The sequence below is a fragment of the Mus caroli genome, unplaced genomic scaffold (assembly GCF_978045245.1).
Source record: "Mus caroli unplaced genomic scaffold, Mus_caroli_1 scaffold_3, whole genome shotgun sequence".
NCBI lineage: Eukaryota > Metazoa > Chordata > Mammalia > Rodentia > Muridae > Mus > Mus caroli.
This window is the reverse complement of record NW_028227258.1, coordinates 24648133-24781420: the sequence shown is the minus strand read 5'-3', so window position 1 is coordinate 24781420 and position 133288 is coordinate 24648133. Positions and strand designations below refer to the sequence as shown.

The 133288-nt window shown below is 40.2% G+C and overlaps 3 protein-coding genes and 1 long non-coding RNA gene across 14 annotated transcripts; 2 read left to right on the top strand and 2 right to left on the bottom strand.

Annotated features, from left to right (window-relative positions):
- The first annotated feature begins 4232 nt into the window (after positions 1 to 4232).
- LOC110291092 (sodium/hydrogen exchanger 9B1) lies at positions 4233 to 59125 on the top strand. 3 transcript variants are annotated; one of them, XM_021158039.3, is made up of 13 exons: positions 4233 to 4297; positions 4502 to 4948; positions 13023 to 13083; positions 15380 to 15665; positions 35792 to 35962; positions 37131 to 37273; positions 38283 to 38410; positions 45762 to 45937; positions 51584 to 51690; positions 53399 to 53548; positions 55249 to 55357; positions 56133 to 56269; positions 58833 to 59125. In XM_021158039.3, the coding sequence occupies exons 2-13, from the start codon at positions 4944 to 4946 to the stop codon at positions 59043 to 59045; spliced, it is 1686 nt and encodes a 561-aa protein (XP_021013698.1). In that variant the 5' UTR covers positions 4233 to 4297; positions 4502 to 4943; the 3' UTR covers positions 59046 to 59125. The 3 variants fall into 3 exon arrangements, with proteins under 3 accessions (XP_021013698.1, XP_029331176.1, XP_021013699.1); XM_021158040.2 differs by having other exon boundaries at positions 4246 to 4297; positions 4505 to 4948; XM_029475316.2 differs by lacking the exons at positions 56133 to 56269; positions 58833 to 59125 and having other exon boundaries at positions 53460 to 53548; positions 55249 to 55309.
- A 10994-nt stretch (positions 59126 to 70119) lies between these two features.
- On the bottom strand, positions 70120 to 86164 carry Cisd2 (CDGSH iron sulfur domain 2). Its single transcript, XM_021157302.3, has 3 exons — positions 85968 to 86164; positions 73649 to 73863; positions 70120 to 71602 (listed from the first exon to the last, which is right to left on the bottom strand). Exons 1-3 carry the CDS (start codon positions 86068 to 86070, stop codon positions 71513 to 71515), a joined length of 408 nt encoding a protein of 135 aa, XP_021012961.1. The 5' UTR covers positions 86071 to 86164; the 3' UTR covers positions 70120 to 71512.
- Positions 86165 to 92959: 6795 nt separating this feature from the next.
- LOC115030645 (uncharacterized) lies at positions 92960 to 101397 on the bottom strand. Its single transcript, XR_015046664.1, has 4 exons — positions 101323 to 101397; positions 99209 to 99341; positions 98319 to 98417; positions 92960 to 94302 (listed from the first exon to the last, which is right to left on the bottom strand). It is a non-coding gene; the product is annotated as an uncharacterized LOC115030645 (long non-coding RNA).
- Ube2d3 (ubiquitin conjugating enzyme E2 D3) lies at positions 101148 to 130609 on the top strand. 9 transcript variants are annotated; one of them, XM_029474946.2, is made up of 9 exons: positions 101148 to 101254; positions 102546 to 102700; positions 118599 to 118662; positions 118761 to 118792; positions 122421 to 122498; positions 123986 to 124091; positions 126898 to 126991; positions 127650 to 127699; positions 129124 to 130609. In XM_029474946.2, the coding sequence occupies exons 2-8, from the start codon at positions 102677 to 102679 to the stop codon at positions 127696 to 127698; spliced, it is 447 nt and encodes a 148-aa protein (XP_029330806.1). In that variant the 5' UTR covers positions 101148 to 101254; positions 102546 to 102676; the 3' UTR covers position 127699; positions 129124 to 130609. The 9 variants fall into 9 exon arrangements, with proteins under 9 accessions (XP_029330806.1, XP_085691627.1, XP_085691628.1 ...); XM_085835501.1 differs by having other exon boundaries at positions 118731 to 118792; XM_085835502.1 differs by lacking the exon at positions 101148 to 101254 and adding an exon at positions 101395 to 101464 and having other exon boundaries at positions 118731 to 118792.
- Positions 130610 to 133288: the final 2679 nt, after the last annotated feature.

Here is a 133288-nt window from a genome sequence, read left to right as displayed (position 1 = left end):
GTTCTCCAGACCAGGACCTGTTTGGCCCACTTAGCAAGAGCCCATCCTAAGAGACAAGATATGTCTCTTAGGATAAACATAAATGTAAACCAGAACGAAGAAGACAACACAGGAGAAGTGTGTGTCCCATTAGGTAGGCAATGGCTTTTCACAGACAAACCAAAAGTGCAGCCACAGGATTAAACAGGCACAGACTCTTACTGCTCAGTTCTGCTCTCCAGAGACCCTGGCCTGGGCTGAGCAATAGCATATATGCAATGAACATACAAAGGGTTTTTCTAAAGACTGGATAAACGAGTTAAAAGATAAAAACAGTCTGGGGTGAGAATGGATTAGATACCTCACACTCAGAAGGTATATAAATGACAGATACGATGATCACATGTCACTAGAGAGTTACAAACTAATTAATAAAAACACTGTCCCGTACTTAGCATGTTCTGATGTTAGAATGGGCAGAATCTAAACCACTTGTAAATGGTAAACTCGGCAAGGATGTGGTCAACAGGCACCCTCATGGTGATGTGATGCCAAATGATGTGGCCATTTTGAGAGCAAGTTGATGGTTTTTAGTGAAGTTGGCTCAAGAGTATTTACTCAAAGGAGTTAAAAATGTGCATATACAAAAAAACTATTCTTGAGTGTCTCTGGTATTCATAATTGTCAAACTTAGAAACAATCAAAATATCTTTCCATAGGTGAACAGATAAACCTCTATACAGTACTACTCAGCTATTGTTAAAAAAAATAAGAAGAAATGTTTTAAAAAAGAAAATAGAGGGGCTGGTGAGATGGCTCAACGGTTAAGAGAGCTGACTGCTCTTCCAAAGGTCCTGAGTTCAAATCCCAGCAACCACATGGTGGCTCGCAACCATCCGTAACAAAAAATCTGATGCTCTCTTCTGGAGTGTCTGAAAACAGCTACAGTGTACTTACATATAATAAATAAATAAATAAATAAATAAAACATATAATAAGTAAATAAATAAATAAAATGTAAAAAAAGAAAATAGAAATCATAGCAAGACAGATAGACAGACAGATAAAAATAAGAGGGGTGGGGCTGGGGATGCAGCTTAGCTGGGAGAATGCTGGACATCATGTGTGAATCCAGTCTTTAGGGGAAAGAGAGGGAGAAGAATTATCAGTCATTCTTCCTGGTGAACACAGATGATAAAAAATTCTCAGTAAAGTTTTTCAAACCAAATTCTGCCTGGTGACGTAGAATGGAGTACAGTGGTGCATATGTGAGCAGGGAGAGGTGAAGAACCAGGTGGTAGTAGCGGAGTGTGCTATGCGTGTGTTACTGCTAGTTAGGACTGGGTTTGCCTTGTTTTTGTTTTAGTCCTCAAAGTTTCAGACAGTCCTCAAGAGGCCACAAATCATCCGATGTGTGTGATATATACACTCGACAGCATTGTGCCTGCTCAAAGAACTTGAGCTGAGATTATAGTATGTATGTATGTATTGGCAGAGCCTCATTTTATAGCTCTGGCTGGCCTGGAATTTGTTACGTAGACCAGATTGGCGAGTAAGTCACAGAGATCCCTGGCCTCTGCCTCCTGAGTCCTGAGATTAAAGACTTGAGCCATCATGCCTGAAGGAGCTGTGACTTTTTGACTTGCCCCGCATCAGCTTCTTGTCATACTATTGTTGACTTGCTCCAGACTCATGTGAGATTCACTGCACCAATACATTAATGGCAAGGGGCTTTAGCATCCCAGCAAAGAAACCAGCACCGGCAGAAGCCTGGCCCAGGTCTACTCTGTTTTCCGTCTGAGATGGCCCCGCCCCTTAGCAGATACAGGTGCTGCATGGTCCTCTCGTGGGTGCTGGATTACCGATTCACTTCTGAATGAAAGGTTTGAAGGTTCAGCAGACATCTGCAAGTCTTCTCTGAGCTAAGCAGGCACAGGAGATACAAATGTGAATTACATACCATTTCCATCCTCCAGGAGTTCGGAATGCAGCTCTGGGATCAGAGTATGCCTGAACAAGAAGGGCTTAGGAGTTTCAAAATATGTTCCCAACTTCTATTATCCTATTGACCTGTGACCTTCAGTGACTTGGAAAAGCATACTGTTTCAGGACGCTTCCTTTATTTTGCTATCCCCAATACTCAATATCACAAGCAAATTATTAATACCTCTATTGAACTTTCTCTAGAACAAAGTCGTTTAGTATTTATACTTAAAATATTTCTATGAACATAATTAAAAAATAACTAAAGCATTTCACTGCCTCTGTTGAGAAATCATGCACTTCAATTAGTTTTGTGAATATCTGAGCCTATCTTCTTGAGTAATAATTTTTTAGTATAGCATTCCTTTTAATGAAAACCCTGAATTTGTGCTATGTCTTTTTTTCATAATCTGAAGGATGCAGAATCATTTCCCCAAACATCTGTTATTGCACAGAAGATCTTTCAGGTCCAGTTCAGGTGTGAGGGTCTTTATGGGGCAATTACTAAGCACTCACTTGGTGCTGAGAAGGAAAGCTTTTCTGTTTTTAAACAGGGGGCTCTATTGGCCTAGCTTGCAGGAAAATACTTACATCCAGCTATGCCAATGACGTGGCTATCAAATTGCAGTTGGATCATTTTCTTCTCATAGTGAGGTTGTGCTGTGCTCTGTGCCACTTAATTCTCCTTTAGATTTTTTTCCTGGGAGTCACAAATTTTTATTTTTTACTTTTGGTCCAGACTTAAGAACCCTTTCACAGTGATTTCTACTCACTAGGTAGGAGTTAACATTCCTGTGTAACATCTTCTCTGTGACAAAGGGAAGACGCTGGCCCCACTGCCTGAGCTGTCCTCATCTCTGAAGCATGGTCAGAGCACGGGGAAGGGACACAGCCTCATATGGACCACATGGGTAGAGATGTGTGGGTTCCAGAAAGAATGAGGAGGGGGATATTTGTCAGGGCAAGGCTACAATATCCCCTGTGAACACTACTCATCCCAGGACTTTCTGCTCTGAGATTAGTTTTTTTCTATTTCTCTATGTCACCTGTCGCTCATGGGGCTCCTGCTTGGCCTTTATCATTATACTCTCATTTCAAGTTTTAATTTATAAGTCTCTTCTGAGAGTTTGCAAACCAGGAGATTAAGGGCCCTGAGTGGAGTCTCTATGAGGAAGAACAGAATCTAATGGTTTATCTTACGGCCCTTCAATGATTATTTTTGCACTTTAAAATCCTTGTTTGCAGGTTGGAGAGATGGCTCAGCAGTTAAGAGCACTGACTGCTCTTCTGGAGGTCCTGAGTTCAAATCCCAGCAACCACATGGTGGCTCACAACCACCCATAATGAGATCTGACACCCTCTTCTGGTGATGTCTGAAGACAGCTACAGTGTACTTAGATATAATGAATAAATCTTAAAAAAAATTTTTTTTTGTTTGCAAATCTGCCTACACACTAGAAATGTAATAATATAGTTCCAGACCCCAACGAGGAGGAACAGTAGACATAATAAACATTGTTTCAAGTAAAGACAAGACTTTAGATGTTTCCTTCAATTTAAGTGTTTGTCTTTCTACAAGATTAACATTTCATTTTACATCATTTTCTCTTTACAGTACCTTTCTGAATTCAATTCACCTTGCCATCCACGATTATGGGAAATAGGTTTTTTAATTAAAAAAAGCTATATAAATTCCCACATACAGCATATATTCTATAGCATGTTAAGTCTTGACTGTCATGTTTAGGACAATCACAATTACATGATGCTCTCAAATGTTCCGTTTTAACTATTAATTCGTGTTTGTAAATAACACTATATCTGTTCTTCAGGGATGTGTGTTGGGTATTGACAGAGGTGAGTTGTTGGCACTGCCTAAGAATGCCTATGTAATTCGACTAACTAGAAAGATAAATAAATGAAAACAGTGATCGTTATAACCACCTGATCAAGAGTTATGTTTGTAGCCAATAGTCCTAATATGGTGAAGACACCTATATCCCAGGCCTTGGGAGACTGAAGCAGGCTGCTAGTGAAACCTGCTTTAAAAACAAAACAAAATGAAAAGACATTGGCCTTGAAGTAGGATTAAAATATTAAAATAAAATCCATGTGGTTAAACATTTGAGAGACCCTGCCTCGTTTACTAGGAAAAAAATAAAAGTTCTCAGACAGGAAGTCCATTAAGAGCACCGCCCTGGCCCCGCCCTTCTGCTTCCGGTAAATCCCAGCCCAGTTTCCGTCCTGGAGGTTGGGTCCTTGGCTCTCCTGACGTCCTGCACGCGACGACGGTTGCTGGTCCCTGAGCGGGTGAGAGTTGCTAAAGGAAGTGTAGGTACGCCCAGTTTTCTCCATTCTTCTGCTCCAGGCCCTTGGGTACCTTCCTGCTGTCACCTCCCTGTCCTTAGCCAAGGAAGGCCTCCTCCCTTCCCTTTAAGGGAGCGCTCTCACATGGCTCCATCATAGTGGAAGCCCTCTTCCATCTCTTCCTGGTTTCTTTCCTCCCTCAATGCAAGCCTCTGTTGTTTCCTTCTCTCAGCAGTTCTTGCAAATAAGAAAGAAGAGATCTTTCCATCACGACTGACAGCAAAATTAACCCACTGGGCAGATGGTATTTGTACAAATCGTGAATCCGGAGAGGTGAACCTTCACGTGCACCTGTAATTGCAGATGTGTTCCAGGATTGGTCTCTGATTTCCGGAAGGCTCTCATTCCTTCCCCCACACCCCTGACCGGGATTCCTCTTGGCTTTATTGCAGCGGACCAGCACTCAACACCAATGCTTTTTAAGGATTAAGGACTGTAATTGCACACACAGTGTGTCAGACACTGCGCTCTCCGGAGTCCTGACGGTGCTCTGTGGTGGCGCTCTTCTTGGAATTCTTCCCTATTAAGATGCCATAAAAGCTTGTCACCTTTAAGTTTTAAAGTTCCCTACTGAAACGTAAGATATCTTAAGACTGCAGACAAACTCCTTAAAGATGAGGTAGGTTAAGGGATTTGAATACCATCAAAAAGAATGCTAAATAATTGTCCTTCTGTTGTTGTATGTTTAATAGTTAGAAACAGAGCCCGGTGACATGAATACTTTTTCATATAGTACCTCATACCCTGTGAAAGATCAGATTGGTTGATGGAGATATGCACGTAGCACCTAGGAAGGCCACCTGTCATTGTGCAACAGTACCAAAAAAGGACCCACAAACAAAACAAAAAACCTTACTATTGCATGTGGGAAATTCATTTTCCATTTCCATTGTGGGAAATTCATTTTCCATTTTCATTGTTACCATGCCTGTAAGAGGTACATACAGAAGCTAGGAAGATGGTTTAGTCTATAAATCACCTGTTGTACAAACAAAAGAAACTGAATTTGGATCCCTGTCGCCTACATATGCCAGGCATCATGGGCTGTGTCCATAATCCTAGCACTGCCAGGATAAAGACAGGTGGCCAGCCATTCTAACCAGTGGGTGAGCCCCTCAATGAGAGACTCTGGCTCCAAAGAAGGTAGCAGCTGGAGAGATGCCTCAGTGAGCATATAACATTTTCAGTGTAAGGATGAGGACCTGCAACTCAAAAATTGTTCATCAGCCCTAGTAATCAGGGGAAAATTTATACACCATCATATACTCTATCTACCTCAAACTACATTTAATTAATATAAGTAAGTGTGCCCATGTGTGTGTGTGTGTGTGTGTGTATATATATATATATATATATATATATATATATATATATATTAATTTCCCATCTGGGATAACAGTGCTTCCCCCTGAGCACTATCTAACAAAAACCGCAAGAGCAGTCACGAGAAGCCCTCTGTTTAAGTTGTTGATCGGTGTTGTCCAAGAGACTTCCAAAACACCACAGGCGATTGCTCTTGCCTGTGGTTGCATCCCAGAGGTGGACGTTGAGTCCCTGTTGCTGAAGACTCCATGTACTTCAAGTGCAGTGCCTTGAGGACTTGATCTGGCTCTGGCCTGAAAGCTTCCTTCCTATTTGAGGAGTAAATAGCTAAGAAATATCTCAAAAATGTTCATCATCCCTAATAATTAGGGAAATGCAAAACAAAGCAAAGCCGCCCAATTTCATCATACCCTAGTCAGAATGGCAAAGATAAAAATAAACAAACCGAAACAATAAATGCTGGAGAAGATGTGGGAAAATGGGAACTTTCTTTTTTATTTTTCTTTTGACAACTCTCTGTTCAGATCCCAAACCCATTTTTGAATGGGTTAACTTTTTTTTTTTTTTTTTTTTTTACTTTATATATTAATCCTCTGTCAGATGTGTAGCTGGCAGAATGACTCCAGTTCAGTGGGCTTCCTCTTCACAAAATTGTTTCTTTAGCTATGCAGAAGCCTTTTGGTTTTATGAGGTCTCCCTTATCAATTGTTGGCTTTAGTTCCTGGGCAAATGGGGTCCTGTTCAGAACGCCTTTCCCCACACCTGTATCCTGCAGGGTTTGCCTGTTTTCTTCTGATGGTTTCAGTGTTTCCAGCTTCACATTTAGGTTCTTAGTTTAGTGATTTTTGGGTTTTGTGCAAGATTATATACACAGATCTAATTTCATTCTTTTACTTGTGGACATCTAGTTTTCTCAGCACCATTTGTTGTAGATACTGTCTTTTCTCCAGTGAGCGTGTTTGGTATCTGTCTTAGTCTGTGTTTCCATTCCTGCACAAACATCATGACCAAGAAGCAAGTTGGGGAGGAAAGGGTTTATTCAGCTTATACTTCCCACATTGCTGTTCATCACCAAAGGAAGGCAGGACTAGAACTCAAGCAGGTCAGAAAGCAGGAGCTGATGCAGAGGCCATGGAGGGATGTTTCTTACTGGATTGCTTCTCCTGGCTTGCTCAGCTTGCTTTCTTGTAGAACCCAGGACTACCAGCCCAGGATGGCACCACCCACAAGGGGCTCTCCCATCCTTGATCACTAATTGAGAAAATACCTGACAGCTGGATCTCCTGGAGACATTTCCTCACCTTAAGCTCCTTTCTCTGTGATAACTCCAGCTTCTGTCAAGTTGACACTCAAAACCAGCCAGTATAGTATCTTTGGTGAACATGAGATGGCTGTAATTATGCATATTTGTTTTGGTCACTCATGTCAGAACAACTCCAGCTCTAGGAGAAACCTAACATCTCTAGCCGCTGCAGACACATGCACACACATGCACAAACCCATATGAAGATACACATACATACAGCATAACTTAAAATAATAAAAATAAATCTAAAAAGTTAAAACTCCTCTGTTGTAGAAATTTTTAGTTCCGATCCAGGTTTTCTACCCTGCCTTTGACCATTTAGTTTCCAGATAAAAGACACACACAACCTTTATATTTACAATAAGCCTTAATCAGCAGAAGAGCTGGGCAGATACCTATCCTCTATGCTGTTAGAATCCATGTTTATATCAATAACACTGAGTTATTACTTACTATGTTTCATCTGGGCTGCTCTAAGCTCCAGTTGGCCTCAGGGTTATGTTTTCTTGACACCCAACTCATAGTGTCTTCTCCTCATTTCCTCTCTTCTCTGTCTCCTCCAACTCCACCCCTTCTCCAAACACCAAGCCTCATCTATCTCAATTCTGCCCAGCTATAGGTTGTAGGCATCTTTATTTACTATTCAGAAATAACTTGGGTCAAGGTCACATAGGGTCACTTGGGTCTAGGTGCAGACTCCTTTGTCTCTGGTGCAACCAGGTCTTTAGGCCTGCACTTAGCATTACAATACACAGCAAAAGACCAACTGTCAACAGTTCTCCTTTTTAGTCCAATAAAAGGCTCCTTTTCCCTCAGATATAAATTGGATACAGTTATAACAATTATGAAGTATGATATGTATGTATAATGTATAGCCCATTATGTTTGGCAGTTTAAAGTATTTTATCATCTATCCTATCTTGGTGAGTTAGAATTTTGTATTTAATCTTAACTTGTATTACCATCTTAAGAATATCTTAAATACTAAACAATTTAAGTTTAATAGTGAGACTATAACTATCTAGTCTTTAATCCCATCAGAAATCTGAAAAGGAATAAATATTATATGTAGGAAGCACAGGGACCTGGCTTCCAAAAATCATAGAAATGACAGAGATAGCTTACCCCGGGGACAGTCCTCAATATTCCTTATGATATTGGAGCTTCTATCTTCAGCCTTATGGCCCAGAACATCTGACAGACCTTAAGAGAACCAGGACTTATAAGGATTAGTTTATTCTGTCTTGGCAGGAATTATGAAGGACTAGCTTATCTTCGCAGAATTTAGCAGTCAAGTATCCTGCATCCATTTGTCCTTTTGGACAGCATTTTGTCTTCAGATAAACTTAGGGCATTTCTTGCCCAGTGGCTAGCTTGCCACAATTGAGACAACTCCACATGTAGGTATTGATACTCATCATCATCTTTGAAGTGGAATGATAGTACTGTCAGGAGCAAATATGACTCATAGTTACAAGATCTTTAATAATAAAATAACCTTAAATGTCATATTCTGTGGATCTCTTTTGAGACCATATATTTATTCATAGCATAGCTGAACAAGCAAAGAATGCCTGTCTCCAGCTACCTATTATCTGTACAACCCAGGATGTATATTTCTGTGATAATCCAGACTAGTGGCAAACATGCCTACAAGTTTTATTGACTATTAACTTGCATTAATTAATTACTCTAAACAGTTTGTAATAGCAGCTATTAAAAGGAGTGGGATTAAATAAGCCTTAATAGGTACTAGAGCTGGCAGATATCTATCCTCTATGCTGTTAGAATCTACTTTCCAATTGATAACCCCGGAGTTTTTACTTACTATGTTTCATCTAGGCTGCTCTTAACTCCAACTAGCCAGCTCTCAGGTCCATGTTTTCTTGACTCTTTAACCCATGGAGTCTTCTCTTCTCTTTCTCCTTGAGGTCTCCTCCAACCCCCTCCTCCATCTTTTTTTACCAATCAGAAATAACTTGGGGGCAAGGTCAAATATTGTCACTTGGGTCTACATACAGACTCTTTCATCTCTGGGTCAACCAGGTCTTTAAGATGGACTTAGCATTACAATACATAGCAAAAAACAAAACCTCAGCAGTCTTCTTACTGCTTTCTAGATTTAGTTCATTGTGTTTATAGACAGTATTTGCTGTGGTTTCTACCTTTTGAATTTGTTGAAGTTTGTTTTATGGCCTAACATATCCTCAGGAATATCACATATGCTTATGAAAATAATGAGTATTTTTCATGCATTGAATGAAATATTCTATAAATTTCATGTTTGTTTACTTTTGAAGTTTCTTTCCTTTAAATTGTTGTTTGTTTTCCAGAACAGGGTTTCTCTGTATTATAGCCTTGGATGTCCTGGGAACTCACTTTATAGACCAGACTGGCCTTGGACTCAGAGATCTACCTGCCTCTGCCTTTGAATGCTGACTGGGATTAAAGGCCACCACACCTGGCCAATTGTTAAGTTTCTAACTGAGGCTTATCTTTATGTGAGTGGAGAGTAGAGCTCCCAGCATTTACTGGAAGCGTTCTATGATTGGGTATTCAAGCCTCGAGTCTATGTACATTTACAATAACAGCCTCCTTTTACAATTAGCTCTTAATCCTTACATGCTTACCTCTGTGTCTCATTGCAATTTTTGTCTTGAAGTGTATAATTTGGTATTATTTGGTAACTTGGTTTTTAACTTGAGAAAAATATCTTCTCCAATCTCTTTACTTCCAAGCCTGGAGTCATCACTAATGAATTGAGTTTCTTGTGAGCAGTATGTCTTTGGGCCATTGGTTTTCTTTGTCTATTTGTGTGTGTGTGTGTGTTTAGTATAAAACTTATAACCTAGAAATTTAATCTATTTAATTATTTGTGGGAAGCAGGTGCAGCTGCAGGCCCCGTGAAACCCACTTGTTTACTGCCTTGCCCGAGCATGCACAGTGAGGCTGCATGCGTGGGCTGCCTGCCAGGCTGGACAGTTCCTGGTGATCCAGACCTGTCAGCCTCTCTGTGAACGACCTAAGCTCGTGCCTGGAGTGTCTGTGAATTCTGATTGGATGAGGTGGTGTGGAGCTAGAAGGAGGTGAATAGGCATCAGTAGAGAGTTGTTTAGCCCTTGCCCTAGGTAGAAGCCAGAAGTAGAATATAGGAGTAGTTTAGCCCTTGCCCTAAGAAGAAGCTCCTGGGGAAGAGAGCTGTAAAAGAAAAAGCCCGAAGTAAAGTTGCTGCGTGAACCCGCTGTGGTGTCTGTGTTGTTCGTGCTTCGGCCAGCTCGGAGGACCAACGACAATTATTAATGGATAAAGACTTGCTTTTATCAATTTCTGATTGTTTTACATATCCTTTATTCTTTTTTTTTTGTCTCATGTTATCTTTGTTGTTTGGTTGTATTCTATATTGATAAGATTTGGTAACGTTCTCTTTTGTGTGTCTCCTTTACTAAGGCATTGTCTACTTTTATGTATTTTAACGATGATATATACCTTTTATTTCTATACATAGGATCCCTTAAGCGCTTAGGAGGTATGGGGCGTAAGTAACATCAATCTGTGGTAGTGAATTTCCTGAGTTTTTAGTTGTCTGAGAAATATTTGACTTCTGGAGCGCTGACTGATTATAATATTCTTGACAGTAGTTGCTTGTTTTTGAGACAGGGTCTTGCTGTGTAGCCCAAGCTCTCCTGAAACTTGTGACCCTCCTGTCTCAGTCTTCCAAGTGCTGGAACAGCAGCTGTGTATCAATCATATCCAGCTTGACCCCTTTTTGCTCTTAGGGACATGAACATGTCATCTTGGCCTGTAAAATTTCTACTGGTAAACCTGTTTTTCATCAAGTAGAAATTGCCTCATGTATGTGTTACTGATTGTAAATTTCTGTTTTTAGAATTGTTTCTTTGTCCTTCGTCTTTCACTTTGGATTGCCCTGAAAAGGAACTTTGTGGGTCAAATCTATTGGGATCCTTTGAGATCTCATGGCAGAACATTTGCTAATGACTCTATGTGGCTTGTGCAGCCCCAAGAGCACAGCTCCCAGCAGTTTCCCTAGGATGTGTGACTGCAGGGCTTGATGTGACGGGCCCAGGCAGGAAATATATGGCTAGCCAGAAAAGCAGGACAGTATACCCATATACATCAACTGCCTGTGTGGGGCAGTTCTAATCCAGCAACAGGCAAGTATGGTGTATTTGGGATGCAGCAGGGAGGGGGCTACTTAAATGTCAGTGGGTGAGGTGGCTGCTCCAGAAAACTGCAATAGATGTGGCATTTGATACACTGCAGCACCAGGTGGATACAGGTAGGTTTAGGATCAGCAGGGCTCTGCAACAAAAGTCTTGGTTGAGGAGTGTACAGTAGGAATTGAGCTTCACTGGCTAATACAGTGGTGGTATCCCAGCAGATCCCCACACCATGGTCAATGTCCAGGAGGGCAGTTGGAGTCCCCAGCTGCAGAATTTCAGATGTTCCTGGCATAGTGGGGTTATATTTTTCTTGTGTTGTGGGAAAACGTCTCAGTTTCAAGCTGCTCCAGACTAGGTCAGTCAATGTGACATGCCTCCTTCATTCTAGGCTATTCTAGGTCTCTGTTCCTCCATCTGTTTTGGCCACACTGTAGACCAGCACTCTCTCCCAAGTAGTCCACCTGACCAATAGCTTAGCTTTCTCTTCTTTTGGTCCATTGTGAAAGAGAAACTTCCTCATATCCTGTGTGAGTGTTCCTCCAGCTTTCATTTTAAATTTTCTTGAAGTCTCACGGAGGCTTGAAATTGAAAATGAAATAGATAGTGGTGGAGATTAAGTCAGACACACTAGTTAGTGACTAAAATAAAGAACTGATGATCTCCCACGTGCTTTCAATATATTGCCCGTTATTATGAAATTGGTGAGAAGTAATACATTTCTCCACTGAGGCTCTTGGGGACAGTGAGACAGCTTAGCCAATAGGGGCATTTGCCACCAATCCGGACGACCTGAGTTCATCCCTGGGACTCACATGGAAGAGAACTGAATCCCATCAGTGGTCCTCCAACCCTCACACACACATGAATAAATAAATGTAATAAAAAATTAAAACTTGGGTTCATGGCTTTGATTAATAACTCTAAGCGGATATTTAAAATTCCCCCTCTCTTTCTCTCTCTCCCTCTCCCTCTCCCTCTCACACTCTTCCTCTCCCTTCCCCGCTCTCTCTGTGGTGTGTGTGTGTGTGTGTGTGTGTGTCATAGCACACATAGGAAATAACTTGTGGGAATCAGTTCTTTCCTTGTCCTGTGTGATTCCCAGGGAACTCAAGTCTCTGGACTTGGCGGCCTGGTGACCTTACTCACTGAACCATCTCACTGGCTTTAAGTGAATATTTAGATTTTTATTAAAGGTATCTGACTTGTGGTATTGGCCATTAAGTGCACTCATTTCCCTTCCAGAGGACGAGGTTCAGTTTCCAGTACTCTATGGCAGCTCACAGCTACTGTAATTATGGTCCCAGAAGATCTAACAGGCCTTTCTGGCCTTTGTGCGTACTGTATGCATGTGGTGCAGATATACATGCAGAAAAATTATTTTCACACATAAAATAAATTTTAAAAATTAAAGAAAATGGACCTTGAAACCCTGAAAGAATTAAAAGTTTTGCACAAAAAGTTATTTTTGCACAAATAACTTTAAAAGGAGTAGATTTTGCTTGTCTATTATGTTTTTGAGAATAGGGAGGTTTTTTGTTTTTGTTTGTTTGTTTGTTTATTTGTTTTTTGTATCCCTGGCTGTCTTGGAACTCACTATGTGGACAGGGCTAGCCTTGAACTCACAGATATCTGCCTGTCTCTGCCTCCCAAGTGTTTGAATCAAAGTCATGTGCCGCCCTTCTGTGTTTCTGTCATGCTCTGAACAAAAGTATAAATAAGCAAATACATACTCTGTTCTGTTTTGTTTGAAAAAAAAAAAGGTATCTGACTTGACTGTAATAACTTGTATTAAATATTTTAAACATGTGTTGTTAATGAAATTTGTTGTTATATGGATTTATAGACTTTCTTTTCTTTCAAATTATTTTTCTCTTAAATATTAGTGAGCACGACATAGAATCAAACAAGAAGGATGATCGTTTCCAATCATCTGTAACTGTTGAGGTAAAAACTTAAAATTACACTGTAATATAGACTGTGCAGTTGTGTGTTGATCTTGGGAGATGACCCTCTGGGTGAGAGCATAGGATCTGAGCTCTCACACTAGCATTCATGTTGAAAACCAAGTATGCTCTATATACTTGTAGCCCCAGCACTGGGGAGCAGAAGCAGGCACAGCCTGGGCACCCATTGGTCAGCTAACTGACCTTGTAAATCAGGGAGCCTCCTGATCACTGAGAAATGCTGCCAAGGAATTAAGGCACAGAGAGAGGCTCAGAAGAAACCGGACCTCCTTCTCTGGCCTCTGGATGCATGTACCTAATACTCAAGTGCATAAAACACACACACACACACCACCTGCATATATACACCCAAAACAAACAAACAAAAATAACAACAATCCAAGTTTGCCATGACAACCAAGACTCACACTTGTAATCCTAGGAGTTGGGAGGATGAGGCAAGAGGGTCCTGAGTTACTGAGATCCCGGGCTGCAAAGCAGGACACTACTTGTTTTAAATGATTTTTTGTTTATTATATAGATTTCTGTTAAATATTGATATCTGGTAAAAGAAAAGAATTATACATTTGAAATAGCTACTAAACTTTAATGGGTCCTAGAAGATGAGCAGAAAGGATAAAACAGATGGAAAGGAGTTGTTCCACACTGGTGTGGACCCAGATCGGGTAGGTGTTAGGAATAAGGCAAATATGGCCTTATTTCCTTCCATGTGGTAGAAAGCTTCACCAATTTAAGTCAACAATGGTGATATATTTTGAACAATAAAGTAAGCTTTTAAGCCTTTCGTTATTCCAGTTTTACTAGATAGTTGCTTACAATTAGAATTATAAATTGTTAATTCTTTTAGTAGAGACTTTACAACTCTTAAGCTAAGAGTGCAGTGTGACGTACTTTTAATTACATTATCTGTGATGAATTCATCTTACTCTATATGAATTTATTATAAATTCTGAAATTACAAAGCTCCTCCACTTTTACTGTATGACTTTCTACAACCTTAATAAAAGCCATCTGCTGTGCTTTTAGCATCTGTGCAGTTGCAGAGACTCCAGAAAACACCTCTACCCCAGAACAGCAACAGTCTGGTCATGAGGTCTGAGAATTTCATCCCATAGAGCTGCAGAGTGTTGTCAGTGCAGTAATGTCTGAATCTCCTTAGCCATTCAACTTAACCCTACAAACCCTCCGCTGTCTATGCAGTCTAGCTGCTCCTACATTTCTCACAGAAAGATAATGTTCCCTTGAACAGTACACTCAAAAGGATAGCATCCTCCCACCCATCCCACCATCCCTCCATCCCTCCATCCTTCCATTCCTCCATCCTTCCATTCCTCCATCCCTCCCTCTACCCCTCTCCCATCCATCCAACCATCCATTCCTCCATCCCTCCATACCTCCTTCCATCTGTCCCTCTCCCATCCATCCCTCCATCCACCCATCCCTTTCTCCATCCCTCCATCTATCCTTTCCCATCCATGTATCCTCCCATCCATCCATCATGGCAGTATGCTAGACAGAGGTCACTACTCAAAGTTAACGCTACTCTTGTTGTAATTGTTTCTTTGCATTGGGAGAAGCTTCCCAGCATCCTCACAAACCACAGATAATCTCACCAATCAGTACTTTTATAATTACATTAGCATTCAAAGATTGGAAGAGCTGACATAAACCATAAACTATCAAAATCTGTTGCATATAAGTATTAGTGGAGCAAGCTTGAATTTGTGAGGCTGTGTCCTCTGGTTTTCTCATTTTCCATTCAACTACATCATTTTTCATATTTAACTTCTCAGTTTAGTTATGTTTTCATTTCAGGAAAGTTTTAGTGATTAATCTGAGGGAGACAGGAGGGCAGTTTTAGTTGTCAAGCCTGCAGGAGAGGCTCACTTGTTCAGTCTATAAATGGTGATGGTGATGATGATGGTGGAGACTCGGGTGCATTAATATGGGGCTGCTTCTGCTGTGATAGCTATTTTTTTTAAAGATTTATTTATTTTATTTATATGAGTACACTGTTGCTGTCTTCAGACACACCAGAAGAGGGCATCGGATTCCCGTATGGTTGCTGGAAATTGAACTCAGGACCTCTGGAAGAGAAGTCAGTGCTCTTAGCAGTTGAGCCATCTCTCCTGCCCGTGATATCTATTTCTGAAGTGTGTGATGTGTGTTCTCCACGTTGACAGTAATAATAGGAGTAATGAAATGTAGTGATTGTTTACATTCATAAACTTATATGGAGAGTACAGTTCTTAAAAGAGTTCTTTGTTTTACTTTAGATGTCCAAAGATCCTGATAGTTTTCATGAAGAAACTGTGGAACCAGAACCAGAGCCAGAGGAACCAGAACTGAAGGAACCAGAACTGAAGGAACCAGAACCAAAGGAACCAGAACCAAAGGAACCAGAAAGGAAGGAACCAGAAAGGAAGGAAGCAGGAAGAAGGGAAACACAAACGAAGGAAACACAAACGACCGAAATACAAAGGAAGGAAACAAAAAAGAAGAAGAGACGGACAAATAGTTACTGTCCTCCACAAGGAACAATAAATAAAACAATTACAGATGGTATGTCAAATAAGAAATGTACATGGGGAGAAAATGAGAAATATAAAATGCAGATGATAAGGCTAACAGTATAAGATGTGCACCTCAGATGGCAAGCTCTGATCTGAGCAATATGTAGACAGAACAGATATTTCCTTACCCTTTTTAAAACCAACGTAGTACTTGTGATTTCCACTTTTGTCTTTTTCATGTATTTTAATGTTGAATTGGGGATTAGAAACCATGTTAGTTGAAGGCTCTGGTTTACAACTTCCTTTTTGGTCTTCATTAGCAGGAAGTCATAATATTCCTGACAATACTAAGGTTCTTGACATTGGTCTTCAAATTTAAAATAGCTGTGGCCTATATAAAATTTGTATCTTATTGTTAGCAAATATTCATAAGCATTTTTATTTCTTTATGAATCTACATGATCAAACTCAGCGATTTTGATGACTGGGTATATATAACCTATAAGGAACAAAAATTAGACTAAATATAGGGAAGCACAAGTAATTGCAATGTGATTTTTCATGTATTCTTATTTGTTCTTTGCTATATTACACTTTTTTTAAAATTAGGTATTTATTTCATTTACATTTCCAATGCTATCCCAAAAGTCCCCCACACGCTCCCCAACCCACTCCCTCACCCTCCCACTCCCACTTCTTGGCCCTGGTGTTACCCTGTACTGAGGCATATAAAGTTACCATGACCATTGGGCCTCTCTTTCCACTGATGGCCGACTAGGCCATCTTCTGATTCATATGCAGCTAAAGACACTAGCTCCGGGGTGTTACTGGTTAGTTCATATTGTTGTTCCACCTATAGAATTGCAGATCCCCCCAAGCTCCTTGGGTATTTTCTCTAGCTCCTCCATTGGGGGCCCTGTGATCCATCCAATAGCTGACTGTGAGCATCCATTTCTGTGTTTGCTACGCCCCGGCATAGTCTCACAAGAGACAGCCATATCTGGGTCCTTTCAGCAAAATCTTGTTACTGTATGCAATGATGCCAGTGTTTGGAAGCTGATTATGGGATGGATCCCTGGATATGGAAGTTTCTAGGTGGTCCATCCTTTCGTGTCAGCTCCAAACTATGTCTCTGTAACTCCTTCCATGGGTGTTTTGTTCCCAATTCTAAGAAGGGGCAAAGTGTCCACACTTTGGTCTTCGTTCTTCTTGAGTTTCATGTGTTTTGCAAATTGTATCTTATATCTTGGGTATTCTAAGTTTCTGGGCTAATATCCACTTATCAGTGAGTACATATCCTTTGAGTTCTTTTGTGATTGGGTTACCTCACTCAGGATGATGCCCTCAAGATCCATCCATTTGCCTAGGAATTTCATAAATTCATTCTTTTTAATAGCTGAGTAGTACTCCATTGTGTAAATGTACCACATTTTCTGTATCCATTCCTCTGTTGAGGGGCATCTGGGTTCTTTCCAGCTTCTGGCTATTATAAATAAGGCTGCTATGAACATAGTGGAGCATGTGTCCTTCTTACCGGTTGGAACATCTTCTGGATATATGCCCAGGAGAGGTATTGTGGGATCCTCTGGTAGTACTATGTCCAATTTCCGAGGAACCTCCAGACTGATTTCCAGAGTGGTTGTACAAGCTTGCAATCCCACCAACAGTGGAGGAGTGTTGCTCTTTCTCCACATCCTCGCCAGCATCTGCTGTCACCTGAATTTTTTATCTTAACCATTCTGACTGCTGTGAGGTGGAATCTCAGGGTTGTTTTGATTTGCATTTCCCTGATGATTAAGGATGTTGAACATTTTTTCAGGTGCTTCTCAGGCATTTGGTATTCCTCAGGTGAGAATTCTTTGTTTAGCTCTGAGCCCCATTTTTTAATGGGGTTATTTGATTTTCTGGAGTCCACCTTCTTGAGTTCTTTATATATATTGGATATTAGTCCCCTATCTGATTTAGAATAGGTAAAGATCCTTTCCCAATCTGTTGGTGGCCTTTTTGTCTTGTTGACGGTGTCTTTTGCCTTGCAGAAGCTTTGCATTTTATGAGGTCCCATTTGTCGATTCTCAATCTTATAGCACAAGCCATTGCTGTTCTATTCAGGAATTTTTCCCCTGTATCTATATCTTCGAGGCTTTTCCCTACTTTCTCCTCTATAAGTTTCAGTGTCTCTGGTTTTATGTGGAGTTCCTTAATCCACTTAGATTTGACCTTAGTACAAGGAGATAGGAATGGATCAATTTGCATTCTTCTACATGATAACCGCCAATTGTGCCAGCACCATTTGTTGAAAATGCTGTCTTTTTTCCACTGGATGGTTATTGTTCCCTTGTCAAAGATCAAGTGACCATAGGTGTGTGGGTTCATTTCTGGGTCTTCAATTCTATTCCATTGGTCTACTTGTCTGTCACTATACCAGTACCATGCAGTTTTTATCACAATTGCTCTGTAGTACAGCTTTAGGTCAGGCATGGTGATTCCACCAGAGGTTTTTTTAATCCTTGAGCAGAGTTTTTGCAATCCTAGGTTTTTTGTGACTCCAGATGAATTTGCAGGTTACCCTTTCTAATTCATTGAAGAATTGAGTTGGAATTTTGATGGGGATTGCATTGAATCTGTAGATTGCTTTTGGCAAGATAGCCATTTTTACTATATTGATCCTGCCAATCCATGAGCATGGGAGATCTTTCCATCTTCTGAGATCTTCTTTAATTTCTTTCTTCAGAGACTTGAAGTTCTTATCATACAGATCTTTCACTTCCTTAGTTAGAGTCACGCCAAGGTATTTTATATTACTTGTGACTATTGAGAAGGGTGTTGTTTCCCTAATTTCTTTCTCAGCCTGTTTATCCTTTGTGTACAGAAAGGCCATTGACTTGTTTGAGTTAATTTTCTATCCAGCTACTTCATTGAAGATGTTTATCAGGTTTAGAAGTTCTCTGGTGGAATTTTTAGGGTCACTTATATATACTATCATATCATCTGCAAAAAGTGATATTTTGACTTCTTCCTTTCCAATTTGTATCCCCTTGATCTCCTTTGTTGTCGAATTTCTCTGGCTAGGACTTCAAGTACAATGTTGAATAGGTAGGGAGAAAGTGGGCAGCCTTGTCTAGTCCCTGATTTTAGTGGGATTGCTTCCAGCTTCTCACCATTTACTTTGATGTTGGCTACTGGTTTGCTGTAGATTGCTTTTATCATGTTTAGGTATGGGCCTTGAATTCCTGATCTTTCCAAGACTTTTATCATGAATGGGTGTTGGATTTTGTCAAATGCTTTCTCAGCATCTAAGGAGATGATCATGTGGTTTTTGTCTTTGAGTTTGTTTATATAGTGGATTACGTTAATGGATTTCTGTATATTGAACCATCCCTGCATCCTTGGCATGAAACCTACTTGGTCAGGATGGATGATTGTTTTGATGTGTTCTTGGATTCGGTTAGCAAGAACTTTATTGAGGATTTTTGCATCGATATTCATAAGGGAAATTGGTCTGAAGTTCTCTATCTTTGTTGGGACTTTTTGTGGTTTAGGTATCAGAGTAATTGTGGCTTCATAGAATGAGCTGGGTAGAGTACCTTCTGTTTCTATTTTGTGGAATAGTTTGTGAAGAACTGGGATTAGATCTTCTTTGAAGGTCTGATAGAACTCTGCACTAAACCCATCTGGTCCTGGGCTTTTTTTTTTTTTGATTGGGAGACTATTAATGACTGCTTCTATTTCTTTAGGGGATATAGGACTGTTTAGATCATTCACCTGATCTTGATTTAACTTTGGTACCTGGTATCTGTCTAAAAACTTGTCCATTTCATCCTGGTTCTCCATTTTTTTGACTGTAGCCTTTTATAGAAGGATCTGATGGTGTTTTGGATTTCTTCAGGATCTGTTGTTATGTCTCCCTTTTCATTTCTGATTTTGTTAATTAGGATGCTTTCCCTGTGCCCTCTAGTGAGTCTGGCTAACGATTTATCTATCTTGTTGATTTTCTCAAAGAAACAGCTCCTCGTTTGGTTGATTCTTTGAATAGTTCTTCTTGTTTCCACTTGGTTGATTTTCGCCCCTGAGTTTGATTATTTCCTGCCATCTCTCCTTTTGGGTGAATTTGCTTCCTTTTGTTCTAGAGCTTTTAGGTGTGCTCTCTCTAGTTTCTTTTTGGAGGCACTCAGAGCTATGAGTTTTCCTTTTAGAAATGCTTTCATTGTGTCCCATAAGTTTGGGTATGTTGTGGCTTCATTTTCATTAAACTCCAAAAAGTCCTTAATTTCTTTCTTTGTTCCTTCCTTGACCAAGGTATCATTGAGAAGAGTGTTGTTCAGTTTCCACGTGAATGTTGGCTTTCTATTATTTATTTTGTTATTGAAGATCAGCCTTAGTCCATGGTGATCTGATAGGATGCATGGGACAATTTCAATATTTTTGTATCTGTTGAGGCTTGTTTTGTGACCAATTATATGGTCAATTTTGGAGAAGGTACCATGAGGTGCTTATAAGAAGGTATATCCTTTTGTTTTAGGATAAAATGTTCTCTAGATATCTGTTAGATCCATTTGTTTCATAATTCCTGTTAGTTTCACTCTGTCCCTGTTTAGTTTCTGTTTCCATGATCTGTCCATTGGTGAAAGTGGTCTGTTGAAGTCTCCCACTATTATTGTGTGAGGTGCAATGTGTGCTTTGAGCTTCACTAAAGTTTCTTTACTGAATGTGGCTGCCCTTGTATTTGGAGCATAGATATTCAGAATTGAGAGTTCCTCTTGGAAGATTTTACCTTTGATGAGTATGAAGTGCCCCTCCTTCTCTTTTTTGATGACTTTGGGTTGGAAGTCGATTTTATTAGATATTAGAATGGCTACTCCAACTTGTTTCTTCAGACCACTTGCTTGGAAAATTGTTTTCCATCCTTTCATTCTGAGGTAGTGTCTATCTTTTTCCCTGAGATGTGTTTCCTGTAAGCAGCAAAATGTTGGGTCCTGTTTGTGTAGCCAGTCTGTTAGTCTATGTCTTTTTATCGGGGAGTTGAGTCCATTGATATTAAGAGATATTAAGGAAAAGTAAGTGTTGCTTCCTATTATTTTTGTTGTTAAAGTTGGCATTCTGTTTTTGTGGCTGTCTTCTTTTAGGTTTGTTGAGGGATTACCTTCTTGCTTTTTCTAGGATGTGGTTTCTGTACTTGTATTGGATTTTTTCTGTTATTATCCTTTGAAGTGCGGGATTCATGGAAAGATAATGTGTGAATTTGGTTCTGTTGTGGAATACTTTTGTTTCTCCATCTAAGGTAATTGAAAGTTTGGCTGGGTATAGTAGCCTGGGCTGACATTTGTGTTCTCTTAGTGTCTGTATAACATATGTCCAGCCTCTTCTGGCTTTCATAGTCTCTGGTGAAAAATCTGGTGTAATTCTGATAGGCTTGCCTTTATATATTACTTGACCTTTTTCCCTTACTGCTTTTAATATTCTCTCTTTATTTAGTGCATTTGCTGTTCTGATTATTATGTGTCGTGAGGAATTTCTTTTCTGATCCAGTCTATTTGGAGTTCTGTAGGCTTCTTGTATGTTCATGGGCATCTCTTTCTTTAGGTTTGGGAAGTTTTCTTCTATAATTTTGTTGAAGATATTTGCTGGTCCTTTGAGTTGAAAATCTTCATTCTTATCTACTCCTATTATCCTTAGGTTTGGTCTTCTCACTGTGTCCTGGATTTCCTGGATGTTTTGAGTTAGGATCTTTTTGGATTTTGCATTTTCTTTGATTGTTGTGCTGATGTTTTCTATGGAATCTTCTGCACCTGAGAGTCTCTCTTCCATCTCTTGTATTCTGTTGCTGATGCTCGCATCTATGGTTCCAGATTTCTTTCCTAGGGTTTCTATCTCCAGTTTTGCCTCACTTTGGGTTTTCTTTATTGTGTCTACTTCCCTTTTTAGGTCTTGGAAGGTTTTATTCAATTCCATCACCTGTTTGGTCGTGTTTTTCTGCAATTCTTTAAGGATTTTTGTGCTTCCTCTTTAAGGTCTTCTACCTGTTTAGCAGTGTTCTCCTGTATTTCTTTAAGTGAGTTATTAAAGTCCTTCTTGATGTCCTCTACCATCCTCATGAGATATGCTTTTAAATCTGGTTCTAGCTTTTCGGGTGTGTTGGGGTGCCCAGGACTGGGTGAGATGGGAGTGCTGCGTTCTGATGATGGTGAGTGGTCTTGGTTTCTGTTAGTAAGATTCTTACATTTGCCTTTCACCATCTGGTAATCTCTGGAGCTAGTTGTTATAGTTGTCTCTGGTTAGAGCTTGTTCCTCAGGTGATTGTGTTAGCCTCTATCAGCAGACCTGGGAGACTAGTTCTCTCCTCTGAGTTTCAGTGGTCAGAGCACTCTCTGCAGGCAAGCTCTCCTCTTACAGGGAAGGTGCACAGATATCTGGCGTTCGGACCTCCCTCGTGACTGAAGATGAAGGCCCAAAATAGAACCTGCCCCATAAGCTGTGTTGCTTTGACCTGTCACAGAAGCTGTTAGCCTCTGTAGTCCACACTCTTACCTGCACAGACTAGTCTCGGTGGAGTCCCGGAACCAAGATGTCTCCCGCAGATTCTCAGGCAAAGCCCTCCCGGGCCGGTCGGACACCTATTCTCTGGCAGGGAAGGTGCCCAGATGTCTGGAGCCCGAAAAGGGGGTTGCCTCAGAAGCTCTGTGGCTCCTGCCTGTCCCAGAAGCTGTTAGCTTCTGTAGTCCACACTCTCACCTGTGCAGACTAGTCTCGGTGGAGTCTCCGGAACCAAAATGTCTCCCGCCGATGCTCAGGCTGGAAGTGTTTTCTCGCTATATTACACTTTTAAAGAAAATTTTATTCATTGTTTTGTCTTTCATTACTGATATTTGCTTTTTATTAATATCAGTGTTTTAAGGGCCATGAATTAACCTATTCTTTGAACTTGAAAATTCTTCATGTGACTATAAATTACTAGACTCCCATTGTCATATTTTATGTGCATAGCTCTTCAGATCTGTTCACTCCTATTAGCCTGACTATTTCACAGGCAGTTTCTAGACTGAGGCTGTTATGAGAGAAGAAGAGGAAGAATGTACTGACCACCAGTGGTTACCCTTTGCATGTTAGATTATGTACTGATCGCCAGTGGTTACCCTCTGAAGGCTGGATTGTAGGGCTTCTCTACTTGAAGTAATTAGAATTCAACATCAGCCCTGAAATGTCAAACTTAAATCAATAACTTATTTCTCCATATTTTTTTCCATTTTCTGTTATTTAGTTTTAAGGACATTTGTAGGAAAAGATTTACTAGCTTCCATGATTCTGTTTTGGAAATATACATCTTGGTACTATATTTTTGCTTTCCTTTTTTTCCACTAATTTATTTATGTATTCACTTTACTGTTGTGTCCGGCCAGCAGATCACAGCCTGGGTTCTAGCCTGGAAAGGCATTTTGGAAACCTGGAAGAGAAGAGGGGCTAGGCAACGAGAGAAAGAAATGTAGCTAAGACAGCATTCTGATCAAAGCTCAATTTTACTTTTTTCAGACAGACACTCAGTTATAAAGGAAGGGGGAGGGAACCCGATTTCCCGCCAAGTAACCCGGGGTCCAGTAGCAGAAATGAACACATGTGTGTCTCCAAGCAGCAAAGCGATAGGGTCCAGCAAAGGGCATGGCAGAACGAATGAGCAGGAAACTCAGAGACCACACTTTACATTCCAATCACAACCCCTGCCCCTCCACCCCCATCAGACAGCCCCTCCCCATATCTCCACTTTCCCTCTCCTCTGAGAAGGTGGAGGGCCTCCCTGAGTACTCATGCACCTTGGCATATCAAGTCACTGCAGGACACAGCACATGCCTCCCCACTGAGGCCAGGCAAGGCAGCCAAGTTAGGGGAACAGGATCCACAGACAGAGTCAAGGACAGTCCCTCCTTTAGTTGTTGGGGGATCTGCATGAAGACCACGCTTTACATCTGTATAACTGTGAGGGTGGGGCTAGGTCCAGCCCATGCATGCTCTGTGGTTGGTGGTTCAGTCTCTGGGAGCCCCAAGGGTCCAGGTTAGTTGACTCTGTTGGTCTTTCTGTGGAGTTTCTATCCCCTCTGGGTTCCTCGATCCTTCCTGCAACTCTTCCCCAAGATTTCCTGAACTCTGTCTAATGTTTGACTGTGGGTCTCTGCATCTGTTCTGTCAGCTGCTGGGTGGAGGCCTCTCAGAGGACAGTTATACTAGGTTCCTGTCTGCAGACATAACAGAGTATCATTAATAATGTCATGGATTGGTGTTTGCCCATGGGATAGGTCTCAAGTTGGGGTAGCCATTCATTGGTTGGCCATTTTCTCAGTCTCTGCTCCATCTTCGACCCTGCACTTGTAGGCAGGACACATTTTTGTGGGTGGGTTGGTGTCCTTAACCCTCCACTGGTAGTCCTTCCTGGCTGTAGGAGGTGGCCATTTCAGGCTCCATATCCTTTGCTGCTAAGACTCTTAGCTAGAGTCACCCTAATAGACTCTCTGCAGACTCCTTCATCCCAGGTCTTTGGCACATCCTAGAGATGTCCCCATCTGCCACCAGCTGCTGATTTCCATTCACTCTCCTGGCACTTTCTCCCTGGCTCTTCCTATATATGTGACTCCCCCCCCCCTTCACCTTTCTTTCCCCTCTCCTACCCAGTTCCCTCCATCCATCCATCTCTGATGACTGTTTTATTTCCCCTTCTGAGTGGAATTCAAGCATCCTCCCTTGGCCGCCCCCCTTGTTTTTTAGCTTCTTTGAGTTTGTGGATTGTAGCCTATACTTTATGGCTGATATCCAATTATAAGTGAGTACATACCATGTATGTCCTTTTTGGTCTGGGTTACCTCACTCAGGATGATATTTTCTAGTTCTAATTTGCCTGAAAATGAACATCCTTCTTTTTAATAGCTGAGTAGTATTCCATTGTGTTGAATGAACCACAGTTTCTTTATCCATTCTTCAGTTGAGGGACATCTATCTTGTTTGCTTCCAGTTTCTGGCCATTACAAATAAAGCTGCTATGAATATTGTAGATCAAGTGCCCCTGTGGGCTGTTGGAACATCTTTTGGGTATATGCCCAGGTGTGGTATAGCTGGATCTTGAGGTAGAACTATTCCAAATTTTCTGAAAAGCTGCCAAATTGATATCAGTTATTGTACAAGTTTGCATTCCCACCAGCAATGGAGGCAGAGAGATAATATCCAAAATTGAAAAAATTAGAAATGAATAGGGAAACACAACAACAGACACTGAGGGGATCCAAAGAATCATCAGGCCTTTCTTGAAATGCCTGTGTTCCCCAAAATTGGAAAATATAAATGAAATGTATTATTTTCTGGATAGATTTCACTTACCAAAGTTAAATCACAATCAGGCAAGCAATCTACGTAATCCTGTAATCCCTAAGTAAATAGAAGCAATCATTAAAAATCTCCCACCAAAAAAAAAAGCCCAGGGCCAGATGGTTTTAGCCCAGATTCTACCAGCCTTTCAACGAGGAGCTAATACGAATACTCCTCAAACTATCCCACAAGATGAAAACATAAGAAACACTGCCAAATGTGCTCTATGAAGCCACAGCCACCCTAATACCTAAACCACACAAAGACTCAATAAAGAAAGTGAATTTCAGACCAATTTCCCTTATGAACATTGACGCAAGACTACTTAGTAAAATAATCCAAGAATACATCAAAAATACCATCCACCATGATCAAGTAGGCTTTATCCCAGTGTGTTACAATGTATGAAAATCTGTCAACATAATCCACCATATAAACACACTGAAAGAAAAACCCAAATGATTCTGTCATGCAATGCCAAAAACGTCTTTGACAAAAGTCTTGGAGAGATCAGGCATTCGAGTAGCATAGTATCGTTTTTCAAGCCTCTCTCCCTTTCCTGTATACCTATGCAGCCTGGGATTTTAGTGGCTCTTTAATACACATTTCCAAACCGAATTCAGGAATACATGAAGGTTATACATTATAATCAGGTGTGCTTCATTCTAGAAAGACCAGGTTGGTTTGACATGTAAATCAATACATGTAACATAGCATGTAAACAAACTTAAGGACAGTGAAAGTCAAGGTAAACCAGGTTTCCTGAAATTCTGTCTGGTAAATCCAGCAGTGATGAAGATAAAAATAGAAGAGTCTTTTGAAGGTTGAGATAAAGAGGATCAGCCATCAAAAAAGACATCTTAAAAAAAGGAAACAAAAAGCTACTGCTAAAAGCAAACCCCACCCCCCACCCCCAAAAGCAGCCAATCAGGGAGATCCAGCGAAGGCAAAAGGAGCCTGGATCTGAAGATGGGTCAGATGATGAACCTCTAATTCATGTGTCAAAGAAACAGTCTGCAGATGGAAAGTTAAAGCAAATAGCAAAAACAATTACTGGCAGACGCTAACGTTAAAGAGCAGGTAGGTGTGAGAAAATTATCTTGCTTATGATGTGACCGAGATTTCATTAAAATAGCTGTAAAGCTGAGGTGGTGGCAGTGTGCACCTGTAATCCCCATGCACAGGAGACAGAGACAGTTGGGTCTCTGAGTTGAAAGCCAGCCTGGTCTACAGAGTGAGTCCCTGAATCCCAGGACGTCAGAACCACACAGAAAAACTTTGGAGAAAGAAAAAAGAACAGACAAAAAACAAACAAATAAACAAAAAAATAAAACCTGCTGTAAAGAGCTGATCCCTTGTTATGGAGGACAGATGGCTTGTTCCTCTATTTGAAGGTTTGAATTATATCAGCAAGAGAATATGTTTTCTAAGTCTGTTGTGTTGAGAGAGCCCATTGCCGACCTTTGAGCGCTATACACATCAGAGTCGGCTTTTTCAACTGGATTTCTGTGCAGCTTTTAGCTTAACTATTGCGTGGTAATAAGTGTTTCTGGAATTCTTACGGTTGCATATTTTGGATGTCTTTATATCAAGTCAGAGATTCCTGAACTGTAGTGAATTTTAGTGCATTTGATGTTTGCTGGCTTAAGACATACTTCTAATTAAGTAAAACAAACACTAATATAACCAGCCTTTATACATGCAGAGAATAATTAAGTGTTCTGTGAAGTATTGGCAATATATCTCTTCTGTCATTATGAAAACTTAGTGGTGGTTTGTTCATATTAGCATTCAGATGACTGAATTTGAACTTTTTTTCTGCATGTGTATACATGTCAAATTATTGGCATGACAGAAGTGACAGCTATCATTTTTGTACTTTTAAAAACCAATTTTCTGTATATAATTTATTATTGTTTTTGTGCAGATAATTTTTAAAATTCATATAGATAGTTGTGTATGCACTTATAAACTAGAGAAAGCCAGTGTTCAGCCAGGTGGCATGGCAGAGCAGTCAGAGGTCAGTGACAGGAACACTAAAGGACTGACCAGTTCTGCTTCACCCTGAAAGTGTCATTGGTTTGTACTTGTGGTGTTACTTTCTATTTCTGATTCTGTAGGTAAGGATCTTACATATGCTTTAACATAACAGCAAATTTAAAAAAAAACCCTGAAATTAAGTCTCTTTAGATCCATATAGATCTAAACTGCTGCCCCAAAGCTTGTATGTATACACAGACAGATGTAGTGAATCATAATTTTCTGTAGAAAACTCTGTGGGAACCAGCAGCGCATAAGGAAACCTGAATTGTGATTGTTAATTGTAGACAACTTAGAGACCGGACAGGCCCAGGCATAAAACAGTGGCCTGCAGACTTGTTAAACTTAACTTCTAGAACCAACTAACAGGAGGGAGAACAATCATTATGAACTACAGCTCTGTCTTCTGCCCTTACTGTGGCCTGCTCTCAAGGAAATGGATGTCAGCTAGGGATCTATAAAGAGACCCTGTCCAGAAACAGTAAATGTACTAAAGTCTAACCATTGCTTACTATTGCTTAACCAACCTAAGGGAAGGGGATTCAATTCCAGCCACCTTTATTCATCTGTCTAGAAAGAAAATACACATCTCTAGCATCCTTTGGTCAGACTGAAGCAATTAAGGGACTTTTAAAAAACCAACATTTGGGACACTGTTGCAATATTCACAGTGTACATAGGAAGGGACACACTAACAGACAGAGCTTTAGGGCCAGCAGTGCTTCACCTCCACTCTGGACCATGTTAGCAAAGGCTTATTTATAACTGGTCTTCTTCCACACTAGAGCATGCTCACCTTTCTGTTAAAATTTATGTCTATTTTTTTATTAGATATTTTCTTCATTTACATTTCTTTTCTTTTCTTTTCTTTTCGGTTTTTGGGTTTTTTTTTTGTTGTTGTTGTTGTTGTTTGGTTTTTTTGTTTTTTTTGCTGGCTGGCCTGGAACTCACTCTGTAGACCAGGCTGGCCTCGAACTCAGAAATTCGCCTGCCTCTGCCTCCCAAGGGCTGGGATTAAAGGCGTATGCCACCACTCCCAGCTTCATTTACATTTCAAATGCTATCCCCAAAGCCCCCTATACCCTCCCCCCACCCTGCTCCCCAACCCACCCACTCCTGCTTCCTGACCCTGGCATTCCCCTGTACTGGGGTATATGATCTTCAGAAGACCAAAGGCCTCTCCTCCCTTTGATGGCCAACTAGGCCATCCTCTGCTACATATGCAACTAGAGACACAGCTCTGGGGGGTACTGGTTAGTTCATATTGTTGTTCCTCCTATAGGGTTGCAGACCCCTTTAGCTCCTTGGGTACTTTCTCTAACTCCTTCATTAGGGGCCCTGTGTTCCATCCAATAGATGACTGTGAGCATCCACTTCTGTATTTGCCAAGCATTGGTATAACCTCACAAGAGAGAGCTAAGTCAGGGTCCTGTCAGCAAAATCTTTCTGGCATATACAATAGAGTCTAGGTTTGATGATTGTATATGGGATGGATCCTTGGGTGGGGCTGGCTCTGGATGGTCTTTCCTTCCATCTCGGCTCTGAACTTTGTCTCTGTAACTCCTTCCATGGGTATTTTGTTCCCCATTCTAAGAAGGAGCGAAGTATCCACACTTTGGTCTTCCCTTCTTCTTGAGTTTCATGTGTTTTGTAAATTGTATCTATGTCTATTTTTTAATGGCAACGTTTTTGAAGGAAGAGAAACCATTAGAGTGGGAATGCTAGAATTCTGGGACTGTGAGTTTAAACCAAGTATGGCTAATATGCTAGAATATATGTGAAAAATATTTGAGTGTTGTAAGCTAAGAGATAAAAATCATAGGGAAGGAATAGCGCAGATGAGGACACTGGAGGAATGAATACTTAATTTGGATTGGGTCACTAGTAGACTAAGTGGAAGCAAAAGCCTATACATGAAAACATGTGACAATAAACTTCTAGAACTAAAGAGCAAGGACAAAAAAAAGCTGAAAATGAGCAAATGTTTAAGAACTAAAGGGAGACTGTAAGATTATATGTAAATTGGGAATGTCAAGAGAGAAGAATTCTGGAAAGGAACCAATGACATTCTTGAGAAGTCATGACTGATTATTTTCTCAAATGTCAGACACCAACTCATAGGCAAAGCACATTAAAAAGAGCACAACATGGGACTGCACCTTTAATCCCTGCGCTTGAGATTCAGAGGTAGGTAGGTCTCTGTGATTTAGAGGACAGCCAGGACTACGTAGACAATATCTATAAGTCAATAACTAGAGAACACGGGGGGTAAATCCATCTACACCTAACAGTATGATCATTAAAACCTTAGTAGGCGGAGAGAAAACCTTGAATAAGACAAAGAAGAAGCCTTACCTGTCTGGGAGTACAAATAAAATGTGTGTCCTCCATCCTCAGAAATGATGTGAGAAGAATGGAGAGAAGGGGTTAAAATGTTGAGAAGAAAAATAAACATCAATCCAGAGTTCCATGTTTAGTGAAATTATCTTTCACAAACTAAGGGTGAATAAATCATCTTTTGATTTTTATTTTTAAAAAAAGGTGAAGATACACTATTGTCAAGGGATTTCCCTGGCAACATCTGTCAGGAGCTTTTCAGATAGAAGGCAGTTTTATATAGGACAGCAACTCAGACCTACAGAATGGAGAAAAAGATTGAAGGTTAAAACTTCTTTTTATTTTCCTTATCTAATAAGTTTATTAAAAATACAGTATGTTCAATAATTACACCTTATATGTGTGTGTGGTATGAATAACAATTATATGAGCAAAAGACAGAAAACCCCACAAGTACTTGATTCCAGTCATGTGTGGAGTCCTGGCTTTCTTTCTGTCAGTGATGAACTCTATACAAGTATGGTCCTGTTAGACTGTGGTTGTGCTACAGTTGATGTCACCTGTGACGTTGGAGCCACTGTGCTATATTGCAGCTCCTTATTTGTGGTGATATGGCTATAAGCAGAGCTACTCTACTACCCATCATTGTACAAGTATATTACATAAGTCAGTGCAATAGAGTTGGTGAGCTGTCCCAGGCATAAGAGTCCATCATGGCAGGAAAGCATGACAGCAAGAAATAAACACACATAGCTCTAACCATCCAATTTTCTACAAAGGTGCCATGAGCACAGAGAAAAGATAGCTTCATCAAACCGTCAATGGTGTTAAGAAAACTACATATCCATATGTAGAAGAATGAAACCATGTCTATATCTCTCTGTGTAAAAAATAACTTGAAATTGTATCTAAGAACTGGAAACTTTGAAAGTGCTAGGCATGTTAAAGAAAACACTTTAAGATTTAGTCATAGGCAAGAACTTTCTGAAAAGGGAACCGACACTTCTGGAGATCTAGCAAGAACTGAGCAGTAGAAATACATGAAATTTAAAGCTGTCTACAATAAAGAAAAACAGATGATGGAGCGAAGAGACAACTTACAGAATGAGAGAATATCTCTGCCAGTTATACAGCCAAAGGGATTGTATTGAGAATATATACATTTTAAAAATTAAATGCCAAAATCAAATAATCTAGTCAACAAATGAACAGATGAGTTGAACACATAGTTCTCAAATAAAAAAAATATAAATGGCCAATAAATAGATGAAAAATGGTCAATATTTTTATCTATATGGAAACTGCAAATCAAAACTATACTATGAAACCATATTGAAAGAATAAAATGATATATTCTTATGCAATAATGAAGTTTAAAAAGTCATAATAAAGGCAATTGAAAATTCCTAAAATAATTAATAACAAAACAACACAACTCAAACTCATGGAGGGATGTAACACTGTATGAAAGAGGAACTCAAGGAAAATTAAAAATACTTTAAATGAAAATGAAAATGAAGTTTATCAAAGCTTATAGGATGTAACAAAGTAGTGCATAAAGTATGCACATTCAGGAAACATTAAAAATAAGTAAAATTAATAAAAACCATCACCTGAGTAAGCAGAAAAAGAAAGTAATGGCATCCAAAGAAAGCAGGAGAGAAGAAATAGGAAACATTAGAGCCAAACTTGGCCTGTGGCGCTATACAGTTAGGTTTCTACTTTCCTATCATATGCACATATATGATTGTGTTTATCTACATAAAATCCATAATCCACAGATGAGAGAAAGGTGGCATGTGGTTTTCTTTTTGAGATTCAGTTGGTTGTCTTGAACTACATCCATCTCTCTGCAAATGGCAACTTCGTCCTTTATATATTTTGTTTTGTTACCTGTTCCTCATTCCTCTGCTGTTGGACCCTAAGGTTGGTTCCGTAACTCAGCTCTTGTGAACAGTGCTGCCATAAACATGGCTATGCAGGTCTCTCTGTGATATGTTGGCCTCTATTACTTTGGGTAATGCCTGAGTGATGTAGTTGGGTCATGTATTGGCTAGTTTTGTGTCAACTTGACACAGCTGGAGTTATCACAGAGAAAGGAGCTTCAGTTGAGGAAATGCCTCCATGAGATCCAACTGTAAGGCATTTTCTCAATTAGTGATCAAGGGGGAAAGGCCCCTTGTGGGTGAGACCATCTCTGGGCTGGTAGTCTTGGTTCTATAAGAGGGCAGGCTGAGCAAACCAGGGGAAGCAAGCCAGTAAATAACATCCCTCCATGGCCTCTGCATCAGCTCCTGCTTTCTGACCTACTTGAGTTCCAATCCTGACTTCCTTGATGATAAACAGCAGTATGGAAGTGTAAGCTGAATAAACCCTTTCCTCCCCAACTTGCTTCTTGGTCATGATGTTTGTGCAGGAATAGAAACCCAGACTAAGACAAATTGGTAACAGGAGTGGGGTATTCCTGTGACAACATGAACATGTTTTGGGGAGGACTGTGGAAGGACTTTGGAACTTTGGGCTTGAAGATCCATTCGTTGTTAAGAGCTCTGTCAGATGTTGTGTAGGAGCTTGGGAGATAATGTTGAGAACAGTGCAGAAGATGGAGGCTTGGCTTGTGAAATTTCAGAGGGAAAATTAAAGACTCTTTTCAGGGCCATTACTATTTTGGATTGTGAAGATTCTGTGGTTCTGGTTAGCTGGGGCTGAAGAATCAGCTGTGATTAGCAAGATACCAGAACTACTAAAGCAAAAACTTTGCATTACTGGGACTATTGGTGCTGGTTAGCTGGAGCTAAGAAATTAGTGGTGATTAAGAAGAGACCAGCATTATTGAGGTGACATCTTCTGGGAAGTGTTTTCTGAAAGCACAAAGAGGCTGTGTTCCAGAGATAGCCAAGTTTGTACTCCTGCTGCAGCAGGACTTGGTAATGTGTAAGGGTCACCCAGGTGGTACTAGTTTTGAAGGCATGAAGGGGTCATGCAGAGCAGCTGAGGCTCTGCACTGTGAGAGGCCATGGAAAGCCATTGGTGAAAGTGCAGCCTCAGTTGCAATTGACGGCCCAGGCCTGAAGGGGTCATGCAGTGTTTTGGAGATGCCAGCACCATGAGATGACCACCAAGAGCAGCAGCAGCAGTGGAGTACAGGCATCTGGAACCTAGAGGACGATGCATGTGCTACAAAGGGCATGGCTGGAGAAGTGACCCAAGCACTTGGAGGAGCCTAGAAGATCGTGAGTTGGATCCCAGACATTGGATGATTGGAGATTGATTTTTGCTTTTGATTGTGACTGTGCCCTGATATTTTCCCTCTTGAGGGAAGAAACTATTTTAGTGGAGCCCACAGTTAAGAGACTTTTAATTGTAAAAAGACTTTGGACTTTAAAAGAGATGGATATTTTAAAGAGATTGAAATTTTAAGAATATGTAAAGACTGTGGGACATTTAAACTTATTTAGACCTTGGGGATGAATAAGAATGTAGGGTTAAGGTTTACTAGTGATGTGTTTGTGTGTCAAGTTGACAAGGGGTCAATTGTACTGGCTATTTTTGTGTCAACTTGATACAGCTGGAGTTATCACAGAGAAAGGAGCTTCAGTTGAGGAAATGCCTCCATGAGATCCAACTGTAAGGCATTTTCTCAATTAGTGATCAAGGGGGAAAGGCCCCTTGTGTGTGGGACCATCTCTGGGCTGGTAGTCTTGGTTCTATAAGAGGGCAGGCTGAGCAAACCAGGGGAAGCAAGCCAGTAAATAACATCCCTCCATGGCCTCTGCATCAGCTCCTGCTTTCTGACCTACTTGAGTTCCAGTCCTGACTTCCTTGGTGATAAACAGCAGTATGGAATTGTAAGCTGAATAAACCCTTTCCTCCCCAACTTGCTTCTTGGTCATGATGTTTGTGCAGGAATAGAAACCCTGACTAAGACAGGTCATATAGTTGATTGGCTTTTAGTTTGTTTAAGGAAGCCCCATGCTGATTTCCACACCAGCTGGACTACTGTACATTTTTGCCAACAGAGAAGGAGTTGCCCTCAGTCTGCATCCACACTAGCATTTGTTGTTATTTGTTTCCTTAGTGAGCACCACTCTGATTAGGGTAAGATGAAATTTTAATGTAGTCTTTATTCCCATTTCACTGATCATTAGGGAGCTTTTGATAACTTCTGACTCATTTCAGTAACTAATTTTTTTAATTGAGTTATTTGATTTCTTAAAGGTTAGATTTATTCTAATTTTTTGCAGTAGTTATGAACAGAACTATTTTTCACGATTTGGTTTCAGCATGTTTTCTGTTGGCATATAGGAAGACTACTGATTTTTGTGTGTTCATTGGTGCTATTTAATTTTGTTATAGTTCAGTTGTGTGTGTCCCATCTGCCATGAGGACCTAGCTTGCTTGATTTTCTTCATATTCCAACCCCCCTTCACCTAATCAGACCTTGCTCCTTTGCTTTGAATATTCTACATATGATGTTGGACAGAATAATAAATAGATTAATTTTAAAAGAAGTGCTTTCTTATTCAGTAAATATGGAACTAATAAAGTTTTGTGAAATACATTCTATAGCCTTGCTAGAAGGAATATATTAGCATGCTAGAAGAAGTATATACGGCAAAAGCCAGGATTTTTTTTTTTTTGAAGATTTATATAAGTACACTTGTTATTGTCCTCTCACACACCCAGAAGAGGGTATTGGTCCCATTACAGATGGTTGTGAGCTACCATGTGGTGGCTGGGAATTGAACTCAGGACCCCTGCAAGAGCAGTCAGTGCTCTTAACCGCTGAGCCATCTCTCCAGCCCCCAAGCTAGGAATTCTTAAGATCTCTTCTGCCTGCCTCTTGTTGAACTGTGAGATCCTTCTGACCCTTGGCTTCCAGCACCTAACATCTTTCATTTGTGTGTATTGTCATTGTTGTTTGGTTTATTTGCTCCTGGGTTTCCTGTGTCCCTGTTACCTAACTTAGTTGATGGACACCTGATGGTTTGGAGGGACATTCTGTTCAGGTGAGGGGACAATTTGAGGGGAGTCAGTTCTCTCCTTCTACCTGCTCTTGGGATAAGGTATCTTCTTTTCTCTGCACTGCACTGCCTATGCAAACTTTCTGCTCCTTCTCCTGCCTCCAACCCCCATCTCCCCTCAGTGGTGCTGGTGCTGGGATTAGATATAAACCACAGCTTGCAGCATTTTGACTTGGGTGCTGGAGATCAATCAGGCAGCTAGAGTTGCATGGCAAACACTCTTGCATGCTGACCCATCTCCTTAGCTCTGTAACACCAATACTTCTGCTCTAAGTATTTACTCACCATGTCCACCAATACTTCCTGTGCATAAAGTGCCTTATAATTATTCCCACAATATACAGGTTCATTTTTGCCCCAGGCTTTGTTCTTTCTAATACACACACACACACACACACAGTTGGGTGGTGGCGGCCTTGCATCCCAGGACTCAGGAGGTAGAGGCAGGCAGATATCTGTGAGTTCAAGGCCAGTGTGGTCAGCAGAGTGAGTTCCAGGACAGTCAGGGCTATTACACAGAGAAACCCTGTCTCAAGAAACACACACACACACACAACAACAACAACAAAAATATTACCCAAATAAATATTTTTTAGGTCAAGGGTTTATAAGCTCATGTTAAAAAAAATTTGCTCTGCCATTGTGATGATGAATTTAGTTGAGAATTTGTATCATAGCCAGTCAGGTTGTTTTAAAACTTAAGAAAATCTCAACATGTTGTCATAACATTTCTTAATGACTTAGCTTTATTGTGTGGGCCATCATGACAGCTGTTAGGGGCAGAGGCAAAAGAGGACACTTGGAAGCCTGCCTAGGTGACAAAGTCAAACCCTACCTTAAGACCAGAAACGAACAGAGAAATACTTAGCTATTACAAGAAACCTTTAGTGCCTTACAGAGTTCAGGGATACCATTGAGTGTAGATACCTTGCTCAACATGTGTGAGGTCATAGGTTGAGTTCCCAACACTACAATGAAAAACATTCACATAGAGTTTGAAATATTTTATTTCCCTGTCTCTCTTGGGGCACATGTATGTGTGTGCATGCGTGTATGCACGTGCATGTGTAATGAGAGGACAGATGTGCCATGGAACATATGCTAAGTTCAGCAAACAGTCTTGTGGCATAGGTTCTGATTTTCTCCTTCAGTATTTACATGGGTTTCAAAGATTGGCATAAATCATCAGGCTTTATGGCAAGTACTTTTACCTGGCTCCTTAAAATGCTTTCAGAAAATTGTTTAAGACTTGTCCTATAAACTGATAGGGCCTCTGAAATATATCTTAACAACTATCCTTCAATTATGCCAGTATGTAATATTAATCAACATTGTGAGTAGCTATGTTAGTCTGCATATTAATATAGTTAGTAGAATTCATGTTTGGTACATGTACTTATATCTATATAGATGTAATTTTTTTATATTTTAGGAGCTGCACTCATTGCACTATGGACTCTACTCTGGGCCCTTATAGGTCAAGAAGTTCTCCCTGGTGGAAATTTGTTTGGACTTGTAGTTATTTTTTACAGTGCTTTCCTTGGGGGTAAAATTTTAGAAGTCATTAGAATACCTGTAGTGCCTCCCCTCCCACCTCTCATTGGTAAGTGTATAATCATCTGTATTCTTTGTTGATAATTTGTAAATTTTGATCATTTTCTGTTTGAACTATATATATATATGTATATATATATAATTTTATTTAATAAAGTATCTAACTTCTAATTATATACATTTACTGTATATGTATATATAGCTTTCTGTATAGATTTATGCTCTACACACAGATCTTTTTAGTCTATTTTTAAAAGTAATTTGAAGATTCTGAATATATTATTGACATTGGTTTATTATTTAAGTCGTTGTAAGATTAGTTTAAAATGCATTCTAGAAGGAAGAAAATTTAGAAAAGGCTTAAGTTTTGTCCATGTCGTGGAACTAAAACATTGCACCCCTGCATGCCCTGTGAGTACTGTATAAGCTGTGTGAGCTTGAGCATCTGTTGTGTCTGAGCATCTTGTATATGTCAATCTGACACTCCTGTATCACTTCTTCATCTTAGTGCTCTGTGATCTGCAGGTGGACAGGAAAGTTAGTGGCAGCACTTTTTCTGAGGTCTCATATCTTCTTCATAACCAAGACGTCTAAGTAGGCAAAGCACCATCTGAAGAGATTGTCTCAGTGCCTCTTAACATGTCCACGATACCCTTGCATCCCAATCTCTAAATATTTACTGACTCTCTACCCCTTTCTCCATAACTTCTGTCTCCAACTTTTCCATGAACAATAACATAGCCTTCTTACTGGTGTCTGTGGCCTGTTTAATCACTGGCTAATTCCCCAAGATCAACACATAAAAACTGCAACTCTTGTATCAATTCCTTTATAAAATCTTCTCAGCCCCTGACTCTGCCAAAGCGGAGGAGCCTTGCAGGATATGACCTCTGCCTCTCATTTTCACTCTCACCCTTGATGTCTGTGTCCTGGCATCACTGCATTGCTAACCATACCGCACCTGCACCACACCTGCACCACACCTGCACCACACCTGCACCACACCTGCACCACACCTGCACCACACCTGCACCACACCTGCACCACACCTGCACCACACCTGCACCACACCTGCATGTGTCTGCTTTTCATTCCTTTAGCCATGCACAACTTTTGCTTGTATGCAACCTACCCCGTGTTTTTGTCTTGGAAAAATCAGCTTAATCAGATATACTATGTTTTCTACTTTCTTTTCCCTTCCTTCCCTCCTGCCTTAGGGATGTTACTGGCTGGTTTCATCATCAGGAATGTTCCGATTATTTATGAATTTGTCCATATTCCTACCTCATGGTCTTCAGCTTTAAGAAACACTGCCCTTACTATTATCCTAGTACGAGCTGGGCTTGGACTGGATCCACAGGTAAGTTTCCTATTCAATTTTGAGTAAAAATTCTTTGACATATTAGAAAATTACAGAAATGAAAAGAAGCAAGATTTTTGGTATAGCTGTTCTGAGTCTACATGTAAAACTAAGATAAAGATCCAAGACTTGACGAAATGTTGGTTTCATAATTTCTATTTCCAGCCATCAGCATTTATATGAAGAGAGATCTTTGTATAAATGATATAAGACCTCTATTAGTTGTCATCTTTAGTAACGTGCATAGAAATAGATGTGCCTTAGGCAAGACTACTAGTAGTTAACTGAGAGGCTATCCCATAGGCACTGTTTTCTTCCGGTTAACAAAGGATGGAGTAATCCTGTAAAAGCTTCCTTTCCTCTCTGTTTTCAAAAAGATCAAAAAGTTCAATAATTTGTTTTATGATTATGTATAAATATGTTCATGATTAACTTTATATTAATGTAAAAGCTCATTTAACATATTTCTTAAAATACTATAATCTGGAGATCAGAAATCTGTTTGAATTATTGAAAGGTGACTTGTCATGGACATAATAGCTACAGAAATAAATGTGGGAGTTGTATATATAGAGTTAGTGAATTTATACCAAAAGGGTAAATAATTATTGCTAGTGATGATTGAGCCATAAAGAAAATAGAAAATTTTTTCCTTTTGAAATATATTGAATTTTTCTTTTTACTTTTAACATGTTAGTCTTTTTTATTATTACTATTAAATAGTTCACCACCAATTAACTGGTGGGGAAAATCCAATGGGATATTGTCACTGTAATGTACAATGGGAAAATTAAAGGAGGTAGAAGTAATTAGAGAGGTAAATCTTTATTGGTGACTATAGATTATTGGTGACTATAGATTATTGGTGACTATAGGTTATTAGTGATATAGATGTACTTTATCAAGGGTGAATTGCTATCCCTTCAAGAAATGGTGTGCTATAAAGTTTGCCTAAGTAATTGTCTTGTTGGCCTTTCTAATTGATCTAAATGCAACCTTTCTGTTTCAGGCTTTGAAGCATCTGAAGGGAGTCTGTCTGCGGTTGTCATTTGGTCCATGCTTCCTAGAAGCGTGCTCAGCCGCTCTCTTCTCCCACTTCATTATGAACTTTCCTTGGCAATGGGGGTTCCTACTAGGGTAATATTTTTTTCCTTTCCTCATAACATGAGGTTACACAGCTATATGTTTTTGATTAAAGCTTTAGATACTCTGAATATTGTATAGCCAGGTTCTTCATTAAATTCATTCTATTAGGGGTGAGCAAGAATCCTCAAAAATCACCGGGCATGGTGGCGCACACCTTTAAATCCCAGCACTCGGGAGGCAGAGGCAGGCGGATTTCTGAGTTCAAGGCCAGCCTGGTCTACAAAGTGAGTTCCAGGACAGCCAGGGTTATACAGAGAAACCCTGTCTCGAAAAACAAACAAAAAAAGAATCCTCAAAAATCAATTGATCAAAGATAGAGTCATGTTCCATATCTACCAAATGCTGCTGGGCATTGTGGCACCCCCTCTCCCCGCCATCCCACACTAGGAAGGCTGACGCAGTAGCCAGTCAGGGGTACAGATCAAGGTTCTATCTCTGAAAAAATCTGCTGTCAGTTACTCACACATTCTTAGCTCCTCAGTGTATAGTGTCAAATAGTATAGTACAGTGTATAGTCCCTCATCTTATTCCTGCTCCTGTTGTGTGTCTGTGTTTTAGTATGTACACTATTGTATTGTGTGTACATATGTATTTGTACACATATACATATATTTATTATATATGTGAGAGATTTTATTAATGGGCATGTAAATAAAAATGCTTCTATTCTCAGAGCATTAAAATGTAAAACGACCTTTTCTGTCAGCACAAAGAGCCCTATCAATCTTCTCTATTATCCATTCCCTTGTGTTAAAATCCTTCAAGTTGGAAGTATTGTCCATAGCTCGTAGCTTATTTTCATTTTCAGTTCATTAACTCTTGTATCCACTTACACATTCCAGCCAAAATTTTAAAACGATCACTCATTGCATACTTATTGCTAAATGTAGTGAATTTCACACTTTAACTGTGAAATACCCTAATACATATATGCATACATGCATACATACATGCATACATATGCACATACACATAAGTCTGTGCTGGAAATCAAACCCACTGCCTCAAATATATGAGGCAAGGATTTTGTCACTCAGCTACACTCCTAGCATGTTTTTATCATGTATAAATTAAAGCACAGCCACGTGTAAGGCACAGCCACTTGACGTGCCTTCTGGTTATCCCTTCAGCTGAAAGTTACCAGGGTGCCATGGCCTCTGCACTGACACTGCCGACTCACTCATAACATTTCTTAGAGACCATGAGTGACTCTCTGTGTGGAATTTAGCTTCTGTTTCTCTAATTAATAAGCACCTGCACTAAGCCCTGCTGTAGGTACTGGAACTGCCCATACAGCTGCTTTGGTAAAATGACAGTCAAATCTTTCGCCAGTTTTAAAAATGTTGTCCATTGATTTCTTACTGAATTTCAAATGATTTCTTTTTTATTTTATGTGTATGAGTGTTCTGCCTGCATGTATATCCGTGCACTACATGCATGCTACATCCACAGAAGTGAGAAGAGGGTGTCAAGATCCCCTGGAAATGGAGTTGCATATGATTGTGAGCTGCCTTGTACATTCTGGAGTTTCAACCCAGACCCTTGGGAAGGGCAGCCAGTGCTGTTCACCACTGAGCATCTCTCCAGGTCTCTATGTTTATGTCTAGACCAGTCTTTCATCTAGGATATACAATCCGAATTTTTCCTTCTAATATGTGACTTGCTTTAATTCCTTCCATAACTAGCTAAATAGTGACTAAAAGAACAGAAATTTGTTCTTCAAAGTTCTGAAGATTGGAAGGCTAAAATGAAGATATTGGCAGGTTTGATTTCTCTTTCAGCCTCTCTGTCTGGCTTTCAGATTGCCACCATCTTTCTGTGCCTTTCCATGCCCTGTCCTCTCATTGTAGACATCCTTGTGGTCTCTTCCTGTTCTGATGAAATACTGGGCCTCTTTGATCCAGGTCCACCTAACTTATGAATGCCTTTAACTGTTACTGGTTCTTCAAAGGCTTTCTCTCTGAATCTAGTCTCATTGCTGGTCAGCTTGGCATGTGGTTTTGTGAGATCAGGGACACAGTTCAGTCCATAATAGTCCCTAACTTGCCAAACCTTCCTTCCTGTTTTCTCTAACAGTCATCCTTTTCTCTCTTCCAGCCTTTAAGTATAGGAATGATATAGGGCCAGTATGAGACCTTCTCATTCTCCTGTAACTTCTATGGTTTCAAATTCTGTCTATAAGCTATTAACTTTCAGACACAGCATTCAAGGCTCATTGCCTTGAACACAGGAAGCACCTGGCAGCTTCTCTAAGTGACAGTGCCACATCAGAAGAAGAGGACCCCGTCTCTCCAGTCAGAGGTTGTACCCATCTCAGACACGAGAAATTACCATGGGAAATGGTTAGCGTTTCGCTTTATATCCCGAACTTACTGCAGCAAGGAATGAACATTTTTGAAGAATTTGCTGATTCTTCTGTGAGCTTCTCACATGTTAGCCCCTCTTTATCTTTGTCATGATGGTTTCAGTCTCACATTATTTCAGTTTTACAGATGGAGAAACAGTTATGGGATAGTTAGATGAATCGCTTCAAGTTATACAGCCTGTAGTGAGTATATTGTAGTCTGAACACACGGCTTCCATGCTCAGCGCTGTACGTGTGTGAATAACACTTATCATAAGTTGACATTTCAAGTCAGATTAAGGAAGTTTTAGTCAAAAAGCATATTAAGGAAATTAGAATATTATTTGAGGAGAAACTACATTTTGATATTTTTCTTCCAGTATATGTCAAATGAAGACTGAAAATGTTTAAGTTAAAAGGTTGAAAGTAGAAAACATTCAGATTTCTTTCTTTGTTTTCCATACAGTGTTTCTCTGTGTAGCCTGGCCGTCTTGAAATACAGACCATGCCGGCCTTAAACTCAGAGATTACACCCTCTGCCTCCCTAGTGTTGGTAAAAAAGACATGGTGCCACCACCACCTGGCTCAGATTTCTTTTTTTTTTTTTTTTAAGTTTACAAGACAAAACATTTGTTTGTTTTAAATAAGCAAGTAAAGTGAGCAGTGGTGATATACAACATGCTACCTAGAAACACACGTGGGTCACGACATGGTTAAATGTGACCTCAGTATGTATGGCCTGACAGTTGTGTGTTGGCGGGGAAAAGATGCAGCGCTCACTCAGGAGTGCTCAAGAATACCACGTATCACCTGTCCCTGCGCACCACAGCAAAGCATGCATCCTTTCCTCCTGCCTGGCTCTGTCTTGTCTCTGTCGGCATGTGGCTTCCTAATCTGCCCATTAATTTTTAACAGTGTCTCAAAGAGGAAATTTAAAATTTGATTTCAGTTTTCTGTTTCTTTTATGGTTGGTTCTATTTGTAGAATATCACAGGTTTCCTAATACAAGCTTTTAGGCTTAGGCAGGTGCATTGGCCACCGTCAGGCAATTTTCCTCGTGCTCTGTGAGGTAGGAGCCGAGGTGCACCTGCGTTGCTTTTCTGCAAGGGTTTATAGTTGTTCCCACACCAGTTACTGCACCGTAACAGCTTTGCCAGAAAATCATTATTTATACTTATATATAATAACTATTTAGTATTTTACGGGATTGGATTATTCTGAGTCCTTTCCATTTTCACACTCATTTTAGATTAGTTTGTCAATTATTATTTAAAAATAGCTTCTTGGACTTTTAATGTGATTGAGTTGACTCTATAGATAATTTGAAATTGGTTACCTTACACAGTGTAGAATCTACGATGGTGACCTAACCTATCTATTGAATTGAGTCCTACTTAATTTTTCAATCAATGTTTTATAGTTTGCAGGTGTTTAGTGTAAATTTGATACTGGGTTTTAAGGTTGATTCCTAAGCATTTTTGTTTTTCCATACTCTTATAAAACTGGGTTATTTATTTATTTATTTATTTATTGTTTTTCTTTTTGTATTTTCAACTCAGGCTCTCTCTGTGTAAGAGCCCTAGCTATCTTGGAATGCTCACTGTAGACCAAGCTGGCTTCAAACTCACAGAGATCTGCCTGCCTTTGCCTTCCTACAGCTGGGAGTAAAGGTGCGTGCCACCAGGCCCAGCAAAGCTTTTTTTTTTTTTAACTTTCAATTATCCATTGTTGTTCTATAGAAAATGTAGTATGCATACACATACATATTTGTGCATTTAATGTGGATTTTTATTTGTTTTAAAGATGTATTTATTTTTATTTTATGAATGCTTACCTAATGAATGTCTGTGCACTGTGTGCGTTTCTGGTACCCACAGAGTTTGTTTGCATAGACTTTTATAGAACTGAATGGAAAATTCTGCCTGCTAATTATTCCTGCTTTAAATGACCCTTCAGCTATATCTATTTGGATTTTACATTTTGTAAATGAATTGCTGATATCTGAGAACTGTACTTAGAGTGTTGGTGGCCGAGTCTGTGTATTTTTACTATTTAGGGGACATCTGTGGTAAAAGTCGGGATCTGGTTGCTCCCTGCACAGTATCTACCTTTCCTCTGATACAGACTTTCATATTTCATGATTTATGCAGGCTATGCTTTTTGTCAGCTTGACACAAATAGGGTTATATAGAAGGGAGCATCAGTTGAGAAAATTCCTCCATTATATAGCTCGTAGGCAAGTTTATGGGGTCTTTTCTTGACTAATGAATGCTTGATATAGAAAGGACCAACCCAACTGGGGGCAGTGACCTCCCTGGACAGGTGGTCCTGCATAGCATCAAGAATCAGATGCACCAAGCCATGAGGAGCAAGCCAGCAAGCAGTGAACGTTGTCTTTTCATCAGCTCTTGCCTCCAGGTTCCAGCCTTGAGTTCCTGCCCTGACTTCTCTCCATGATGGACTATGAGCCAAAAGATTAAATAAAACCCTTTCCTCCCCCAAGTTGCTTTTGGTCATGGTATTTACCCAAACAGTACAAACCAAATTAGGACAGAAATGTGTCCCAGTATCATGGAGTATTACTATGACAAACCTGACTCTAGTGTTTGGGAGAGGATGTGGATGGGGTTTGGAACATTGGGCTAGAAAAGCCATTGGTGCTCAGAGTTTGATGAACTGTTGAAGGATCTTGGAAGATGGGGATGCTGAAAGGGATACAGATGGTGGAGACCTGGCTTGTAAAGTTTCAAAGGGAAGCAAAGACTCTACCTAGGCCATTGGTGTAATATTTTCTATTAAGATGATCAGCTAGAGCTGAAGAATCAATGGCGACGAAGAGAGACCAGAACCACTGAAGTGAAAGCATTGCTTTATGCTGATTACTGGGTTAAAGGGCACACTCACTGGGGCTGAGAAATCAGTGGTGACTAAGAAGAGATCTGCTTCACTGTGGGAAATCTCAGCATATTTCCCAAGTGTCAGCACACAGAAGCTGTGGTCCAGAGACGGTCAAGGCTGCATCTCATACAGACAGTTTAACTTGGTAATATGTAAGAGTTCCCCAGGCGACCATGGTTTTGCATGAAGGGCCTGTGGAGAGCTTGGCACTGTGAAAGGCCAAGAGAGGCCACTGGTGAAGGTTCAGCTTGCAGTGGAAAACCCAGAATTGGAGGGCTCATGGTGAGAGACTAAAGCCAGAAGCTGGAAAGAGCCCAGATGACCCTCAACAGAGGAATGGATACAGAAATTATGGTACATTTACACAATGGAGTACTACTCAGCTACTAAAAAGAATGAATTTATGAAATTCCTAGCCAAATGGATGGACCTGGAGGGCATCATCTTGAGTGAGGTAACACAATCACAAAGGAACTCACACAATATGTATTCACTGATAAGTGGATATTAGCCCAAAACTTAGGATACCCAAGATATAAGATACAATTTGCTAAACGCATGAAACTCAAGAAGAATGAAGACCAAAATGTGGACACTGTGCCCCTTCTTAGAATTGGGAACAAAACACCCATGGAAGGAGTTACAGAGACAAAGTTTGGAGCTGTGATGAAAGGATGGACCATCTAGAGACTGCCGTATCCAGGGATCCATCACATAATCAGCTTCTAAACTCGGACACCATTGCATACACTAGCAAGATTTTGCTGAAAGGACCCAAATATAGCTGTCTCTTGTGAGACTATGCCGGCCCTAGCAAACACAGGAGTGGATGCTCACAGTCAGCTATTGGATGTATCACAGGGCTCCCAATGGAGAAGCTAGAGAAAGTACCCAAGGAGCTAAAGGGATCTGCAACCCTATTGTTGGAACAACATGATGAACTAACCAGAACCCCGGAGCTCTTGTCTCTAGCTACATATGTATCGAAAGATGGCCTAGTCGGCCTTCAATGGAAAGAGAGGCCCATTGGACTTGCAAACTTTATATGCCCCAATATAGGGGAATGCCAGGGCCAAAAGAATGGGAATGGGTGGGTAGGGAAGTGGGGGGGCGCTATGGGGGACTTTTGGGATAGCATTGGAAATGTAGTTGAGGAAAATATGTAATAAAAAATATTAAAAATTTAAAAAAAAAGAAAATTGAAAGAGAAATGAAAAGTTTCCATTAAAAGAAGTGTGTGTGTGTGTGTGTGTGTGTGTATGCCAAAGACATTTCTCCACAGAAAAATATACAAATGGCCAACAAACATCTGAAATGTTTGTCATCTCTCAGTATTAGAAAACAAAATTTAAAAAATGTATCTCTGTGCATACATTAGGCTTACATGTATGTATAATATTGGCAAGGGTGTGGAGAAACTATGTGTTTTGCTGGTGAAATTAGGAAATGGTAGAGTCACTATGTAAGTATTTTAGAGCATACACTGTGGTGCAGTTACAGTGCCTTTATATGGGTAACGTATCTTTTGCAGCAATGCTAGACACATTGGGCTTGTGTTTTCCTTCTGAAATCCTCCTGTGTCGATTACACTTGAAATACTGGTTTCTTATCCCTTGAGGAGTGTCCTGTTGCCTACTAGCTGTGTTATGAATTTTCTAATTGTAGTAACATCTTCATTTTAAATGATGTAAGGCTAGATAGAGGAGAGGCCTACAATTTGTGCTCAGTCCAATTTCTTAAGACACGTCTTTGTGGGGCTGGTGAGATGGCTCAGTGGTTAAGAGCACCGATTGCTCTTCCAAAGGTCCTGAGTTCAAATCCCAGCAACCACATGGTGGCTCACAACCATCCGTAACAAAAATCTGATGCCTTCTTCTGGAGTATCTGAAGACAGCTACAGTGTACACACATATAATAAATAAATAAATAAATCTTAAAAAAAAAGACACATCTTTGTGAAGTTTTACCCAGCACTAAATAACATGCACAGTGCCCTATCACCATGAAGTGGCTTCCACTCAAATGCATAATGATGTCCTGTGAAATGAACAACAAAAGTTGCCTAGACAGACAGATGGGTTCTCAAAGTCTGTCTTTCAGTTTTGTCCTAGGCGCTGTCTCTCCTGCTGTTGTCGTCCCCAACATGCTAATGTTGCAGGAGAATGGGTATGGTGTTGAGAAAGGCATCCCGACCTTGCTGGTGGCAGCTAGCAGCATGGACGACATTGTGGCCATCACTGGATTCAACACATTCTTGAGCATAGTCTTTTCCTCGGGTAAATAAGAAAATTACCTTTTTCTGTAGTCCTTATGCTGGGTTTATGCCATTCCCTCTGTGTTTATTAACCAAGACTTTAATATCTCCTCATTCTTCATAGAAAACTCACCTTGACCAGGTAAGATGCTTCAGTAGATCTTTTAAAAATTAAAAAATACAACAAATTCTCCAAAATAATATGTAACCAAATGACTTCATTTTTGTGCAGAACTTTTCTAACTAGTTTATTTTCATCTTTGACATTGATCTAGTTTTGGTGCTTTGGAATCTTGTCAGTTTTCACTATTAAATTATAAGCAGCAGTAGTAATAGTGTTACTAATACATTGACTAAGTGTTTTTCAGATGTCTGTTGTTTAGCATCCTAATAACATGCTCCTTGGTGTTAAGACAATTCAGACCTTCAAAGCTGGGCCAACAGTGTGCCCTTTTGGTAGTGTTAAGGCGAAAATCTTAATGCACCAGTTCAGATTCACAAGCTAGTGTGCGGTCTTGACCAGCTGGGCAGATCCTGTGAAAGTAGAAACTGGGCTCACAGAGAGCCCAGACTGCAGTGAAGTGTTAAGAGCCACCATCATATCACTAGAGGCCACACTGTCATGGGTGCTGTAGTGCCCAGGCTTCACCACTGCTGAGAACCCACTGGGGTGACCTAGACACAATAAGTGTTAGGTCCACACAGCCAAGGAGAGTACACCGGAATTCCAGTTGATCAGAGGCCCTGAAAGACAATATGCTAGAAGCATTCTCAGGGGGAAACAGATGGAAACCCAACTGGCACCTAGAATTCAGCTTGGTCTAGTACAGGGAGCTGAAGTGAGATACAAAGGAGGTTGCATCTTCTCCTCGGACTCTGCATGGATGAAATTGCAGATGCCTTTTGTGTAAACTGAGTGCTCTGTTTTTCAGAGTTGGAGTGGCAGACACAATTTTCTTTTTTGGAAAGAAGTTTATCATGAAGTCAGTCTGTCATAGCCAGAAGTCCCTCAGCCCCAGCCTCTACTCCCAACAGCACCATTGCTTGTGGTCACTGCCTGCTGCTCATTTGGGAATCTCGGAAGCTCCTTTCTGACATTCCCAGCAGGTCTAAGACTTGAAAAGGCAGTAACTGTGCCCATGGTGCCTCTGGCAGTCATGGTGTTGGAAGATAATTCTAGACAAGACCTGGAGGAGGAGTGACCCCTTGGCCCTCCTGGAGCTTGGGGAACTGGCAACACTCGTGGCATCAAGTGCAGAAAGCACCAGGCTCTCCAGCCAAATAGCTGCTGTGCTGTCTGTGAGGTGACTGGCAGTGAGAAGCTGACAAAGTCCCTAGTGACCAAGGTGAGAATGCCAGAAGGTGCCATTCTAACACAGGACATGCTCATTAGGAAGATAGGTAGGCACAGAGGCTGCCCTCCTGAAGACATATTTATGAAGTTTTGAAAATCTGTTGACGGAGATGACAACCATGGAATTGGGTGGAAAACACATAGCAAGAAAATCAGGTCTCAAAAGTGCTATTTGGAATTCTTAGGTTTAAAAATATTTTCAAAGGTGAACGTGTCCACAGGCATTAATGCGCAGATTATCTACAGTATTTAAAATTCAGTTGTCTGTGTGGTAGAAGCATTAAGATGGTTTTAGTCTGAAAAGTGGTGTGGAAAGAGCTGGATGTGATAGTATGCCTGCATCCTTAGCATTTTAGGAGAAGGGGAGGGGATCACATGATCCAGGGGTTCAAGGCCAGCTAGACTCTGTCTCCTTCTTTTTAAATCAGAAAATTAAGATAAGAATAACATCTGTAATTGCCATCCCCATAAGGTAAGAATATCTTTCTCAGCCTTATTATATAAACCTTCTCTCTCTCACCTCTCTTCTCTTTCTCTCTGTTTCCCACTCTTCTGTGTGTCTCCATGTCTAAGTGTGTACTTATGTGCATGTGTAGCCTTGTGGAGGCCAGAGGTTGGCATTAGGTGTTTTCTTCAGTCATTCTCCATTTTACTTGTTGAGACAGGATCCTTCCCTGTGCTAGGCTGACTGGCCAGTGAGTTCTAGAGATCCTCCTGTGTCCACCTTCTCAGGCCTGGGACTAGAGATGCCCAGCTTTTTACACGCAGAGGATCCACATCCGTTTCTCAGGCCTGCCATCTAGTATTTTACTAATAGGGCCTCTGCCATTGTTCTTATAAAAACAAAACTCTGAACATTGACCATACTACTGGCAGAAAAGCCTTGAGGCATATAGATAAAATTATTTACTAGCGAGCACAGCAAGATAATTCTCAAAAAGAGTTGTGCTCTTGCGAGTGTGTCCTTTTATGTAACAGTTAAGAGTAGTTTTTTGGCCTTGCCTCCTGGGCCATATGTGTGCAATTGTATTCTAATAGAGTTCAGGAGGGCAACTCACTATCTTGAAGTCATAAATGAAAAAGGCCACTTGTCCTTAAAACTGACCATTGGGAATGAGGGGCCAGTAACAGGCTCTAATTGTTTATGGTATTACAATCCACTGGGACAGCATCTAAGCAGTTAGAGTCCCACCATTAGGGATTGGGGAGTTGTGCTTTTTATTTTGGGCCCCTTTATTTTTTACTTTATTACTTCTTTTATTGTTACTGTGGTGGATGGGGTAGGGGTAGGGGATATGGGATGCATGCACAGGCCAGGTGTAGAGGTCAGAGGACAACTTTCAGGACTTGGGTTTCTCCTTTTTTATTTTAGGTTTTGTTGGTTTTTTTTATGTGTATGTTTGCTGCCCGTATGTGGATACCCACAGAGCTCAAAGACAACTCTTAGGTGTGGCACTGCAGTCACAGGCAGATGTGTGCTACCCACTGTGAATGCTAAGAACAACTTTCAGCCTCCGTCCTAGCTCTGGAGTCATCCCTCCATCCCCTGCCCTCTCCTTTCACCCCTGGGTCCTGGGCATTGGATCAGATGCCAGGCTTGCGTGGCAAGGGCTTCTATACCTGCTGAGCCAGCCCATCAGTCCTAATTTTTTAAAGTTTATTTTTATTGATTTATTTTATTTTTATGTTTATGTGTGTTTTGCCTAAATGTGTGTTTGTGCACCCGATGTGTTCAGTGCCCACAGAAGCCAGAAGAGGGTGTTAGGTCATTTGAACTGGAGTTACAGGTGGTTATTAGCCACCATGGGGGGCCTTGAACTGAATCCAGATCCTCTGCAAGAGGCCAGTGCTCTTAACTGCTGAGCCATCTTTCCAGCCCTGTTAACAGCTCCAGTTTTTGCCTTTCATTGCTACACATAATCTAAATGACTTTGCTGCTAACTTTATTATCACAAACATACTTTTCATATAAAAAATAGTTTGTCTTGAGACAGGATAGCTGTTGTTAAAGTGGCTGGCAGGGACTGTACTGCCTTACTTGTCAAGGCTATCAAACAACCAGGACTAGTTACACATAAAAATCTGGGACTATTTTTTGTCATTTTGAACGATTGTATAGTGTTAGTGGACTGCTTCAGAATTACTAACCTGTACAAAATTGTAACTGAGTACAATATTTACTATTAAAATAATAATAGGATGACTATCTTATGTAAAAGTAGCTGTACCTGGACTAAGTGTTTTCTTTCCTTTCTGCTTTAATTTTGTTTGTTTTGAGACAGCCTCACTCCCTAGCCCAGGCTGGCCTGGAACTCACTATGTAGCCCAGGTTAGCCTTCCACTTGCTGCAATTCTCCTGTCTCAGGCTCCCCAGTACTAGATTAACAGTGTGAGCCACCACTGTTGTTTTAATGGAGAAAGGAAAGTATCCTCTGCACATTGTGCTGGGAGACTTCATGTCCTTCCACGAAAGAGTAAAATGAAGGAGAGGCTTTATGACATTGAACTTGGCAATGGTTTCTTGGATGTAACACTAACAATTACCAGCTGCAAAAGCAAATATTGGTATAATATGGATATTAAACTTAAAAACGCACACACCACACCTACCAGAGTGCAAGTATGGCCCTTGGAATTGGAGAATGTCGTCACATGAGGGGTTCATAGTGTGAAGATTATGTGGACAAACTAATGCAAGAACAAGAAAATGCCTCCGACTAAAATGAAAGAGGAAGCCCTTGCTGTCGTCTGAAAGTTTACATGTCTCCAGAATTCACAGTGTGACGTCTGAGCTTTGGCCTATAGGGAATGATGAGAGTGAGCAGTCCTCACGGATGCTGTTATGGCGCTTTCCAAAGGCATCACTGGAGCTCTTCCTCCACAGGAGACTGCAGAAAAGAGGACCCGGGAGGAAAAGACTTAGACCAGATTCCAAAGCTGGTGATGTTTGCCTTCTTGCTCTCCAGAATTGAGAAAAGTAAATCTAGATTGTTTGCGGATGACTACTGCTTAAAGGCTGGAATTAGACGTGAAAGAAGAGACACAGATCACTAAGACGCATCTGAAAACTGTTCAGCATATGAAATAGTGAGAGCAGTACAAATCAAGAGCAGGGCTGGCAGCTCTCCTCCGAGCAGTCCCTACCCACCCGCACTCGGGTTTCACTTTCTGCAAGTCTTCTTCAAGAAGTCTACACCCAAGTTCTTGGGTGTCACTTACCCCTCTTTGCCTTAACCCTTGTGCTTAAAAGTCTGTATTAGAATACCTTTTCTTAAACTCCAGCTGTGCTTCATAAAAAGAACAAAGTGTCAGACGGCGCATGCATTAAAAGCACTAGAATGTTGTTCTTCTCCATTCTTCAACATTCAGTGTAAATTTTAGGATTTTCTTTTCCATCTCTAATAAAGTATCCTTGAATTTTTTTTATAGGGATCACATAGCCCCAAGAGGTTTCTTCAGCTAGTATGGGCTTATCATAACTATATTCAATCTTTTAATCATGCAAGAATGTATTTTCCACTTATGTGTATCCATAACTTCCATCAGCCATGTTTGTAAATACCAGTACAACCTTTCACCTCCTTAATTACATTTATTCTTTATTCTTTTTTATATTACTCAAAGGAAGTTCCTTCCTTTTCTTTTCACTATATGGAACTGGTATGTCACCGTTGACTTGGGAGCACACGACTTTCCCGGTTTCGTTTCTTAGTTCTGATAGGTTAATGTTGGGAGGATGAATGTTAGAGCTCTCTTTGTGTCTCGTTGTGTACAAGTGTGCGCACAGATGTGGGTGGACTCTGGGTATACATTATTTATTCATATGAAAACATACTGAAAACCTAATTGGCTTGTCTATGTCTAGGATTAACCGTGGGATACAGTTGTTTTATGGTTTTGCTGGTAAGTTGTCCCATCTACGTGTACATGGTTGGTTTATTTTGCATAGAGCATATCAAAACTGTCAGCATGACCAACCCCGGACCAGAGTCCCTGTCACTGGTTCCGTACTTGTCTCCTTTATATGGCCTGATAGGTCCATGATAGGTCAAGAAGGAACACATGATTTCTTTGTTTTCTGACCCATTTATACAATGGACATTTCTAGGTGTGTGTTTATATTAAACTATTAAGAGTACACATTTAACTTCAGATAGATCTGAATATATTTTCACACATGCCACAACCAGTTTTGTACTTTGTTCTATGAAATGTTATTCTTCCTCATGAACCACATAGGTCGTATTCTGTAATGTATAGTGTACATGAAAATATTTCTTAGTAAAAAGTTTCTCTTGTTTTGTGCCTTTACAGGTAGTGTGATTAGCAATATCCTATCGTCCTTGCGGGACGTTCTTATTGGTGTGCTGGTAGGAATTGTTATGGGAGTTTTTGTTCAGTATTTTCCAAGTGGAGATCAGGTAAATAATAATAACTTATATGGTTTGTAGAACATTAGTGCATTAGTCAGCCTCCCATTACTATAATGAACTCCCGGGGTGCTTAATCTGTAACACGCAAGGTTCTGGCAGTTGTAGTCTGCTATGAACCTGCCCCATCACCCTGGCAAGTGTACCTTTGCAACACACTGGAGCACAACCAAAGAAGGGAGGGACTAGAACCCAACAACTTGCTTTAGGCGTATGCTTCCCTGGCTTCCAGAACTCCCACCATGCCCTGTGCCACCACCCCAATCAAACGTGTAACATGAGGGCTTTGGGGGGCACAGACCACATCCGAGCTACAGCATGGGTGTAGTACAGAGCTTCCTGAGATGACTTTAGAAAGGCCCGTGAAATGTGAGATTCCATACTTCAGTCTCCTCCAGAGCTGCCCTGGTGCCTACTGTCTGCCTAAAACAGAGCCTAAAAGTGGTTGATTCCAAGCATTCTCAGTTAATGTCACTGTGTCCTCATCTGGCAAATTAAACTACTGAGAACAGTGAAAAATGATTGCCGTTTTCCTTCCGACCCTCATTTCCCTTCCACCAACCCTCATTTCCCTTCCACCCATCCTCATTTCCCTTCCACCTGTCCACATTTCCCTTCCACCCATCCTCATTTCCCTTCCACCCATCCTCATTTCCCTTCCACCCGTCCACATTTCCCTTCCACCCATCCACATTTCCCTTCCACCCATCCTAATTTACCTTCCACCGACCCTCATTTCCCTTCCACCCATCCACATTTCCCTTCCACCCATCCTCATTTCCCTTCCACCCATCCTCATTTCCCTTCCACCCATCCACATTTCCCTTCCACCCATCCACATTTCCCTTCCACCCATCCACATTTCCCTTCCACCCGTTCACATTTCCCTTCCACCCATCCTCATTTCCCTTCCACCCATCCACATTTCCCTTCCACCCATCCACATTTCCATTCTACCCATCCACATTTCCCTTCCACCCATCCACATTTCCCTTCCACCCATCCTCATTTCCCTTCCACCCATCCACACTTCCCTTCCACCCATCCACATTTCCATTCTACCCATCCACATTTCCCTTCCACCCATCCACATTTCCCTTCCACCGACCCTCATTTCCCTTCCATCCATCCACATTTCCACTAAGACAGCCATTGATGCTTGACAATTTTCTGAGTCTTTTTTCCCAATTTTTTTTCTCAAACATCTTTGAAATAGAGATAAGTTCCCATTTATCCTTCCATGTTTTCTGATTTAAATTTGCCTCCATTCCCTTTGACAGGGGTTTTAGGCCAGTAATTTTGAGACAGAGCCACTGTACAGCTGAGGCTGGTTTTGAACTCAACAGTTGTCATTTTCCTGCCTCAGCTTGTAATTTGATAATTTGCATCAAAGTTACCCAATCTTTTGTACTACTCATTTTTAACAAGGCATTTTTGGAGGAACTCGTTTCCTCCCTTTGCAGGTAGAGTCTGGCAGGCCTTTTGCTGTTGGTGTCAGAGCTGTGTAAAGGGTAAAAGGCTCACACATGATGAATTATTATGTGGTTCTGCGTCTGCCCGAAGTTTTGATGGAAAATCAATTCAACAATTTGATCATTTGATATAACCTTTACAAATATTGTAGCAAAGGGTTAAAAAAAAAAGATATGCCACATCTTATATGTTTGATGTAAAACAACTTCTAAATGTGTATTTCTAGGAGAGACTTACGCAGAGGCGAGCCTTCCTAGTTCTGAGTATGTGTATTTCTGCTGTCTTAGGCTGCCAGCACATTGGCTTACATGGATCTGGAGGACTGGTCACACTAGTATTGTCGTTCATGGCAGCAAAAAGATGGGCTGAAGAGAAGGTGAGGGTTTTTTTTTTTAAAGACAAAATAGCTGAAATTTGAAATATATAATGGGTATTCAGGAAGTCACCTCCATCTGGTTGGAAGGTGTTCCGATTCCTCCAGGAAGTAAGGAGCAGGGATGGAGGAGTTAGGTTTGCGGACAGCCACTCTGAACTACAGTTAAATGCAGTCAGAAGTTGTGTTCCCACGCCAAGGTTTTCCCCAAGTGTTTTGTGATTTGATCATGTGGCTCTTATGAATTATCTTAGTCTTTGAATTTTTAGTTCTACAATTCATCCATGAGAACATGTTTCTAAATTTTACCATATCTCTACCTCAGACTACCTTGGTTTGTTTGGTTTTTGTTTTCTTATTCTATTCTATTAGTTAGTATTTGAGTTAAGTCGGCTAACGGGGATCTTCACTCAGCTCACTATTTATGTTTGCCTTCCCTTTCATTAGATGAACTTGTTTAATTTATGCTTCATCATTAGTATGACCTCCACCACCATCATCACATTCATTTATGGGAAGGGGCATGGAAGTCAGAGGACAACCTACAGAAGTCACTTGTTTCTTTCCTGGCACTCAAAGCCAGGTTGCCAAGCTTTGTGGCAGGAGCTATACCCACTGAGACAGTTTACCCACCCAACTGATGGCATAAAAACCATGGTACAAAAGAGGGAACATATGTATAAAGATCAAAACATAGATGAATGCAAAAGTCCCTACCCCCTAAATATTCAGCTTATTCCCATAAATAGATCATTTTAAGCAATACTATGTGTGTATATACACACATATATACATATATTTCATTTTTAAAATAAAAATATTACAGCCATGAACAGATTTCTTCATCTATCTTTTTTATATATACAAGTATTGTGTAGGAATGGACTCCTAGAAATGGAATTTCTGGGTTAAAAATAGATACTGCAAATTATCACTTGGGAAGATTTTCAGTATTTATACTCCAGTCAACAGAATGGGAGAGTTATTAAAATCAACTTTGAAATGGTCAACATGGGTCTTGGGAAGCAGGGCTATGAAAGTGTCAGAGTATTTTCTTCCTGCCTGCTCACGACCTATCTAACTTCAGTGTCATGGGCTGGCTCCAGAATTGTCATTAGGACGGTTTCCTGCCCTTGAAAGCCCAGACAGTTGCCTGAGCTGTGCCTGTTCTCATCCTACATGCCATGTCTCCACCCATAGGACTCGCTTTGAGTATTACTAGGTCTCCAAAGACTTTCTTTTTCTGGAACACAATGATGAGATGAGACTGCATACTGTATAGCTATGTGCGCATCCTTAACCAAACACATGATTCAATTTTCAAAAGTTAAGTTTTAACCTTTTCCTAAAAAATGAAGTATCATCAGTTTATTATTTTTTAAAAAGATTTATTTATTTTATATATGTGAGTAGTACACTGTCACTGTTTTCAGACACACCAGAAGAGGGCATTAGATCTCATTTCAGATGGTTGTGAGCCACTATGTGGTTGCTGGGAATTAAATTCAAGACCTCTGGAGCAGTCAGTGCCCTTAACCACGGCGCCACCTCACCTGACCCAGTTTACTAAGTTTTAAAAATGGCTTTAAGTTTCTGAAATGCAGCTAAGTTTATGCCTACAATAATAATAAAACCATAAAAACTCTGAAGTGCAGTAATCTTTACGTGCTATAATAACTAAAGCACATTTCTCTTTCCCCTAGGTTGGAATCCAAAAAATTGTTGCAAACACATGGAATGTTTTTCAGCCACTTCTTTTTGGCTTAGTTGGAACAGAAGTATCTGTTGAATCTCTTGAGTCAAAAACCATCGGTAAGACTGCATAGAGCAGAGGTTGAAAATACAAGATTTTTACAGTGATGACTGCTTTATTTTTGTTTATACCGTGTATTTGAGGAGCTTTAAAGACCCTCAGAGATGACAGTGAGCACATTTCCTCTTTCTTTTCCCCCACCTTGTACATTTCTTTGTTTCAGTCAAAGGCAACCCTGTCTCCCACATGATCCCTAGAAAGAGTCTACAGGAAACACCAGACACTGTCAGGTGCTTCTGATTGCATTTCTGTAAACGCATTCCATTGAGTGAACAGAATGGCATGTCTCAGTCCTTCTTCTCATGGTTGCCCTACCACGACCTCATCTAAGACTTTAGACAGAGCCTCCACAGAGGCTAGGGAGATGGCATGGCCGGTAAATTACTAGTCATGCCATCCTTATGACTCTGCTTGATCCATCCCCAGCACCCACGTCAGAAGCAGTCTCAGCCACCCTGGGAGGAGAGACAGGATCCCTGAGGCTTCCCAGTATAGGAAAGTAGTAAGTCTCACAGAGAAGCCATCGAGAGAGACAGGACAAACCTCAGGCTGAGCAAGTGCACACGCACACCCCAGCACACCCCTGCACCTCTACACACACACCCTATACCCCTCATCTTTGTTTTATACTCGTTATAATTACTGTTTTTAATTAAAAATAGATATAATGAAACAACAGCCTCAAAATATTTTCAGAAATTTTAGAATTCAGAGAAATTCCTCTCTCATTGCAAAAATAGCTTTGTTTTTTACATTTGTTTATATGTGTTATAGGCATGTGCCTTGCTACCTTGGGTTTGGCACTATGTGTTCGAATTCTATCCACTTTTGTACTGATGTCTTTTGCTAACTTCCGTTTTAAGGAGAAAGTATTTATTGCTTTATCATGGATCCCTAAAGCTACAGTCCAGGTAGGAACATACTAAGTTATTATAATAATTTTAGTTTTGACAAGTTTTAAAAGTTCTAAATGAAAAATATTTCTCGAATCACAAATTATCCTCTAATTTACCTAACTTTTGTCATGTTTGGTTCTTTACATTTTCAAACCCCGAGCTGGAGAGAATGCTCAAGGGGAAAGAGTGTTATTACGCAAGTCTAGAAGCTGAATGTGGGTCCCCAGCATGAAAAAGGCTTGGCTTCAGAGCCTGTGATCTCAGCACTGGGTGTGGAGAAGGAAGGGCAGGGGCAGAGGTGATACGAGGATTAATGTGGCTTGGCAGCCTCCAGCACATCGGTAAAACTTGTTTCCCAGGAATAAGGCAGAGAGTGACAGAGGAGAATGGCTGATGTCATCTGGCCTCCCCATGTGCGCAAACATTTATACATATGTACACACACGCTCATGTACCACACATACATGTATACACATGCACACATGTACACACATGCACACTTAATACAAAATTTTAAAAGGTTTATTTTTAAAGCAATTACTCTGAAATTGAGAAGAAAATAACAATCTCTAAATTTTATGAAAATGCTTTCTTTTTCTATTTCCCTAAAGTATAAAATAAATCAAGGGTGTTGGGGCATATACTTTTATTCCTCCCCTGGAAGGCAGAGGCAGGCAGATCACTGTAAGCTCCAGGACAGCCTGGTCTATGTGGCGAGTTCTAGGACTGCCAGGGCTGCTGCATATATAGACCCTATCTTAAAACAAACAAAAAGTTTAAAATAAGTATATATCACAATATATGACTTTTTATTTTACTGGCTGCTACAGAGATAAGTGTTATGACTGGAGACACATTGATTTTTGTAAGTACATCTTTGCACATCCTGACACTCCCTCCAGCACACAAGCACATACAGATATTTGTTTTTATGTTACATAACTGTCACTGCACAGGAAGGACAGAGAGTATTGTGGGGGGTCATTTTATTTGTTTCCTTTGTCATTTCCCCTACTGCTTGTCATCATACCTGATAGAAAGAAAGTTGTCTTAGTTAGGGTTTCTGCTGATGACCAAGAGCAGCTCGAGGAGGAAAGGGTTATTTCATCTTAGACTTCGATGTCACAGACCTCATCATGGGAAGTCAGCACAGGAAGTTGGGGCAGGGCCCAAAGCAAAGGTCATGGAGAATCAGTGTTGCTTACTGGCTTGCTTTCCATAAATCATTCAAGACCACGGATGGATCCAAGGGTAGCACCTCCCACAGTGGGCTGGGCCCTCCCACATCAATCATTAATCAAGAAAATGCTGTGCAGACATAGGCGATCTGCTAGCGACATTTTTCTCAATTGAGGTTCTTCTTCCCAAACCCTCTAACTTGTGTCAAGTTGAGAAACAAACCCCCTAGCCAGGACAGAGGTTACTGTGGCCTGCATGCCTACACAAACAAATGGCTGAATTAATGAAGACTGTAGTCTTGTCATCCAATCCTGCAATGATTTCCTGATATTAAGCGGTATTGTTACTTATTGTTCAACTGTTAACACAGCAGCATAAGACCTTGCTTTCCTGGGATTTTTTTTTTTCTCCTCCATTTTGCTGTTACAAAATAGAAGGTTGTACATTTCTGTGAAACCCAAAATGATTAGGAATAGAACTGAAGGCATTAAGGCCAGACTTGGTGTTGAATGCTCTGTTGCATGCTCGGTCATTAGCTGGTCATTAGCCCTCCCTTATCTCTCAGCTCATTGATTTGCTCATTTTATATAAGGGCCTAGGACCATATTTACTAAAAGGTTGTATGGTGGGAGTGGGTGAAAGAATTCCTGTAAAACTCTCAGCATAATTTCTGGCATATAGTGCTGATCCACGAGCAATATTATAGTTACTTTATCTTACCTTTAAGTCATACACAGTAATAACCTGTTTTATTCTAGGAAACAATAGGTCTATAAAAAGAATGCCTGTCTGTCTGTCTGTTACACCTACTTTCAGTGATACATGGTGGTTTTGCACATTATTCGTCATTTCCTAAAGCAGGCAGAGTGAGAAGCAAGCAGTTGTGCAGAAGAGCCTCTCCCCCCACACACACACACCCGCCCCCGCCCAGCTTGCAGCTTGTTCACTCTGCCTTCTCCTTGTCCCCTCTTCCTGGCATCTGGCCTACATTGTACTTTGTGCAAATTTTAAGAACTGGAGAAACCAATGTATCAATTTTTTTTTTTCAAACTCAAGATCTTGCACATGGTTGGCAAGTGCTCTATCACTAAACTATACCACCAACCAACATTTTTACACAAGTAGAGGCATGTGTCCCACATATGAGTTAGAACAAATGATTTCAATTTAACACTTCTGCCTGCTTCTCCCCCATTCTGATTTGTTCAGGTCGCTTTCTTCCAGATAGATTTGCTAGGAAGGATATACAATTAGTGACTAGATGATACAAATTACCCTGGTTTCTTTCTTTCCAGGACTTTATCACTCAGTTTCATTGTGTGCATCTATAACAGCCATTTACTTTTATCAAGTGTTGACTCTGAGCAACATTTTCCCCCTGTATCATCCCCAACTGCAGGCTGTCTTAGGACCTCTGGCTCTAGAAACAGCAAGGGTCATGGCACCCCACTTGGAAGGATACGCAAAGGCTGTGATGACAGTGGCCTTCCTAGCCATCCTGATTACAGCTCCAAATGGAGCCCTCCTCATCGGCATACTGGGACCCAAAATCCTTGAACAGAGTGAGGTGACATTCCCTTTAAAAGTTGAGCTCTCGAACTTCCATCATTAAAAAGCTTGCTGTCATCACCTGCAATGTCTCATGATTTATCTCACCTGACCAAAAAAAAAAAAAAAGTTACAATACAGAAGTTTAAAGATTGTTTGTAAAAACCAGGATTCACTAAACCCAATTTCTCTACTGGGCTTTCCTCTAGTTTTTGGTTCAAAGTAAATTTTAATAAAAACAATCAACTGCAGTGCTCCTTCAGTTTAATATCTGCATAGTTCAAGAATCAAGTCAGTCAGCAAATACCCTAGAAAAATGCAAGGTGGTCTTTGTGAATTCTATATTGTAATACAAAGTAAGCATAATAAAACTAAATGAACCTAAAGAGAAAGAAAAAATTCCCTTGAATTCCCATCACTTTAGTTAAAGAATTAGTCAGAGGCTGGGCATGTTGGCACATGCCTTTATTCCCAGCACTATAGAGACAGAGGCAAGCTCTGTTTGTCGAGTTCAAGACCAACTTGGTCTACACAAGCCAGTCAGGGCTGCATAGAAAGATACAAACAAATAAATTAGGGGAAAAAAAAGAAAACTTGCTCACTTTCTTCTCTTGTCCACCTTAGCTCCATGGATGAAAAACACTAGACAGTTTTATATTTTAAAACTTGCCAGATAACACAATTGCTGGGTGTAGAACCTATTGCCCTCAACTTATCTGCTATCCTATATCAGCAATCTGCCAGTGGCGGAGGCCACCACCTGCTCTGGTTGCCCTAAGGCCTTACGTGGTTGTTGTGTCCTCTCTCCAAAACCTGGTCCAAAGCCCCTCCTTTCCTGCATCCCTTCTCCTCCTTTAGGGACTTGGAAATCCCATCTTTTTCCTTTTGCCCAGCAATCTGCTTCTGCCTCCTTTATTGACACAATCAATAACCAATTAGGGAATCAATACCTCCCTCTACATCATACACATAAAAATAAATAAAATGTTCAAAAAATTTTGTGAAGCCAGGATGATGATAGATTTCTATCCCAGCAGTCAGGAGGCTAAGGCAGGATCACACATAAAGAAAGGGCCAGCCTGGGCTACACAGTTCAAGGACAGATTGGGCTACATAATACATCTCTGCCTTAAAATAACATCAACAATAGGAGATCCCTTTTTTAAATGTCGGCAGCCAGGACTTTAAGCTTGCCTTTTAGAAGTGCTTTTGGGAGGTGGGAGACAAAGGACAGTTGGTAAGATGCTTGTCTAGTGGAGTCCAGTGTTCAACCCCAGTGGGAAATCGTCAAACATGCTTCTAACCCCAACACTCAGGAAGTAGAGGCAGGAGGGTTCACAGTTCAGGCTCTGCTACGTCAGGAATTCAAGACCAGCCAGAGCTAAGATTCTATCACAAAATAGAATTTACTTTTAAAAGTGCTTCTGTTGGGGCTAGAGAGATGTCTCAGCAATTAAGCGCACTTGTTGCTCCTGCAGATGACCCACCAGGTCCAGTTTCCACCATCCATACCGTGGTCCACACCTATATGTAATTCCAGTTCCAGTGGGTCCAGTCCCCTCTGGCCATACATACTGAATACCTATGATACACATACAGGCACATACACATGCAGGCATACACACACCTATACATTTTAAAAGAGATTTTATGAGCACTAGGGTTATGACTGGTGGTAGAGCGCTCCTCTAGCATGCATGAATACATAAATTTGATTCCTGGCACTTTATAAAGCCTGTCACGGTGGCCCATGCCTATAACTCCCAACACTTAGGAAATAGATCCAGAAGGGTCTAAAGTTCTAGGTCTCTCTTGGATGCATAATGAGTGTGAGGCAGTCCCAGGCTAGATGAGACTCTGTTTCCAAAAAACAGTAGGGGGAACTCGCAGTGCAAGTGTGAAGACCTCAGTTAAAAAGCCAGATGATGGGCTCTCTGTAAACCCAGTGCTGAAGAGGCACAGGCAGATCCCTGAGGCTCTGGCCAGCTAGGCTTGCTTATTTTATGACCTACAGGCTAGTCAGAGAGACTTTTAAAAACAAAACAAAACAAAACAAAACCAAGGTTGACAACTCTGGCCTGCACAAAGACACAAGTATAGATGTGTTCTCTCGTTCTCTCTCAATCATGTACGATCATGAGCTGTTCCTTTGGCTTCTTGTTCTACACACACACACACACACTCATGTGCACGTATGAATGTGTTCTCTCATATACTCTAACCGTCAAACAAAACTTGCATGTGATCTAGCGTTTCTACTTCTGGGTCTATACCCAGAACAAATGCAAATAAGGTTCTTGAGACAGTTGTGTGAACTCATTCATAATGGTGTTATCACAATAGCACAAAGGCCAGTGCCAACCAACAGGCGTACCGGTAAATAAAGTGGGATCTGTAGAGACTTGGGAACACTTACCATTAATTAATAAAGCTTGACATGTTGACACATGCTGTGATGTTCATGGCCCTTGAGGACATTATGCTCTGTGAGCTCAGACAACAGAATGATGTTTGCCAGGTTGGGGGTGGGGAAGAGTGGGCGTTGCTCTTTAGAGGATGCGGGGGCTTCTGGGAGAGCTTCTGGTAACTGCTTCAAACTCTCTTCCTGCCTATAAGTAATGTCTCCTGAAACATAGAGGTGGAGCGGGGTTGGTGGAGGGCTCAGTGGCTAAGAGGCTTGGCTGCTCTTCAAGAGGATCAGAACAGGATTCCAGGGGCTTCTGTGGACCCGAGGCAGGGACATGGTGCACAGACTACATGTAGAAAAAACACAAGTACATCTAAACTATGTTAAAATAGCCTAGGGCTGGCCAGATTTCCCACAAGCTAAAGGAGCTTACCACTAAGGCATAGCAAGTTCAATCTTTAGATTCCACACAGTGGCTGGAGAAAGCTAACTCCAGCAAGGTTTTCCATAACTCCCATGATGCTCTATGATACACATGCCTTCCCATACCCCAGATACACACACATAAAATAAACGTTTAAAAGACTGTTTATAACAATAACACTAGCCTTAACGTTACTTAAGGGCTTACTTCTGTCTTCTTACTGAATGCTTTTACCAACCGGTTCCTCGGCACAATGCGGGATTTCAGTTACAACATCCTTGTCATGTATAGCTCAGGCTGTCCTGGAACTCACTCTGTAGACCAGGCTATCCTTGAACTCAGAGATCTACCTGCCTCTGCCTCCCTAGAGCTGGCATTAAAGGTGTCACCACCATGCCTGGCACCATACCTGTTTTCTTAAGAATGAAGACATACTAGGCTTTCCGGAAGGGTGAAGATTCTCGTGTCCGAGCCCTACGACCGAATCTGACTTCACGAGTCCATGTGGAAGGTGGGAACTGACTCCCACAATTGCTCTCTGACTCCACACGTGCACCGGGGCACCACCTCCCACTGAAAATGGAAGAAATGAAAGCATACATCCAATTGGTCAAACTGATGCTGCAGTCTGCCACTTTCCTTAATATCAATAGATTTCTAACGGAGAGAACTGAAAAATACAGTCACAAAGAAAACCCCTTTATGTACGCAAGAGACAATTTTGTGTCACTCCCTTTATTGTTAATAGGAGTTCCGTGTACAGTTTGAGCAACAATAACAATACAGCAGGACAGTCAGCAAGTAAGAAGCGTTTGGGGGAGTGGAGACTGTTGTTCAGTGGTCCTCAACTTCAACTGAACTAGGAGTGTACTGGCAGCTGGCCACCTAATGCAAGCACAGTTAAACTGCTATAGTGCGCACTTACGATGGGGAACGATGATGAATTGTGTATGTAGTTTGCCATGATTTAAAAACCAAACAACTTTGTTAAGACACGGACTCACTATGTACGTCTGTCTGGCCTAGTATCTTATTGGAAGCCACCAGGGTGGCTGCAAACTCACAGAGATCTACCTGCCCCTGCTTCCCGAAGTACTGAGATGAAAGGTGTGAGCCACCACACCCGGTACAAATAATAATGTTTTCAGAAAGCTTCTGTGGGGTCTGCAAGAGGAGCCCAGGTGGTGAAGGGGGCTGCAGTCACGACTGGCAACCTGAGCTTGATCCCTGGAACCCTTGATAGAAAGAGAAAACCAGCTCTTGGCATGAGTACCACGGGGTGAGCACATGCCCCGAAGGGGACATCTACATATGTGTTTGCGCGCTTGCTCTTGTGTGCATGAGTGAGTGTGTGCACACATGCTCACCAAATAAATAAATGTTAAAAGAAGAAGAAGAAGAAGAAGAAGAAGAAGAAGAAGAAGAAGAAGAAGAAGAAGAAGAAGAAGAGAAGGAGAAGGAGAAGGAGAAGGAGAAGGAGAAGGAGGAGAAGGAGAAGGAGAAGGAGAAGGAGAAGGAGAAGGAGAAGGAGAAGGAGAAGGAGAAGGAGAAGGAGAAGGAGAAGGAGAAGGAGAAGAAGAAGAAGAGAAGGAGAAGGAGAAGGAGAAGGAGAAGGAGAAGAAGAAGAAGAAGAAGAAGAAGAAGAAGACGACGACTTACATGATTAGATTGGGCCTGCATAGATAATTTTCTGGAGTATGGCCCATCAAATCACGTGGTATATTCACAGGTGGGATAGATTCACAGGTTCTAGGAACTGGGGTGAGGAAATCTCCGGGGGACAGTACTTTAGAAATTCTACTGTACCCGGTGTCCACATTTCCACTGCTGTAGATTCCTTTAGAAGACATTTTTATCTGTCATGGTCTCTTTCCACGACAAAAATGCTTCACCAAGGCAAAGTTTCTGCTTAATGAGTAGACACATCTGTCATCACTGCACAGAGAGCTAGGCGCTTAACCATTTTAATGTGGCCAGTCACTGTCCTTACGGGACTTGCCACATTGAAACCTATGATCTGCATTATCGCTGGTAGTTTCAACGTCCAGCATTAGCAGTGGCTTGATAAGATGTGGTCAGGAAAAATGCACACTGCTCAAGTTTCTGGCACTGAATTTTTATGGTGCTACGAGAGTGAAGAACATATGGCCACAAGGAGGCAGTAGTGTACACACCATTTCTATGGGCGAGCCCTGATAGATAGGTCTCATCTGGTGAAAGGAAGTGGCCAACCACAGGCCCCACCACCAGCTGAAGTAGGGAAGGTAAATCCTCAAGGTTGGGGTGGGGGAAGACCACAGAAAGGGCACATCTGGCTTAGTGATGTCACCCAGCATCCTGACATCTTTGGGTCAGAGAACACCAGATAGCAGCAAAGGCTTCGGGCCTTTTTAGCCTAGGGCTTACACAATGTCAAGTTCATAAACAGTTCTAACTTCTTGTCATCACTTTGTGTGCAGCCTCTGACGTCTTTTGTCCCCTAGCTATTCATAAAGTAGGGAATAGGTTACTGTGAACTGTAGCTGCCCAACTGGGCTACAGAACGCCAGAACTTACTCCTTCTAATACTGGTTTGATACCTATTATCTAAACTCCCTCTATCTCCCTTTCTCCCACTTCACAGCCTCCTCTATCTAATCAAAACCACAATGATCTCTATTATCTCTCTCCAGTCTGAATGGCTATTATTTAAAAAAAAAAAAGTCAAAACAGAAAAAGGGGCACTCCTGTGCACGTTTGATGGGAAGTTACTTGATAGCCACTATGATGAATAATATCAAGGTTCTTTTTAAAAAACTAATTTTACTGTATACCCAGCTATTCTTATGCCCATATACTTATGAATATGAATTCAAAAGAAATGAAATTAGCACATTAAAGAAATACCCATACATAAAGCAGACTCAATAATTTGAAGCTATTGAGTTATTTCATGTTTTAAATTCATTGTATGCACATATTTGTAAATTTTCACAATGGGATTTTATAGCAGAATTTATTTTCTTTTCAGTAACTCTAGTTCCAGGATATGCAACGCCTGCTTCCGTACCAAGCATTTACATGGTAAACAGACATACATGGAGGCAAATACCCTAACATATAAAATAAAAATAAACCTTAAAAAATTTATGTTCGCTTACTGTTCTTCCATATTGCAATTTCTCCCATATTATTATGAATTACTGGCTTTATTTTATTTATTATGTTATCATTTGCTAAAAGATTTTCCACTTCCAATCTCGTTTTCCCTCTCCCTTACTCATTCCAATATATTACATCATTAAAAAATAATTTTAGGACTAGTAAATGGCTTAGTGTGTAGAGGTACTTGTTGTTGAATATTTTTCATCTCAAACTGGGGTTTCTACCCTGCCCTAGACTAGGCAGGGTAGTTTCCAGATCAAAGACACACACAACCTTTATATTGATAAACTTCAGTCAGCACAAGATATCTTGTGCTGGGCAGAATATCTATCCTCTATGCAGTTTATGTCTATTTCCCAGCCAATAATCCCATTATATAATTTGCCATGTTTTGTCTGGACTGCTCTTAACTCCAATCAGCCAGCCTACGTGGCCATTATTTTAGGATTCTTACCCGTGGTGTCCTCTGCTTTTTCCACTTCCTCCTCTTCTCCCTCCTCAGGATCTCCTCCAACTCCAAGCCTGGGAACCCCAAACCACTCCCATGTCTCTTCTGCCCAGCCATTGGCTGTTGGCGTCTTTATTTAACCAATACTTTAAATCAAGAAGCAAGGTCACATTGTCCATGCAGATCCTCTCCTTCCAGGGAGCAGCCAGGCCTTGGGGCCGGTACTTATCATTACAAAACATATCAGAAGAGCAGACCTCAGCAGGTGCTTGCTGCCAAGTCTGAGACCCTGAGTCCAGTTCCCAGGACCCTCAAGGAGGAGAGAAGCAGCAGGGTCTGCCAGCTGTTTCACCCAGACTGTTTAAAGCATCGTTTCTAAACCCCCCGCCAAGGGAGAGCTGAAAAACCCTATTACTGCCTCTTTGAGCAATGTCCTTACCAGTGTGTACCTGACTGTGTTCATGACTTCTGCAAAAGATAGACTTGTTGAGTAAAATGAAAAATAGGGCTTCCAGTCAAAATCCACTATGAACAAAAGCCTGGGGCCAGATGCAGCAGTTAAACACAGAAAGCAGCTACAGGTGTCCTCCTTCATCCAGTCTGTGTGCACCTGAGACGTGGAGGCAGTCACGGCACAGCTGCACACTTGGCTTTCAATTGCCCCTGTAGAGGGCAAATTCTCTAACACAATCTATGCGATTCAAACACCACCTGTCATATTTTAGAAAATTATGCAGTAAATTAGCAATTAAGTTTGGAAATGTTCCAGCCCAATGGAGAAACTTCTTGCAGTGAAGCCCTCACATACCAAGAACATCCTGGGGCCGAGCGTGGTGGCACACGCCTTTAATCCCAGCACTTGGGAGGCAGAGGCAGACAAATTTCTGAGTTCGAGGCCAGCCTGGTCTACAGAGTGAGTTCTAGGACAGCCAGGACTACACAGAGAAACCCTGTCTCGAAAAAACAAAAACAAAACAAAACAAAAACCATCCTGGGTATCTTTCCCACCCGGATATACCACGTTTAGCACTAAGCTTTCAAAAGTGGGTACTGTATCATATCAGTGAATGTAACATCCTACCTTCTCAACTATCACACTACCTGATGCAAATTTGTCATGAAACATGACTTGCATCATTTGACCGCAGAGATGTCCTCAGGAGCTGAGGTGCAGGGTCCTCCCTCTCTTACATCTTCTCAAGCTGCTCGCCTTTCATTTTCAATTCTCACTTTTTTTTTTCCGGTTATTTCTCTGGTCAGCAGTCACATTTTATTGTTCACCTGCCTTTGGATAGAATTTTTTAAGACTTATTTATTTATTACATGTAAGTATACTGTAGCTGTCTTCAGACACACTAGAAGAGGGCATCTGATCTCATTACAGATGGTCGTGAGCCTCCATGTGGTTGCTGGGATTTAAACTCAGGACATTTGGAAGAGCAGTCAGTGCTCTTAACCACTGAGCCATCTCTCCAGCCACCACCACCCCTTTTTTAAATGTAATGTTTTTTTTTAAGGTTTAGTTATTTACTTTTATATGAGTACACTGTAGACACACCAGAATAGGGCATTGGATAGCATTACAGATGGTTGTGAGCCACCATGTGGTTGCTGTAGAAAGTTCCTAATACAAGTGTTATGTTTAGGAATAGAAAACACATAACCAACTTATTGGATTTTGCTATGAAGGAAAAATAAGTAGACTGAAGATGGAAGGGGCTCAGGCACTGGCTTTGGACCGTGTGAGCAGTTCCACATCCTTAGGCCTTTTCAGATTGATGATGCTGGCCCTGATGAATCTGAATGAGTGAAACCCCATTAGTTAAACTTGTTGGGCAGGTATCAAGTTCAACAGTCACCTGGTTTGGTTTGGTTTTGGAGTGGAGCTTTAAAATAGTTTAGGAATACAGTCTGCCATTTCTAGTCAAAGACTATGAAACAAAAATTATACAGATCAGCAGCTAGCTTAATTGGCTTCCTATAAACTTATTAACAAATTAGGTTACAAAACACAAAAGCATTTCAGTGAGTGAATCACCAGGAGGCAGCAAACTCGCAGCTGAGTTGTGACGTGCTTTCCACAACACATCTTGCTTAATTATCCACACCAGTGAGTCATTAGTCCATTACCCTGCTAATGCTCCCAGGATACCTGGTATTTTGTAAGCTGGTGCCTGTTTGCTGAGTAAGGAAGGAGTAGTGCTCTATCTACTTCAGCAGCTAGGTGGCCCCGTAACAACCGTGAGGAATCTAAGAAAGCTGTTTCTCTAAGGTTCTACAACACTCAAGTGGTTTATCAATTCACGTGTGTGTGGTTGTTCAGTGCCTGTGTACAGTACACATGATAGAACTCTGGGAATTTACAGAGGATGGCAATTCTTGTGCTCATGTGAAAGCTTATTAAAACCCCAGCCTGTGCCCAGACGTGGACTTCTGGGTAGAGTAACAGTATGTTTGAAAGTGGAAAATGTGGAGGGGAGGGAACTATTTTCTTCTCAAGGCACTTAGGATTACAGTCTGAGACAGTTTTCACTTTTCTCACTGTTCTTATTTGACAAAATTCAAGGTTGACCATCTCATTCTAGACCACCAATCTCCAATAAATGTGCCTTCTGTGAAGCCCCAAAAGTATGGCAGCAACTGGAACATTTTGCAATGACTGTTGCTGTGAATTGTAGCAATGGTTTTACAGAGAAGCAGAATGGCTTCCACAAACAAGGCATCCGAACTCGTGCTGGGAACTTGACCATCTGTGGAAAAGTACCTGCATAGAGGATAGGCGCTTGGGGGCACTGAATCAAGAGTCTCTGAACTCCCCACCGCCACAGATAAGAAAGCCTCTACCTCTCCCCTGCCTATAGGCAGTTATGAGCTTGGAGTGCAGACCTTGTAAAACTCTCTCAGCACAGATATTTTCCAACTCTAATTTTGGATCTTGCTGTTGGTCACAAGAAAGGTAAAATCACATAGTGGAATTCACTGACATGAAATACATTTATGGTCCCTGTCCATGCTTGATGTAATGTCTGGTACACATAAATACTCAATAATTCTTAGCCTTATTACCACAAAGATTGAATGTTTCTTACACCTACATGGGAAGACTACGGGTTCAGGAGATGGACAGATCATGAGAACCCGAGTTCTGATCCCTGGCCCTTCCTCACTGAGGCACATAGCTGTAACCCAACTGCTGAGGAGGAGGAGACATGAGCTGTTCCGGGGCTCACTAGGCTGCTCAGCCTAGTTCAAGCTATGAGCTTTAAATTCAGTGAGTGAGATGGTTTATATATGCTTGGCCCAGGAAGTGGCACTATTAAAAGGTGTGGCCCTGCTGGAGTAGGTGTGGCCTTGTTGGAGTAGGTGTGTAACTGTGGGTGTGGGCTTTAAGACCCTCACCCTAGCTGCCTGGAAGTCAGTCTTCCACTAGCCGACTTCAGATGAAGATGTAGAACTCTCAGCTTCTCCTGCACCATGCCTGCTTGGATGCTGCCTTACTCCCCACTTCATGATAATGGACTGAACTTCTGAACTTGTAAGCCAGCCCCAATTAAATGATGTCCTTATAAGAGTTGCCTTGGTCATGGTGTCTGTTCACAGCAGTAAAACCCTAAGACACCGAGAGAGCAATTGAGGAAGACACTGCACACTGAGCCCTGGGCCTCCATGTTCCCATCTGCAGACCCATGTGTATACACACATACATAAATAAAAAAGAAAACATCATGAACGAGTAGGTTGTATCTTTAATAGTTTAAGAATAGCTCTTACATGAGACTTGTAAAATAAAACTAAAGAGACTTCTGATAGTAGACTAAAATTACAAATAATTCAAAGTTCCAGTAAACCTATATGGAAAACTTTCTTGTATTTTGTCTCAATGGTTTATGCTATTGAAAAGATACAACTCAAGACAGAGCTCAGTGTGAAGGGCTCTTGCCAGGGTGTGGGAGGCCCTGGGTCCCACCCTCAGTACCATGAGAGGAGTGAGCAGTACAGTACCACTTATACCACTTCTGCCTTTCAGAATACTTCCTTCCACATTTCAGTTGCTACTTCAAACCAATCATAACCTCTTTTATTAAAAGTTTTATAGGGTTAGAGAGATGGCTCTGGATGTTCTTGTAGGAGACCAGGGTTCAGTTCCCACACGGTAGCTCACAACTATCTGTTAATTCCAGTTCCAGGGGATCCAACATTCTCTCTGGCTTCCTCGGGCACCAGGCATGATGCACAGACAGACAGGCAGGCAGGCTGACAAGCACTCATACACATGAAATAAGTCTTTCTAAAACAGGTCTGTCTGTTTTAACATTATTTACACTTCACAATACACAAACTAAGACTACAAACTGTGTAAGTCAGTGTAACTTAATTTTGTGACAAGTTGACTGGTAATCATTTTCCTTTTTAGCTTGCCATCACTAGTCTTTCTCAAACTGCTAGATAGGACAGCTAAAGAAAGAGAACAAACAGAATTCATGTGGCACCAGGCTTACTGTGTGCTCATTTAATAAAGAAGAAATCCTAGAGATGGTCCATCTAATCCAGCAGGCTTGACAGATGAGTGTCCCCAAATTTAACTGTCTTGCTTTTACCCTGCTTCTGAGGTAACACGGGTCTATGGCAGAGCTGAAGTACATACTTAAATCTCACCTTCTTTATTTAGCCTATCTTGCCATTTCACTTAGGAGCCAGAAGTGAAAGGAGTGTAGGTGTTTTGGTTTTTTCAGTATTTGCTGTAACATGTGTGTGGCTTCCTTTCCCCACACAGCCTCTGTCTAATCCACTTGTGATGACGCTTCCTGCCCTGCTGGCTCCACCCTATTCTTAAACAATCAATCAAAGGTCTTATCACTCGGGCCTAAAGAGCTTAACTGTGCTATGACAATTCTATTCAAAGCCTCGATTTAAAAAAAAAAAATCAATTAAAAGCAAAGCATATAAAGGTTTGTTTGGGGTGGGTAGACAAGGAGAGAAATGGAGAGGAAAAGCAGCAACCTTTGCTAAGTCCTCGTCCGTCCTTATCTGTGCAAGCGGACCATGCTGTGTCACAGTCCTTGGTCCTTCCAGACTTTTTCTCTGTCATTATACACACAAGTGTTTGATCTATATTTTGTGACGTTAAAAAAATACAACAAAAGAGTTATCTCTTTTAAAAAAGATCAAAATATTTTCTCTCAGTATGTACAAATTCAATCCATTAGAATACAAGAACTTAATATCCTGTTGCCGTTTCTCTATAATTTACAACAGAAAAGATAAAACATAATTTTGAGCAATGAACTATGCATCATTTTAATGCAAATTCAGATACTTAATATCTAACTGACCTTCAAACTGTAGTTCATGAGTGCTCTTGCCACCCAGCAGTCTCCAAGTTAAGCACCACACACACACATACTCTCTCTCTCTCTCTCTCACACACACACACACACACACACACACACACACCCTCACACACACAACAAGGCTTTTGTAAGGTGAACCATTTTTATGATGAAAATAATTGTTTCTAATTGGAAATGTTTATATCTGATTTACTTTTTAAAAATTGGGATAATCAAGGTAATAAGATGAAAGTCTCTATAAAACAAGGGGTTTTACTGCCTCAAAATATTGTTGATGGAAATTATTTTTCATAATTCTTCTAAAAGCAGCAAAGTTCCACAAAAGGCCAAAAAATGGCAAATGACTTCAAATGAGCAAAACAAGACAATATAAAGATACATTTAACAGAACAAAGGATAATTTTTTTAAACTATATATTCTGTTGAAATACTGATATACAAAGAAATAACTTTTGGCCCACAGTCAAACTTTAAATTCCCAATTAATTAAAATTTGAAGTGCTGACTTTATTGTTGAAAGACACATTAAACTTGATTTCAGAATGAGACTTGACCATCTGATTTCTATACAAATGACTGACTATATAAAGTACCAAATATAAGCAGTAGTGTAGCAAGAAAATAACTGGCAGAAATAATTATTCAACCAGTACTGAGAGTTAAAACTTCCAAAGATTTTTCTATGCACAACAAACGTGGAAACACTATGTCAAAACGTGGAAACACTATGTCAGAGTTTCATCTCAAATGGCTACTGCTATACTTCTTTCTTCTTCAGGATGAGCGGACCCACGTTATCGCCTGTCAATTCATTATGCTTATTATGGGATCCGTCACAGGCAGGAAACTAAAAGGAAAGAGAATTGCAAATGTTATTTTACAGCAAGATTCAAGAAGTAGGGACATCTGTGAAATGCTCTTGGAGCCAGTGTGCCACTTACTACAAAAGAAGTTCACCAGAGAGCTTCCTGACAGACCCCACCCCACCCCACCCCATGCAGCCGGCAATGAAGGAAAACAGAAAACTCTTTCCTGCTCTCAGGAGGCAGAGGCAGGCAGGTCTCAGAGTTTGAGGCCAGCTCGTCTACAGAGCAATCCTTCTCAGTGACTATAAAACTTTAAAAAGGGCTCAAAATAAGCTTTTGATTTCTGTGGAGCTCAACATTGGAACTAATTTCTCATTTAAATAAAAAGATTTACGTGCAAAGTAAATTTTACAATGTTATAAAACTCATACAGTAAAGTTCGTGAAAATATTACAAGGTGTGATAATAAATGCTCAGTCCATCTGATTATAGTTATTCATTTTTTTCCCTAAGATTTATTTGTTTTATGTAAGTACACTGTTGCCATCTTCAGACAAACCAGAAGAGGGCATCAGATCCCATTACAGATGGTTGTGAGCCACCATGTGGTTGCTGGGAATTGGACTCATGACTTCTGGAAAAGCAGGCAGTGCTCTTAACCACTAGCCATCTCTCCAGCCCCGTGGCATTCATTTTTTAAAAGCAAAATTGCAATCCTATTGTAATATGCTTTTCTTGTATATAAAGCAGGACCTCGTGTCGTTATGTGCTTGGGCGTCTGTGCATAAGGTAGGTGTGTGTGTGTGTGTGTGTGCATGCATGATTACTGGAGGGGGCACACGTGGGGGCCAGGGACTGACATAGCAATGCCTTCTCCAATTGCTTCTCCACCTTAATTTTTGAGAGAGGACCTCTCAATGAACCTGCAATGTCCCTGCTGGCTGGCCAGGAAGCACTGCCCCATCCCCCATCCCTAGGGGCCCACCACCATGCTGGGCTCTTAGAGGGGTTCTGAGAGCAGAACTCAGGTCCTTAAACCTGGGCAGCAAAACTTCATCCACAGAGCCATCTTCCCAGGAAATCTATCTATCTTTCTTTCTTTCTTTCCCTCTCTTTTTTTTTTTTTGAGACAATAAACATTTCTTTAAAAATGTGATTTCTATTGACTTCCCAATATCCCATCAGTTTCCTGTACTTTAACTGAGGCCCATTATATTGTTTCTAAAATCTTCCTGTTCCAAAGAATGTTACAAAAACATTGTATTTAAGGTCTGAAATAACTCATCAAACACAAGAAAACAGATTTATATCAACTAGAATACTTATCACCCCCAGTTCATTTCCCTCATTAAAACTTATGTTTTTACGGTTACATTGACTAGCTTAGTCTATGTAAGGTATTTTATATGTATCCACCTGTAATACCAATAGAAAAGGTTGAAAAACAAAATAAACAAACAACAGCAAAAAATACAACAACAACAACACCCCATAACCAGAGATTAAAAGTTAAGGAACTCAGGGCAGGCAAACTGGCTCCACACGTTTAACACCAGCGATCAGGGGGAAGAGCCCCCTAAGTTTCTCCCAGTTCCAGCGTTGCCTGGTAAATTCCACCAATTCTAGGCCATTTAGTGTGGGACATGAGACCCTGGTGTGTGTGAGAAAGGGAGGGAAGGAGGGAGAGGGAGGGAGGAAACAGACATACGGGGGGTAGGGGGGCAATCCAAATCAAGCTGGCAATTGGCTTAACCTGCCAAGTGACAGACTGACATCAAATTTAAGTAATTATTTAGACATCAAGGTTTAGGCTCCTTTTCATTAAATCTTAAATTCTTAAATCTCCCCCTCATCCCGGAAGACTAAAACACACTGCTCTAGACCGACGCAGAGTCTGCTGCTCTCTGCTCTTTACTACAGACACAATCAAGCAAAAAAGGGCAAACCTCAATTTGGGACTATCGGCTCTGAATATTAAACAGTATGGAGAAATTCCTACTCTCACAGAATTTCAAAACCGAGGACTAAAGGGGCAAAGCCATTGTAACTGCACACAGTCTTACCCTATGTATAAATGGCTATCTTACCGTCTTGGACCGCCAGCACCTACAATAAGCTGCTTTGGTGAGACACAGATCTTCAATGTTTATCTCATTCACCACCTTGGGATTTTCCTTTTGTATCTTAAGATTGATCAAGCTGTCCTTCTGTTGCTTCTTCTTTGGGAAGAATGGGCGCACTGCGAGGTAGCCCAGAAGCGCAAGTACCCCGAGGAAGGGCAGTAAGCGGAGCCAGTCTGAAACTGAACACAGCACAGATGTCAGAATGCACGGCTCTCCTGGAAGGAACGCAGGGCCTGTCTAGCTCACCGTGGTGCCTCACCCGTGCATCTCACAACCTATCTCCTCATCGGTAAACCATATACACAGCAGACCCAACCCAGCCAGGATTATCGAATTTTATCTGTAGCCTAACTCCATTCGTGAAACTGAAATTCTTGGAAACAAATACTATTTTAAATATCCTATCTCATTAGATCTGCTAAATATATTTGTGCTTGTATTTACTTTTATATGGAATTATAACCAACATAATTATTAACAAAAATGTCTTATTAAACTTAGAAAACATTTTCCCTCGTTTCCTCTTAATGCCGTATCTAAAACCATATAATGGGATTTCCACAAAACTTACTACTGATTTATAATTTCAGACAAACCATTGCAACAAATGTTTCAACTTACTTTTCTTTTATTGAAAATAGAGTCTTCTCTCATACAATACATCCTGATCAGTCAACTTACTCTTTAAGTAAAAAAGACAATCCTTTTTAAAAGGACTATTTTAATTAATTGAAACCTTTACACATTGAATATTCCCATTTTAAGTTGCTTATTAAACACCTTTTAGAATATCCAGTCAGCCTTTTGAACACATGAAATACAAACAATGCAAATGAAATGGCTCTGGAATGTCTGAGAGTGCTCCCAGTCACCTCTGGGCACCCTCTGACCTGCCTGACACCCAGCTGGCACGACAGCCTAGCTAAGAAAAGCCTATGTGATAAGGATGCTAACAAACACTGTTGCTAAGTGATGCACTGTGCTTCCGAATGCAGCTGAACCAACTCATCTAACACTGTTAGTTTTGAGAACTGTACGTTACTCTATGTAGATTAAATGGACACTAAGCAGGACTAGTTTATCAGCCTAAATCCAAAGCCTGTTCTACAGCACCACATGTCAAATTCCACAGATCCACAAAGAAATGTTTTTCTCTTAATAGAACTATTCTAAAGAGACGCTACTACCTAACCACTGCATCCCACCAGTTACTCTTCCAGCATGTGCCTCAGTGGTTGAGTGAGGGCCTACCAAAATGCAAACAGAATTGTTTTGATTCAACAGTGCCAGAGACAGAAATGAAATAACTCACTTATGTAAGCAAAAAAAAAAAAAAATCGCTGAATATAGAAAATATTAAGTATTACTCAATACAGTATTTAAGAATCACTAGAGTGACATGGAAGCACCCTCCTATAATCTCAGCTGTTAGTATTTGTGTGGTATATGTGTATGTTGTGCACACAAAGTCAAAATAAGAAACTGGGTGTCTTCCTCTATTGCTCTCTGATTTATTGTCTTGAGACGGGGGTCTCTCACTGGCTTACAAACTCACCTTTTTGCTAGGCTGACTGCCTGGCAAGCCCTGAGGATCTGCTTGCTGTCTCTGGCCCCCCACAGTAAAAAACTTGGGTCCTCTGGAAGAGCAACCAGCGATCTTAAGTGCTGAGCCACCTCTCCAGGCTCTGGAAACATGTGTGTTAATGGCTTCTTTCAACCGCCCAAGTGTCCCACTTACAATAAAGGTCTACAAGAGCATGAGGTCACCACGGTCATACATCTGGGTCACCACTGTATTCTCAGTACCTAAACAGTGCTTGGCTCAATCTGCTAGTTTACTTTTTACTAAGGCATTCAAAATTTATACCTTCATTCCTTTAGCATTGTATTCAAGGTTCTGAACAATTAAGTTTTAAAATTATGGATCTGAGAGCATCACCAAAAATAAAGTATGCTGTTTCTTCCTGCAGGTAACCAGGTAACTTCTACTATCCCTGCACATTTGCTTTTACACCTTATAACCACCCCTTTCTCATTTACTATTATTATCATCATCATCATTACTATCATTATTAGCGTATATGGTGTTTGGGAATTTGCCACTGGACACATGTAGTCAGGGAACAGACTGTTTGGACTTAGTCCTCATCTTCCACTGTGAAGTAAGCAGATCTAATTCAGGTTGTCAGGCCTGTGCAGGAAGCGTTTTTTACCCAGTGAGCCATTTCACCAGTCCCCTTCTGGTTTAGGTTACTGATTTAAGGGCAGAAGGTTTAGGGGATGGCTCAGTAAGTTAAAATGCTTGCCGTATGATCGTGAAAACCCAAGTCCAATCCCCAGATCCACATTAAAAAAAAAAAAAAAAAAAAAAAGCCAGGCATGGTGACATGTAGTTGTAATTAGGCAGCCATGAGACTCCCCAAGGCTCAATGGCCAGCAGTCTAGCCTAAGTGGTGAGTTCCAGACCAGTGAGACAGTGTGTCTCAGAGTAGGCAGACCGCATTCTGAGGATGACACTCAAGGCTGTTGTCTGGCTTCCACATGCATGTGCATACTGTGCATCAATACACATGCATGTGAGCATGCAAACACATGCACTAAAAATGTAAGTGCATAATAGATGCTTCCAAATGAAATCTCATGAACTTCCTCTTGTAAATCGGTATGTTACAGTTTTTTACTGTATAAGTAGCACCCACTTTGTGGAGAAACTGTTCAGCATAAAAACAGTAGCTCCTTGCTGTTTCTACGCATGTGGTGCACAGTGCAGTGCCTGGGGCAGACCAGGAATGCAGCAAACAACTTAATCACTGTTTATCTTTAGTCTAAGTCCAGGTTTCATTTGTCTGTAAAACAGGAATAACAACCACTCATTCCTTTAATCAACACCATTTACTAAGTAGCTTATATTCTGGTTGCTGCATTAGGAATGGGGATGCCCACTGATGGAGAATGAGGCAGGAGGGCAGACAATAAGGAAGCAAAACACAAATCGTGTCGACACCGCTGTCCTAAGAGAGAGCCTCAAAGCAAACAAACAAGGTGACATAAAAGTAACAAACCAAAACCAAGCAAGCACGCAAACAGCCTGGCAGCACAGCAGTGAGTTGACTGCAAGTGTAGGTAAGAGCCAGGAAGGTTTCCGAAAGGAAGAGGAGAGGCAGAAGTAGGAGTCGAGTCTTCATGACACAGAGAACACAGAAAACCTCCCAGCCTGCCTGTCATTCAGCAAGCACTGCACAGCACTACTTGAAAGAAATCTACTGACACCTTCTGCTGCGAAGCTCCAGTGATGGGAATGACCGTCACCTCTCCAAGAGATTCCAATTCCCAGTCCTCCACTAGACTTGCATAAACTAACTCCACAATGACGTTTAGTTAAACTGAGTTTATTCCTCATCACGCAGACATTTAGACGGTTCCCAGAGAACCCTGTGGTTTGTGTTTGCCTTTCTCCCACAGCTTATGACATGAAGACAGAGAAAGACTTGCAGGCGTCTCAGAAATAAGCTTCTAGGACTTCTAAACCTTACAAACCCCTCATCAACATCTTAGTGAAGTGATGGATTTAAGATACCAAATTTATAGACCAACGAGGGCTGGTGAGATGGCTCAGCGGGTAAGAGCACTGACTGCTCTTCCAAAGGTCCTGAGTTCAAATCCCAGCAACCACATGGTGGCTCACAACCATCCGTAATGAGATCTGATGCCCTCTTCTGGTGTGTCTGAAGACAGCTACAGTGTCTTACATACGATAAATAAATAAATCTTAAAAAAAAAAATTTATAGACCAACGAACTGCCACAAAAGAGCTTTCCATCTGCACAGAATAGAGACATATAAAAAAGGATTACAATACTGTAAGCTGGGGGCAACTACAGATCAGCCGTGTAGACGAGAAGTGACAATTCGTTGCTGAGATGAACAAAACCTTCAGCTCCGACACTTGTATGGACCTTTCTAAATGATGAGTAAGAGAACAGTTCCGGATGACAAAGGCAGAGCTAACTGCAGGCAAGGTACACACGGGACACTTAAGATAACTGCAGGCAAGGTGCACACAGACACTTAGGAATGCCTGGGACACTCAGTGCCGTGGTATCTTTAGAATATAGAGGAAGAAGTATTAAAGATGTGAGCAGGTATCACGTGATGAGACATTCTGAGATGCAACAGGTAGGTAGGAATCTGCCCTGGGCATGATAGGGAAACACTGAAGCATATAAATGTACTTAGAAAATTACCTATTTACAAAGTCAAGCCAGAATCTGATGGAAGATGGATTAGAGGAGGGCCATGAGTTAGAGTGGGGAAGATGAGGCTTCTCGAATCCTACTGGAAATATACTGAACCTGGTGTGGTGGTGGTGGTGCACGCTCATAACGGGGACCAGCATATGCTACAGACCAGGTCTCAATAAGTAAATAAATAAATAAATAAATAAATGAATAAATCCACAAAGACTAGTCCAGAAGTAGACTATCAAGGCAGAGAAAGAGAAAATTGTGAGAAATTGTCTGATTCGAGGTTCTGTAAAACTTGATAAACAGCCTGTGGACATTTTCTGAGGCCTGTGAATAACTCCCAACCTCTTTAAAAGCAAAAAACCTGTGAACTGACCCAGGGACTGACTATGAAAGCCATGCCAGGCTGAAACTTGGCTACGTAGTCCAGGCTGGTATCAAGACCTTCCTGCCTCAGTGGTTGTGACACAGGCAATGCACCACACCTGACTGATTCTCTGGCGATGTAACAACCGGTAGCTTAGAGAGTGAAGTCAACAGGTTTTAGTGGTTGATTCGTTACTGAGCATCCTGCAAGAAGGGAAGCTTTTTCTAGATTTTAGACTTCTGGTTTTACTTTATATATGGAAGCTCTGATACCATGAAACAGTCCATCTTCTGCAGTGTAAGAGGCAGGTGAGTAGCAGGTCAGCATCATTACAGAACGTAGCAGAGTAAGGTCGTTAACAGGAGCACTGGTTAGACCTTACAAATGCACGGTACAGGCTTTAAAGGAAGACAGGGTCTGAATGGAAGGAGCTGTGCGGGCCAGAAATCTCCAGTTCTCTCTGTTTCATCCATCCCCGATGGACAAGGACTGGTAAGCAGGGACTGCCACTCAGGAGCGCTGAGTGAGGCGCTGTCTTCAGTGCCAGCTTTATTTCCCTTATGGGCTGGAGGCACGTTTATAAGGAATATTATTGGCTAGGAAACAAGCCAGGATTGAAGATTGAAGTCTCAAGTGGACTGGAGGTGGGAGAGAATGCACTTTGGCTAGAAGCTGCCCTCCCAGACAGCACTGGCTGACAAGCTGCACTTGGTCTATTAAAAACAAACAAACAAACAAACAAACAGGGAACATTTTGCTTTGTACTTTAGGGTAAAATGGTTGAATTTTCTTAAAATTTTCTCTTAATTAAAAGAACTTAGACAATTTTTTTCTTGCTGTTTCTAATTTAAGGGAAAGAAAAATTACCTGTTTCTAATTAAAAAAAAAACCACTCAGACATAATTACATTGTTACTGAGCAGGGTCCTAAAAGTTATATGACTTTTATAACCAGCAATTATGATAAGCAGTAAGATTAAGAAGACAGATGAACTGGCATCACCAGAGAAAAGGAGGAAATAAAACGTGGAGAGCAAGTAATAGTACACTGAAAAAGAAAGAGAGAGAGAGAGAGAGAGAGAGAGAGAGAGAGGAACAAGAAGGTCAAAGTAGCTCCTTAAGGAAGAAGAATTACGTTTCCTATGATGTTGCTGATCAGGATACAGAAAAACTGCTCTTTTCCTTGTAGTGCTGGAGTTTGAACTCTAGATCTCTCACACACAGTCAGCGCATACTCTATCACTGAGTGATACCCTCCACCCTAACCAACCACTCTAAAGCCAAATAGAGTACACACGGATCTCAGGAAGGAATATATGCATGTATGTGTGTGTGTGTGTGTGTGTGTGTGTGTGTATCTGTATATGCAGAAAGGGCAGCTTTGTATCTCAAGCTGGCCTTGAACTTCTAATCCTAAGTGTGTGTGTGTGTATCTGTATATGCAGAAAGGGGAGGTTTGTACCTCAAGCTGGCCTTGAACTTCTAATCCTCCTGTCTGTACAGTGTGGATGCTGAGACCACAGGTATGTGCCACCATGCCAGGTGTATGTGGTAGAGAAGATTTAACCAGGGCTTTGTGATACTAGACATTACCAACTGAGCTACATCTCCAGCCCAAGATGGAATATCCTAAGAAACTAGGACAGGCCCCCTTCACACCCTCCCCCTCCCCACTGACATCACTATCCAGTTCCTGCCTGGATTTACATTGGGCAACGTGGTTGGAATGTATCTGGCTTAGAACTGTGACCTGCTAAACCTGGCTAAAAATCTTGAGGAGATTAAAAAGGACTTAGAAGTCAAAAGGAACTCCCTGTTCCTGATGCCCTAGCCAGCACCTACCTCTGACCCCCTGACTCCCTCTAGAAGCCACACCCCAAAGCCACATCCTTTACAGCCACATCCCAAAGCTTTGTGTTCCCCTGTAGTTTCAGACACCGTGTGTTGCCGGAAGAGTCACACTACACGTCTCCAGCAGCCTCCCTCCTCTTGTATCTTCTGTCCAGCTATCTGAGGGTCCTAAGTGGCACTCTGGTGCTGGACTAGCAAACACAGCCTTTCCTCAGTACCTTCTACCACCTGTTGTCAAGAGAAAAGTGAATGAGCTTTGGGCAGCTGATGGTGATTTCACTGACTAGCAGTTATAGTGGGAACTTGTTGGGCATTTGTGACTAAATTTTGTTATCAAAGTAATTAAAATTAGTGCCTCCAATCCAGACTCTGGTGAATTACCTACTTATCTTATATTGTTATTGAGGAGTTCCATGATTGATAATTCAACCAATAAATCATTTGCTATTATTAAAAAGAAATAAGCAACTAGGATCCTTTTCAAGTTCACATATAATGCCATAAAAACCTTGCTTACTGTTTTCTTGATGAATTTTTAATGCATTATTTACAGCTAAGACACAAAACATTATTTCTGTTTCTCCAACATTGAAAACCCTCTGCTGCTGGGCATGGTGGGCCATGACGCGAGGCAAGAGGACAGCTTGTGAATGTGACAACAGCCTGGGCCACCAGTTCCAAGTCAGTCTGAGTTACAGGGACCACAAGAAGAAGAAAGAAAGAGGGCTGGAGCCGGCTCAGAGGCTGGGAGAACTGCTCTTGCAGAGGATGTGAATTCAGCTCCCAGCACCCACATGGTGGCTCACAGCTGTATGAAGTTCCAGTTTCATGGGATCCAGTGCCCTCTTGTGCCCTCCACACACACCTGGTACATGTATATGTGGGTCACAGATACACATGTACGCAAAACACTCACACACATGAACTTTTCTTGTTTTTAAAGAGAGAGAGGGAAAGAAAAGAAAGGAGGGAAAGGGGGAAAGACTACAGTGCAGGCTATAACAGAGGTTCCTATGACGAAGTCCTAGAACTCCATTTATATAACCCAATCTAGTCTTAAAGTGCCAATCCTGTCTGAGCAGTTCCTCCTGCCTCCATCTCTCTACTGTGAGGAAAGTCATTAATATAATTGAATACTTTACTGTTACTACTTAAAGCCTGATATTAACTAGTAAAGGGCCAATAAATTTAATAAACTTTCAAAAAATTTCCCCATTCTATGATGAACACAGCAATATCCTAGTACCTAGAAAGTTGCATGGCCTATCACAGATACTCAATAAATATGTGATGGCTTAAGGAAATTTAACTTTTGAAATAGCTATATGGCAGAAAATGTGTGAGCCCCAAACACTATCCACAGAGACTAAGTTAATTCTTATATATACATACATGTATATATAATTTATCTTATTTATATATGCGCATTAGTGTTTTGCCTGCCTGTGTGTCTGTGTGAGGGTGTTACGGATCCTGGAGTTACAGACAGTTGTGAGCTGCCATGTGGGTGCTGGGAATTGAACCCAGGTCCTCTGGAAGAGCACACAATGCTCTTAACCACTGAGCCATCTCTCCAACCCCCCAAGTTAATTCTTAATCACACTGGCTTTTAAGCATAGTTGGGCTTACTAGGAGAAAGAAAAATGTATAATCTAAAAATACCTATATATTTCCCCAACTTATCAAGACATTTTCTAAAGTTAAATTCTTATCTTTTAGAAATTATTTACATGTTAATAAAAACAACTATCTTTTGTTTTTACTCATGTTTTTTTTATTGAGAAAACTCACCTTTGTCCCACCTTTTAAAAATTGAGGTGTATTTAGAGTAAAATAAACATATTAAGCAGTTAGCTCTGTCATGTGACAAGTATTGGCACCCCTATAGTCACCAGTAAACTTTTCTGGTAAGTAAACTTTTCTGTAAATATCCTAAGGAAGTCCTTTTCTGAATTTTTCAAGCCTATTCCTCTACTACAGATTTCTGTGATCAGATGTTCTTTTATTCAACATAAAGTTGTTGAAATTCATCCATAGACTGGAAACTCATTTCTTTTTATTGCTGACCAATGTACTACTTCAGGAATAAAATTGGCTTTCCTGTTGATAGGTAGATATTTGGGTTGCTTCCAGTTTGAAAGATCATTATGAATAAGAGTGATACAAACATAAATGAGCAAGACCTTATGTGGATGACCTATCTTCCTGCTAAAACTTGTCCCTTTGGGCAAAAGTAAAGGAATGAACTATCTCAGGCTGGTGTGCCTGTGTTATCCTGGAAAATACTTTTTTTTTCTTTTTTGAGACAGGATTTCTCTGTGTAGTCCTGTCTATCCTGGAACTCACTATATAGACAAGACTGGCCATGAACCCAGATCCATCTGCCTTGGCCTCCCAAGTGCTGGGATCAAAGGTGTATACCACCATACCAGTGAAAAAAGCATTATTAAAGTCTCACACTTTCTGGGTTTTAAGTTAACTTTTTTGTCAAGTTCAAAGAACTGAACAAATTTTCTTGAGTGAATATCCCGGCTAGTTTATGAATCTAGGGATCAACTGCCTTCTGGCTTTTGAACAGGAACATTTTTCTTCCTACATTTTTATTTTTAAAGCTTCCTAAGATGATAGAAAATGTTTTTTAAGATCAGTGTACTATGTTTCCAAAGAGCAGAATTATACCAGCTTACCTTAAAGGCACTGTTCTTGAGAATCTAACAGAAAGAAAGATGGTTTCTGACAGCTCCAAACTGTCAGTATTTAAATCCTGTGTGGTAATTTAGAACCGGCATGTTTTCTAAGAATGCAGACTCATCATGAGGGAACTGTGGGGTAGGGAGCTAGCTAAATCTAAATAGGGGAAGAGGTGATGTGAACTACAACCTTTTCTGGCTGATTCTCACGGAAGAAAATGAGGACACTTTTGGTTTTCTAAAGATGTAAATGAATTTCTTAAAAGCTGTCTTCTAAGTTTTTATTTCAGTGAAAATCTACATGAAAGATTCTTCAAGTAGCTCCCTTAAGAAAACAAACATCACACTATTACGATATACTTTGAAGGGGACACCAGGTGAAAAGTAGCCTGCAGGGTTTTACCAGTCCTCCAAAACAGACTCTGTAACCGTTATTGTCAGATTCCAGACAGAATGTTCTCAGAAAGCCATTACTGCAAGCAAGCTCATGTTTCTTGGACAAGCTAGCGATTCAGATTATAACTAGAGTTGTAGACACTGTGTTGGGGCTTAAATAGCTACTACTAAACTGCCACCCACATTTCACCGAGCCTGTTCCTAGCGAGGCGAGGGCAGAAGGATCATGAGTTCCAGATTACCCTCAGTGACAGTCTGAAGCTGCCTGCATTACAGGAGACCGTGACTGAAACAGAAAGAACACCAGAGTGGTTGTTATTTTTAAGAAACAGTGCTAACATCAAATATTTCATAATTGTAGAGAGAAAGCTACTGCACACTGTTGGTTTAGGAGGGGGCAAGGTATGGCTGAACTTCCTGAGTGGCTTCAGTAAGAATTATTTACTGACAGAATGAATAGACCTGTAAGGACATACGCTTATCAGGCTTTCTAGCCACTAAACAAAGAGTCATACCATCTAACCTGCTTCAACAACATTTCATCCACAAAAAACTGAAACATAAATGCAGCCACAGTCATAACCAACACATGCAAGATGCCCTTCAGTAGGATGAGAAAAAAAACAATTTAAACTCCTAATTAATGTGTATTATTAGGATAAATTGGCAAAGCAGAACAATGCCACAAAATGACTATGCCCCTTTGGCTTTGAATTCCCAGTTTAGCGAATTACATTCAAGACTATACCATTCAGAAGAGAAAAAACAATTGGTTTATGCATACTTAACATTAAACTACTACAACTCACTTATTTCAAATAAAGAACTCTAAATTTCAAGCTATAAAGGGGCAGGAAGGCAGAGGACAAGATCAGTACTTGTCAGAATACCTGCAGGAGGGTTACACGAAACAGTGCCGAGGTAAAGAAATGACAGAGGAGGAAAGTCAAGTCTTCGTGTACTTGCTACAGTTTTTAAAAATAAGGGCATAGGACCAAGAGATTTTGATATTTATAGAGAACAGAAGATTTGGAATTATTTGTTCTTGTTACTTTTATGTTACTTCGAGTGTCTACAAGTTTCCTTGGTGTGGATTAGTCAGCTACAGTGCTTTCTAATCTATTTCATACACTCTACTGGAGCTAACGTTTAAACACTTTAAAAGCTTAAAACCTACTTGTTAACAGAGCAGTTGTCAGTGACAATTTAAAAAAAATCTCTAAGTTTGTTAAAGTCTGTATAAGTGTATCCATATAAATACATGAGTCTTTTTTGTTTTTACTTTTTATCCCTGGGAGGGGCAAGTATCAAATGCACATCTCTTTGAGGAACTCACTCAAGAAAAGCCAAACTGCAAACAAAATAATTTGCTTGGAATGGGGCTGACACCCATCTCCAAATACTCCTCAACAATTTGTTATGAACTCCATCTTCTGGTACACAGAATTACTTTTTCTTCCAAGTCTCCCAATTGTATTTTAAGTCAGATGTCTCTAGAATACTGCAGGCCAATCAAGCCTACTCACCTCTGAGTTATCTGAATTCATGTTTGCATTCGCTGATATTAGGGACCTCAGGTACTGCTGATTTTTTTTTTTTTTTTTTTTTTTTGGTTTTTCGAGACAGGGTTTCTCTGTGTAGCCCTGGCTGTCCTGGAACTCACTTTGTAGACCAGGGTGGCCTCGAACTCAGAAATCCGCCTGCCTCTGCCTTCCCGAGTGCTGGGATTAAAGGCGTGCGCCACCACGCCCGGGTCCAGTACTGCTGATTTTGTCACCATCTCATACAGTCTGCGGACACGGTTTAGAAAAACTTAACCTGGGGCTGGTGAGATGGCTCAGTGGGTAAGAGCACCCGACTGCTCTTCCGAAGGTCTGAAGTTCAAATCCCAGCAACCACATGGTGGCTCACAACCATCCGTAATGAGATCTGACTCCCTCTTCTGGAGTGTCTGAAGACAGCTACAGTGTACTTATATATAATAAAAATAAATAAATCTTAAAAAGAAAAGTTAAAGCTCCCCAGATGTAAAAACAAAAGAATAAAATTATTTAAAAAAAAAAAAAAAGAAAAGAAAAACTTAACCTACACCATCATGCTCCAAACCCAACACAATCTTTCAAGTACTGACTGCATTCTGTCGACTTTTATAGTCAAGATATTTATTACTGAGCTGTGGGAACTTTTTCATACAGGCAGAACCTTAATTCACAATAGATTCAATGCTCCAAAATCATAGAGCCTTGGAATACATCCGGCTACTTTTTCTGCACCTCAACTTGCTCCAGGGACTGTAGTTATGGAGGTGACCTCAAATGCCTCCATGATAGGTGACTTCAAGCCTCCAAGTGCTGTCGGGAAGGGAGGTCACTGGCGATTTCGTTAATACAGGCATCACACACGCGAATGGCGTGGAGGCAGTACTTCTTCCCCACGCGCTGGGCGCCTCACACTGCGAGGACTTGGAAAGTGCTTTACAAGATGCACGCGACAGTGAGTTCAGGAACGAGCCGCGTCGCTCCTACCTCAGCACCTTCTCCCCGGCATTAACCGGTTGGGTCGCCCGGGAGAAGAACCCTTCCCGGGGCCGCCTCGTGCCGCGCAGGCGCACGCCGGCCGCGGGTCACGTGCCAAGGCCTGGCGCCCCGCCTCGGCCCGCCCCGCGCCGCGCCGCGCTCTCCACCGCTGCCCCCACGGGGGCGGCGCGCGAGGATGGGACGGCGGCGGGAGGGTTACCTGTGAGGCGGGCGAACCCGGTGATGCTGTCGGGTACCGGGAGCTGCTTGAGGTAGGCGGGCAGCTGCACCTTCACGATGCGGGCCACGCTGTCCAGGACCATCCTGCCGCCGGCGGCGTCGGCTGCCCAGCTGCTGCGCTTGCGTGAGAGCGGAAGCGGCCGGCGGGCTCGCGGGCTCGGGCGGGAGGTGGCCCGCCAGGCCGCGATTGGCGCGCGGCGAGTGACGTGCGCGCTGCGGAGCGGAGCCGAGCGCAGCGCAGCGCAGCGCAGCGCAGCGCCCAGCGTGCGGAGCCGGCCTGCCCTCAGCTCGGCTGCGGAGGTGGGCGCCCGCTTTCGGCCCTTGACGTCTGCGGAAGCGGGTGGCCGGGTTCTGAAAGAAACCCAAAGCTTACCCACTGATGTTTTACCTCCGCAACTTTTGTCAGTTCAGCAGTCGAAGGCTTTTCTTTTTAAAGGGGGGAAATTGTCTTTGCCCCCCACCCCCTTTTTTAGACAGTCATGTAACCCAGGCTGAGCTGACATGCAGGAGGCTGATAACTATGAGTATCTTCATCTTCCAAATGCTGGGATAACCACGCTTGTCTTGCGGAGTTTCTTTGACACAGGGCTTACGTCTTGTAAAATGTAAAGGTACTGGAATAGTTTTATTTGTCTATCTTGGCTGAGGTTAGAATAGCCAGGGTAATGCATTCGCTGTGGGGTTAAGGGCTTTGGACCAAGAAGCCTACTGTTGAATAAGCTAGCTAGTCAGATGAGCAGGCTTGAAGGTCACTGAGGATGGACCGACCCCCAAGTTCAGTCTGCAGCTTACAATCCTAGGAACTGAAACTGCAACTCTGATTACTGGTCAAAAAAAAAAAAAAAAAAAATCACATCTCTGGCCTGGGTGAAAACATGACATTCTAAACTGAGCCAAAGATCTTAAGTTTGCTATCTGGTGCTGAAAAGTAGGGCTTTCTGGTAAGAATAAAGGCGTAACCACTGTCCTCCCTCCTTTATGAGTTCATCCAAATGGGCCTGTCAAGGAAATAGGAAAATTGTCTATTCAAGAGACTTAAATAGTACAAAGTCTACTTAAAAAACATGTCACCTGGTCTACAAAGTGAGTGCCAGGACAGCCAGGGCTACACAGAGAAACCCTGTCTCGAAAAACCAAAAAAAAAAAAAAAAAAAAAAAAACATGTCACAACACCATAGTTTAGCTGTTATCCACTGTCACCTCATGAAATTGTTCACCTCTGTAGTGTTCCTTTGGTCTCTTCTCCCCTTTGTGAGTACCCTACTTTATCATTTAATAAACTCTTGTCCTCTTCACTATCCTGTCTGTGTCTTGTTTAAATTCTTTCGACAGACCACAAGTACTAGAGCCAGAGCAAGTACCTGGTAAAAGTATCCGGGAAACTTCACATCAGTGTTCTCTAACATTCAGCATTTGGTATGCCTACCTAATATCAAGCTGTAATCAGCTTTATTTTTTTAATTGGAATTTTTTGTTGTTGTTTTGAGACAGGGTTTCTCTGTATCTGTGTATAGCCCTGGCTGTCCTGGAGCTCACTTTGTAGACCAGGCTGGTCTCGAACTCAGAAATCCGCCTGCCTCTGCCTCCCAAGTGCTGGGATTAAAGGAGGGCGCCACCATGCCCAGCCCTTTTTTTTTATAGGTATTTTAAGTTTGAAAAGTAGACTGTTCTTTGAACTGTTTAGATTTAACTCTGATCATTTTCTTTTTCACTAAAAAGAAAAGAAGCAGGTGATGAAAAGTTTTTTAAAAATTACTATCATTTTTAGCCTGATCAGATTGACCAAGTACAATTGGATAATTGAAGGTTTTTGGATATAGAACATGTCTATGTATAGCAAATGATACACCAAAAAGTGGCGATATAAAAGATTACTGTTTCCATTAGGATTTCCATATTTCCATTCCTTTTGGGAGGTTTGTTTGTTTGGTTTGTTTTTGTCTGAAGCAAAAAGGTCCAGAAGTTGTTTGTCTTAAAAGGAGTGAAATTTAAGCATGCTTGCCCTCTGGACTGTATTACCTCTGCTAACCAGGTATACCGTCCTTGTGGAAATGGTTGACGTAGGAGGTAAGTTGAACATAGGGTACACTGAAGAATGTCTGAGAAAGGACATTGGATATTTCTTTTAATTCATCCTGACAAGGACAAAATAGGCTATGTTGAATGACATTCTTAAGACCTCTACAGTTTTTCATTTGGGATAAAAAATAGAAACCTGTCTTAGAAACACAAATATTCAAGTGCCAGATTACAATTCAGTGTACTCAGACACCATTGTCACCACATAGGGTATGTCCAATACCCAGAGAGACTCAGTATTCTTTCGAGCCACACTTGGCAATACCACCACTGCAATTGTTGTTTTCCTTTGAATGTTTTTGAATTCCATATAAAAAGAATTACAGGGGTGTGTGTGTGTGTGTGTATGGGATTAGCTTCCTCTCAGCAGTATTTGTAGATACCGGCTTGATATTTTACATGGAAGCTTATATGCCTAAAACTTTTTTTCCTTGAAATTTAGAAAAGTATGGATCATATAATATTAGCTGTTTCTGTTGAATGGCACCAGCTATGTTAAAGGATAGTCTTAGAGTCCCATCAAAATTTATATCCTGTTTCACTTCTTTTCTCTTTAAATTTCTTTTTTTACTGTGTCTGTTTTGCCTGCATGTATGTCTGTGTACCACGTGCATGCCTGGTAGTTATGAAGACCAGAAAAGGGCATCAGATGCCTAGGGACTAGAGTTACAGACTGTTGTAAGCCCCTGTGTAAATGCTGGAACTCAAACCCAGGCCTTCGGTAGAGCAGCTGGTGCATTTAGTCACTGACTGACTGTTCACCCTCTTATTTTTATTTCTTTTAAATGGATGCAGATAGTCTAATCTTGCAAATACATCTGGTACATTTCCAGTATTTTTATTGTAACAGTCTACTTTATTGGCTAGCTGGACTATATCTGATATTAACTGAAACTCAAGCAGCTGGGTACTCCTGTAAGGAATTTTTTCTTAAACAACTTGAAGTGGGAAGACCCAACTTTAATCCAGATCTTTTGAAGTAGGAAGGTCTATATTTAATCTGGACCACACCTTCTGCTGTTAGCCTATATAAAGGACATGGAAGAAGGAAGCTTTTCTGTCTAATTCTCCCTCTCTCTGGCAAGTCCATTCCTTCACTAGCATTAGAGCCCACTTCTTTGGTATACAGGTGTATATTGAAGCCCAGCTGAGACATCCAGTTTCATAGACTGAATAGCTACTGGGTTCAAGGACCATCCATTGGTAGACGGCCATGTTGGACTAGCTGGACCATAGCCTGTCAGCCATTCTAAAATAATAAACTAGTTAGAGACAGAGAGGACAAAGATGGATGATAGTCACACAGATGGGTAGATGGACTGACGGACAGATGAATAGACAGATTCATTCTATAAGTCTGTTCTTCTAGAACTCTAAAACATTGGGCATTCTTTTTTTTTTAAATTCTAGCAGTGATTTATTAAACTTAGTCTTATTATTCTTCTTTGAAACCAGGGTTAGCAGGAAATAAATGTGGAAGCTAAACCATTGGGTATTCATAAGACACACACTTGAAAATAATACGTTCTAAAGAGAACTGGCATGCTTATCTGACTATGTTATGACACAGTATTCAACAAATTCTGGGTTTATTGGCTCTAAAATGTCACCTTTAAAAAAAAACCCAAGAATGGGCTGGAGAGATGGCTCAGCGGTTAAGAGCACTGACTGTTCCTCCAGAGGTCCTGAGTTCAATTCCCAGCAACGACATGGTGGCTCACAACCATCTACAATGGGATCTAATACCCTCTTCTGGTGTGTATGAAGACAGTGACAGTGTACTCACATATATAAAATAAATCTTAAAAAAAAAAACAAGACAGAGTCTTATGTAGCCCAAGCTAACTTCAAAATCACACTCCTCCTACCTTTGCCTCCCAAGTGCTAGAATTATATGCATATATCAGCTTTTCTTTTGTTTTTTTTTTTTTACATAGATAATATGGCAGCCTAATTATTATAGTCCAAATGTCAATACTTGGTATGTCTATTGTGCACTCAAGATTTTGGTAAGTATAAAATTCTTAAAGGATCCCCATGTAGATATCAAGAAATATTTTTATCTACCATTTCTTCAGCCCTTAGATGAATTTATTTTAAATAAACATTTAATGGAAGCATGGCATACATACAGAAACATACACAATTGCTCTGCACCAATGGCATCATAAAGATAATTATATAGCCACCACGTACACAACTATATTACTGTCTCTTAATTATTACTCATCTGTCTGTAAGTCACTATATTCCGAATTTTAAGATAAAATATTGGATTTACTAGTACTTAACCTTTATGTATATTAAATTATACATAGTATATTTTGTGTCTGGCTTTGTGTATCTTTGTGAGATTTATTCATGTTGGTACTTGTAGCAGCTGTACATTTATTTCACTGTTTTATACTATTCTATCAGTATACCACAATTTATCCATGTTACTCTTAGTGCGTATTGGATAGGTTTTTACTATTTGGTTGAGAGCATACTGGTAGGAATAAGAAATTCTTGTACATATTTTTTTAGAATGCCCCTATTTGCATTTTGTTGGTAGTTTTCTTAGACCTAATACCTCACTGATAGAGTTTTTAGGTTCCTATGACTTTGGAGCTCACTTTGAAAAGTAGGTCAAGTGTGAAAGTGAGGGCTGCTTCCCCAGAAGCATGGCTTTAGTGAATGAACCATGGTATTTACTGGCAACTTAAGGCTCTATGTGTGCTGTATATACACGTTCCTGCGAATCTCTCTCCCTCTCTGTCCCTCGCCAGCTCCACCGTGTGTGTGTGTGTGTGTGTGTGTGTGTGTGTGTGTGTGTGTGTGTTTAGTGTGGTACATGGCTCATGAATTTGGATAGGGTGGCTGGGCAATGAGCTTTAGGAATCTGTGGCTCTCAGCATTGGGTCACAGATACATAACCAGTACATGGGTCCTTACCAGCTGAGCCATCTCTTGAGCTCCAAGTTTAGGCTTCTTACAACATGAAACCAAAAGGTAGAGAAAAGGAACTGGCAGGAGTTAACAGAAGAGTGCTGCTATTCAATAGAATGAATAATATTTGGAATGTAGGATTTTTCACCAAGTTTCCTCTTTATGGTCTCTGACCCAGAGAACTAATCCACTAGTCCACTAATATATAGGTGAGGGGGGAGGGGGATGGAATAATCTCTTAAGGGCTTCAACTATGACCTAGATCATACAGCAATATTTGTTTCAGTCATCCTACCTTAGTAAAGAATTCTATTCAACTTAGTTGGCAGAGTGAGACAATATTGGTATATGCAATAAACAAAAGCAGCTATGCATACAAACTTAGACAATATGATCAGCTGCTTGAAAACCAAGCTTGGCTGGTATGATGGCACATACCTTTAGTACCAGCACTCAAGAAGCAGAGGCAGTTGGATCTCTGAATTAACAAGGCAAGCCTGGTGTGGTGATACACGCCTTTAATCCCAGCACTCGGGAGGCAGAGGCAGGCAGATTTTTGAGTTCGAGGCCAGCCTGGTCTACAGAGTGAGTTCCAGGACAGCCAGGGCCAGGGCTATACAGAGAAACCCTGTCTCACAAAACAAAAGAAAAGTGAGATTATTTTGTTATTTTTCTTTATCGTATGAGAGGTAGACCAAGGCCATTAGCACACTATGCTCACCAGGTTTTAGTTGGAGCCTAAAATGATTCAGGCCCTATAAGCTCTGGTCTATTTTTATCTATAATAATGGACCAAATATGAGTTGATGAGAGTCATCATAGAGAATGAGAAGAATGCTGATGTTAGAGTCACAGGGCTGATAATTATACAGATCTGTCACCTCTGGTAAGTCACTTAGCCTGTCTGATGCTGCTTCCTTATTTATAACTAGTCACCTCATAGGTCCTCAGTAAATATTTGGATGAAATATTAATTCTAGTTAACCTATGGAATCATCATATTAGTGATAAAAGTGCATAATAAAATTTAAAATGCAGTGTATACTAGAGATTGGTGAAGGAAAAATATGAAAGACAGAGATGAATATATTGAGGTGACTAGAAATATGTATTTACCCCAGACAGGCCAGCTAAGATAGGAACTGATTTTTGAAAACCAAGACTAGGGTTAAAGAACAAACAGTTTGATTTTAATTGAAGAAATTCTAGCAGGCAATTGATAACACATTGATTTAATAATTTTAATGAGATTTTTTAATCTTCAGAAATTTTTACGTTATTAAAAAGATGTTACCTCTAAGAGGATCTATAGTCTCATTAAGACAAAAATTCACAGACTACTAAGATCCATCTGATTTGTAAAATTGATTGGCAAAGTGATTATATAGGGCATTAACTAATAAACATTTGCTAGGAAAAGATGAAGGTGAGAAGGAGATGTGTTGAATGGTCTGAGAGGGAGTGTATATATCAACATACATTGAATACATGTATGAGTTGTCAAAAGCATTTTGAAAAAAAAAATACTTTCTAGGTTCTTCCCATTCAATACTAGGCTGCAATTCATGATACCATGTTAGCTGTCACCAGTAATAACTTAGGGTACTTATATCTCAGAAGCTGGGTCTGGAATTTAGATCTGACTCACATAGATGACTTCTGTTCCCTGTGCCATTGTTTTGAGGCTCTCCAGTAGTACTCAGTGATAGCCTTGGCTTGAGGCCCTTCATTCACCTGTCTGATATGTCTCTTGAGCATGGTTAGACTATCCTGGCCTCCCTGACTAAGGGGCAGGAAGTAAGGGCTTGTAATTATTTAAGGTCTGGTTGTAGACACAGAGAAGCATCATTTTTACTGTATTCTGCTGGTCATAGTCATTACAGAAACAAGCTCAACTCACGGGGGAAAGACAGACCCCATGAGAAATAGAAAAACCAAACTTCCAAACTTGCTTCAGAGAATCACTTTTCTTTTTTTTTTTTTTTTTTTTTTTGGTTTTTCGAGGCAGGGTTTCTCTGTGTAGCCTTGGCTGTCCTGGAACTCACACTGTAGACCAGGCTGGCCTCGAACTTAGAAATCCGCCTCCCTCTGCCTCCCGAGTGCTGGGATTAAAGGCGTGCGCCACCACGCCCGGCGAGAATCACTTTTCAACTTGTATCATCAGTTTCCTCTTGGCTTGCATGCATGGAGGAGCTCCTGAAAGGGAGCCACTGCTCACCTGCATGTTACCTGCCTTACTTCTTAGCATTGCAGTTCTCTGATGCCTACGCGTTTGAATATGTCCTCCAAAGTTCTTGTGTTGAAAGCAATCCTCGGTTCAGCAGTCCCTGAAGGATAGTGTGTAATGGGTGGTGGTTAGGTGGTGAGGCCTTTGCCTTCAGGAATGGATTAAAGGCATCCAGTGAGTGAGTTGGTTCTCAAAAGATGAAGTGTATAGTCTGTACCTTTTCTCCAGGTCTTCCATGTGTTCGCTGGTCTTTCAGCCATGTTAAGATAAAGAAGGAAGACCTTCACCAGATGGGGCCCTGAGATCTTAGATTCCCTATCTTTGAGAAACATGAACTATTTGAAGAAACTTGTTTATAACTTAAAACTGTATGATGTTTCTTTTAAATGTGTATATATTTAGACACAGAATGTAAGGTAGTTCTGTTCTTCTTTAAAAATCCAAGTTTCTCTTGGTAGCGGACAAGCTGCCTTAGCTCTACCTCAGTCTTTGTGCTTATGTGTAAGCTACCATAGCATTCCACTAACTGGCTGGTGGTAACTTTGGGTAGCAGCACTTAATACATAAAAACAAAATCTCAAAAAAAAAAAAATGTCTCCTAATGTATTTTTTCGCTCTTCTTATGTTAATTTGAAACAGAATCTCTTGGAGTCCAGGCTAGCCTCAAACTGTACCAAAACCAGCTTTGAATTCCTGATCCTCCCTCTGCCTCCCAAGTACTGGGATCAAAGGCGTGCACCACCACCGCCTGGCCCGTTTGATTTTAATTTCCTTTAAATGAATACAACTTTGGTTGTATAGAATTTTGGTTTTCTGTAAATATTTTATTTTTCTATTTTGTTTTCACACCCAGCACAAGTTTATGAATAACATCTTTTCGAGTTCTACCCTAAATACATATATTTTTACACTGTTGCCTGAGTTCCCAGAAATGAGTTAGCATTTCCTCTTATTTAGTAGTAAGACTTGAGTTTCTCAACCTTAGGGAACCTTGAGAAACAAAAGTCAATATTGTAAACTTTATTCTGTAGCAAAAGTTTTATGAAGTCCAGTTCTCCAGTAACTGCAGCTTTAGTTGTCTCTGTAAATCAGTGAAGTTTGGAGAGCTCTGTCATCATAGATAAATCTGATAATTATATTATGTGAAAGAAAACAGAAAAGAGGGCCTTCTGTGTAACTCAAATAAAGTGCTAGAAAATGCAAAGAAGGGCTGACAAGATGCCTCATCATGGAAAAGTGACTGCCACCAAGTCTGACAATCTAAACTCACTCTCCAGGACCTACCATGGGAAAGAGAAAACTGGCATTTGACAATTGCCTTCTGACCACGGCACACATGCCCACACAGAAAACAAACAAACAAACAAACAAACAAACAAACCACAAAACAAATATTTTAAAATATGAAAAAAAAAAAAAAACTTAAAAAAGGCCAGGCAGTGGTGGCACACGCCTTTAGTCCCAGCACTTGGGAGGCAGAGGCAGGCGGATCTCTGAGTTCCAGGACAGCCAGGGCTACCCAGAGAAAACCCTGTCTCGGAAAAAAAGAAAAAACTTAAAAAAGAAAATGCAAAGTAATCTATAAAAAATGAAAACAGGTAAATGGTTTCCTTTGAAAAGGAAGATGGGGCAAAAACACACAGAAAGTAGGACCTGGAGAGATGGCTCAGCGGTTAAAAGCACTAACTGCTCTTCCAGAGGTCCTGAGTTCAAGTCCCAGCAACCACATGGTGGTAACAACCATCTGTAATGGGATCCCATGCCCTTTTCTGCTGTGTCTGAAGACAGCCAATGGTGACTCACATACATAAAATACATAAATAAAGCTTAAAAAACAAGTAGAAAAAAAAAAAAAAAGGCACACAGTCCCATCCTGTATTTTGAATGGTACTTTCACTGGTCTATACAAATGCAGGTTGCTAAAGTTGTATGTTTTAAGCACACAATAATTTGTTACATTCTATTTATGGTTCCATAAAGCTGTAAAAAAAAAAAAAAGCTGTGGCATATTTGGAAAGAAAAGGAAAAAAGCAATTCCTTTATTCTAAACTAACTACTGCCTCCCCGCCCCCCCAATCTAGAACTATCAAAGTTCCAACACCTTGACAAAATACAACTTAAAGAAGAAAGGGCTCATTTGGCTTACAAGTCCAGGTTATAGTTAATGCTGTAAACGTACAGGTTAAAAGAAATGTACCTGAAAGCATGAGTGTGGGCTTCTCAAAGACTCTCCCATCACACTTCCATATGTCCTCTACAAGGCTATCATAGACATATTTTATGAACGAAATCCAATCAAGCCTTTTTTTGTTAAAAAAAAAAAAGTTCATCTCATCCACTTCAGAACTCAAGATTGAATCCCATATTTCAGTCTTGTCTCAAGGGTACATGTACATGACTGCATATATAGGCACACACAGCAAAATACTTATTGCTTCCCAAATTTACTAAGTCATCTTGATACTTTCAATGTTTATTTATCTCCTATGAACTTTCCCTTTTTTTGTTTCCAGCTTTGTCCTACTTTTTCACTTAATAACAACTTTTTTTTTTCTCACAGACATATTCTCTGATTAACTCCCTTGGGTTAAGCCCAGGATAGTAGTGAACACCTTCAATCCCCGAGCTAGGGAGATAAAGGCAAGCAGATCTTTGTGATTTGAGACCAGCCTGGTCTATATAGTTCCACTGATGGCCAGGACTTTATAAAAACCCTGTCTTTTAAAAAATAAAAAATAAATAAATAAAAAAAACTTTTAAAAAGTGATATACATGAATACTATTCTGGTTAGAAACCGTTGGTCTGAGTCAGGCATGGTGATCACCCCTGTGAAATCAGCACTCCAGAAGCAGATGCAGAAAATTCATAACTTTTAGGCCAGCTCGTAACATAATGGCTTTGAGGTCAGCTTGAGCTACATAGTTAGGCCTAATCTTAAAGGAAACAAAACCAAAGAACCACAACATAACATTTCTTTCCAGAACCCCATGCAACCTATTCAAATGTATAAAGGTCACTGGGTGACAGTTATGGATAGGCACTTAACCTACTGGATCCCACATCAAAAGCTGCCTTGGATTATAAGTGGATTTGGTGTTTTGTCTTTTTTTTTTTTAATGAGTATGGGTATTTTGCTTATATACGTCTGTGCACTGCATGCATTCTGGTGCCTGTGGTTGCCAAAAGAGGGCATTTGATCCCATAGGTCTGCAGTTACAGATGGCTGTGAACCACAAAGTGGGTGCTGGGAATAGAACCCAGGTCCTTTGGAAGAGAGGCCAGTGCTTTAAACTACTGAACCATCTCACAATGGTTATTTTTAAAACAACCTCTGAGCTTGTTTTTAAAAACTATACTTGTAAATAAGTGTTGGCTGAACGGCAGAATGACTTTCAGATATAGGAACAATGTTATAGTGACAGTATTGCAAGCTAACAAATACAAAATAATTAAGTTTTATGAAACAAAGTGAGTATAATAATGTAAGACTGAATTCTGTGTTCTAAGGCAATAGTCCTGCCTTGCCTGAGAAAAGAGGAACACAATAATTAGAGTTTTCTAAAGAAACAGTGGAAATGGCTCTGACACTATCATGGAGATCACAAAGTCTGAAATTATGCTGCTTAAATGATGAGCAAGTGGTGGAATTCAGCCCTAGTCTGAAGGCCTGGGGGGAGAAGGGAGAATGCAATAAAAGCTTCCTAGTGAATCCAAAGGTCAGAAATCCAGAAGTATTGGTGTCCATTTTAGGGCCAGAGAAGGAGAATATAAGAAACAAATTTCCCTTCCTCTGCCACTTTATTTTATTCAGAATCTACATGGATTGAAATTTTCTTATTTGTGTTGAGGCCAGTCTTTGGTCTCAGTTCATTGATTCAAAGGATAAGCTTTTCCAAGAACACACCATGGATACACCAGAAATAATGTTTTACCAACCATCTGGGCATCCCTCTACCCAGTCAAGCTGAGTGTTCCATCAAGGTTGGGCATCATAATATTTTTCATATCGCTTTGGGGGCACTGTCCCTTCCCCAGATAAGGCCCTTGATTAATGTTTACTTCTAACTGGACTACTCAATGAAATTAATAATATATAAAATACTGATGAAGTGCTAATAAGTATTGTATAACATGACAAGAGTAAGAAAGGTGATTGCTTAATAATTGTTTGCACACACATATGCATAAGAAAGTATATTTATGCCCAAAAAAGGGGGAAAAAGCTTTCTTGTTTACATTTTCGTTTGCTGGGATTCCTTCTCGAATAGTTTAGATGGGTTTGTAATGTTTTCCTTCCCATTTCTTTCTGCATATCTCATCTAGCCTGGCCTAGACCTCAGGAGTAGCCCAGGCCGACCTTAAAACTCACGATCCTCCTTTAGTTCTAGGATCACACGTGTGTACTACTATATACCAGTATTCTCTTCCGTTTAGTGCAATTCTGTTTCATTGATGAATAACCTAAATCAACTGGAAAGGATCTAGGTTGCTTGTTTTTGAATGTTATGATTTAACTACTATGAACATTTATATATATGTTTTGTGTGGAGAAAAACACTATTTTTTAATCACAAAGATTTGTGCATGGCTCATGACAGCCTGAACCCTACCAATTTAATGTCAAAATACTGTTCTCAACATGAAAGCACAGCTTCTGTTTAAAAACAATGCCATTCTATAGCCCAGGTTGGCTCTAGCTGGTGCGCTCATTCCTCCGGTTCCCCAGTGCCAGAATTAGAGGAATGACACCACGCCCAGCAAAACACAACTTCCTGAAGGAAGTTCACTCAACCTTACAAAATGATATGGTAAACTAGAGAGTATAAAATTAGTTGTATTTTTATGAAAACCACATATTTGTTTCACTTAGGCTTCAAATCACCTTTTTGCAGAATATGCAAATGAGCTTCAAATAGAAATTCATATAAATACTTTATTCTGTATATGGTATATATTGAGTAAGGGTACACTATTTTTGTTTTAGACAGTCTAGTCATATATGCTGGCCTCAAATTTTTATGGTATGAATGTTTTACCTACGCGAGTGCGTGTGTGCGTGTGTATTTTTAATATGTATTTCTATCTTACATGCATACCTGTTGCCCACGGAGGCCAGAAGGTATCAGATCCACTGGAACTGGAGTTACTGATGATCGTGAACCACCATGAAGATGCTGGGTACTGAACCTGGTTCTCTGGAAGAGCAACAAGAGTTCTTAACTCTTCATCCATCTCTCCAGCTCCAACTCTTAGGTTCTGCCTCTACCTCCAAAGGTTGGGATGACAGGCCTTCAATTCTATGCCCAGTTAAAATTCTATATCTTATCTTTTCCTTATCACTTTGCACGTCTTCAACTAATGATGTAGGAGATAAACAGAGTATTAGCCAAACCTACTTTTCAATGTGTGTAAGTTTGTATCACCACATTACAATTCTAATAAATACTAGACATATCATTTCCCTTATCATCAATTCAAAGTTTGGGTCTTTATTAACCAACTAGACCCTACTGTGTTTTATTTCTTCAGTTAGGGTCTTACACATCTCAAGCAGACCTTGAACTAGATACAAGGTAAGGAGAAACTCCAACCCCCCCCCCCACACACACACACACACACACACTCAAGTTCAAGGACCGGGATTATAGCTATGCTGCTACCATTCCTTTTTATAGGTGCTAGGAACTGAACCTTGGGCTTCATGCATGCTAAACAGACATTGTACCAATTGACCTATATTCCTAGACACTATAGCGTCTATTAAAATCCCTCATACCATGTTTGCTTTTCTTTAACGCTGACTACTTCCAATGTCTCATCTAGAGTATGAATTTCCGAGTATGTGAGGGTGGATTCACATATGAAACATTTGAGCAGGGTCAACAGCTCTACTGAACTGCCCACATACTCTTAGATATAAGAACTCTGACCACAATTTTTCCCGGTTTGCTGTGCTTTATTGCATAGCAGTAAAGTGTCAGTGTACTTCTCTGTTGAAGCTTGTTAGATGAGGGCAACAGGAACTGGTTTCTTTGAAGTCTGCTTCATTGTCCTCCCCGTGTGTTGAGTTTCTGGTTGGTAGGTCCCAGTAGTCCTCACTAATCTGTGCACCCTGGCTTCTGAAAAACAAACCAAGGGAAAGAGAAGCCAAACAAACGACTCTGAAATTGAATACTTACATTCAAATTCCACTTCTCCCACTTAATAGCTCTGTCCCCTTGGTGTAACAGCAATCTGTGCCCAGTTTCTTCATTTGTAAAAGAGAACAAGTGTCATGCCCGGCACATAATTTTCATAGATATAATCTATTTTAATATACATATATATATATTTCAAAATGTTTCACATTCACACTGGCCTGTTAAATATCTGAGTTGTGACTGATAGCAAGGAGGAGCAGCAGTGTGTGTAGGGTAACAAGAACAAAGTGTGACATATACATGACACTGTCACAGGGGAACCCATTATTTGTACGCTATCTTAAAACAGCATTGATATAACCAATAACAGCCTACAGTGTCTTTTCACATTATGACATTAAAACACAGCAACTTTGTGACAAAGGACAGGCATTATTACATCTAACGTGGTGGTGAAGAAACAAACCTATAATATGTGGAACCAGACCAGTATCATAAATAGAAAGCAATAAGCAAGAACTCAGATCTGGGGTTCTCCTCCCACCCCCATGCTTAACTCTTTGCTTTGTGTCTACTGGTTAGCCAGGAGAGAATAATGGGCTGTTCAGGGAGGAGAAAGGGTCAGAGGTGTCCAGTAGGGCATGAGGTAAGTAATGAGGGTTTTACTAACTCAGAAAATGGTTCTGATGAAGTAATCTCTATCACTTGGGTGCTTGTTGTAAGTCTAATCTCGGGCCTCTGCTCGGGCCTACTAAATAAAAATCAGCATTTTAAACAAGACTCCAGGTGTTCCTGTGGAGAGTAGTTGAGGCAGCTGCATTCCGTTAACTGCTCTAGTGATATTACCTATGGTATACACGTCACTCTTCGGCTATACATTGACTTTAACATTTTACTTGTGGAATATTGCCTGCAACAGGTTCTCAAAATTCAAATTATTTCCATGTAGTCCTGAAGGACCTCCACTTTAAGTAGAGTCATTTAAGGATACTAGAAAACCCTAAACATGTTGATCTTTTTGGATGTCTTTCAAAAGTTAAAAGTCTTACTTTTTACCCAAAGAGTACTCTCGATGACAAACGGCCCTCTACATTTTATGCAGGGCAGACTAAAACAGGGCAGTGGCACACTTAACAGATCCCACCCCCAGGATTTAATCCAGACCGATTCCCTAATATTTTGTCACTTTGGGGCTCAAAAACTGAAACAGCAGAAGGAAAAGACGATTCTAGGATATTCCTCTTGCGGTTCCATACTTAACTTTGCCTTTCCAAGGCTCTACCCAATCCGATCACAATAAAGCTGTATTGTTAAGGCTATGCAAACGCAGAACCCTGCAGGCCGCTGCTCTCAGATTGGCCCCTCGGGGTTAACAACGCGCATGTGTCCGCACTTGGCGGTGCGATCAGCACTCATCCTGGATCTGTTTTAATTTGCTGTTCCTAATTTGAGGGGAGCTTCTTCGCGCTGCTCAGCCCTCTCTGAGGAGCTCGGGAAGAAATCTCCATCACCTGGACCGGCAGAAGCCGTGAACCGACTCCACCTTGACTAAGGCATCTAGTCTCCCCGCGGCCCCGCCCACAGCACCTCCCCGATTGGACGCCCGGGGGAGGGCCGTGTCGGCGCGCGACGGCCGGCCGGGGGAATTCCATTTCCTCTCCCGCCCACTAGCATAAGCACTCAGGGGCGGTGCTTCCCGCGCAAGATCCGCCCAGTAAGAGCCCGTGGGGGGTGGAGGGGGGTTTTGCCGGCGCATCTCGCGATAACTTGCGGATTTGGGGGCGGGTCCCGAGCCAGGAAGAGAGCACAAAACTGCCCTTAAGTCATTGCAGACCGGGAGCTCCGGCGAGCCTGCCACGAGGTTCTCGCGAGATCCGCCACCTCCATCCCAAGTGAGGAAACGGGGGGCCACTCAGGGAGGGGCGTGGGGCCTCGACCGCGCAGCTGCCGCTTCCATTACCTTCCTCCTAAGGTCTCCTTCCGGTTCTCGATGCTTCTCTGAGTTTAAGGGTTTCCGCCACTCGCCTACCCTCCCCCTCAGCCCATGACCCGCCTCCGTCCCCCGCCCTCCCGGCCCGACCTCCGATCGCTTTAGCGAGAAGGTGCTGTTCCGACAGGGAGACGGCAAGCGGGCGGCACGTCCACTCGGCCCGGGCGAGGGAGGCAAACCGCTCCCCTTGAACCCCTCGGCTCGCCCCGCGCTCGCGACGGCGGCGTTGGCGGACGGATACGCGGCGGTGAATAGGCGGGGGGAGGGGCGGAGCGTGGCAGCTGGCAGTAGTTCCGTCAGAGCGGACATCTTGTGGCTGTGCCGTGCGCGTGAGCCCCGTAGGGCCGGGGAGGCACCAGCTGCCGCGCGGGGAGGAGGCCGAGGCCGCAGCTCGAGGGAGGCCCCGGCCCTCTGTACGCGTGGGTGTGGACAGCTCGGGAAAGGGGAGGGAGACGGGCCGGGGCCGGCGCGGTGCCCGGGGGGCTGTGGGCGGCCCGAGCGGGCAGCCCTCGGGGCTGGGTGGGGTAGGGTGGGGAGAGGCCGGCGGCGGAGCCGGGGCCCGGCCGCAGGGGGAGGGGGCATGGGCGCGTCCTCGCGCCGGAGCTCCGCGGCCGCCGGGCGCGTGGTGGCCGGGCGGGCGAGCGAGCGAGCGGGCGGGCGCGCGCACGCAGGAGCGCGCTGCGAGGCGGAGAGTACGGTGGTGTCAGGGGCGACCCAGAACAGCCCTCGCTGTGGGGACGGGAGCGCACCCGGGGCCCATTGCCTTGTGCTGGCTCGCTGTCCCTTGGAGCCGAAACCGAAAGGAGCCCGGCGTCGGTCCGGAGCCGCCCGCTCCCCTCCCCCTTGCCTTTCTCTGCCCGAGTGACGCCGGCCTAGCGCCGACTAGGCCCCGGCTCCTCCTCTGCCCGGCTCTGGACCCTGCCCCGCACCCACCCCTTTCTCCTCCGCCTCTTCCTCTCCCACCCGGGGCTCGTCTTCCTTTCAAGAGGCCGGGAAGTTAAACTTGTAACCATCTCTCTCGGCGCTTCCCGTCACCCTCGCCCTCTCTGGGGCGAAGCGCGGATCTCGGTAGCTGGTGGCTCCGCCACCCCGCCCCGCCCTGCCCGGATCGCGGCGGTTTTCAGGGTTCTGGAGTCAGCAGGGTTTCTCCAAGGCCCTGGCGAGTCGCTGACCTGCTCCGTTTTTGCAAAAAGGCGCCTGTGTCTGGCAGAGCCGGTGTGAGAAGAAGAGACAACCCTTCCCCGCCGCCGGGATAATCAAGAGTTTTGGCCGGACCTTTGAGTACACCTCGGGATAGTGAGAAGCCCGGCGAAAAGCACAGACTATGGCGCTGAAACGGATTAATAAGGTGAGCAGTTTGGACTAAATGGTGCCGACAGGGTCGTGGGAAGAAAGGAGGCTTGGGGCCCAGAGGAAAAAAATCATGGGGCTGCTGGTGGATACAATTCTGAAAATACCTTTTCTTGGGTTAAGAAAAGGCAGGTGCACTTTGAAATGAGCTGTAAGATAGGGAACTGAATGGTTTGGGTAAGCAATATGTTAGCTTCTTTCACTAGAATCTGTAAGTATGGGTGAGGGAGCGTGGCTATTCGGCTCCTCGGTTTTTTGCCTAAGAGGTTTGGGAAGTAGAATTGTGTACAGGCCCTCGGCAAATGTCATGGTACTGGTTCCTAGTCTTGGTTCTTCAAAACTTATTACAGCTACTAAGGCTTATTGGCATTCTAAAGAAAGGAATGTAACAGATGAAAAACGTTTTGTTCCAAACTTGACTGAGAGTCTGGGTATGACAAACATACCTCAGTTCGCTAAAATGTGGTGACGAAGTCTGTTCAGAAGCTTAACCAAATCTGGGCAGTTACACAAGAGTAAGTAGGGTTGGGAGGAGGTGGCCCGACACTGTTGCCACTTCCTGTGTTGTGTGGTCGCTGCTCTCACCCGAAGCTATTTATCTGAGGCACCGGGAACCGTGTAAAAAGCCTTCTGAAAGATCCCGAGGGTGGGGGTTGACAGTGCAGGGAAACTGGATGGAGGGACTGTTTTTGCTTTAAACCCTTCTTTAAAGAGGATTGTTTGAGCAAGTCGATGTAGTTTGATAAGTTGTCAAGAACTAGAATTTTTTTCAGAAATATTTTGCGAGTGGATCCACCTCTCCAGTGGTTTAGTCTCATTTTCTTGCTCTAACTTCTATCCCGCATTTTAAGATGGCGGCTGCTTTAACTGGCTCGGGTTCTTTCCGGCATCTCCTTTTCTATTTAAGATAATGTTCTCTGTTAGCGTTAAACGTTTTTTATCCTGTTGTAGGGAGCTCTCACAGCCTCTGCCCCCAAGACTTAACCTAAATTCAAACTCTCAGACTAAGTTTCTGTGCGTGTATGTGTGTGTGTTTTGTATTTGGTTCTTTCACAATCGAGAGGGTGGAGTATTTACAGCTAACTTGAAAAAAATGTTGTGGAATAAACTCAGTCTTAATAGAAAAGACAAAATGGGAAGGTTCTCCAAGGATTAGAAACTTTGGCTTATTAACACAGTTTTTAAAGAGTTCTGTGGAAAGGCAAGGACTTAAAATGACTGTGGTAGGATCTAATACTACTTTATTTGTAGTTATTTAATATGTATAACCTGACCAGTTTGATTGGAAAAGCTGTTTCATGAAGTTAAGTCTAACCTGTATATATTGATGTTGAAATCTTGAATTCTTAGTCTGTCTCTGGGTAATCTTTGTAGTTTTCTGCAAAACAATTAACTGTATTTTCAATGATAATGCAAAGAGAAAGAAAACCTTAGTATTCAAGACTTCAAATAGATAATAGAAGATAACATTAAAATTACCACTTAGTGTGACAGTTTTGAGGGTCAACCTCACTTTAGAGATGCATTGTTGTGCTTTGCAGCATAACTAATATGGAAACTGTAACATTCAGTGCTAATCAAAATTCAGATCTATAGCTTCTTATAAGTGTAAAACAGAACATTTTAAAGGGAGGTCTTACAGATTTTTTTCTTTTACAGGTGATACCCAGCTGCTCTGGCACCATTTTAATGACTTAAGCTCTAGCAAGGCAGTAATGGTTAAGTGTAAACATTTGTAGTAAAATAACACGAGATAGAATCAGGCTCTAAGCAAGTTTATCCATTTGCCTAATCTATACCAAGAATTTTTCTAGATACTGGGATGGCAAGGGAAAACAGATTTTACAAGTTTAAAGAATTATGTATTGATACTTCACAGGTAAATTTCCTTATATTCGAAAACTTGATATACCAAATGGCTGATTCAACCTGATTTCAAGCATATCAGGTTTTTTTCCTTCAGATATTGTCAGAATCATGAGGCTACTTAAAAAACAAAAAATAATGGCACCCAAATGCTGGCATAGTTTTTGAAAGGCTACTTACTTCTCTTAAAAATAAGGGGCCAATTTGACACTGTCATGAGGTTTTTTTGTATTATTCTCTTTAGAATTTATTTTTTGGGTTCTCCCTAAACAAGTATTAACAAATTAACAAGCCATTTAGTATTTCTTAAAGTGTTTATATATAAAACTGTGAGCTTTAGTGATAAACTGGTATAAGTTGAAACTTATTATCTTCTATATAGATAGATATGTTTTTTTTCTTTTGTGTATTTGCTTGATTATTTCTTAGCTGCCCAAATAACCATACATGTATTCTTTTGCTGTATTTGTTATTTGGACCAAATTGTAGTATGGTGCTGTTATTAAATGGGTATTTTAGAAACTGAATTCCAAACCTGTATTTTTGAAGCATTAAGAAAAATTTCTGCTACAAAGCAAAATGACATTTTTGGGGCACTTGGAGAACTTTGGAGATCAAGCATGAAACAATCAAACAAAAATTTATGTTAAGTATTTGTAATGTTTCATAACTCTTTAAGTAGTTTTTCTTATGTAAAAACACAGGTACAGTTGACCTCTTCACTATAAAGGAAATTGACTGTAAAATAAATAACACCCGCCCAGGTGTCGATGTAACCAAGTTGGGATTAAGACCCAGGCCTTCTATCTAATTCCAAGTTGTTCTGACAACAACTGCATCTTTTTAGGGTTTTTGTGATAGTTAAGACCTAGCATAGGTTCTCATGTGTAATAGGCCTCAAGGCAGCCATATGAGATATTCCCTGAGGTAACAGACAAAAAAGTTAACTTTTGACTTGTTCAATCACACTACTAGTAATAGATTTCTAATAAGATGATCTCCAGAAAAAAAAACAAAAAACTGAATTTTGGACCATTAAAATTCCTACTAGATGAATGTGGATTTTGTGTGTGTGTGTGTGAAATACACTGTCTTCTACCTCATATAAATATGAGGCTGATTTTCTTTTTAATGTTTCAACTAATTTATAAATGAAGATGAATAAAATGTAGTCTTGTGTAGTTTCCTTAAGGACTAGAAACTGCTGTGTTGGTTAACTGCTGGGATTCTTTTAAAGTAAACAAAATAGTATTTCAAGTTTTGTAAGCTAACAGGCTTTTCCTGTGGTCCTGATTTTGTTTTTGTTTTGTTTATTTGGTTCCCAAAGTTTATTTATACTGTAAAGAACACTTAGGTGAGTGAGGGCTGCTGACGATCAGTGATCCCAGTGTTGAGTTTGATAAAAGCAGTTGTGACACACTATCCTTATCTTTCATCATCATGCTTACCCAGTGTTTGTTATGCAGATAAAGGTTAAGTTGAATACCCTGCATAGCACTGGTGAAAGCTACCTGTATAAATTTAACTATATTGTCAAATTTTACTTATTACTTCCTAGGTTTGGGTGTCTCTTAAAAGTCCAAATCAATTCTCAAAGAATTTTTTCTTTATTGGATTCATGAGGGGTGTGCTATTAGTTGGCAGGGAGCACTTTGCATGGCTGTGGAGTTCAGAGGACATCTGTAGTCAGATCCCTACTTTTACCATGGCTTCTGGAGATTGAGCTCAGATTGTCATTTCATCTGGGCAAGTGTCTTAACAAACCATGAGCCATCTCATCAGCCATAGCTTTCTAAAAGAGAAAAGAAAAATTATCAGATTACATTTTGAGGCAGTGTGTCACATAAAGGCTTGCCTGGAACTCCTGTCCCAGCCTGTATTTATCTATTGGTTTAATTTATTTTTGCACTTTGTTTTCTGAGATGGATTTTGACTACATTGTCAAAGCATTGGCCTTGGATTTAGAGCAGCCCTGCCTCTGTCTCCCATCTGGGATTACAGGATGCCACCAAATCCAGCTGCTTTGTGGTTTTTAATAAAAATTTCTTCTATTGCTGACTATAAGATCTATTGCTTAGATAGGTTTTTGACATTACTACATTTTTATTTCAGAAGATTCTAGATTTTTAAGGATTACATCTTCATCTCTAGAAACATATAAATTGTGAAATTGTTCATTAGAGAATTCTGAACTTGCACTTAGAAACTTGTGGTGGAGCTGGGCAGTGGTGCACACCTTTAATCCCAGGGTGACAGAGGCACGTGCATCTGTAAATTCACAGCCTGCCTGGTCACAGAGTGAGTTCCATAACAACAGAAGCGGCACTGTCTCAAAAAACAAAAGAAAAAGAAACCTCTTTGGGGTTAACTTAATTGGTATTTCACTGGGGTTATAATTGCATTTAAGAAATCAAGAATCTCTGCTTTGGTTGGAAAAATACAAACATCAAACACAGTATGTTTATTTGTACAACGTATTTTCAAAGGTTTATCAAAATTCTGTCACCCTGTATCTGAATAGTTTTGTGAGTTTGTTATTAAGATCTTAGTTAAAATTTCACTAGTGTTAATGAGTGCATTTAATCTCTTAAGTGTCCAACCAAGTCTGCCTTACAATATTCTAATTTTAAAACTCAGGCAACTAGTATATATGCATACACTTAGGTATGGCAATATAAATTGGAGGTCACTTTGGGAATGTACTGTCTGCAACATAAAACAAAATGTCCTCAAGCTTGTTAATGTAGGGTAAAGAAGGGCAAAAGTTTATATTTTATACCTTGTTTAGACATGTGAGTTTATTATCTAGGGACCTTTCAGATAACTTTTCATAGCTACATTTGTCCTAAAGTGTTTTGATTTCTCTCAGTTGTGACTTAGTATTTCTTGTTTAGATGTTTCAGGATGGAAATGCTTATTCACATTAATCCTAACAAATGGATATTAACTACCAGTAGACAGCTAAGTTTTTGTTTTTCATGTCTACTAAATGCCTGACTTGATTTCATGGATTAAAGCTTTCTTCTTGGTCTATTCAAAACTGCTTACAAAAAGATTTTTCTGAGATAAAACTTTAGTAGAGCTAAATTTGCATGTCACTAGGCCTAGTTTTGAATAATCTTAAGTGACTTACCTTCAAGGGTGATCTAAAGAAAGAAAACTGTAGTATTATTCACTCAGGCCATTCTTAGAACCTTGTCTAATAAACATACTTGTCTCACCTATAATTAGAACTAAACAGGAAGCTAATGCCTTGTCTGTGATGTAAGGCAGCATAGTACACAGAACCTACCTTTTAATCCATACAATAAAAAAACTCAGGTTTCCTCTGGAAAGGTTACAAACAAACTGGGTTTAAAGGGGGTGTGAGTTGTGGTTTGTGTTTTTGGCTTCTTGCAGTGGAGTCACTTTCTGGGCTTGCTCAAACTTCATCCCCCTGTCTAGACTGTGCCAACTAAGGGATAATTCCTTTTGAATCTTTGTCTACGATTCTGTAGTTTGTTCAGATCAGAATTTTTTGCCAAGTATCTTCTGAAATTTATTGCAAGCAACCGCACATTTCTGAGACTTATCTCAGAAATCAATTTCTGGGATATAAGTAAATACCAAATATAACAGATACCAATAAATAGGTACATGGTATCAATAAATATGTAAGTAACTAAACGATCAATTCTTCATAAGAATTGATAAAAGAAACTCAGTTTGTAATGCAGTTGTAATGAGCAGCTGAGGGTGTTTTTTTTTTTTTTAATCTCAACACTTTTTAGAGGTTTTTTTTTTATTCCTGCCTCCTGTCTTTATTTAAGTAGTGTTACTCAGACTAGGTATTACAGCAAGGACTGTCTTGATTCTGTTGTAAGTCAAATCAGGTTTACTTCTAGAAAACTGAACTAAGTAAACAGGAAATTAACTTTGAAGAATATTAGTTTCTGATAGAAAATTTGTTACTACCTTTTACCCTGATATGCTGAAATACAAGGTGGTGTCAGATTGGAACAACTGATACTAGGAAGGGGTGGGTCAGTAGTGATACACTGTATATAGGATTTAATCCATGAATTTGGTGGTGTTGCTGTATTGAATTAAAATTTGATAGGCCTTTTGGGTTGTAGCAGAACTCTGCAAAGTTGAATAGGTTTATGGAGTTGGGTCTTAATGACAGGTTACTAATACATTCTTCCCCTTAGTAAGTGCTTTCCTTTGGCTGTGTTGATATGACACATAAGTAATGTTTGTCATTGAGAATAAATTCGTAGGTCTGAGATAAATTATGATAAGAGACATGGAATCTTTATTGAGGCTTACCTGATATAATTGTACAGCTTCATTCACAAATCTTATATTTCTATTTATAAAGTGCTCTGAATGTACCGATCATATTGTTTTTCCAGTATTTTTCCTTTGGGTTTTTTAGTGTTTTTAAGAATTTGGTCAGCTGTTATTATAGTTTTAGGTTGGTTATCTTATTGACAGCACAGCCCATCACATCTAAGATACTGGGATAATAAAGGTGCAAACATGGGGAAAGAAAATCAGAGTATTATGTGTAAGTATTAAGTCTTGCTGTCAGCCATTTCCTATTTTCAACAATGAACTGTCAAAAGAGATCCTCTGTCCCATAATGGTTAGGGTAAGGATCCTTTTAAATTCTATGAGCTTTCTCTTAGAAATACCTCAGAAAAATTCTTTTGAACAAAAATTTGAGGGTTTGAGAGATAGCTGAGCAGTCAGGAGCACTTGCTCTTTATAGAAGACCAGGATTATTCAGTTCCAGCATCCACATGGCAGTTAACAACTATAGCTCAGTTCCAGGGCATCTAACATACTCTTCTGGTCTCCTTGGGCAAACACTCTTGCACACACAACACACACACACACACACACACACACACACACACACTAACCTTTAAGAATATAATTATACCTGTTGCTCTTTTCAGAGTTTTGTTTAGTATACACAAAGTTTTGCTGTGCTGCTTACAAGTTAAGCAGAAAGTGTACAAAAAATAGATAGTTCAGATATGTGGTGTTAGTTGCAGTACTAAATACTTTTGTGTGGTTTTAACCTAATGAGGTGAACTAGACCATGGAGAGCTTTTAGGATCTTTTCTGGATTGGAAAAGGGTAGAGGGGCCTTCTTGGCTTCTTAGTGAGTCTCTCAGAAAAATAGCTTGCCAGTAGGAAATGGGCTTAGCTCTCCCTGTAAACCATGTGATTGCCAAGTTTCAAAAGAAGCAGTTGAGGAAAAGATAATTCTTTCCAAATAGGTAGTAGAGTTTCTTCTTTCTGATAGGTTATTTTGTGCTCCTAAGAGATGGTAGGGCCTTTAGCAATTACTAATATCTGCCAGACAACTGTTTCTGGTTTCATTAGTCTATATAATAATTGGCAGGAACACATTCCAATGTTCTGTGTGTGAAATAGATTATTGTCTCAATTAGCTTTCATTTAAGATCATATAAGTTGGAACTGGAGAGGTGGCAATCTGTTCTTGACTTTGGTTCTGTTTCCAGTGTCTATAGTGGCTCACAACCATTTCACTTCCCGGGGATCCAATGCCCTCTGACCTCCATAGGTACCAGGCACACACATGGTGCACAGACATACATGCATGCAAAAATAGTCTTTTGCAAGTCCATATAACTTCAGAAAGATGTATGACTGCACTCAGTACAGTTTGATGAAGACTTAACAGTAAAAACTTTAGGGGAATTCACAATTGATGGTGTGAACACTGTTATGTATTTTGTTTGATCTATAGTAAAATATATTTGTAGATCAAACTAATAGATGTGATTTAAGATTATAACCTTTGATAGCATACTTCTAGTATATTTCCAACAAATTCAGTTCATGCTTAAAACTCTAGGAACTGCTTACTTTTGGGATATGCTTGGGTGTTCTTAAAGTCCTAATCAAAACTTTTTCTTAACTGATCTCTGATTATTAAACTATATTAGTGCTTGATCTTCTAGGAAAATTTCTAAGCTGTGTATACTTTGTAAATCCCTACCATTACCTGGGTTTTTCTCTTTAATACCCATCTTTCTCTTACTAGTTTGATAAATGCCTGCTTAATTACCCATCAATACCTACTAAGAATTCAAATACCACTATTATCTCAAAAGCATGATCTGATTATGATTGTTGGGTACTACATAAAACACAAGTAGGATTAGATAGCATTTCCACCCAATTAATTTGAGACACATATCCCAAAATGAGCATAATCCTCCGTCTTTACCTCCCAAATGATAAAATTGAGACCTGTTGCTGCTTTTTGTTACTTAAACCCTCAACTTAAAGTTTGTGTTGAATATAAAGCAGATTTACTGATTATTGCTGCAGAGGTATCTTTTGGTCATGGAAACTTGGGAAATAGACGTTTAGGAATTTAAGGGGGGGATGATTTAAATAAAAAAGAGCCTAAAGTTAAGAAAATAAAAGGCTGAACCTTCTGAAGTTGTAAAGGCTTACTGATTCACAAATGACATGTAGAAAAAGTAGTTTTCTTATAAGATTTGTCAAATAGCACCATGATGTATTATGATGTATTATAGTTAACTTTACAATTTTCTGACCATCTTTATAAGTAAGATAATTTTAAAGTTGTTTATTGGATATTTTGTTTAAGCCAAACATTACTGAAAATTTTTTGTGTTTACATGTATATGCCTGCCTGTTACAGAGACCAGAGGTCAACATCAACTTTACTCTCTTCCCTCTCCATCTTCTTTGATGCGCTTTTCAGCCTTATTGCTTAGGGTAGATGGACTGACCAGCAAGTTTTAGAAATATTTTTCTTAGCACTCGTGTTACCACTATGCCTGGATGTGAGAAGTGGTAATTCGTGTCCTCCTCATGCTTGTGAAGCAGGCACTTGATCAACCAAGCTATTTCCTGATTATTCCAAATGTCACTTACTTTTAAAACATTTTAACACTTGATTCAAATTTTAGATTAAAATTCTAAAAAGATATTTTAGACTACTTAAATTTATCATATAGTCTGAAGATTTATTTACATGAGCTAGGGCTATTTTATTTGGCATATATATGAAGCAGAAGCAGTTCTGTTGTTTAATAAATAAAGAAGTGAATCAAAAAGCCTTACCACGGCTTGGCTTCAAAATGGGTGGTTTGCAAATGGTCTGTTAGAGTATGTTATGTACCTGCTGTCCCTTCCAAGTCTTTTTCGCCTCTCAAAATTCACATTAAAAAAGATAATCCTAGCCAGGTGTGGTGGCGCACGCCTTTAATCCCAGCACTCGGGAGGCAGAGGCAGGCAGATTTCTGAGTTCAAGGCAAGCCTGGTCTACAAAGTGAGTTCCAGGACAGCCAGGGCTACACAGAGAAACCCTGTCTCGAAAAACCAAAAAAAAGATAATGCTGTTTTAGAATTGAGGAAACAATATAGGAAATAATAAATTTAGCTAGGTTAGGTAGTTTAAAAGGTTCTAAACTGATAACATTTGAAGAAAGCACATACTCCCAGCCTTACTTTTAAATGGTTTTTGCCATTTGTATTGCACAGGTAATATTTAAGTATTTGAAAATTCAGATCCTTATTTTATGGGACAGGACCGGCCATAGGGTTTGGTGGTAGTATACAAATTGTTTTTTTACCACCTTAAGTCTTAAGTACAGTGAGTACTTAGTAGAGGTAATGGAGTTTGCTATTGTTGGCAATAGTTAAACACTTGGGTTTTCCTGGGATTGGCAAGCTTTTTCTGTGAGACTTGATAACTTTTTGTTGTTTGAGATAGGGTTTTTCTATTATGTATCCCTGACTGTCTGAGACTCACTATATGAACCAGGCTGTCCTCAAACTCGGATTCATTTATAGAGATCCACTTGCCATTCCTGGGAATTAAAGGCATTATCGCTATACCCAGCTTGAAACCTGATGCATTTTAAAAAGTTATTTGCTTAATACTACATAGTTGATTAATTTATAAACAACAAAGTCCAGTTTTTTTAAATACTTGAAAAGATCTGTCCAAAATTCATGACTTCTTAGGAAAATACCTTTACATTGAAGGTTGTACACCCAACATCCTGTAACCAGATTCACTAAAATACCTTTGGCATAGCTGGTATGTATGAAGTAACACCTGAATTCTGTTTTTAGACTTAGGCTTCAAAATATCTTCTTTATATGCAATTGTTAGAAAATTCTGTATGTTCATATGAAGGCTGAGACATTCCTTGTCTCAAATATTCCTATAAAATAACTCACTTGCCTAAGGTAATTAACATTTTTAACTATTATGATTTTCTTTTAAAGTTTTTTTCTTTTAAGGCTTTAGGGTGAGTCCATGTGGAAAGAGATGCACCTTGCCTTCCAAGGCCAGAAAAGAAAAGGGCATTAGGTTCCCTGTATCTGGAGTTAGAGGTAGTTATGAGCTGCGTAGTGTTGAGTACTGGGAACTACTAGGCCACTTCTCTAGCCCCTCATGTGTTTCCCCTATACAATATTTCAGTAAAACTAATCAAAGGTTTAAGTGTTTAAGGTGAATTTTATCTTATTGAATAGGTTGAAAGTAGTATGGCATATGCTCATGGCAAAGTGTGTGAAGGATTTAAGATTGTAGATTGAGGGATCTTTTGCTATTTAGTTACTATATAAGCAGCTGGCTCTATATTTGAGAAGCAGAATGGCAAAGGTGTTTATCAGGACAATTCTGTCTGTTGAATTGACTTGTTAGCATAGTTAAATCTTAGATTGGTCATTCCTAAGCAATTCTTCTTACAGTAGTTAATGGTCAAGTTTACTTCATTGGTAATAGCATTATAAATCTGTTGCTTGCTGCTTTTTAGTCACTTGGAGGGTAGGTACCCAGTCTTTTCTTAAATGTTGAGTTATTTCAGAGTACATTCTTGGGACTTTATCATCAGAGTTATGCCAACCAATCCTAATCTTGGGCTTCCTCCCCAACCAAGATTTTCATATCCTGATTAACTCAACTGGGTGGGATCTACCTACCTGCCTTTTTCACCCAGATGCTAACCAGATTTACTTAATTCTGGCTTAATGCTTTATTTCTTTACATCAAAAATCTTGTTAGCGTTATCCTTACTTTCCACATGAGTTCATTGTTGAATTGATCCATTCATTTATGAACCAAGTCTTGATGCAGTCTTGCTTGCTTTCAACTTCCAGTGATATTCCTACTTTAACCTTACTACTGAGATCACATGTTTTCCACCACAACCAACTATTGCTTAATAGTAAACAAGCCAGGCATGGTGGCGCACATCTTTAATCCCAGAACTTGGGAGGCAGATGCAGGAGGATTTCTGAGTTTGAGGCCAACCTGGTCTACAGAGTGAGTTCCAGGACAGCCAGGACTACACAGAGAAACCCTGTCTGTAAAAAGAAAAAAGGAAAAAAAAAAAAATTAAACAACAAACTAGAGGCATTTTAGTGGCATTATTTAAAAGCTATATTTAAAATCTAATTTTTAATTGGGGTCGCAACTGTAGTCACTATTCAGGATGCTGAGGTGGAGGATTAAACACATGAGACCAATCTGGGTAACACAGGAAAGAAAGGCTTTTGTTGTTGCTTTTCCAAAGCACAATATAAGAACAGTTAACACCGTGGGGGCTGGAGAGGTACTCAATGGTTAAAACACTGTTCTTGCAGGAGAATTTTTTGCTTCACAGCATCACAGCTCACAGTTTGTGAGCATGGTAGCTCACAAACGCAGGTCCTGCATGCCTGTGTACAAGCATATGTGCACATAAATGATTTCAGTTTACTAAAAGTTTCCAAAACTGAATATTTTTCTGTACCAGTTGAGTGGCAGTTTTAAAGATTTCTAATAGACTGAAAGCTTAAAGAAGGCAAATCCTTGTCTGAATGGAACTTTGTCACCTTGCATGTGAGCTTTTGAAACTGAGGCAGTAAACAGCATTGCTTATGGACTTTTGGTGGGATACTCTGTATTGTACTCAGCATTAGGATGGAGAAGGCATGTTTGATGCTGCTTTGCTCAGTATGGTTTTTTTTTTTTTTAAAATATTTATTATATTCAAGTACACTTGTAGCTGTCTTCAGATGCACCAGAAGAGGGCGTCAGAGCTCGTTCTCAGGACCTTCGGAAGAGCAGTCGGTGCTCTTAACCACCGAGCCATCTCTCCAGCCCCCTTTTTAAAAATTTTTGACAACCACTGTATTTTTTTTTAAGGTGTATGTGTTTATGTATGAACACCGCATGTTGTAGGTGCACACAGAGACCAGAAGAGGGTGTCAGGTGCTGGAATTCAACCTGAGTCCTCCATAGCAACCAGTCCTCTCTTTACTGCTGAGCCATCTCTCCAGCCTTTTTATACTTTTGATACAACAACAGTTTAAAAGTGCTTCTGGGGCTGGTGAGATGGCTCAGTGGGTAAGAGCACCCGACTGCTCAAGGTCCAGAGTTCAAATCCCAGCAACCACATGGTGGCTCACAACCATCCGTAACGAGATCTGGCGCCCTCTTCTGGAGTGTCTGAAGACAGCTACAGTGTACTTACATATAATAAATAAATAAATCTTTTAAAAAAAAAGTGCTTCTGAAATTCCTTCATTTCAAAGGATATTGTTGGTGACTAGAGATGACTCTGGTGTAGAGCACTTACACAAGGCCTAGAATCCATTCCCAGGCTCATATCAGATGCCTCACAACAGCCTATAACTGCCATTCCAGAGAATCTGTTGCCCTCTGGCTTCTGTAGAAGCCAAGGTCAATTCATTCAGATACACATACATGCACAGAAATAAAATGAGATATTTTTTTCCCATACTCTTGAATGGTCTAAGTTTTGTGTTTGGGTTGAGAATATAGCTCATGGTAAACTGCTAAAGAGCTTGCCTTGGGTATGTGAAGCAGTTGTGGGTTCTGTCTCCAGGGTTACAAGAGAAAAAGCAGCAGCCTTGTTTTCATTCCATCTAGTACAGTCTGGCATTATACTATTTGTATTTGCTGATATGTTTGACATATCAGCCATTCTTTCACATAAGCATAAAAATCTCAACAGTTAAAGAAGTAATAGAACTACTAGTATTATGAAAAAGAGATTAAAATTATTGTACCATCATGCCTTCCATAAGTGTTGACTGTTAAGCCTTATCACATTTCTAATTACATCACATTTCTTATTTCTTAGTCCATAGGCTATTGTCATAGCAAGCCTGATTGTTGCATACCATACAGCCAGCAGAAACAGCAAGTGTTATTTTCATTCACAGAGGTTGGAGAGTAAGTTTCACTAATAAGGCTCACATCTGAGCCTCTGTATCATTGAGCTTTGAGTCCTTTAAGGGGCGGGGTGCTTGTGTGGAAAGGATTAGGAAATGAGGCTTCTCAGTCTTAGAGTTAATCACACGTTAAAGAATTCTGAGCAGGTGTGGTGACCTCAGACTCAGAAATCCGCCTGCCTCTGCCTCCCAAGTGCTGGGATTAAAGGCGTGCGCCACCACTGCCCGGCTCCGATGGTCATTTTAGAAATTTGAAGTTACTGAAGCTTAAGTGTTGTTTTAGTGGTGCAGGACATAAGTGAGAGTTGAAGTTAGATGATTACTTTCTTCCATAAAGGGAGGGGGGGTGGGAGTGATAGCATACACCTTTAATTCCAGTACTTGGGAAGTAAGGCAGGGGAATGAGAAACTATATATGGTCTTGGGTTTAAAGTGTTTAACAGTAGAGCATGTATAGAGTATCCATCCTTGAAATCTAGGTGTTTTTTTATTCATGTACATCATATACAATAAGTCATACCTAAAATATACAAAATGAATATTAGTACTGAATTGAGTACTTAAGCTAAACAGAAAGTCTCTGGATTTCTAGAACACTGAGTAGAACGGCATACATGTATGTATTCTGTATAGTGTGTTCTGTAATCATAATAGCTTGGTTATGTAAGAAATTGTTAAGGATACATTTTCAGTATGAGGTATGCTTCAAGTTCATCATTTACATAGGAGGCTTTTAACCCATTCCTCCCCTAGTTGGCAGCTTCAGTCTTTGTGTGTGTAATTGTCTTCAGAAACAGGATGGTCTCAAGCCTAAAACTTACTCCTTAAATAATGCTTTGCCTCCTAAACCAATAGAATGGAGATTTGCTGTATTGTGAATTTCCAGGCAATGGGGAAAGGTGTCAGGGATTTAAAACATTAGATCAGATCAGCACTATAAGCATTTTCTTGAATTTGTTACTTTACAATGATGATCTTATTTGCTTTTAACGAGCTCTAAGATTCTGTGTGTTCTTTGATGAGATAGCTGTTTTTCTGGAATTTAAATTGGAAATTTCTTTTCCACTCACACAATATACATGCTTATTCAGTGGGTTTATTCAGAATATCCTGTACTTTGTAAAATTGTTCATTAAATTTATTGAGGAAAGATTAATATGTTCAGTTCAATGAATTGATGTGATACATTGATGATACCAGCCAAGGTGAATCCGTTTTTGTATTTTTTACAATCGGGAGTTAAGTAAAAGCTATACATATTATTGGGCTACTTGGAAGGAAAGAGGGCAACTAGCTAATATTGGAAGATTGAGCCCAAACCAGGTAGAATTGATTTGGACTGGAAATGTAGGTAGTTGGTAGATTGCTTGGCGTGGCGTATGTGAGGCAAGCTACACACTGCTTTCTAATTATGACTGCATTCAGCCATGTTTTGGTTTAATGACTATTTCCATACTTAGGTAGGATAAATATATTGGAGGCATGGTATTAAAAGGAGATGGCGCTTACTGATTTGGCCCATAGAGATAAATGTAAGTCTAAGATAAGCTACTTTGTATAAAAGTATTACATACTTGTTACATGCATTGTACGTCATCAAATGATTAGGTACATAAATGCGTATATTGGAAATGCATTTGTATGAAATTGTGAAAATTGTATCTTCTACCTAGAAAAGTTGTCTTCCAAATTTGAGTTTTAAGAATAGGTAAAAAACGAGGAACGAGGGGGCTGGAGACATGGCTCAGTGGTTAAGAGCACTGACTGCTCTTCCAGAGGTCCTGAGTTCAATCCCCAGCAACCACATGGTGGCTCACAACCATCTGTAATGGGATCTGATTCACTTTCTGGTGTGTCTGAAGACAGCTGCAGTGTACTCATTAATAAAAAATAAATAAATCTTTTTTTAAAAATGAGGAACGAGTTAGGCAATGTACCTTATTTAGGAAAATTGAATATAAAATATTAAGAGCATTTAGCTTTAAAGTGACATGGAAATGAAATTAGACTTTTGAGAAGAAGACAAGGGAACGTTTAAGATTGTCTGAAGCCGGGCGTGGTGGCGCACGCCTTTAATCCCAGCACTCGGGAGGCAGAGGCAGGCGGATTTCTGAGTTCGAGGCCAGCCTGGTCTACAAAGTGAGTGCCAGGACAGCCAGGGCTACACAGAGAAACCCTGTCTCGAAAAACCAAAAAAAAAAAAAAAAAAAAAAAAAAAAAAAAAAAAAAAAAAAGATTGTCTGAAAAGTTTATCCAAAGACTTGTTGATCTAGCCTTGCCTAATAAGTTTATAAACTTGAAAGCATCCTGTTGCTACTGTTTTGTTCAGAGATGACAATTTTGTATGGTAAAAATTTGTTTGTTTTTAAAGTTTAAGCTGGGCAGTGGTAGTGCATGTCTTTAATCCCAGCACTTGGGAAGCAGAGGTAGGTAGATTTCTGAGTTCGAGGCCAACCTGGTCTTCAGTGAGTTCCAGGACAGCCAGGGCTAAACAGAGAAACCCTGTCTTGAAAAACCAAAAAGAAAAGTTTAACTGTACAAATACAAATGCATGCCAAGGTGATTGTTTCAGCATATGTCTGAACAAATAAGGCTTAGCATCTTTCTATATTTCAAGAGCTGGATTTAAGATTACTTGTGGTTTCTTTCTCCCCCTGGCATATATTGTCCTCATTAGTGGTTTTTATGTCCCTTTAAATGAGATTTTAAAAGTTTGATATTTAACTGCATATCTTTTCATAAATTTTAAGTTACATAACCTACCGTTTTCTGTTTTGGTTTAGGAACTTAGTGATTTGGCCCGTGACCCTCCAGCACAATGTTCTGCAGGTCCAGTTGGAGATGACAGTAAGCAGCTTAGTCTCTTTATTTAAGGACTTCACTTCAGAAGGTTGTAGGTTTTTGGAATAATGAAGTTTTTGTTTTGTTCTCCCTCCTCATTCTAGTGTTTCATTGGCAAGCCACAATTATGGGACCTGTAAGTATTCTTTTTTTCTTTTGCTTTTCATTGAAAATCCAGCATTCTCTATCACAATTTTTATCCTTTGGCTTTAATATATAGTTACTGTATTTCTGATGACATATTAACACTGCTCTTTAAAGAAAATGAAATGTTCCTTAAATGTGTATCTCTGATTGTATCCTGGGGTAGGTACCATCTCTGCATCCACAAAATCCCTTGTTTTGCCTCAGTCTTTCTTTATGGCAGTGAAGAGCAGTTATTGAGCTTATCTAGAGGAAAGGATTCTACTGTGGGTTGTTCCTCAAAGCATCATAACTGCCAAATATGAATCTACAATAATCATGTTCTTTTGGTTAATTGTTGTTTTACAGATGTAGAGATTTATGCAAATTTTTAATTTATTTAGGGAGAACTTTATATCTTGAATATACCAAAATTCCTTTCTTTCTTCGGTTGATAAACTGTATGCTAGATAAATATTCAGGATTATGAATAACCATCTAAGAATTTCAGAGAATTAGACTGATCTAAAACATCTTGAGTAAGATTTTTTTTTTTTTTTTTTAACTTTAAAGGGCATTTTGGGATCTGTTAAGTCACTTGTATCTTACTAAGTTTTGGGGGTGGGGAAATAGTGTAAATGTACAGAGTAGGAAAATAGTCATTAGGTACATAATATTTCTGAAAGAAAATATTTTTGGAAGAGTTTGACCTAGTAAGTAGTTAGATGGGTTCAATCAACAAATACTTCCCAGTCTTAAATTGACTTTTTATAAAACTTTTTAGGTGTAGTTATTGGACATGAGCACAGAGATCAGGGGATCACTTGGAAAAGTCAGCTCTCTGCTTCCGTGTAGGTCACAGGGATTGAACTTGGTGTCAGATTTAGTGGCAATTTCCCCCCACCTTATTCATGGAGCCATTTCAGACACCCTGGATTGACCTTTTTTGAGACAACAGTCTTGGGTTTGTCTTAAATTCCTTCTTCAGCCTTCTGGTTACCCATATTTCAGGATTGAACATTCACATCTAGTTAGATTTCTTGATTTTTAAAAAAATGACTGGATTATTTGGGGTTTGTTTTGTTTTAGACAGTTAAAATGCTGTAATACAGGGTGTTCTCAAATTTTCAGCTCCCCTCCACCTCAGGACCCTGAAAGGTAGAATTAACAAGCATGAGTCACCTTATGTGTTTTAATAACCTTACTCATTTTCTAGCTCAGTGAAAGTGAGCAAGCACCTGCTGTGTGATGAGGATAAAGGTATGAATAAACCAATCTCTGTTAGCCTTCAGAGAGTTTAATATGGGAAGGCAGGTAATTGACATACCAGAGTGTGAGATACTCATGTAATAAAATGCATAGTAGGAGTAACTCATGATTCTGACAGCATTTCAAGAGTAATTGTGAAATGTTGAAATTAAAAAGACTGAAAATCATAGGAGCGGGCTGGTATTGGTTTATCTTTAACCACAAAGGCCACAGGTCTTTGTTTTTTTCAGTCTTTTGATTTAAAAGTGCCTTTTTGTTTTAGTCAGTGTTGAATATATTCACTTGTTTACTGAGACTATTTGACATTTTTTAATTTGATGCTGGGGAAACTTGCCCCTCCGACTAGATGCTTAGACTTAGGAATGAGACAACAGCTACTGTCTCCTTTTTAGTGGCTTATGTATCTGTCACATACTGTACTGTGCCCATTTCATTCATACTTTTTCACTGTAGTAATTAAACTAATAATAAAAAGAACTTGTGCTTTGTGTAAGCATGTCTTTGTGAAATTGCAGTTGTAAACTAAAACAGTGGGAAAGTGATAACATCACACAAGTTGCAGATTGTCCGCTACGTCTGGATAATAAATGTTTTCCTTTGGAGTACTTACTACCTTAGGTCAGATTGTGTGTGGAGATTCCTGGTTTTGTTCTTTAAATTTTACTTAAAATTTCAGAAAAGGGGAACTTGAATTTTATTAAATTATACTCAGATACCTCTGAATCAATTGAAAATTCACACATAAATGCTTGAAGTTACTATGGGTTATGCTGGTTTTTTATTTCTGAAGATAATTGGAACCACAAAGAATTGGTAAACAAGTGCTGGTTATCTGATTTAAATGTGGGAAAGAGGGTCACTGCATTATATTAACAGTAGTCCCGTTAATGCGTCATGTCATCAGAAATAAGTTCCCTGTCTCTCATGTGGTTAACTTTTCTTTAATTTGAAAGGTAGTTGGCAGGAAAAGATTTGGAAATAATAACTTCCACCTTAGTCTGTGGCGTTTCAGTATTGTCAGTATGGACAGGGGATAATCAACTATAAATGAAGGAATCTGAAATAAAACTGTTTATAAGAGTTATTGATCCAACTTCACATTTTTTATGTCATTTCATACATACTATCACAGTTAAAATACCAGCAATGGCCAAAAAGCAGCTAGTTCAAGAAATTTTTTTTTTTTAAAGATTTATTTTATTACATGTAAGTACACTGTAGCTGTCTTCAGACACACCAGAAGAGGGAGTCAGATCTTGTTCAGGATGGTTGTGAGCCACCATGTGGTTGCTGGGATTTGAACTAAGGACCTTTGGAAGAGCAGTCGGGTGCTCTTACCTGCTGAGCCATCTCACCAGCCCAAGTTCAAGAAATTTTAAGGGGTGTGTGTGTGTGTGTGTGTGTGTGTGTGTGTGTGTGTGTGTGTTAGTGTTAGTTTGGAGATGGAACTTCACTGTACCATCTTGCCAAGGCTGGCCTAGAAGTTAGAACCTTGTACCTCAAGCTGCCTTCAAACTCATAGTCACTCTTGCCTCAGCCTTCAAAGTCCTTAGATGGAAGGCATAAGAAGCCACTAAATCTGACATTCTTTGAGTCCTTTAGGACTGTGAATCAAATGAAAATAAAAGAATCATTTATGAGACCTCTATTTTTGTTTTAGGAAGAATGGGGTTGACATAGAAGCTTGAGATTTGAATGCATCTCATCAAGTAGACAAGTATATTTAGTAGGCTTGAAAATGTGCTCAGAAGTAAATAGGCACAGTACAGAAGAAAGCGGAAACTGTAAAATGTGAGGGGTCAGATTAAAAGTGGAGAATGGATCTATAGACACTGTAATGGGCTGTATCTTTTGATCCATTTTATTTCATAGAATGGAAATAGTGTATATTTCTCATTTTTGTTTTTATTAAAACTCATAAAAAGTAGTTTCAAATCTTTATATTAGCATGGTTGAATATTTATGTGCACATTGTAATGAACAAAGAAAAGGACACTAGTAATTTGAAATTTTGTTTCTAGCCGTTGACTTTCAAGAGTATGATACATTGTGTTAAGTTTAGAAGAAAAGTTTTCTTGGTTTTATGAAAAAATTTCAAGGTGCCAATTGAAAAGTAAACTCAGATGTTTTGCCTCTTGAAGGTGCTTTAGTTCTTTGAAATGGGTATTCATTTCTGTGGGTGTGTGCATGTTAGGACATGTGACTAGAAGTCATAGGACAGCACTGGGGTCAGTTCTCTCTGCCACCTTTTACATAGGTTTTAAGACTGAACTCAGGTTACCAGGCTTGTGTGGAAATGGCATTTATCATTTTAGCCATCTTTTTTTTTAAGGAATTATCTTGACATATTAAGCCTATGTTTCTCTTTACAGAATGACAGCCCATATCAAGGTGGTGTATTCTTTTTGACAATTCATTTTCCTACAGACTACCCCTTCAAACCACCTAAGGCAAGTATTTGTCCTTCCAAAATCTGTTTATGGATTGTTTTAGAAGAATAAAATGTTCGTGCAAATTTAGGTTTCTGTATAATTGAGGCTTAAGAGCCCTGTATGTATGGTGAATAAAAATAAGTATTACATAGAGAAATGAGCTGCATTTATGTAGATAACTCCTGTTCAAGACTATCTGGAAAAAAAAAAAAAGACTATCTGGAACTTTTTCATATAAGAACTTTCATCTTCCAAGAGCTAAGTTTAGCAGTGTCTTAGTCAGGATTTCTATTCCTGCACAAACATCATGACCAAGAAACAAGTTGGGGAGGAAAGGGTTTATTTGGCTTACACTTCCATGCTGCTGTTCATCACCAAAGGAAGTCAGGACTGGAACTCAAACAGGTCAGGGAGCAGGAGCTGATGCAGAGGCCATGGAGGGATGTTCTTTACTGGCATATCTCCCCTGGCTTGCTCAGCCTACTCTCTTATAGAACCCAAGACTACCAGCCCAGGGATGGTCCCACCCACAAGGGGCCTTTCCCCCTTGATCACTAATTGAGAAAATGCCTTACAGTTGGATCTCATGGAGGCATTTCCTCAACTGAAGCTCCCTTCTCTGTGATAACTCCAGCTGTGTCAAGTTGACACAAAAATAGCCAGTACAAGCAGTATACCACATACTTTACTGATGCCTAGCTTCTAAGAATTAGACAAAGATTTTAACTCTGTAATGTAGAAAAGATTTGCCTTTTTGAAGTTGCAAAGCTCAAGTATTTCTATGCTTATGCTAAGTGTTGGAGTCTAGTAAGTAGTTCCAGTTGCTTTTAATGCACTTAGGTGACTATAGTGTTAAAGGCTAAGTTGCTGGATCCATAACAACACCTTGAATCCTGGTATTCTGTAGACTCAAGCAGAGTAATGAGTTCAGAGCGTATAGTCCTTGATTTTTTTTTTTCTCTCAGAACTATTAGTTCAAATTCATGGTATGTGAATGACTAGAAAATAATGTGTATTAAATTATGGTGTTTTTCTAACCCTCTTTAGTCATGTTAAAAGTACAGTGTAGTAAAAAAGTAAAGTTCCTTTGGGTATAAAGCTTATACTCAATTTGTTGTGTCAGCAGTGGGAATAGAATTTGAATATATACCTGTATCCTAAATTGAGCATCCTAAGTTCCCTTTCACAGATTGCCTGCCTTTTGATAGTTAAGCTATACTATAGAGTTAACCTTCAGAGCTAATTACTTTTTCCCTGCTGAGGCTGATGTTAACTTTTTAAAACTAGCTTTTATTACCTAAAACTGATTTTGTTGAAGTTTTCCATATATAAGTATTTCCTTATATGTGTGCTTTGATCATTTTCGTGTCTCCTTATATTCTCTTGTTACTATGAGCACTGGTGAGATTTAGTAGTTTAAGCCTTGCTTTTTAAAGTATAGAGTACTTATTTTCATTTGCAAAAGCCATCTAAAGGTTGTGTCATGTGATTTTTTTTTTTTTTAGGTTGCATTTACAACAAGAATTTATCATCCAAATATTAACAGTAATGGCAGCATTTGTCTTGATATTCTAAGATCACAGTGGTCTCCTGCTTTAACTATTTCTAAAGGTAAAATGATAATTTCAATATAATAGTTTTCAGCTACTGAGACTTTTTTTATTATGCCAACATTTTAATTAAAAGTTGCTTGCAAGATTGGGGATGTATCTCAGTATAACATGCTTGCCTAGCATGCACAAAGCTCACTGTTTAATCTTCTCCCACTCACCCCCCCACCCCCACCCCCAGTGTTCTATAAATCAGGTATGGCACATGCCTAAACAATGGCCCTTTTGGGAATAGGGGTGGGAGGATCTGAAGTCAAGATCGTCCTTGGTTAATGTGAGTGAATCTGAGGCTAGACTGAGATCTTTCAAAAAGAAAAAAAAGTTAGTGGGTTTGGCTGTTTGGGGTTGTCACTTCATCAGTGAAAGTAAATCTTAGGGGGATTTTTGTCTAAAGTTAAAAATATGTTGGTAGGGCATTTTCCTAGTAAGTTTTTTTCACATGATGGCAGTTTATTTTTAGTGTAATATATCAGAAGCCAGAGGTATCTTCCTCTTCTGTACTTTTATTTCATTTGGCTAGGTTCTGTCATTAAACCTGAAGTTCATAGTAACTCTCAGTGTCTGCCTGTCTTTACCACCAATGCTAGGGTTCAAGCACACATAGCTAGCTTTTCATGAACAGTGGGGATTTGAACTCAGGTCTTTTGTTTTAGCCTAAGCTCTTACCTACTGAACTATTGCCTCAGCCCCCAAATTAATTTTAATAAACTTATTTTGGTGGTAAACTGTTTGTGGGTGGTAATGTGCACGTGAATGCAGATGTTTTGGAGTCCAGAAGAGAATGCTAGATCACCAGGAGCTGTAGTTAAAGGACAGTTGTGAGGGGGCATCAAAGTGGGAGTTGGGAAACCAAAACTGTCCTCTATACAAATAGTATGTGCCTATAACTGTTGGGCCGTCTTGTTAGTGAGAATAGGAAAATATAGCCAGGCATGGTTTACAGCATTAGAGCTTTCTACTCTAATAAGCATCTGTGTAGATTTTCTGTATCTGATTTTGAGCCTGTCTTTAGTTGGGTATTGCTTGACTATAATAGTCACTCTGTGTCTAATAAAATGTGGAATACTTGGGGAATTGGGGAAAAAGACTGACCTTGTACTTAGCCTCCTAACACATTCTAGAGCTCCAGGTGCCCCAGACGGAAAGTTCCTCCTTGTCTTCTTTTGCATTCTGAATGACAAGTGGTTTTTTGACATTCCACTCTGCAAATTCAATTGTACACAAAACATTTTAAGGATGAGATTGCCTTTTAGTAATTTATAGGCTTGGGTAATTATGTAATGTTATATTAGTCATGTTTTTAATGCTAGTAATTATAATCTTAGGGGTATTTGTGTTAACTATTTTCAGGCTCAATCCTGAAGTGTAACATTTTTAAAACTTGGAATAGTTGTTAGCTTTTTATCAAAATGTTTTATGAGTTTGGTAAATACAGAGTGAAACAAGTATGTTCTGTTTACAGGCAGCACACCACATCACACAGGCATTTCTCCATATGCGTGTTAAAATGTTTTTGAATCTTTACATGGATTTGGCTGCATTTTCCAATTACTCTTTTAAGAGCTTACAGTCTTGGGACTAATTTTTTTAACCACTTTGGATTTTTTTTAAATTCTCTTTTTATATGTTTCATCATCTAAATGCCAGGTTTCTATTTTCCCATTCCCTGCTGGAATGTACTTTTGGTTTTTCTAGACAGGGTTTCTCTGTATAGCCCTGGCTGTCCTGGAACTCAGTCTGTAGACCAGGCTGGCCTCAAACTCAGAAATCCCTCTCCTCTGCCTCCCAAGTGCTGGGATCAAAGGTGTGTACTACCACTGCCTGGCATGATATACTCTTAATTCTGAATTGTATTTTTTACAAATGCAGACTGAATTGATGGGGATTTTGTTTTGTTCTTAAAATTAACTTGACTTTTTGACAGATTTATAAGCTTGCAAGTCAGATTTAGAAACACTGACCTGGGGCTGGTGAGATGGCTCAGTGGGTAAGAGCACCCGACTGCTCTTCCAAAGGTCCAGAGTTCAACTCCCAGCAACCACGTGGTGGCTCACAACCATCCGTAACGGGATCTGGCACCCTCTTCTGGAGTGTCTGAAGACAGCTACAGTGTACTTACATATAATAAATCTTAAAAAAAGAAAGAAAGAAAGAAACACTGACCTGACACTGTTATTATATTCTCCAATTTTACTTAGTCCCTCATTTGATTTTGACATTGTGTTTGCAGCTTTGATAGTTACTTTGACTTTATGCTGTTTAACACTGTCATTTGCACCAGTCTCTAGGGACAGTGGTTTTCATTTCTGATTCAAGGACATAAAGCAGCTCTTGTATTTTTTGTGAGAAACCTTTCCTAAGGTAGAGCAAAGAATGAGCCTCTGGGGTTTTTTGTTCTTTTTTATTCCCCCCCCCTTACTTGGTTTTGGTATTTTTTCCAAGGTTTGACTCTATTATACTACTAAGAGTTTTGTTCTCCTGAAAGTACCAAGAAAATCCTTAAAATCTGATGCCTCTCCTCCTCCTCCTCCTCCCCCTCCCCCCCCCGTTTTTTTTTTTTAAGAACCAAACTAGTAGGATGTCATGTGACAACCACCTTTAAGTCTTACCTTTGACCTAATCATTACTGACTTTGGTGCCATCAGAGCTCTCATTTCTAATACTGTTTATTTACAGAAACTTATTTTCTGTAGAACTCTATGGAGATATTATAGAGTAATAAAATTATGATGAGGTCTAGAGTACATTTTTAAGTTTTATCATTTGATTGTCCAAACACCTGAAATTGATTTTTTTTTTCCTTGTAGTTCTTTTATCCATTTGTTCACTGCTATGTGATCCAAACCCAGATGACCCCCTAGTGCCAGAGATTGCACGGATCTATAAAACAGACAGAGATAAGTAAGTATGCAATTGTTTAATGAATGACTATAAACAGTTTTATTTAGTGAGTTGAGCTTATTTCTGCTGAAATTTGTGACAGTACCTTTTTATGTTTGTTTCTGATAAGCTAGTTACTAAAACACAATTAAAAGCAGTAAGGACCAGCATAATGGCTGAGGCTGCAGCATTAGAAGTTTGAAGCTAGTCTAGGATGCCTAGTGAGACCCTGCCAAATAAATATATGCTCATAGCATACATGACAGTGAGTAGCTCCCTTGAGATGTTTGTTTTCTAATGAGTTAAACCCTTGCTTAATTATTCAGTTTGGGGAAATAAACCTGAGTTTGTTTTCCAAACATAAAGAAAAAAGACTAGTGTAAAATTTTTGGTCTAGAACTGGAGAGATGATTCAGCGGTTAAGAGCACTGGCTGCTCTTCCAGAGGTCCTTCATTCAATTCCCAGCAACCACATGCTGACTTACAACCATCTGTAATGGGATCTGATGCCTTCTAGTGAGTCCGAAGACAGCTACAGTGCACTCATATATATATATATATAAAATAAACCTTTAAATTTTGGTCTAAATTTATCAACTATTTGATTTATCTTTGTGTTCAGCTTAACCATTTAACTTTCATATGTTATAATTAATGCTAAGTGTGCTTATTCAATTAGGTACAATAGGTTAGCAAGAGAGTGGACAGAGAAATACGCTATGTTGTAGGGTAAGAGGATCTGTACTCTATGGTGCGCTTATTTATGGTACTGCCAGCAGTTGAGTGCTGCATGCTTTAAAGCACTGTATTAACTAACCAAAGGTAACAGATATGGCAGTTTTCTGAAAATTACTTAACTGCTTGATCTCTGTTTTTTGAAAGTTATACTCTGTCTTCACTACTGCTTGGGATTCTTGCATGGCAAAGCAGTTATATAGCTCTAGTAAGAAGAAGAAGTATAAGAGTATCTTTATCCTTCATTAAATTACCATGATGTTGAAATTTAAACATTTTGTGTCAATACTATATGGAATGTGGTGGTTTTACTTGGGATTTTTATCAGGAAGATAGTAATAGTAATATAAAGGGAAACACTTAAACCTCACAAACTAAATAAATGTTCATTACTGACTGACAAGCATGCATTAATGTTAGCTATATTTTGTGGCTCTTTTTATGCTAAACCAAAACAAGTTTGTTTTAAAATGCTGGCTGTTTGAAGAGGGTTTTCTAAATGCCGTAATTCTGAATTGGTAGAGAGTTTTTTATATGTTGAGCTGTTTGAAATAGTTGAAGTCCATTACTTGGTTTGAGATGAAACTTAGTGGTATTATTTCTTCCAAAGGTTTTCCCCTGTCCTTTATTATGTACTCATTTCTTAAGGTATTGTCACTTTTTTGGTTGGGGTAAAGTAACCTGTATGATAGTGCACTATAATGAAGTGGGGGAATGGAATGGTGTCTGTCAGTACTGGGTCTTCCTCAGTAATCACCTGGGTCACGGATGAGTTATCTATTGATCTTTTTTAACAAAAATGTTGTTGTGCTCCTAGAGACTATTTTCAGCAGGTCTCAGTGAGGATTAGTAGCAATCACTGCTACTAAACTTTCATTTAAAAACTAATGCCTTTTTTTATCATCCTTTCTAATGTATTCTTCTGCCTAGGTTTCAAAGGCATTTTTTTCTCAATACCCAACAAACTTCTCAATCTCTAGGTTTCAGATTCAATTTTTCAGTTGCATAGTTCTAGCCATCATTGGCCAGAGTTTCTATTCTATGCATATACATACTATTCTGACAATCATTAACTGTACAGTAGGGTTTTTTTTATGTAAAAATGTGTCAGAATGATATGACCAACTTGAAAGCTTGATAGAATACTACCTTAGTGATGACGGAGAGGTCTTTGTTAAGCCTCCCAATCTGGGCACCACTTGTGTTTATTAAGATAACACGTCCATGGCTCTCATTGCCCCTATTGCTTTGAATGCCAATGTTGCTATTTCTGTCTCTTGTTGACTTTTATTCTAACCATAGACATTACAGGTGATGTAAGATGAATCCACAGGTAAAATAGAAATATTTTCCTTGCCTTTATGATATTAATAATTCTTTAATTTTATTTTTTAAATTGCTTATTTGTTTATTTGCAGGTACAACAGAATATCTCGGGAATGGACTCAGAAGTATGCCATGTGATGCTACCTTAAAGTCAGAATAACCTGCATTATAGCTGGAATAAACTTTAAATTACTGTTCCTTTTTTGATTTTCTTATCCGGCTGCTCCCCTATCAGACCTCATCTTTTTTAATTTTATTTTTTGTTTACCTCCCTCCATTCATTCACATGCTCATCTGAGAAGACTTAAGTTCTTCCAGCTTTGGACAATAACTGCTTTTAGAAACTGTAAAGTAGTTACACGAGAACAGTTGCCCAAGATTCAGAAATTTTTTTAAAAACTGGAGCATGTGTATTATGTGGCCAATGTCTTCACTCTAACTTGGTTATGAGACTAAACCAATCCTCACTGCTCTAACATGCTGAAGAAGCCATCTGAGGGGGAGGGAGATGGATGCTCAGCTGTCACATCAAAGGAAGCAGCATTATTCTAGCAGCATCCGTTCTTGTTTAAACCTTCCACTGTTAGAGGGTTGAGGTTACATGATATACTTTATGCTCATAACTGATGTGGCTGGAGAATTGGTATTGAATTATAGCATCAGCAGAACAGAAAATGTGATGTATTTTATGCATGTCAATAAAGGAATGACCTGTTCTTGTTCTACAGAGAATGGAAATTGGAAGTCAAACACCCTTTGTATTCCAAAATAGGGTCTCAAAACATTTTGTAATTTTCATTTAAATTGTTAGGAGGCTTGGAGCTATTAGTTAATCTATCTTCCAATACTGTTTAATATAGCACTGAATAAATGATGCGAGTTGTCAATGGATGAGTGATCAACTAATAGCTCTCCTAGTAATTGATTTATTTTTCTTCAATAAAGTTGCATAAACCAATGAGTTAGCTGCCTGGATTAATCAGTATGGGAAACAATCCTTTGTAAATGCAAAGCTGTTTTTGTATATACTGTTGGGATTTGCTTCATTGTTTGACATCAAATGATGATGTAAAGTTCAAAAGAGTGAATATATTGCCATGTTCAGTTAAAATGCACAGTCTGTTACAGGTTGACACATTGCTTGACCTGATTTATGCAGAATTAATAAGCTATTCAAATAGTGTAGCTTTAATACGCTGCACATAATTCTGGCAGCCCTAGAGTTCATAAATGGACTTGGGACTCAGCAGTTTTGAAACGTGTATATGGAGTTTAAGAAATTTATTTTCCAGGTGCATCCCCTTCTAACTAAAATTTTCTTCATCTTGTACACTTAACAGCTGAAAAAGATATATATATATATAAAACTTGGGAGTAATAATGGGTCAAAATTTACAAAATAAAGTACTGTTTTGGTGTGGGAGTTGTCATGAGGCTGTGTTGAAGTGACTTAACTGTGGGATATTGACTATCCATTGAGATGGATTTGTTCAGCCATTTACATTAATGAGCATTTAAATGCAACAGATCATTTCGGGTGACTTAACATGAATGAATAAAAAAGTCAATGCTATTGGATTGATTGTTTGACAAGTGCTATCTGTGCCACTAAATCTTATGTAGTAATAAGGGCATTACCATTTTTCACCCAAGTTCTGAACCTGTAGTTTGACACCTTTTTCTAGCTTTGATTTATCCATTGCTTTCTTAGTCTTGTATTTGATTTCTAGCACATGTGATGTTCACTTCCATATTTTGCACTGCTTATATTTACGTGCAATCTTATTCCTTGTCCGCACACAGATGTGGAAAGCTAGAAATAAATGTAAAAGCTTAATTTTTTATAAACATTTAAATATGTAATTTGGACATGATTTGTTACTTAAGGTTCTTTAAACTGGAAGTGAAGTGCATGCCTTCTGAAGATGTTCTGGCTTTATTCTGTAATGAGTATTTACATTGGAAAATACCAATTTCGCTATACAATTTTTTTTCCACACACCCATTTTACCTTTTGCTTAAATTGTGGGTTCTTCAGGGTTAATGTCACGCTAATTAATAAAACTTTTGGGTTCAAACCAAGTGTTCCCACAAGGGTAAGAACAGTATTCTTTGACTCTTAAAAAGTCCTTTCTGAGACCTGTACTCAAAACGGCTCAATTAGGCCTGTGTCTTGAAAGCCAGATATGACAAACATTTTTACAAAGCAGTGGATCTCTAATTGGCTTTCAAATTCCTCCCATCTACCACCTTTGGTATTTACAGAGATGACGTCCTTAAACCATTGTCAGAATTAATGGGTATGTCCAGTTCTCTTTATCTTTGACTTGATGCTTTATACAACATTTCATATGTCGCTTCTAAGGGAATAAGCCATAGAGGCTTCTCCAGGTTTAAGAGAACAGAGTACCTGGAAAACCAACATTCTGAATGTATAGACACTGGACTGGACTTGAGGTCACCTATGATGAGGTTTTTAAAAGAATCTAAGAATTTGCTCTCTACCCTTCCCAGTAGTGTGTGGCATCACTAGTGCTGGGTATAGGACTAAAGTGAGTATTAGGTTGAATATTGTTGTAGAGTATTTGTGTGTCCTATACCTCTTAATGCATAAATTCCTAAACTTAAATGTCTTTAGAGTCCAGTTGGCCTGTCAATGGTGAATTTCCTTTTGACTTTTTCTTGGGCAGGTTTGCAATGTGATAATCAGATTTTTTTTTTAACTGATTATAGATTGTTTCCTTGTGTGGGTGTACTCACATTTAAAAGTATGAACCACGGTTAACTAGTGGTCTCAGGGGTAGTGAAACACTCACTTTTTATTTACTGGGTTAGTTGAAGTATTCTTAAGACACTGATCATGCTGTGTTCGTGATTTGGGGGGTGGGTGATACTAAAATTAGTCCTGTTTTGTGTTCACATAACAAAACTGTTCAATGACTGTTGGTTACACTTTTAAGTGAATTTGTCTTCTATTTTCTGAGGAACCCAATGCAAGTCACTAAATGTTGTCTCAATAGTGACATCTGCATAAGACTTGTAATAGCTAAAGTTAATTGAGCTTAAAGGAATTGTTACCATTAAAGTCTGTGTTTAAACACACTTTGGTCTTACTCAGTAATTCCAGCTACCATGAAGTCTGCACTTGAATTTAATACCGTATGTGAATATAGCATTGAAGCAGGTGTCATAAACTGGTGTAAGGAGAATTAAGTATGGTGGTTTTCATAGTTACTCAGAGCCATGGTCATTTTTGATCATTTAGAACACAAGCCAGTAAGTCCTACCCCAACTGTCTGAAAAACTGAAATGTGGAGCCTAGTAGCTTGTAAAGACCAACAAGTGATTGAAAAGTTTGTGGCTGGCTATATAGACTTGGAACATTAGAGGTCTAATTATTAGACCAGTTACCTAATTTCTCACAGTGTAAGTTGAGGTTTGAGTTAATTGTAAAGCAGATAGTAAAATAGTTTGCCCAGTATAGTGAGAAAAATCAGTGGTAAACGTTTGGAAATGGCTTTTGGCAGCAGCAAATGTTCTAGAGTGCAGTGTTTCTTATGTTTCTTGCTACTTGGACTTTAGCTTTGTTTTTAAGGGCATTCTTTGATTCTCAGACACCGTTTCTGCCAGTTTTTCATTCAATTTTTTTGTTCTAATTTATAATTTACCACAATCAGATTGGGCTGTGTCACATAAAAACAAGTACTTTCTATGCCCTTGCTGCTTTGGTCAAACAAAGGTCTGTTCTACCACTTGGGTTCCTGTTGTCATATACCTGGCTGTCTAAATTCTCTGGAGTCAAAACTGCCTCTTAGGCCTCATTGCACTGATCCAAAAACAGCCGTCTTGACTTCCTTTCTAATCAATGATTATTCTAAGTTCTGCCATAAACCATTCTAACAATGTGATATAAAGTGCTATTTAAAATTTTGAATAGTGTAGACAGATGGTAGTTTTATACCACATGCTATGTGGCTTTTTTCCCATAAGGTCTATCTCTAATGTCAGAGTGACATTTCTTGAGCATTTTACCAACTACGGAATGCATTGGGGTTACTGCCCTGTGTGTAATGCATGCTTAATGTTGGTTAGGGTCCATCCTGGAATGTAAACTCCGTGAGGGCAGGTCTTGTCTTACCCTTGCATTGAATGGATATTTTTAGGTAGTTTTATACACAGGTGACAGCTTATGGTTACAGTCTTTTAATTTCTACACTACAGTGTAGAAGATAACCTCTAACCTTTACTGTCTACAAT

Coding starts and splice junctions, on each gene's coding strand:
- LOC110291092 (XM_021158039.3), top strand. Junction 55,358..56,132: donor TCTTGAGTCAAAAACCATCG/GTAAGACTGCAT, acceptor TATGTGTTATAG/GCATGTGCCTTGCTACCTTG. Junction 56,270..58,832: donor TCCCTAAAGCTACAGTCCAG/GTAGGAACATAC, acceptor CCCCAACTGCAG/GCTGTCTTAGGACCTCTGGC.
- Cisd2 (XM_021157302.3), bottom strand. CDS start 86,070: ATGGTCCTGGACAGCGTGGCCCGCATCGTGAAGGTGCAGCTGCCCGCC. Junction 73,864..85,967: donor CGGGTTCGCCCGCCTCACAG/GTAACCCTCCCG, acceptor TGCTGTGTTCAG/TTTCAGACTGGCTCCGCTTA. Junction 71,603..73,648: donor GGTGCTGGCGGTCCAAGACG/GTAAGATAGCCA, acceptor CTTTCCTTTTAG/TTTCCTGCCTGTGACGGATC.
- Ube2d3 (XM_085835501.1), top strand. CDS start 102,677: ATGGCGCTGAAACGGATTAATAAG. Junction 122,499..123,985: donor ACCCCTTCAAACCACCTAAG/GCAAGTATTTGT, acceptor TTTTTTTTTTAG/GTTGCATTTACAACAAGAAT. Junction 124,092..126,897: donor TGCTTTAACTATTTCTAAAG/GTAAAATGATAA, acceptor TTTTCCTTGTAG/TTCTTTTATCCATTTGTTCA.